Source organism: Cetorhinus maximus, chromosome 8, assembly GCF_964194155.1.
Source record: "Cetorhinus maximus chromosome 8, sCetMax3.hap1.1, whole genome shotgun sequence".
NCBI classification, from domain to species: domain Eukaryota; kingdom Metazoa; phylum Chordata; class Chondrichthyes; order Lamniformes; family Cetorhinidae; genus Cetorhinus; species Cetorhinus maximus.
Genome location: NC_135886.1, coordinates 3,831,214 through 3,975,392, shown reverse-complemented (window position 1 = coordinate 3,975,392; position 144,179 = coordinate 3,831,214). Strand labels below are relative to the sequence as shown.

General features: G+C 44.5%; 1 protein-coding gene across 4 annotated transcripts; it reads right to left on the bottom strand.

Annotated features, from left to right (window-relative positions):
* Positions 1–39,932: 39,932 nt before the first annotated feature.
* Positions 39,933–143,862, bottom strand: LOC144683375 (solute carrier family 26 member 9-like). Of its 4 annotated transcripts, none has more exons than XM_078546326.1 (21): positions 143,772–143,862; positions 108,376–108,510; positions 107,353–107,492; positions 100,399–100,509; positions 97,486–97,661; positions 94,775–94,939; positions 94,523–94,675; positions 93,285–93,367; positions 89,228–89,375; positions 87,001–87,114; positions 82,421–82,498; positions 77,244–77,339; positions 75,896–76,002; positions 70,438–70,507; positions 64,923–65,015; positions 62,622–62,732; positions 61,262–61,534; positions 58,851–58,905; positions 53,708–53,853; positions 47,234–47,311; positions 39,933–41,308 (listed from the first exon to the last, which is right to left on the bottom strand). In XM_078546326.1, the coding sequence occupies exons 2-21, from the start codon at positions 108,495–108,497 to the stop codon at positions 41,255–41,257; spliced, it is 2,373 nt and encodes a 790-aa protein (XP_078402452.1). In that variant the 5' UTR covers positions 108,498–108,510; positions 143,772–143,862; the 3' UTR covers positions 39,933–41,254. The 4 variants fall into 4 exon arrangements, with proteins under 4 accessions (XP_078402452.1, XP_078402453.1, XP_078402451.1 ...); XM_078546327.1 differs by lacking the exon at positions 143,772–143,862 and adding an exon at positions 142,626–142,717; XM_078546325.1 differs by lacking the exon at positions 143,772–143,862 and adding an exon at positions 129,592–129,735.
* Between the last annotated feature and the right edge of the window lie 317 nt (positions 143,863–144,179).

The following is a 144,179-nucleotide window of genomic DNA, read 5'->3' as shown; positions in this document are numbered from 1 at the left end:
TGTGATCTAAGGGAGAGGAGGATTTGTTGAGATGTGTTTTACTGGCGGTAATCAGATCTTGGAGACTCAGGCGGAGTGGGAAGATTGTTGAAGGACACTGGAAGTTTTGACCTGGTGTGGCAGGGAGTGGTGACCTCCTGCTGGAGAGCTGGGAATGAATTTGTGACTGTTCCTTTAACGCTACACATCTGCTAGAAGCATGGCATAGAGTAAAAATGGGCTTCTAAGACATATTTGGGTTGTGTTGATGAGATGATGCAAAACTTACTTTTTTTTACTTAGATGTATCAGTTGCCTGTTCATTACTGTTTGATCTATGTTAATGTTAGCTTGTTCATTACAGTAGAAGTCTCAAAAATTGAAACCTTGGCTGGAATTTTCCAGCACCCCACCATGGCAGGTTCCCCCTATGGTGGGGGCGGCGAGCCATTGAAATCTCCATTCACATCGGTGGGACAGGAAGATCCCGCTGGCGTGAGGGACTGGAAGATTCTGGCCCTTGCCCCTCAGCTTATTTTAGTTGGCACCGTGTGGAATTCGCTCCTTCTTAGAAGTTATCGGTCTCTATGGGGATCGTAACATCAGTCAGATTTAAGTATTGGGAAATAAACAGAGGAAGGACTGAGCAGGAGGGTGAATTAGAGTGGGGAAATTCAATTGCAAATCAGGTACAGAAAGAGAAATAAAGAAAGGAAAGGAAAGATTGGATTAAGAAAGAGAGAGAGAGAGATAGAGAGAAGAGACGGAAAAGTAATTAGTTACTGGGCTGAACATTCTGTGGTGCGTTCAAGTGGGCAGTTATTGTGAAAATGCAGCAAGATCATGATAATCACAGGGCATTAAGCATTAGATGCTGATTTCACAAAGCTAATGATGGATCAGTGTAAGTTAGCCTGCAATTTGTGGCGATTTGCAATTCAGGGGCTACACCTTCCTTGTCCTAAATTGCTGACTGATTTGCATATTAACACGAGATGCGTCATTCAAACACCATTATTTTTCCAGCAAAATCCAATACTGATTTGGGGTTGCAGCATGACTCTTTAGCATATCTGATCTTTTTAAATTTAACCTCCTAATTGGCATTCAGGTAGGGGCTGATGCAGTGCAGTGGAGGTAGCACAATGTTTGGTGATCTACAACCATGGTAACAGCTTAGAAAAACTCAGCACATTGTGGCAAAGTGGCCGCTTTAAAGAGATGGTTAAGCACAGGAAAAACAAATGAGCTGTGTTATTAAATTGGACATTAATTAAAGGACTTGTGTAAATATCATGCTTCACTCACAATTAACTCACCCAACCTTTGGTTACATTTTCTTGCCTAAATATTTTTGCAGATTTTATTTTTACTTAAAACCTATTTTTGTTATTTTGTAAAATCAGAGTTGTTTTTACAGCTGGAGACTTAGTTTCAAAATCCATACTGACTTCTCAAGGGTAGTGAGTGTAGGTGTTTTGTGCACTTCAGGCAATTTCAAGAGATGCCAAGTATGTTCCTCACGTAAAAATATCTTGATTCTCTTCAATGTTGGGGCCAACATTTTTCACCAATAACATAATGTAAAAATAACTAATGAAGGCTGGTAGCAGGACCCAATTATTGAGCTGTCAGCTTTGCTTTTTCAGCCCTTTGAGAGGCAAATACTCCAAAGATATCACAGCACGATAAGCCCATGGAAAATAATATCAAGATCTGGAGGAATGCGGGAGGGCACAGCAATAAACTCTAGTCTTCAAAATTATCAGGCACCCGAACCCAAAAAAAAAAAATCAAGAAATGGTTATATTTACTCAGGTTAATTCACAGGATGCTGCCAGTTATGTGCATTTGCTGGTAGAAAGGAAGCTGAAGGGCACAGTGCATTAAAAAAACTCTGGCCTGGATTTTCAGCGAGCCGGGATGTCTCAGGACCCCTTCAAAAAATGGCGGGTCCCGATTCTGAGATTCCTGACCCATTCCTGGACGGTCCAATTTTCAGGACTGCCTTTAAGGTCGTGGGCTGGTTCAGGTTACAAGCCTGCAACCCCCAACACCCCCCAACACCCCCCCCCGCGCCTCCCCCCACCCCCCAACCCCACCCCCTGTCCTGGCTGGCTCCATTGCGGAGACAGACATGTCCAAGTCTTCCGCAATTTTCATGGAGCCGGGCCAGGTTTTCAAAGAGCCGTGGCTCACTGCCCCTCAGAGGAGTCATGAACCATACTCTGCATGAGGGGACCTTTGAAAAGGTAAGTTTAAAAGTTCCTCCTTATGCCCCCAATGTGAAGGTAAGGTCCCCCAAACAACCCATTGGGCCTCCATGCCCCCCATGCCAAGGTAAAGCCACCCACCAACCCCTCATGGCTCCATGACAGGATAAGGCCCCTAAACCCACCCCCTATGGCTCCTCATGCTCCTCATGCAAAGGTATTGCTACAAGCCCAGACAATCATTCGGCTTCTAAAACACCAGGGCCCTGGGAAAAGTATTGGTTGATTGACAGATCTGACTTTCTAATCTTTGCTGTAAATTTCACAGTGTTTATTTACACATGGTTAAGAGGTTTCAAGTGCTTGCAGTTTCAGCCATTGAAACTTTAAAGGGTCTGGATGATTGACACATTTATTGCCCTGTAGTAAAAAATTAGCTTTTTTTTGAAAGTGGAAAATTATCATTGAATGACTGTGTTTTTTAAAAGATTTTTGCTACATGTCTTACTGTTACTATAGAGTTTGTTGCTTTTATGCAATGTACAGTGGTTGAATGGGCATGGCAGTGGCATAGCTTGGCATGGTGGGCATGAGGGGCCATAGGGGTGGATGGCAGGGGCGTAAGGTGGCATGGATAGAGCATGGGGAATGTGTCGGGAGTGAGGGATGAAGGGCCTTGTGTTTTTATTTTAACTGGTTTAAAGTCCCATAGCACCGAGACCGGCCTTTTAAACAGCCCACCTCGGCACCTGGCAGCCTCTGTGGCTGCCTCCGAACTTTTTCCCAGGCCAGACACCAGCCTGCATTCAACCCCCCGGCAATGAAGATCCCACCTTTGCCGGCACTTTCTCCTGAGGGTGGTGGGTGGGCCGAGCCGGGAATTTTCCTGACTCCTGCTACTTGCCTCGGTGATGAAAACCCAGGCCTCGGCCTCCGACCCTTGGTCTTATTATAGTTCAGTTAAGATCATTAGGTGAAAGCCTCACAGGGATAATGGGAAATATATTAACTTAGTGGCTAGGATTTTCCCTCTGGGCTAGTAAACCCTGCTGTCAGACTGACATGGGGGTTAGAAGGACGCATCATGTGATTTTCCCTGGAGTGGCCAATTATTGGGCTGAAGGAGGGCTCCTTGTAGTGTTTAATTGTTCTGTGTTTCATTATGTGAGTCTGTTTACTGTTGATACTCACTGTGCTTGATTGGTTTAGCCTGGGTGTAGACTCAGAGAAAACTTAACAAACTGTAGGAAGAGCGGGAAGCCAGAGCTAGTAGCACTGAGTAGACCCACTAAAGCACTGTGACTATAAACTGTTACACACATTGAATCTAGCATCATCTCTGCACAGCTCTGAGAGATATAAATACTCAACATCCTCTGGCAATCAGAAGCCTTTCAGCATCCAAGGAGCAGTAGGTTGCAATGGAAGGTGGGTGAGAGAGAGGTTGTTTCAAAATGGAGGTGCCCTCGCTCCAGCTTTTTAAAAACTAAACTTTATGAAATATTTTTTGCAGTCAGGCTACCACTGTGTGGGGAAAGGAGCCCATCTACAGAGTGGCCTGTGGCTACTGCTGCACCCAAGCAGGGAGGGCGGAGCTTGTCTGGAGCACTATACCCATGTCTGCCATCAGGCTATCACCTCTGAGCAGTTTAACTGACTCTCATGCCTGTGGGAATGTGAGGGCCGACTGGAAAATCCCATTTTGTGTTTATTCGTTGATGGGATGTGGGCATCGCTGGCTAGACCAGCATTTATTGCCCATCCCTAGTTGCCCTTGAGAAGGTGGTGGTGAGCTGCCTTCTTGAACCTCCGCAGTTCCTGTGTTGTAGGTACGCCCACAGTGCTGTTAGGGAGGGAGTTCCAGGATTTTGACCCAGCGACAGTGAAGGAACGGCGATATATTTCCAAGTCAGGATGGTGAGTGGCTTGGACCAGGTGGTGATGTTCCCATCTATGTGCTGCCCTTGTCCTTCTGAATGGTAGCGGTTGTGGGTTTGGAAGGTACTAGGGAACCTTGGTGAATTCCTGCAGTGCATCTTGTAGATGGTACACACTGCTGCCACTGTGCATCAGTGTTGGATGGAGTGAATGTTTGTGGAAGGGGTACCAATCAAGCGGGCTGCTTTGTCCTGGATGGTGTCAAGCTTCTTGAGTGTTGTTAGAGCTGCACTCATCCAGACAAGTGGTGATTATTCCATCACACTCCTGACTTGTGCCTTGTAGATGGTGGACAGGCTTTGGGGAGTCAGGAAATGAGTGACTCACCACAGGATTTTTAGCCTCTGACCAGCTCTTGTAGCCACAGTATTTATACAGCTAGTCCAGTTCAGTTTCTGGTCAATGGTAGCCTGCAGGATGTTGATAGTGGGGGATTCAGCTATGGTAAAGCCATTGAATGTCAAGGAACGATGGTTAGATTCTCTCTTGTTGGATCTGGTCATGGCCTGGCACTTGTGTGGTGTGAAAGTTACTTGCCACTCTTCAGCCTAAGCTTGGACATTGTCCAGGTCTTGCTGCAATTGGACATGGATTCAGAATCTGAAGATTAGCGGGTGGTGCTGAACATTGTGCAATCATCAGCGAACATCCCCACTTCTGACCTTAGGATGGGAGGAAGGTCATTGATGAAGCAGCTGAAGATGGTTGGGCCTAGGGCCAAGTTCCCTGAGGAACTCCTGCAGTGATGTCCTGGAACTGAGATGATTGACCTGCTTCCTATATTTGGCCTTAAGTTGCCGGTTAAGTGGCTGGGTCAGCCACCTGCCACAAAACTCGCCTAAGAGGGGGATGTTGCTTTAAACCAGCGTGCAGGAATGTGGCACAATTTTTAAATCCTGCCACCTCCAAACCTGGGCCCCACTCAGAGCTAAAACTCAAGCCCTGTATCTATTTTCTATTCGGTTTTATTCATCCTGTCTGTTTGTCTGTCGGAATTAAGACTGCTGCACTTTGAAGTCTCCACCTTTTGTTGTAAATACAGTACAGTTTTGAAAGAAAAAGAGGCAGCTATTTTTATTCCATTTTTTAAATCATGTAAATGAGTCTCTGATGGAAGGAAGGTCATTGATGAAGTATGAAGAATGATGATATTTGTATTCATGGCATTTGGGCCTTGTGGCTTTGAAGGAATATAGGTCTACTTGAGCACAGAATAATACTTTACAATTACATGATGTAATCCTCCAGTCCTTCCAAAACAATGCTTCCTCTGATTTGCCATTAACAACTATCTCCGAAAATTTTAATGCTATCATCAATAATGGAGAAAACAGACAGAAAAAGAATACAGGTTAAGGAATTGTAAAACTGAGGGGAATTGTTGAGTGAACATTTATGTTGTGATCTTATTAAACGGCGGACAGGCTCGAGGGGCCGAATGGTCTTTGCCTCCTATTTTGTATATTCTTGTGTTAGCAGTTCGATGCGGTTGTGCCTTGGTTGTCTACACAGCATTTCCAGGAGAATGATCTGTGGCAAAGTCCTTGGCAAACTGGTAATGGGAATATTACATGTTCTAGGATCAAAGCAGATGTTCACATGGAGTAGGAGTTTAGCTGATCGTGGTTTGAAACCAAGTAATAATCATTACGTATCTACATTTTCTAAGGCAGGCAAACTCTCTTGCCCCAGCACTTATCTGAAAATAGCAAGCAAAACGCTCATAGGTACTTAGAAAATTTAATCTGTATGGTTTACCTTGAAAATTGGGCATCTTTCTCCCTAAGTCATTCTTAGAAAGTCAGTTCAATTATTAATTACGCTGGGATGTGGGGAAAGAATTTAACATGGGGTCTAATTGGCGAGTTCTTTCAAAGACCCAGCACAATAAGCTTGAGTGAATTTAAATCTGGTTTGCAGATTATGCAACTAAGGTGTCAGCAGAGGTTCAGTTGGTCACACTCTTGCCTCTGGACCAGAAGGTGGTAGCTTCAAATCCCACCCCAGGAATTAAATAGAAAAGTCAAGGCTGACACTCTAGTACAGTACTGAATGCAGTGATGTCTTTCAGGTGTGATGTTAAACAAAGGGCCTGTCTGCTTTCTAAGGTAGATGTAAAAGATCCCATGGTGCTATTTCAAAGAAGTGCATTACAGCCTTGGTTCAAACATGGACAAAAGAGCTAAACTCCTGAGGTGAGGTGTCCGAGTGTGGCATCAAGGAGCCCAAGCAAAACTGGCGTCAATGGGATTCAAGGGGAAAGCTCTCCACTGGTTGGAGTCATACCTAGAACAAAGGAAGATGGTTGTGGTTGTTGGAGGTCAGTTATGTCAGTCCCGGGACATCGCTGCAGGAGTTCCTGAGGGTGGTGTCCTCAGCCCAACCATTTTCAGCTGCTTCATCAATGACCTTCCTTCCATCATTAGGTTAGAAGTGGGGATGTTCGCTGATGATTGCACAATGTTCAGCACCATTTGCGGCTCCTCAGATACTGAAGCAGTCCATGTTCAAATGCAGCAAGACCTGGACAATATCCAGGCTTGGGCTGACAAGCGGCAAGTAACACTCATGCCACACAAGTGTCTGGCCATGACCATCTCCGACAAGAGAGAATTTAACCATCGCCCTTTGGCATTCAATGGCATTACTGTTGCTGTATCCCCCACTATCAACATCCCAGGGGTTACATTGACCAGAAACTGAACTGGACTGGTCATATAAATACTGTGGCTAGAAGAGCAGGTCAGAGGCTAGGAATCCTGCGATGAGTAACTCACCTCCTGACTCCGCAAAGTCTGCCCACCATCTAGAAGGCACTTGTCAGGAGTGTGATGGAATACTCTCCACTTGCCTGGAGGAATGCAGCTCCCACAACACTCAAGAAGCTGGACACCATCCAGGACAAAGCAGCCCACTCGATTGGCACCATATCCACAAATGTTCACCACTGATGCACAGTAGGAGCAGTGTGTACCATCTACAAGATGCACTGCAGAAATTCACAAAGGCTTCTTAGACAGCATGTCCCAAACCCACTACCATCTAGAAGGACAAGGGCAGCAGATAGATGGGAACACCACCACCTGGAAGTTACCCTCCAAGTCACTCACCATCTGACTTGGAAGTATATCGCTGTTCCTTCACTGTCGCTGGAACTCCCTCCCTAGCAGCACTTTGGGTGTACCTACACCATATGGACTGGCAGTTCAAGAAGGCAGCTCACCACCACCTTCTCATGGACAACTATGGATGGACAATAAATGCTGGCCCAGCCAGCGAAGCCACATCCTGTGAATAAATATAAAAATAAGGGGAATTATCTCTGGTATCCTGGCCGGTGTGATAACAGGACACTTAGAAAATATTAAAGGGATTAGACAAACTCAACATGGATATATGAAAGGGAAATCATGTTTGACAGACCTACTGGAGTCTTTTGAGGATGTAACTGGCAGAATAGACAAGGGAGAACAATAGATGTGTTGTATTTGGATTTTCAGAAAGCTTTTATTAAAATCCCACATAAGAGGTTAGTGTGTAAAACTAAAGCACATGGGATTGGGGGTAATATATTGGCATGGATTGAGAATTGGTTAGCAGGCAGGAAACAGGGAGTTGGAATAAATGGGTCTTCTTCGGAGTGGCAGGCAGTGACTAGTGGGGTACCGCAGGGATCAGTGCTTGGGCCCCAGCTATTCACAATATATATCAATGATTTGGATGGGGGAACCATATATAATATTTCCAAGTTTGCTGAAGACATGAAACTTGATGGGAATGTAAGCGATGAGAAGGACGTTAAGAGGCTTCAAGGCTATTTAGATAGATTGAGTGAGTGGGTAAATACATGGTATATGCAGTATAATGTGGACAAATGTGAAGTTATCCACTTTGGTATGAATATTAGAATGGCAGGGCATTATTTAAATGGTGATAAATTGGAAAATGTTGATGTATAAAGGGACCTAAGTATCCTTGTACACCAATTACTGAAAGCAACTAGCAGGTTCAGCAACCAGTTAAGAAGGCAAATGGTATGCTGGCCATCATTGTGAGAGGACTTGGGTATAGGAGCAAGGATGTCTTACTGCAGCTGTATAGCGCCTTGGTGAGATCATGCCTGGAGCATTGTGTCCAGTTTTGGTCTCCTTACCTAAGAAAGGATATACTTTCCATAGAGGGAGTGCAGCGAAGGTTCACCAGACTGATTCCTGGGATGGCAGGATTGTCATATGAGAAGAGATTGGGCCGACTAGGCTTGTATTCACTGGAGTTTAGAAGAATGAGAGGAGATTTCATTGAAATGTATAAAATTCTGACAGGGATGGACAGACTGGATGCAGGGATGATGTTTCCTCTGGCTGGGGGTCTAGGATGAGGGGTCACAGTCTCAGGATATGGGGTAGGCCATTTAGGACTGAGATGAGGAGAAACTTCTTCACTTGGAGGCCAAGTCACTGAATATACTTTAGAAGAAAATAGATGGATTTCTGGACTCTAAAGTCATCAAGGGGTATGGGGAGAGCGCGGGAGTATGGCGTTGAGATAGAAGATCAGCCATGATCATATTGGGGGAGCAGGCTCGAAGGGCTGAATGACCTACTCATGCTCCTACTTTCTATATTTCTATGTTTCTATCCCTCAATCACTATGACAAAAAAAGAGATGATCTGGTGATTATGACATTGCTATTTGTGGGAGCATGGTGTGCACACATTGACTTTCACATTTTCCTACCTTACATCAGTGACTACACTTCATTGGCTGCAAAGCAATCTGGGATGAATGTGGTCGTGAAAGGAGCTATATAAATGCAAGTCTTTCTTAAACCGAATGGCTCCCTTCTATGCCGCATGATTCTAGTTTTAAGGTCAGCGACAGGTCTGTAAATGAATTTTGAGCTGCTTGATGGTGAAGTTTGCTCAGGCTTCTACCTGGCTGTTGCTTTATTATTATTTGTTTCATTTGTTGAATACACTGTGGGTAAACTGCAGCAGTTCAAGAAGGCATTCTTGCTCCACCTTCTCAAGGGCAGTTAGGGATGGGCAATAAATGCTGGCCCAGCCAACGATGCCCACATCCCATGAATGGATATAAGAAAAACAGACACTGAACAGAGTGAGACAATGAGTCCAATCAACTGACAAAGACACAAACTGGAGTGATAAATCATTGTCACAAGGTGAATAAAGTGACACACGCTACTTACTGTGTATTGTCTCTGCCCTAAGGCAACATGCTTCTTGGCAGCTTGCTTTGCTTTGACTCCAACTCCTGCATTTTTTGGGAGGAGATGTCATAATTCTCCACATTGCAGATTCTTCAGAAATACGTTTGTTGATGTAGTAAACTCAAGCCTCGACGTTTATCCTGTAACAGGGCCACATGGGGCCAATTTCAGTTTCCCATGCAATGAGGTAAATGTTTTGAGTCAATCTTTGCTTCCGGTCTGCTATAATTTGCAAAAAGGCCGTGTTAGTCTTTAACTTGAAACCCATTTTGTGAGACAGTCTTCACCCTTTAAACTGACGTAGCATAATTTGACTGATGCTTGGTTGTGTATACATTTGGAATGCCGCATTTAATTAGGCACATGCCATGATTTTTATTTTTGGAAATTGCCTTTCAAATTACATTTAATTATACAGGCTGTTGGAAATGACTCTCTGCATCATTAAATTATGTTGATTATTACTTTAACTCACCCTGTTCTGAGTGTAAATGCCTGTTGCACAAACATACCTTTCCCAGCACATAGTTCCAATTAAATTCAGGATTTGATGGGTTAAGTCCAATTTTTTGTCCATCATGTTGTTGATTAGTACATTTTAAAAATCATATTTTTCTACTAAGAAGTACTTACAAATTATATGTGCTTGTATTTGTACATTTGTGAAAATATACACCACAGCCAAGCATGTATTTTCATTTTGACAGTCCTATTCAATCTGGATTTTATTTGTCTTCACAAGGAGGAATAAGCCTGCGCAAAGATCTCTTTCCCAAAAATATGGGCATTGGGTGTGAATTTTATAGATAAATCTAATGATTTATGTTTCAGAATAGTGCAACTTTTTCCGCAGTTGTATTTGCATTCTTATAAATGTTACATTTGACTACCGAATGACCTGTACTCAAAAAGCTAGAGGCAGTGGAAAACTCTTTGAAAAGCTGTTGACCAATCTGATTGATTCATTTTGCATTCCTTCCTGGAATTCAGTTGCTAGATTTAGGAAATAATTGACTGGATGGTTTCTGGGATCGTTTGCTGCTTGATTTCCTGTACTTGAATGGAGTGGTTTTTGGAATGCTTAATGAGCATTAGGGTCTTAGTGAGACTGCATCTGGAGTACTCGGTACAGTTTTGGTCTCCTTAAAAAAAGCATAAACTTGTATTAGAAGCTGCTCAGAGAACGTTCACTTGACTGATTCCTGGGATGAGGTGGTTATCTTATAAGGAAAGGTCGAGTAGGTTTGGCCTATACTCATTGGAGTTTAGAAGAATGAGAGGTGATCTTATTGAAACATAGAAACATATAAGATATAGGATGTTAATGTCTTGTCAGATACATTATTAAGGTTTGTTAATGTTAACATTAAGAAAAATAGGCGATGGGCATTAATTGTCTTTGAGCACATATCAATAGGGAATAGTTGGGACACTGGGTTGTGTAGAAGAAGAACTGTGACTCTGAACAAGTCAATAAACTCTCGGGAAAGAAAAGCTCTTGGTTTTGGCTTCACCAACTGGCTTGGATCCTATTTACATAGGGGACTTGACTGGGTGGATGATATCCCTCTGTGGGGGAGTCTAGAATTAGGGGACACAGTTTAAAAATAAGGGATCTCTGATTTATGGAGATGAAGAGAATTTTTTTTCTCTCAGGGGATCATTAGTCGGAGGAATTTGCATCCCCAGAGAGGAGTGGAGGCTAGGTCACTGAATATCTTCAAGGCTGAGTTAGATAGCTTTTTGATCGACAAGGGAGTCAAGAATTATGGGGGCCAGGCAGGAAAGTGGAGTTGAGGCCACAGTCAGATAAGCAATGATCTTATTGAGTGGTAGAACAGGCTCAAGGGGCTAAAAGGCCTACTCCTGCTGCTAGTTCTTGTGTTCACATTAAACCTACAGGATAGCCCAGCCAATAAGTTTCATTAACTTAGCAATGACAAGTTGTGTATAAATAATGCTTTTAATGTACAAAGATGTTAATGTGCTTTACAGATGCATAATCAGATCAAAATTGACTCTACAAAGGAAAAGGTGATATTAAAGGTGGTGCTTAAAAGATTGGTCAAAATAGGTTTAAAGGAGGTCCTTAAAACAGAAGAGCGAGGTGGAGAGGCTGAAGGGTCAAATAAGAGCATTGCAGAGTATGGGGGACCTAGGAGAATTAATGTACGTTCACAAGGGATGGAGCAAAGGGAGGGACAGAGGAACAAAAGACCTGATTCAGAGGAATGGAGATTTCAGAAGGAGTTTGTGGGGCTTGAAGATGTTCTAGAGGCCTTGTTCATGAGTGAATCGACAATAGTTATTTCAACGGTAATACTTTTCTTAAACATATGGCGACCTGACAGTTGTAGTGCCACAATGCTGCCTAGAAGGCTTATGTGTAAAAGATTTAATGGTATTCATGTATTCAGCATTTATTAATATAAGGGAAGCTTAGAATATTCATTGCATGTGAGTTAAAGGACCATTTCCTCCAATTTTATAGATTGTGAAAAGTTATATTTTATTTGATATATCCAGGTCATTCGAAGGCCGCTTCTGATGTGAATGGGAGAAAGATTGTTAAATGCTTCCAAATCCATCTCACCTTGGAACCTGGGTGAATTCTGGAAATGATCTCATTGTATCAAAAAATTAGTCATGATTCCTGCACCTGACTGCCATCCATTTATAACTGAGTAAAGTGCACATGCGAATGTCAAATTAGAACAGTTTGGTTTGAGCATGTTGTATCCCAACATGCTCAAACAGCCTGCCAACACTTAAAGTTGAGGCCTGGACCTGAAGAGTGGCAACTTGGCTAAGGTCCTGAGGCATATCCACAAGGCACAAGTCAGGAGTGTGATGGAATATTCCCCACTTGACTGCTTGAGCGTAACTCCAACTACAAGAAGCTTGACGTCATCCAGGACAAAGTAGCCAGCCTGATTAGCACCCCATCCACAAACATCCACTTCCTCCACCACTGAGAAACACCGAGCTGTGTTTACCATCTGCAAGATGCACTGCAGAAACTCACCCAGGCTTCTTAGGCAGCACCTTCCAAACCTACGACTGCAGCCATCTAGAAGGCAACAGATACATTGGAACACCACCACCCGGAAGCTCCCCTCCAAGTCACTCACTGTCCTGACTTGGAAATATATCACCGTTCCTTCACTGTCGCTGGGTCAAAATCTTGGAATTCTCTCCCTAACACCACTGTGGGTGTACCTACACCACATGGACTGCAGTGATTCAAGAAGGCAGCTCACCACCACCTTCTCAAGGGCAATTAGGGATGGGCAATAAATGCTGGCCTAGCCACGATGCCTACGTCCCATGAATGAATTAAAATTTCATCAATTGTCCATGGAAGTATATCTCAGTATATGTCAGCATGTTCATTAAAACTGCAGCACAACTGGGAAAGCACACTTACGTTAGATATATAAAAGAAACTGGTAAAACAATTGAATGAATGAAGGTTTGAGGGGTGGTGCAAGCATGTGACAGCTGTCTAAATAGAACAGAAAGGCCCTAATTTACAGGTCCTTTTGTCTAATTTTCCTTCCAGAGTTCTCTGTTATAAAAGGCTGTCAGTAGGTTGTAAGCCATGGAAGCTGAAAAAAGAAAGTGGAATCTTTTTTGCAGAGACAATGAAATCCTTCAGGTTGGAGGCTTTCCAGATGGTGCTTTTCACCACCACAGGAGACTCTCAGGAGGGCAGTGGAAAAGCTTTAGGGATGTCCTCAAATCATCCCTGAGGAGGTCAAACATCCCCACCAATCCAGGAAGGCCCAAAGGGGAGACGGTTTATTCAGAATGCACCAAACACAACGAGAGACTTTGTTGGGAATATGTAGAGGTGAAGTCAAGGGTTCACAAACCTCCAAACAACTCATCTACCCGACCCCCTCAAGCACCGCCTGCTCCACATGTGGCAGATCATGCATTGAACTTGTCCATCATCTCAGAAGCCATCGAACCAAATAAGTCACCCTCGATCCCAAGGGACTGCCTAAAAAGGAGGAATTTTCACTCAACAAACAGAAGTCTGCAGCCAGCGATCTTTCAGGGTCTGATCTTCCTCCTCTACCTCTTGGCTCTAGGGCCAGGTAGAAGTTGGACATGCACCAGGTGATGATCTGGACCATGGTAATTAGCTGAACTTAGAAACTGTGGTAACCTGAAGCGCAATGTACCTTTAAGAGAATGTGAGCAGGTTGACCATGTGACTATATTACCCAATTGCTGTGTAGTTAATCAGTAGTTTAGAATAGGGTTTGGTCAGAGAAGCATACATGTGTTAGTGCTCTGTTACTTGTGTTAGTCATCTTACATTGGTCTTTGTGTCTGCAGTGTACTCTTTACCAACTCACTCGCCAGTAGATAGGCGTGCAACCGGTTCGCTGAGCAGAGCGACCCGGCAGAAGGAACATAACAGAAACCTAGGTGGCTTCTGGTCACATCATGCAGAATGTACTTTAGGTGAGCTCTACCTGACCTGCTCAAGCATGGTGGCATGTGGGATGAGGGATGGGGGGCGGGGGAGGGCAGGGTGGGCAGAGGTGGGTGGGCTGGTGAGGAAAGCCTAGCCAGCACTTTTCTGTGAGGACCAGACCAGATGTCTATGTCAACATGAAATCAGGTGGTTCATCTTAACCAAGCATTTATTCAAAGCAGCGTAAACATCTAATGGCAGTGATCTGGCCTTTTTTTTTTGCTAGTTTTAAGTTTCTTGCTTTGCTTCCATCTTCTTTTCATGGCTACTTGATGTCTTTCCATCATAAGCTTGGTGTTTATCCATTCACTGTCTTTAGGGCAGACTTTTAAAAAATTCATATATGGGATGTGGGCGTCGCTGGCTAGGCCAGTATTTATTGCCCATCCCTAATTGTCCTGAGAAGGTGGTGGTGGTGAGCTGCCTTCTTGAACCGCTGCAGTCCATGTGGCAAAGGTTTCAGGCAAGTAAGAGTCAATCACATTTAAGAGTCATGCACAGGACAGACCAGGTAAGGATGGCAGATTTCCTTTCCTAAAGGGCATTAGTGAACCAGATGGGCTTTTATGACAATTGATTCACGGTCATCATCAGACTTCTAATTCCAGATTTTATTTGGATTCAAATTTCACCATCTGCCGTGGTGGGATTTGAACCTGGGTCCCCAGAGCATTACCTTGGGTCTCTGGATTAGTAGTCTAGTGACAATACCACCACCAACACAACCCCCCCCTCCCCCCCATATTAGCTTTCAGTAGTGGTATAAAGTGAGTGGTATTGGATTAGCTGCCCATTACACTTTCTGAAACCTGGGTGGTGAGTGGAACTGGCAGTCAATCTGCTACTGCCCTTATTCCACCACTGACGGAAGCTAAACCTACCCTTCAAAATTCTTGTTTTTGTTTGGCTCAATCACCACATTCTTCACCTTTTTTATTTATAGTTCATTGCCATTTGTTTTACATCCTTGTACAAATGATGAAGATAAATGCAAAGGGCATGGCGCCAGTCTGGGCAGCAGTCTGTGTGTGTTCGGTGCCCCTGTTAACTGGATTAGTTTTAATCCAAACTATTTGCCAGGAAGCAGGAAGACATTGCACGGAATTGTAGCTCATCTAATTAAGATGATTTGGATCAAGGGGCTAGAAAAATGGATTGTCCAAAAGGAGATTGCTGAGATTCAGATAAAAAGTAGATCAAGGGCGGAATGTTCCACTCTCACCAGCAGGGGAAATCGTGGCGGCCGGGGGGGGCACTTAATTTGGCGGGAGGCAAAAAAAAATCAGTTTCCCGATTATGGGATAAGCTGTTGGAACTTTGTTCTCCTTACTTTCAAGGTGGGTTAAAGGTGGGTTGAGCTTCCCGATGAGCAATGTCTGGAACTCCATTTGCATGTATTAGCATCTCATGCATGTTCATTAAAAGGCTGCCTCACCGAATTAATCCCCCCTTCCAAGTTCCCAGCCAGCGGGAAGCTAGAACATTCAATTTTGCGAATGTATATACGTGGCGTGCAGCTGGTGAGCTTCACCTCTTCCATGACTGAGGTCTGTAGATGTTGCCTTCTTCTCCTTGGGGACCTCGCACACCTTCCCTCACACTGAGTGCCATTAGCAAATGCTGTGCCAAAGTGGGCAAGAGAGGCAAGGGAAGGGCGTGGGGGGGGGGGCGGGGTGCAGGGTGATAGGGTGGAATTGTGGAGCAAAGACTGAACAGGGAAGGTAGGCTTACATGGGAGAGGTGGGAAGGGTGGGTTGGTGGTGTTGACAGAGAGGTCCTTGTGGGACAACTCAGGGTACTGGTGATAGGAGGGAACAGTCACAGTCAGAGAGAGGAGTGGGATGTGGTAGGGTGGCAGGTCCAGGCTCAGAGTCCAGTTGATGAAGGTCCCATTGGGTGGGTCATGGAGAGGGACTAGATTGGTGGCTCAGATAACAGGAGGGGGGCAGGGTCAGGGTGGGCATGGGGACAGTAATGGGTGTCTGCTCTGAGGGGCGGAAAGGCATGTGGAGATGGATCGTGATAGGGTCCAGGGTGGTACAAGGTGACAGAGGGGAGAGGAATGGTGATATTGGGTGGTCTATCATGATGGGGGCGGGGGGATGTTGGTGGGTGACAGGGGGAGGGTGAAATGTGGTAGAGCGAGTTTGAAAGGTGATGCGCACCATTTTTCCAAACTGACCTTGACCACCCAGTCAGTCAGTTAGTGAGATTCCTTGAGGTGGGAGGAGGGTCTTTTTGGGTGGGTGGAGCTCAAGGTCAGCACAAGTGGCTGACTAAAAGGAAACCCTGATAATCATGAAGCAACCGGACATCAAATATGCTCATTTGTATTCTCTTCTCTATGGTGAAGGCTGCATTGCAGCAGGTTTCTTCCCAACTCATGGGTCTCATAACATTGAGAGCCCAGCAAGGTGCAGAGCTGCCATTCATTCTGTGCCATTTGCCATTGGCTGCAGTCAGGGATGAAGGGCGGGAGGGAGCTGGGTGCCTCCAAGGGGTACGGCTAGTGGAGGGCAGCAAACCTGCGACTCCAAACTCCTATCCTCCCGGGTGAATGGTCACAGCTGACAAGGGGTCATGTGGTTAGTCTTTCTATGCTGCCAAGGCAATGATCTCTCTATAGAGTTCCGAGGGTAGTGGAGACCAGGTGAAAAGTGTCCACATGATGCTCCTTGGCTCCATATGGCTCTCATCACCCTTGCCAAAGAGAAATGTCTCCATGCGCAGTCGTGTATGAACAGGAGGAACACCCACCTCTGGTCTTGCAGGATGTCCTTTAACTGGAAGGGGTGGGTGGGGATGCCCTATCTAGATGGTGTCCAGGTGAAGGGTTTAGCACGGGCCTGCTGGCTTTGAGGTGGAGGGAAACCTGTAAAGGACATGTTCACTAAATGTATCACTTCAATTCGTTCACACATCCACTGAGATGCGAGGATGCAGGCAACCCTGCCTTGGTAATGGCCTCATCCAGATGAGGAGAAGGAGGGTGTGTCACTGGTTGGCGCAGGCCAGGAGGACGAAGGGCCTAAGCAGCAAGAGGCAGTGGGGCCTCTATCAGGTCAAGGTGCTGGCCAACATAAACCACTGCAATGACGGGCATTGGCCCGATCATGGGTGTATCACTGACGGTGCCCTTGTCTAGTCCAGAGATGAGCAAAAGGCAATGCTGGAAGAGTCCTTTTTTGTCCTGGGATGTGGTTGCTCTCACCTGCCAGCTTCTCCAGTCCAGTCTGAGCTGCGGCCGCAGGGATTCTGGAGGAGTAGTGCGGAGCTCCTGGCCTGCATTGAGTGAATGTGTGTCCGGGTGCCCTTTAAATATGGTGCCAGGACCTTCAACCCCATGAGGTAATGGTGGGGCAGGCAGCTTCCTGGCTGCCCCGTCATGAGATTTGCCGAACTCCTCACTGATGCATAGTTAATGAGCTGAAAAGCGGAAGTTTGTATGTGTTCACCTGTCCCGTAGCCCAGAGGGAATCACGCCAATTCTTCCGTCCACCATCGGACTTAGTGTTTGGAATGGAAAATTCTGCCCTAAGTATGGGGTGAATGAAACTACAGCTTTAATATGAGGGTATATAGCCATCCCTACAGTTCATCCCTATCGTTCATCAGTGGGAAAAGGCTGTCCAGTTTTATAGTGACAGGATAAACCCCATATGTGGCATATGAACATGAGAGATAGGAGCAGGAGTAGGCCATTCGCCCCATCATGCCTACTTTGCCATTCAGTAAGATCATGGCTGATCTGGTCGTGACCTCAACTCCATTAACCTGCTTTCCCTGCCAGAATACGTAACTCCCTTACAAATCAAAAATCTGTCTAACTCAGCCTTGACTATATTCAGTGGCCCAGCCTCCACTGCTCTCTGGGGTGCACAATTCCAAGGATTACCAATCGTCAGACAGGAGAAATTCCTCCTCATCTCTGTCTTAAATTACCATCCTTACTAAAGGAGGGATATACTCGCATTGGAGGCAGTTCAGAGAAGGTTCACTAGGCTGATTTTTGCGATGAAGGGGTTGTCTTATGAGGAAAGGTTGTGCAGGTCGGGCCTATACTTATTGGAGTTTAGAAGAATGAGAGGTGACCTTATTGCAGCATATAAGATTAGATCATCAATGTTCTTATTGAATGGAGGAGCAGGCTCGGTGGGCTAAATAGTCTACTCCTGTTCCTATTTCTTATGACCTGTCTTATGATATTATGGGAGTGAAAGGGAGCATCAAACACCCTCTGATTCCGCAGAGACCAAACGAGACTCAAGCTTCTTAACACCGGTTTATTCAAGCATATGCAGGGGAGCTGCATCCATCCACAAAATAGCGTACAAGCTCTCCGAACAGTTACATTCCATTACTTTATAGCCTTGCAGATCATAGTTCATTTGAATATACCAATCATTAGTTGACATATTTCTTACTCTAACATCGTTATCCAATTGTATTCATTTACACGTGATTAGGTTATCCTATTACATTCAAGGCGTGTACACATGATTATACTACCCAATCATATTCAAAACACGTATCCGTGATTCTACCATCCAATCATGACAAAGCACGTACACATGAGCTTTGACCCTTGCCCGACTCTGTAACTCATGACTACCTGTAGTTTGTCAAATCTTCTTCCCCATCCATTGTTCTCATCTTTTAACCCCTCCTTCTCCCCCTTCAGGGAGACCCCTTATTTTGAAACTATGTCCCGTAGTTCTAGATTCCCCCAAGAGGGGAAACATTCTTTCAGCATCTACCCTGCTAATTCCCCTCAGAATCGTATAGGTTTCAATAAGTTCACCTGTCATTCTTCTAAACTCCAATGAGTTGCTCACTGTTTCCTCATAAGACAACACCTTTATCACAGGAATCAACACACTGAACTGCCATAAATTGCACTCATGCCACTGTATGTGCCTCTTTCCAAAATTCCATCAGTTTCATGAACAGAGAAGTTTTTCATTCAATCAATGCACAACTAGTTAGTGAATACTAATGCCTCATACTGCGTGCGTACAATGTTCACTATCCAGATACCTACTATATTGAGACAGTTCACCATGCAATCGCTCTTTGCTGTTGAAAGATAGAAACCAAGTGTTTGAGACAACCTTGTGCAGTGATGACTGCTGGGTTTGGTTTCCCTGGATCCCAGCTGAGACTCAGTGTTACCAGAATCACCCTGGAATGGGCAATTAGTATTCTGAGGGCATGCCTCTGGTGCCTCAATAGCTCTGAGGAACTCTTCAGTGCAGTCCAGCCAAGGTCTCATGTTTTGGTGATGACTTGCCTACTCCATAATGTTACTGTATTGAATAGTTGCAGTGACCTTCTTCAGTATCTGAGTTCCTCGACCCCTGTAGGTCTTCTTTTGAAGAACTGATCAACTGCCTGAATTGCATGCTATTTCTTTTTGAGCCAAAGCTTCTCCTAAAGCCCAAAGAAATCTTTCATACAAATGCGCTCATGAGTTACAAAGTCTGTTCATCTACAGAAGTCAAGTTCAATGGAGAACAGCAACTTGCTCTTTGTAGTTATTCTGTTCTTATGTTCAGTCCATTAACTCATAGCTTCATTTGCTTCAGTTCCATCTGTTGTTTGTCCTAAACCTCTGGAAAAAGCTGCTCAAGTTCCTTTTTTTCATAGTTACTGCTGGTGAACCTTTGCCATCTGGATCAACTCCTGTGAAAGACTTTTTTACTGACTTCTAGATTCAGTCTCTTTTTAGTTGCCAAATGAGAGGCTATTTTTAATGTTGTGTTCCCGTTTTTGTTACTGCTATTACCATTTCACACATGTGTACCCGGAATTATACTTGTCTTCCAAACAGTCTTGCGAGTTTCACGTTGTGATCTGCTAGCTCCTCATTCCAGAAACCCTTCTGGTTTTAATTCACGGACAATTTATAGTTTTCCATCTCCCTCTATGTGCCTCCAACCAGTTGGTTCTGCCTTGCCTTAGCTTGGATGTTGCTAATTGGACTTCCCTTGGGTAGGTGCTTAAATAAGCTATTAGTGGGTTTGCTCTTCCGCTGGAGTTGCCATTCACACTGCTCTCCCATCCCGATGGCCTCCTTTTTGGTGAAACAGTATGGCCTTTATATGCACCCACAGGAATAATCAAAAATAACATGCTCAAATCTGCACAACTGAAAATGAGCCAAATCATTCAATAAATATTTTGAGTATCAACTGTGAAGCAAACATGTTGGCCATCAACTGTAACATTTGTGGAAGTTGTAGATCCTTGTCCGGCAGAACAGAAACAATAAAGGTTGTGCCAAACCTGAAGGTATGTTTTTTTTTTAATGAGGACTCCAACACTAAATTTTCAACTTATTTTCCCTTTTTCCATTTGTGAGCACTTAACTTCTGCGTGACTTTTATGCCTCAATGAAATCAGGTTCTAACCATTGTGGGAGTTTTTGGCACAAAGCTCTGACCCACCACTTCGTAGAGCCACAAATTTCACATTATCTTCTTTCAAAGCAATAAAGCAAATATTGTTTTCCTAACCTTGGGATTATGGTTTTCCTGAAGGTTGAATGGAGTCTACTGAACATGGAGAACAGCAAAAACATTTGTTCCACACAATTGTGATACCTAAGGTATCATGTATACACTCTATCCCATCTGAAGCCATGTGATCATCAGGGAGAGATGAAAAACCCAGAAAAAAGTCCCTCTCCAATGCTCCCTTCTAGGCAATCGAAACAAGTCTAGATCACGATGTCCCTAATAATTCTCTTTTGTAAGAGGTAATGGGGTAGGCAGTGGTATTGTCACTGGCCCAGGATAATGCTCTGGAGACTGGGGTTCAAATCCCACCACGGCAGACGGTGAAATTTGAATTCAATAAAAATCTGGAATTAAAAGTCTGATGATGACCATGAAACCATTACTGATTGTTGTAAAAACCCATTTGGTTCAGTAATGCCCTTTAGGGAAGGAAATCTGCTGTCCTTACCTGGTCTGGCCTACATGTGACTCTTAAATGCCCTCTGAACAAGGGCAATTAGGGATAAGCAATAAATGCTGGCCTAGCCAGTGATGCCCACATCCCATGACTGAATAGGAAAAAAAAATCACCTTGCTTTTGACATTGTAATTAACAGGAAATTGGACATTAGGTATAAAACAAAGTATATGTATAAAAGTATCACTAAACCTTGTATTAATTTACCCAAACATGGAGGAAAACATATCCCAGCACTTTTATATCTCCTTGTCTTTTATGATGCAGTTAAAGCAAATCTATTGCTCCTCAATTGGAGGTAATGGAGACAAAGTCAGTCAGAAGTGGGTTTTCCCAGTAATCTGCGAAAATAAAAGCAAAAAATGCTGGAAAAGCTCAGCAGATCTGGCAGCATCTGTGGAGAGACAGACAAAGTTAATGTTTCAAGTCCGTATAACTCTTCTTGAGGGCTGCCAGACCTGCTGAGTTTTTCCAGCATTTTCTGTTTTTATTTCGGATTTCCAGCATCTGCAGCATTTTGCTGTAATCTGCGGACAGCCCCTATTTATAGAGCCTGCATGCTAGATGGAGATATTATCAGCCAGTGCTACTTCTTTGGCTTGTTATTAATAATTAGGAGTATTCTGGGGAATTCATTTCCTCCCTCAAGTGTTATCTTTCTCGTATAATCTACAGGCTTTTGAAACCCAAGTAGACAAGACGTATTTGATTTATCTCATTTTTTTCTCCTGCATTTTTCATCTTTGATAGTGCCCTGCACTGTTTCATGCTCTGCTCCTGCCACCCCAGTATACTAAATAATTGGAGTGTGTGCCTCATTAATTGCAAGTTTGGAGTATCTGCCCCCACATAGATTTGACAGATGGGCAGGCAGGCTTATTTCACCTGATCTTATCCTCCATGAACAGCATAATTTCTCATGTCATAGTGCAAAGTATCCTGGTAACTGCAAAACAGAACTACGTGTATTCACCTCACAGAAAACACAGTTTCTGCACTGTGCTGTACTGCTGGCTAAGATCACTAACCAGAGAACCACCAGGTTGTAGGCCATATCCTATCTATTTTTAGCTGCTAGTATAAGGAGGATGGCGATTCCTTGGTTACTGCCTTGAGTCTCTAATCCAAAACATTCATTTAAGGCCTGTGTCTCTTCCGGTCAGCATTTGACTATTCCTTCAGGACCTCCTATGGGCTGAATCATCTGTTCCCATTGGTGGCGTGTGTGCTTGGCGGCGTGAGTGGACAATATGACGGGAAAGCCAAAAATCATGCCATCGTGAAGCCGGTTTGCAATCGTCGGCTCTGCCTGTCAATGCTGGGGGGGGCCATATTTCCCATCGCCGCACATCGGGAACTTCATTTTAAAGACCTGCATATCATTATGAGCCCAGTTCGCTGGAGTCATCTCCACATGGTACATCATCCACGCACATCGGCGTGTGTTTCACAACATAACATAACTTGGCCAGCTGCACTTCACAGGGGACTTTGAGGCTTGTTTGCCTACCTTGCTTTGGGCAGCCCCTGCAGTCATCAGTGCCAGGCTTCACAGGCAGCACCACATCACTTTTAGCGGGGCTTATGGATGGTTCTCTACTTACGAGACCATGGGATGGCTTTTCAATGGCTGCAGGGCTAGGGCTTTCTTGAAGAAGGGGGTGAAGTGGCCTCAGGCAAGGGAAGAGGCTGCAGGGCGAGGGCTGTACTGGGGAAGGGGGGTATCCCAGGGTGTGTGTGGGGCACATGTTGATCTGTGAAAGTGGCCTCAAGAGGGTGAGGGCTGAGGAGGCAGTCTCCAGAGGAGATGAGGCCAGATGTTGATGTGAGGGTGTGTGTGAGAGAGTGAATGATGAAGTCCCTTGAGCTGCTAGTGAGTGAGATTGCAATGAATGTGTGATGGCCTTGTGAGTTTAGAGCGATGAGATGGTTGCCTTACCCTGGTGGAACGGATCATTCATCCATTTTCTGCACTGGATGGCCGACCATCTGTGTGCAGCATTGGCACTGACTACCTCTACCATTGCCTCCCAAGCTGGAGTGGTGAGACTGATGGGCCTCCTGCGGCCAGAGCGGGGGTAGAGGACATCGCGGTGGGCTGTAATGGTACCCGGAAGGCTTCTTGGGGATGCGTCAGTGAATCAGGGGCTGCACTCTTGGTTTTTGGGGCCATGTCTTCACTGGTGCCCTCCTGGGGCTGGAAGCACTGAGAGGTGTGCATGTGATGCCTGGCGTGAGGAAGCCGCGAGGTGATGGCATGGCGGGTGAATGAGAGCCTGCCCGCTAACGAAATGGCGTGTTTCCTGGGAATGCATGATGAATGATGGTTGGGATGATTATGGTGTGAAAAGCCGCTATTGCGGCCAACGGTAAAATGTTCATTTTCCCACCCGCTACTGCACTTAGTGCAAATCTGGCACGATTCTGTCCTATGTCCTTTTTTTTAATCTGTTACCATTGGAGGAGGGATGGCTCAAAATGGAAAATCTGCTCAACAGATTGAGCAGATGGACAAAAGCTTGGAGATTGGATAGCTCTTTAACAGCTGCCACATGAATGATGGGGTTAATGGCCTCCTTATCTGTGTAGTTTCATTCCATAATTCTAGCTACAGAAATTCCAGTAATTCACAGGAAAATTCAGCTGCATACAAGTGTGAGAGAATAGCTTATTAATGGAAAGGATACAGGACACAGCTCAGGAAAGGATCACTAAAATGGGATGAAAATTTCAGTACAGAATGCTCGCTGTGACATGGCAGTTGTGGACTTGACCAGGTACACCGGTCTCAAACACAGGCGCCTTTTTTGAAATGAAGTATTTAATGAAGTGTCCTAACAATTACTTTTTGATGTGTTTTAATTCCTTGTATATGTTTAAAGAAAGAGGGGCAGCACCAAAGAAATATAAGTGAAACACAGGAAGGAAAACGAGTTTGCAGGGAATGTCATAATTCCACTTCAGGAGTGCTGCTTGAAGTATGTTGGACACAAGGAATAAAACTCCGTGGGCTGGATTTAACATTGCAGTTCAGCATTCCAGCACCACTTAATCATAGTTTGAAGTCTGTCGTGTTAAAGACGTGTTCAAGTTTCAAGCCACATGTTATGTTAAAATTTGTCAGCACTAATTTTAACCCTCGAATTAAAAGGAAAAAGACACGTTAGAAGGCTTAATTGGGCTTCCCGGAGGCATTTCCAGAAACGTCATGAAATCCAAGACACCATGTGAGCCCATTCACAGAAGTTTTGACTTTTAATTCACGTTCTTTCTGGTCCAGGGTTTAAATATTTAAACTTGTGTACAGAGTCTGTCTGCATGGAACTGTTTCAGACTGCCAAATAAACCGATGTATAATTCTGATTGATTTAAAATCTATGTGCATTGATGAGTAACTAACACGGGGTGTTTGATTAAGACATTGGTTCAGTAATTGGAGAAATATTTACATATTGACATCGTCTGCAATGAAATATTGGCACCCACTAAATTATTAATGCTGAATGGGTTATAGAGATTAATGCCTCATCAATGCGGTTTTATACTACGGGTTTCAGAGGTAACAATAAATTTGGACCTTGTGCTAAACCAACAAAGGTAGTTTTAATGTAACCCATAAGACAGGAAATGAGTGGTTTTAGTTCAGTCACCAACTTTACAACCATTGCCTTTGATGGAGAATAAAATCAAGCAGGTTGGACAAATGGACATCAGGCCCGATCCCATCACTTGCCTGCTGGGCATTTTGGGTTAAAATCTGGGCTAATAACTCACTAGGTTACTACAGTAGCAAAAGACGTTCAAAGTGTTTCTTTTCTTATATATGATATCAGCAGAGTATAATTTAAATGTCGGCTTGGCTTGCTTTTGTCTCTGGGTTACCAGGCCATAGGTTCAGGCCCTACTCCTGCCCTCGGGCACACACTACAGGCCCAACTTTAGTGTGGAAGTAAAGGAATTCTATGTTGTTGGAAGAGCGGTCTTTCAGAAAAGGTGTTAAACAAGAGCTCTGACCGTCTTTTCAGGAGAACTTACAAATATCCTGCGATACTATTTGACGGCGAGCAGAGAAGTTCTCCCCTGTCCTGGCTAACATTTGTCCTTCAACCATCGTCACCAGAACAGGTTAACCAGGCAGTTTTCTTTTTTGGTTTGGTTTATTGACGATCATCAAAGCGGCAGATGCTGAATTGTGACGGGGATACAAAAAAAACATATAATCAAAATTCATAACATAGTTATAGGCAATCATTAAAATAAAAATAAAGCTTAAAATAATAACATATTGCACAAATATGAATATTTAAGTATACAAATAATTACAATATGTTGCAAAATACAGGTATGCTTAATTGATCTCAGCTGCTGGGACTTTTGCCAACAAAACATCAGTGATGGCCCTATGGGTGTCAGTAATTGTCTGTAAAACACTTGAGCCCCTTGAGAGTCCAGAAAGTGCTACCTGAATGCAAGTTCTTTCACTCTTGTCTCATGACCACATAAAATATGTTTCCTTAAAGTGGCCCGTGAGCTAAAATTTGTATGTGGCCCCCTTTTAGTTTATGAGTGGTTCAATTTAAAAATAATTCAGTGGACAAGCTTTAGTCTTAAACGTGATGAAGGTTAGTTTGTTACAAAACTACTGCTGAAAGTTATCAAAGTAAAAGTGATAAAGTTATTACCTAAAATACAATTACGAAGATTAAAAGCAGATAAAAATACTTAAAGCTGAGATTTCAAATGGACCTCTGGGAGATATAGTTGCAGGCCCATTACTTGAATTCCTTCTTTCCAAAGTAAAGGGGTTGAAACTTGGGGCAGGATTCCCCCCCGCCCTGTTGGGTGGGGTTGTACGGGAGTGGGTGCAAGCGGGCGGGTTCCCGGTCGGTGCCCCTGGTTGGGGGCGCGCCGCCATTTTACATGGGTGGGCCAATTAAGGCCCACCCAGCGTAACGTCCCCCAGAAGCGCTGTGCGCTCCCTGTGTGGGAGAGGGGGGTGGAATTCCCTGAGTCGGGAGTGTGCTCTTTCGCGCATGCACATGAAAGAGTGCACAGATCTCCCTGAGGCAAAGTGCTGCCTCAGGGAGACCAGCTCAAGATTCAAAAGTTCATCAAAGGCAGAAAAAAAATTCCTGACATGTCTCCTCATGTGACACTGTCACAAGAGCTGGGACATGTCAATTTCTTTTATTTTAAACTTTTTATACAAATTTAAAAGCCCTCATGAAACCTCATCCCGCCCGTGGATGAGGTTACATGTTTTTTCTGAAGGCCACCTGGGCTCTTCGCCTGCCTGCCAACCTTAAGGTTGGATGGGCAGCTCAGTTGATTGTTTTCATTGCTCGTTAACTGGCCTTAATAGGCCTTTGATAGTTCGGTGGGCGCGCAGCCGAATCGGCTGTGCACCTGCCGAACTGAAAACCTAAATGACGCTGGGTGATGTCGGGACACACGCCCAATGTCACCGTGCGTCATTTTACATGTCAGCGAGCGGGCCCCACCCCTGCTCGCAGACCGGAAACTGCAGCCCCTAACGTTCTGTTTAGCAGCTGTGATGGCTTCTGCAGTCGACTATTCAGAGGTTTGCCTTTGCAGTTGGACTCACAATGTCAGCAGGTTTTTTTGGGAGAGAAAGTGGCCTTCCTATTCCTCACTAATTCTGTGGATATGGCACTTGCAGTTTGCCTGGACTCTTTCAGCAGAACAGCAGTTGATTTCTTTCTTCCTCCTTGTCCTTTCTTAGCCAGGAACCCTCTCTGATATTGTTTCTCAGAGTTCTTTTTTGGGTTCTGTGCACAAAATGGCTGTTCTCAAACAGACTTTGTACAGTTCCAAAACTTAAAATGGTTTCTATCCCGAACTGCTGCATCATGCTTGCATAAGTATTGGGTTAGTCCTGATCTGGGGGGTTTGGTCCCATCCATTGTCCTTTTTGGACAAGGTACATAACATTTTAAATGTCTCAGCCATTAACTTGAACGGTTCCCATTCTCCCAGGTTTGAGGAAATAAGGAAGAGCTATTCACACCTCGAGGGAAGCCAAAATGAGTTTCTGTTTGCCTTTGTGGAAATGCAAGTTGAACTTCAAATGTCTTCACATGTCTAAATATGTCTACGTGGAGCCTTCTAGAGCTTGACCACATAGCAGTTGAAAAAGATCAGGTGACTTCTGGCAGCCATCTTTAAGGCTACTTGTGCCCATTTAAAAGATTTTTTTTTACAAAAATCTATAATATCTCAATTATATGTTTGTGACATTTGTAAAGATCTAAATTATAAATAGAAAAATGTAGGAAAATCAATGCACTTCTAAATTAGTAGCTTATGTGTATAGAATAAATTGAAAGGTGGCAGCTTTCATTTCAGATGTTGGAATGATACTATAGTCCCTCTCACTCTTTCTCGGTGATACATGCAGGAGTAAAGCGGGATTGGTTTTAATCCTGTCGAGGGCTTTGGAGACCTTTGGCAGATTGTTGACTCAATCAGGAATAGTTGTTCAGGGCCAAGGGCTAAAATAAATGGTGGAGACAGGCCAAATTTACTAAATCCAGACTTCTGATCCTAAAGGATGTACACCTGGAAGACATCTGGATCTCGGGGACATCATCGAAAGTTTGTTAGGGGACAAGATAAAATCACTTGGATTCCCAGTCTTGCTCTTCCTGCTGTTACACTCCGGTGAGGAGGGGTCGATTGGCTTCCCTCTTTTCCCCCACCTTGTTTGACTGGAACAGTTTTTAAAAATTAAAATGGACACACTTACCAATTCAGCGAGTTTTTAAAAATTAATTCATGGGATGTGGGCTTTGCTGGCTGGGCCAGCATTTATTGCCCATCCCTAGTTGCTCTTGAGAAGGTGGTGGTGAGCTGCCTTCTTGAACCGCTGTAGTCTATGTGGTGTAGGTACACCCACAGGGCTGTTAGGAGGGGAGTTCCAGGATTTTGACCCAGCCACAGTGAAGGAACGGTGATATATTTCCAAGTCAGAACGATGAGTGACTTAGAGGGGAACTTCTAGGTGGTGGTGTTCCCATCTATCTGCTGCCCTTGTCCTTCTAGATGGTAGTGGTCGTGGGTTTGGAAGGTGCTCTTGAAGGAGCCTAGGTGAATTCCTGCAGTGCATCTTGTAGATGGTACACACTGGTGCTACCATGCGTCAGTAGTAGAGGGAGTGAATATTTGTGGATGTGGTGCCAATCAAGTGGGCTGCTTTGTCCTGGATGGTGTCAAGCTTCTTGAGTGTTATTGGAGCTGCACTCATCCAGGCAAGTGGGAAGTGTTCCATCCCACTCTTGACTTATGCCTCGTGGACAGGCTTTGGGGAGTCAGGAGATGAGTTACTCATTGCAGTCTCTGACCTGCTCTTGTAACCACAGTATTTATATGGCTAATTCAGTTCAGTTTCTCATCAATGGTAACACCCAGGAAGTAGATAGTGGGGGATACAATGATAGTAATGCCATTGAATGTCTTGGGGCGATGATGAGATTCTCTCTTGCTGGAGATGGTCATTGCCTGGCACTTGTGTGGCACAAGTGTTACTTGCCACTTGTCAGCCCAAGCCTGGATATTGTCCAGGCCTTGCTGCATTTGGACATGGACTGCTTCATTATTTGATGAGTCACAAATGGTGCTGAACATTGTGCAATCATCAGTGAACACCCCCACTTCTGACCTTATGATGGAAGGAAGGTCATTGATGAAGCAACTGAAGATGGTTGGGCCGAGGACACTACCCCGAGGGACTCCTGCAGTGATGTCCTGGAGCTGAGATGATTGACCTCCAACAAACATCTTCCTTTGTGCTAGGTATGACTCCAACCAGTGGAAAGTTTACCCCTGATTCCCATTGACTCCAGTTTTACGAGGGCTCTTTGATGCCACACTCGGTCAAATGCGGCCTTGATGTCAAGGGCAGTCACTCTCACCTCACCTCAGGAGTTTAGCTCTTTTGTCCATAGCTTGTCATGGGTGGGACCCGCAGTGGGCGAGGCAATGCCCCAGCCAAATGTCCATTGACTTGCGGTGGGGCCGGAATATCGGCAGTGGGCGGACGCGGAAAATCCCGCCCAATGTTTGAACCAAGGCTATAATGAGGTCAGGAGCTGAGTGGCCCTGACAGAACCCAAACTGGGCGTCAGTGAGCAGGTTATTGCTAAGGAAGTGTTGCTTGATAGCACTGTTGATGAACCCTTCCATTACTTTACTGATAATGGAGAGTAGACTGATGGGGCGGTAATTGGCTGGGTTGGATTTGTCCTGCTTTTTGTGTACAGGACATACCTGGGCAATTTTCCACATAGCCGGGTAGATGCCAGTGTTGTAGCTATACTGGAACAGCTTGGCTAGGGGCACAGCAAGTTCTGGAGCACAAGTCTTCAGTACTATTGCTGGAATATTTTCAGGGCCAATAGCCTTTGCAGTATCCAGTGCCTTCAGCTGTTTCTTGATACCACATGGAGTGAATTGAATTGGCTGAAGACTGGGATCTGTGATACTGGGGACCTCCAGAGGAGGCCAAGATGGATCATCCACTGGCATTTCTGGCTGAAGATTGTAGCCTATGCTTCAGCCTTATCTTTTGCACTGATGTGCTGGGCTCCTCCATCATTGGGGGTGGGGATATTTATGGAGCCTCCTCCTCTGTTGAGTTGTTAAATTGTCCACCACCATTCATGACTCGATGTGGCAGGACTGCAGAGCTTAGATCTGATCCATTGGTTGTGGGATCACTTAGCTCTGTCTATCATTTGCTGCTTATGCTGTTTGGCACACAAGTAGTCCTGTGCTGTAGCTTCACCAGGTTGACATCTCATTTCAGGTATTGTTGGTGCTGGTCCTGGCATGCCCTCCTGCACTCTTCATTGAACCAAGGTTGATCCCCTGGTTTGATGGTAATGGTAGAGTGGGGGAAAAGCCGGGCCAGGAGGTTACAGATTGTATATGAGTACAATTCTGCTGCTGCTGATGGCCCACAATGCTTCATGGATGCCCAGCTTGAGTTTCTAGATTTTTTCGAAATCTATCCCATTTGGTAGTGCCACACAACATGATGGAGGGTGTCTTCATTATGAAGGTGGGACTTCATCCCTACAATGGCTGTGCGGTGGTCACTCCTACTGATACTGTCATGGACGGATGTATCTGCAGCAGGCAGGTTGGTGAGGATGAGGTCAAGTATGTTTTTCCCTCTTGTTGGTTCCCTCACCACCTGCCACAGACCCAGTCTAGCAGCTATGCCCTTTAGGACTCAGCCAGCTCGGTCAGTAGTGGTGCTACTGAGCCACTCTTGGTGATGGACATCGAAGTTCCCCACCCAGAGCACATCCTGTGCCCTTGCCACCCTCAGTGCTTCCTCCAAGTGGTGGAGCACTGATTCATCAGCTGTGGGAGGGCGGTATGTGGTAATCAGCGGGAGGTTTCCTTACCCATGTTTGACCTGATGCCAAGAGACATCATGGGGTCCGGAGTTGATGTTGAGGATTCCCAGGGCAACTCCCACCTGACTGTATACCTGTGCCGCCACCTCTGCTGGGTCTGTCCCTTTGGTGGGACAGGACATACTCAGGGATGGCGATCGTGCTGTCTGGGACATTATCTGTAAGGTATGATTCCGTGAGGATGACTATGTCAGGCTGTTGCTTGACTAGTCTGTGAGACAGTTCTCCCAATTTTGGCACAAGCCCCCAGATGTTAGTAAGGAAGGCTTTGCAGGGTCGATAGGGTGGAGTTTGCTGTTGTCGTTTCCGGTACATAGGTCGATGTTGGGTGGTCTGTGCAGTTTATTCCTTGTTAAATAGTGTTTAACTGTTTACATGCTGTGATCATGAAAGACACAAACAGACAGGTTTTCTTGAGTTTTAACAAAGAAGAGAGTTTTTATTGAGCTTAACCTGGCCCAAATAAAATGTTGGGTAGAATTTTTAGGTTGGCGTGTGGGTATGTGCCCGAGCCAATCAGATGCGAAGTCGCGTGAGATGACGTCAGGCGAGCATCCCGCGTTCGCGCGATGTTTTGGCCGGCGAGCGTGCGTGGGCGTTGGAACCCTGCCTGCTGACAATTAAAAAGACAATTAAAGTTGTTAAAGTTCCAATTGTCCCCAGTTTTTGTGGTCAGTCCAACCTTACGGTTGGCGGATGAGCGAATCCACCAGGTGGACTTTGCATTTTTGATGAAACCTCATCCAAGGGCGGGATGAGGTTTCCGTTATTAAATTACAAAAAGTAAAAATGTATGGACAGGATTTTCATCATGTCTATGTTCAGGTGACTGATTGTTCTGTGTTGACATTTTTTTCTGGATTTTAAAAGCGTTATCCATTGGTTTTAAAGTCTTCAGCTCCCTGAGGCAGCTCTCTGCCTTCAGGGAGCTTTCACTCAGCGCTCGCCCTCCTCCTGTCTCCACCCTGGCAGCGCTGAGCATTTCAGTGCACACTTCACGCTGGCTGAGTACTTGGCCAGTGTGAAATCGTGTTCGGGGTCCAAATACGGGCGGTGGTCCGTTCCCCTGCCACTCCAGGGCCACCGATTGCGACTGCACACCGATGTATGGGTGGTTTAAGAACATAAGAACGTAAGAACTAGGAGCAGGAGTAGGTAATTCAGCCCCTCGAGCCTGCCCCGCCATTCATTACGATCATGGCTGATCTCATTTCGGACTCAACTCCAATTTCCCACCTTCTCCCCATAACCTTTCAACCTGTTACTAATTAAAAATCTGTCTATCTCCTCCTTAAGTTTATTCAGCGTCCCGGCATCCACTGCACTCTGAGGTAGTGAATTCCACAGATTCACGACCCTTTGAGAAAAGTAATTCCTTCTCACCTCTGATTTAAATCTACCACCTCTTCGCCTAAAACTATGGCCTCTCATTCTAGAATGCCCCACAAGGGGGAACATCAGCTCTATCTTTACTTTGTCTATCCCCTTTAGCATCTTATGTACCTCAATTAGATCTCCTCTCATCCTTCTAAACTGTAGTGAGTATAGGTCTAAACTGCTCAATCTCTCCTCATAAGACAAGCCCCACATCTCTGGAATCAATCTAGTGAGCCTCCTCTGAACTGCCTCCAATGCAACTACCTCCTTCCTCAAGTAAGAGGATCAAAACTGAGCCCAGTTTGTCTGTGTTATTTAATTACATTTGGAGTCAAGTAGACTGCAAGCTTGAAATCAACAAAAGAAGCTAGGAATAGAAATATGCTTGAGATAATAATGAGTAAATGTGGATGCTGGCTTAGCATGTAAGGTGTGAAGGGAATTTGCATTTTTAAATAAATGAAGGGATTGTTTGGATTTAAAAGAGATCTTAGCCTGTTTACAACTAGCCAGATAAGCAAGGCTAAGCAGTGTGTTTATTTTTCCCATAGGTTGCAGACAATATTAGCAACATGAAAGTTTTAATATTATGGGGAAGATACAGTTTCAAAGACATATGGAGCAATAGAATTTACATATTAAAGAGAGAGAAACATATATAAATAAGAATGATAGACTTTGTGAAAGAAGGCCATGTAAGATCTAACAAGAGTGTGTGAAACAACCTTCAAGAAGCCTCCAGCTATTTGTGCATGAGTCTGCTATGTAAATTAACTGAAGTTGGGGAAAATACATTTGGAATTCCACTGTCAAGTGAGTCTTGTTGTTAACTTGTTAGGGTTGTTTTAAATCTAAAATCTATTTTGGACTGTTGCTTAAAGGGGGTGTGTAGCTGGGAGCTATTGGATGTTGGGAACCTCATTGTAATACATCAGCATATCATTACCAGGCCAGTCTGCTGGAATCGTCAGCCCCACTGCTTGATCATCCATCCACGTCGGTGGGAAAGCATGCCAATGTGTTTCACAACAGCACATAAAAGGTGTGCACTTGACGGGCTGCACTTTGAGGGGAACTCAGAGGTGAGTACACTGTAACATTGTGCAGCGCTTGCCAGGGTCACCTGTTGGACTTCAAGCTTGAGGGGCGTCGGGGGTTGGGGTTAAGGGCAGCCTTGCCATTGAGATGACACGTGGCGGGAGGTGGGGGTTAAAGGCAGCCCTGCTGGTGAGGCAACGGGTAGGGGGTGGGGGGTTAAGAGCAACACTGCCATTGAGGCAACACATGGTGGGTGAGGGGGTGGGGGGTGGTGTTCTGAGATTTTGGCCCAGAAGTGTTGAAGGAATGATGATATATTTCTACCGGAGGATGCTGTGTGACTTGGAGGGGAACTTCCAGGTGGTGGTGCTCCCATGTGTCTGCTGCCCTTCTCCTTCTAGATGGTAGAAATTATGGGTTTGGAAGGTGCTGCGTAAAGAGCCTTGCTGAGTTCCTGCAATGCATCGTGTAGATGGTACACACTGCTGCTGCTGCTGTGTGTTGGTGGTGGAGGGAGTGAATGTTTGTTTGAAGATTGCTTATACACCAAAGCAAGGAACTGTGGACAGGTTGGACAAAGAATCATAAAGGATGTGGAAAAATAACATTGTTAGAGGAGAAGGAATAAAACAAAAAGGTCTTTTATAAACCTGAAATGTTTCTCTATCCACAGACACTGCCTGACCCAGAGTATTTCCAGCATTTTTTGTTTCTATTTCAGGGGTAGAATTGTTTGTTGGACGTGCAGGGGGTGGGCCCCACGTGTCCGCACGGTGACATTGGGCAAGCGTCCCGAAGTCACCGTGCGCCATCGTGATGTTTCGCTGGGCGGGCATGCGATGAAGTCCGACGCACACCCGCCATTAATTAATGGGCCACTTAACGACCTTTAGTCTTCAATCGACACTGGTTTTTCGGCGCGACCGGCAAGCGGGTAGGAGACATTCCTATTAACCTCATCCCCGGGCGGGATAAGAGGGCTCAGTGGGGTTGTGAATCTGCTCTGTGAAGTATTTATTGCTGAAAGTTTTTGAAACTTACCTGTGTGATCTGCAGGACTTCAGAACACATCCCAGCTGCTTTTTCTGGACTCTTAACCTTCGGGTCAGCACTCTGCAGTGAGGAATCTTTTCCGGGCCTGCAGGTTTCAGGAAGCCTTCCCTTAGCCTGGGAATGGGATCTGATCTGTCCACTGGAGGCAGCTCCTCTGAGGAGGAAGGGAGGGCTAGAAGGGGGAGGTGGCCAGGAGTACACATTCAGCCTCCAGAGGAGCCACCTTTGGGAGGGGAGGCGCAGGCACAAGGGGCGCAGGGCCAAGAGGTAGTCCAAGGTGGAAGGGGCCGCAGAAGATGCCACTATCCTGCTGCCAGGGTTTACAGGCGGCGAAGCAGCTACCTCAATATGTCTGAGGTGCAGTGCCGAAGGAGGCTCTAACTCTCAAGGGAGACAGTCAACTATATCTGTCAGATGATAGGGCCTGAGATCTCCGCGAACTGTGTGGGTGGACACCCCATGCCAGTGGCTCTAAAGGCTACAGCTGCCCTCAACTTCTATGCCTCTGGCTCTTTCCAGGGGTCCGTGGGTGATCTTTGTGGTGTCTCCCAATCAGCTGTCCACACTTGTGTCAAGCAGGTTACAGACGCTCTGTTCAGACGGGCATTGACCTTCATCCACTTCCGTTGGGACCAGGCAAACCAGACACAGCGAGCCAGAGGGTTCGCGGCCATTGCTGGCTTCCCCCGTGTCCAGGGTGCTATAGACTGTACACATGTGGCCATCAAGGCGCCAGCAGGTGAGCCCGGTGCCTTCGTCAACAGGAAGGGCTTCCACTCCATGAACGTGCAGATAGTGTGTGATCACAGGATGCTGATTCTACAAGTCTGTGCAAGGTACCCAGGCAGCTCCCATGACACCCACATCCTCAGACACTCCCAGGTACCGGGGCTCTTCAGTGCTCCAGCCCGGCTGGATGGTTGGCTGCTGGGTGACAAGGGCTATCCCCTCAGAAGGTGGCTCATGACACCTCTCCGACATCCAAGAACAGAAGCTGAGCAACGGTACAATGGGAGCCACGGCACCACAAGGGCTGTGGTGGAGAGAGTCATTGGTCTTCTCAAGCTGTGCTCCCGGTGCCTGGACCATTCAGAGGGTGCACTCCAGTACCCCCCAGATCGTGTCTCGGTGATAGTGGTTGAATGCTGTGCTCTTGTGCTGGAAAGGGGGGATGCAGTGGATGATGAACACATCGATGCAGTGTCTGCAGCTGCACATGATGAGTCCAGCAGTGAGTCCGAGGATGAACATGCACAGGGAAATGCTGAGGGGGTAGACACTGACCCCGGACTACACCAAGGAGGCAGGGACACCTGGGAAGCTTTAATCCAGTGAACATTCAGCCAGCACAGTTGGATCACCAGGACAAGCCTAGGCTGCCGCCTCGATACTCGACACCTGAGTGCAAAATCTGCCAGGTCATCAGCAGTAACTAAGGGCCTGGTACATAAAGCTGAAGTCCAAAGAAACACTCGTGACACTTTTCTTAAACACACACATGCAGAAAAAACGAGGCACCCTCAGTCATGGTGACACATCTGGCATTTAAAGTGTGAATCAGAAGTTATCTCAAATATTAAACAATAGTGTAAACAATCGAAAAAAATCATAAGACCTAATCTCGGGCCAACACAAAAGCATCAATGAGAAACCCGTGGTGTGCCTAAGTGCCTTATGCTTTCGTTTCCTGGTGCTACGTCTTGGTGCTGCCCCATCGCTCGGAGTGGCATCTGAGCCAGCCTGCTGACTCTGCTGTCCTGTTGGCCTCGATGACCTTGGCGGCGGCCCTCTGGCCCTTGGAGCCTGTCCTGACCCTGCCTGGGAGGGAGCTGCCAGTTCCACAGTTGGCATCTCCGCAGTCGTCGCAGCCTCACCGGATGATACAGTCACTGGGAGAGGGGAGGAGGGGCTGCTGCCCTCACCCGGAGCGCCCTGAGAGGAGCCCACAGAGGTGACAGGCAGTTGCTGCACTGACATAAGAGTACGTCGCGCCGCTCTGCTCACCGTGGATGGATCGGCACCGAGCTGGGAAGCTTGATGCCCACACCATCTCCCACACTGGCACTGACCAGCTGAGGTCAATGCTGATGTAAGGGCTTGCTGGTCAGAGCGCATCCCCAGGAAGCCCTGGCGGGTCTCCTGGAGGAGCCTCTCCACGAGAGTCACCACTCTCTCCATGGAGGATACATAGTGCTCGGACCTGAGGCTCATTGCTGTGGCAATCGTCCACGTAGAATCCTCCACCACAGAAACCAAGCCAAGTATAGCCTCATGTATCTCCCCCAGATGCTCCCACACACCCGGCCGCATTTCCTGCACCTGCTGCGTCGTGGACGACTCCAGAGACTCATCATCAGGCACCGACCGAGCGTGTGACTGGTCCCCTGCTGCCTCCATGGGCACACTCTGTCTCTGCCAGCTCCTCCAGCGACTGTGACATGCCCTCACCGCTGTGCCCCGGGACAATAGCCGTTGCTCTAATCCCCATTGAGGTGCTAGTATCTGTGCTGGTGCCTGCCTGGCAGAGATGGTGTGACGCTGGTGAGACTTCAGGCCCCTCAGGTGAGAGGGGGGCATCTGCTGCTCCTCCTCCCGGCCCTGCTCTGATGATGCTGAAAGGAAGAACAAGGACAGTGGATCACTTAATGGGGAGACAATGACACACTTCATCCCTGTCCCCTGGATCATTATGTGCTCGACCTTCCATAACCAACGGTCCAGCAATGTTGCAACAATAACTAATTTAACATTCAGCAGCGCTATGGCTGTTGGGAGGACAATGCTGACCTCACTGTTGGGCATAAATACCTGGCCGTGGCACCCCAGCCTCACCGACACCAGTGGACCTGGGTGCATGGCGCCTCTCCAGAACCAGGGCCTCCTGCTCGAAGCAGCTTAGTATGGCAAGCTGGGCCTGGCCGCCTCCAGCCCTCACACACCCGGCCGCGTTATGAGCATTCTTCTCCTGAAAATGAGAGAAGAGCATTGATTTGTGCAAATTGCACACGGACTCTGTTCACGCTCGGCCCACCCCAACCAGAGTGGGACATCTCATGGCTCCAGTGCCTCCTCACCCCGCTGCTGCTGATCACTCAGACCAAGATGCTAGGCCTGCTTCCCATCCACCCAACACATGCTGCCTACATCACATTTGGTACTACACGGTATTTGCTCCCATAGCAAGGAGGCACAACCACGTGCAGCATAGAGGGCAGCAGATGGTTCATTGCCACGACACCTAGAATCTCCCCTCCCACCATCTCATCACCCTGACTAGGACATGTCCTGGAGCTCTGAGTCTGCGACTAGCTGCAGCTCCTCCAGGTTTCCCCCAAACCAGTCATGTGGGACTAAGACCAACACATGGTGCGGAGGAGAATTCATCTCCTCATGACCCTCTCAGGCTGACCTCAGCATGGGCAATATCTGCTTGGTCACCCAGCAAAGGAAAAATGTCCTAAATGATTCAATGCAGTCACGACACTGAGACTTGGGGCAGGGGGGCCTCAGGGGGTAAGCCGGCCTGCTGGGTAAGATGCCCAATGCCAATATTGTACTCACCCTGCCAGAACGCAACAAATCGTTGAAGCGCTTGCGACACTGGATCCAGTTGCGCTGCACCACATCGCGGGAGCTCACCACCTCCCCCACCTCCTCCCAGGCACGTTTCGTCATGTGGGGGAGACTCCTCCTCCCATCCTGGGGGACCAACACCTCCGGCCGTGCTGCCACCTCCTCGAGGAGGGCAGCAAGGCAGGCATCGGAAAAACGAGGAGTGCATTGGCCCCCACCTCTGCCCTACCCTGCAGCCTGCCCTGCTCACCCGATCCCCTCTGCGGCGGCCTGGAACTGGCTGTTGTGAGCAACCTACAGGAGGCTGCCAGGCCTTCCTTTAAACAGGCTGCGGGGTCACCATTGGACCTGGTGTTCTGTGCACTCCCGCTGCTGCCCACCCACTCCCGCTATCCTCGGGAGACGGTGCGTAAAATGGCAGAGTGGACCCGATCGCTGGTGGGTCCGCGCCTGCTCCTGCTGCCCCCTTCTCCCCCCCTCTCCCCCTCTCCCCCCCTCTCCCCCCCTCTCCCCCCCTCTCCCCCTCTCCCCACCCCCCTGCCAAATGGAAAATCCTGGCCCAGGTTTTGCTTAATTGGGCTTGTGTTTTTTTTCCCGGATACTTCTGAGGATTTGTTTTGGTTGTTGTCACAGACAGGGTCTATCTGGCATTTAACATCCTGTTCATTCAATCTCCAGCTGTTGTCAGTCTCAATACACGCACAACATTCGATGGCCGGGATTTTCGGGCCCCGTCGTGGGCGGGACCCCCGGTCAGGGGTCCAGTGACCCGCGTCCGGACCGGAAAATCCCAGCGGCGGGTGGGTGCGGAAAATCCCGCTCGATGTCTCTGTCCCCCCATTCTGGATGCTGTTGTATTCTCAACCTTGGAGCAGCTTTTTATTGTGAAGGAAATACTTGTGCTTTAAGTTCATGGTGTCCCCCAGATCATGACCAGGTTCTTCCTGAGATTCGGCTTTGCTGCTCTGAATTTTTTTTTCTGCGTGTGCTTAAGTGAGATCAAAACAAGTTAGGGCTGGAGACAATTAAGTTGCTTCCATACTTTTCCTATTATTTGCTTACTGATCTGGGCAGATAATTTTGCATCTAAGCTTGCATGCCCACAACTGTGGGAGGTCTTGTGATACAGCGGGTGGCGTCCCTACCTCTGAGTCAGAAGCTCTGGGTTCGAGTCCCAATGCACGACTAGATGGCCAAGGAGGTGCATTCATAACGTGGCCAAGGAGATTGATTATCAACCTGCAAATTCCTCCAACACACACCGATAGTACTTAGTAAGAGTGGGAGAGATTCCTGGTCAGCCCATGTGATGCAAAGAACACCTCTACTGTCACTACCCATAGCTCCAGACCACAACATGCCTGTAAAAGGTGCACGTTGTCACAGCAACTCAGACTCCCTGAGTGAATTGTAACATGCCACTACTAACATTTATAACACACTGCATCTCCCTCTTTGTTCAGCTATTCCTCTCTGCTTTTCTTATTCTCAGGTTGTACATTTAAAAAAAATAAAATTCATTCTCAGGATGTGGGAATTGCTAGCAAGGTCGGCACTTATTGCCCAGTCCTAACTGCCCACGAAATACAACTTCTTGCTAGGTCATTATAGAGGGCAGTTAAGTGTCAACCACACCGCTTACATATAAGCCTGATCCTTGCTCTGCAAGTAGTGCGGTAGAATCTTTTATGCCAGCTGAGAGGGCAGTATGGCCTAGGTTTAAATGGCACCTCTGAAAGCCCAGCACACCCTCAGTACTGCAATGGGGTGCTAACCTAGATTCTGGGCTAGGCCACTGGAGTTGGACATGAACCCACAGCCTTGTGACTTGGAGATGGGAGTGTGCTGCCAACTGTACCATGGCTGATATCTAAGGAGTTATACATTTGTACAAAGCAAGGATTAATCCACAGTTAGAGCGTTGTATGCAGTTTCAGGCAGTACATTATAGAAAGAGCATGATAATCATTCTGTATGGGTATGGTATTGGCCACCAAGATGATGCCAGTGATGGGAAGCTGTCGTTCAGAAGAAAGACTCGAGAAACTGTGGCTCTTTCCTGTTTTTTTAAATTATGAAGAATTTTGATAGACTGAATCAGGAAAGACTATTTCTTTTGGGTGGATAGTTAGTGTCGAAGGATTAGCGATTCAAAATTGTCACTAAAAGGAAAAGGGAGGAGTGATGAGAAATTTCTTTATGTCAGGAGTTGTTGCAGCATGGAATATACCTTGTTACAAGGAGTGGTTGAGGCAGAGACAGTTGCACCTTTAAAAGGAAAATTGGATAATTATTTGAAGCAGATGACGTTAATTGAAAGACAGAGAGAGGGAGGGGGAGAATGAGGCAGTGGCTTGGTTTTAGGTGCTTTACCCAAGAGCCAACACCGACATGTACTGTATATTCTCTCTGAGAATTTCAGTGTTTACTTTTGAAAGTACTGTCGGCAGATAAATCAGCTGTCAAAACCATGTTAGGTATGCAGGATTTGGTGATCCTCTATCCATTTCCATATTTTACCAAATATTTAGGATCTAAAGCCACAGAGGCCAAATTGGGAATAAAAAGACAGACTTCCAATTATTATTTCGCAGCACTTCTTAAAAAAAGAATGCCAAGTTGGATACTGGTAATATATTATATTTATTAATATATCATTAGCATACACTAGTATTTATCAGTTAAATAACAATTGCATGTATTTCACAGTGGAGTGCAATAAAACATTCATTTATTACTTTAAGAATTATATACTTCATAATTATGAAGATGAAAAACCCTACCCTATTCCTGTATTGTCAAGATAACTTACATTGAGATGTCACAGCCATGCATTAAATGCACTTGTGTCACTAAAGGTGGGGGGAATGGCACAGGAGTGGGTTTTGCTTTTCTGTACGAGAGGCAGCAGTTTGCTCTAGATAAACAGTGACTATGGGGCTTAATTAAGGACATTCAAATTAACAATCATGTAATGTTAAAGGAATGAAGAATGGACCTTAGTTAAGCCATATTCCATTCTTTAAAATGCCGTTTGCTACACTGAACCAAATAACTTAAATTTCCTCAAGGAACACAAATTGTCCCATGTTACTTCTGTGTGTCCAATTTAATGTTAAAAAAAACATTTAAGCTGCTACTCTGCAATCATCCTGAAATGCTCTTCCAAGTTGCTTAAAGGATGAACGCATTCTTTGGTTGTATTCATGTTGCTGACCCATACAAACCAGGAAGGCCCCAGGCTTAATTCCCAGTCTGTCCTGAGTTAGCTGATTTCAGATTGGGCACTGCATCTGCATTCAGTGCCTGGGCCTAAGAAGGGAAAAATGTCAGCCAGGGTTACTGGTCCTTATTGCTATCCACTGACTGCTACTGGAAAGTGCATTTGGGTGTCTTGTTGTTTTCACTTCTCTTACAATGGCACTACATCCCGTTTGATCACTGAGCAGCACAATGCTTTATCTGACACCCTTACATGATTTGGTTAAGACTTCATGTTGTAAGTGATCTTAGGTTGGAGTTTTTCCCATGTTCCTGAACACGTCCTAAAAAAAAACATTAGCATTAAAAGTGGGAGCCCCTACTCTCAGCATCTCTTCACAGAAAGGAGAAGTATTGGCTGTACAAGGGCTGGGACATGGTTAACTAAGTACAATAGTACGTATTTTCACATGTGCCAAATCAAGACATTCCACGCAAGTATGAGAAGACTTGTCCAATCATTGTGTTTTAAATAAGAAATAGCATACTACAACCAAGAAAAAGATGCACACTTTAACTAATAACTGGTGCCTGCACATTTATGCCCTTTTCCACATCAGTTAGTGTATCAGAAGCCAGTGCAAAGCACTTTACAATACACATTTGCCAAGTTATTTGTTCTGAAAGCTCTTGTGGCTTCGAGTGCAAATCACTTGCATTTGATCTTCAGCACTTCCGAATTTGTTCACAGGATAGTATGGTCCCCAACGCTATTATCAAACATCGTTCCAAACATGACCTATAGAAGAAGAAGAGGGTGAAGACTTTAAGTACAAAATGCATTTATAGTCTTTATTCAACTACTGCACAATTGTGTGCTCTCCTTTCTTTGGAAGGGAGACAGAAAAACGCAGCTTAACTTCCTGTCAAACCCACAATTTAATAATGCGTTAATGTTCCAGTATCCAATAGCAGTAGCTACTGGCAGTCTTTTTAAATGCCCCACCATCTGAAATAGCAGTATTTTCGACAGGCTGTGTAAATATTCCAATGATCTAATGCATATGGAATCACAAGTTTTATAAATAAGAGGATAGAGTTCAAAAGTGAAGAGTAATCCTAAATCTATACAAATGATTGGTTATGACAGAATTGGAATATTGTATCCATTTATACTTGCACTCTACTTTAGGAAACAGATCAAGGTTATGGAGAAGAAGATTCACTTGGATAATATCAGGGGTGGGGGAGCTTTAGTTATGACAAAAGACCAGAAAAAATGTTATTTTTCACTAGAACGGAGAGGGTTAAAAGGAAATCTGACAGAGGTACTCAAAATTATAAGTCGTTTTAGTAAGGTAAATAGGGTAAAATATATTTCCACCGGTCGGTGAATCAATAACCGATAACTGGAAATTTAAGATCACCACCAAAATAATGAAAGAAGTTAAGAGAATTTTCTTTTTATACAGAGGGTTATTGGGCATCAGAAACAGTGGTGGAAGCAGAATCCATATTGCATTTAAAACGATATGGCTAAATGTTTATAAAGGAGAATTCAGAAAGGTCTGGAGAAAAGGCAGCAGAATGGGATTGAGTAAAGGGGTCTCTTCGAGCATCAGTGCAGATGTGTTGGGCTTAAATGGTCTTCCACTCTGTGATAAAATGGTTATATCTAAATCTGACATGAACTTGATGGACAATGGCACCAACTTATGGAAGAGTAAAGCGCTCCATACCCCAGCAATAAAAGCCTTGAGCTCAGGACTAAAAGAAGAATGTTAATTTCCTGTTCTAACTTTTTCTCAGAACACCCAAGCTGTGGTACTTGGTCCATCTTCAATCCTCTCTTCCTCATACTGTCTGCAAGCTTTGAAAACTGAAGATCGGTGTGGCCTCGTGAGATCCTGATTCATGTTGTTTCCTCTTCTATTACCAACTTTGGTGTTCTTTAGTGTGGCCCTTGTTCTTTACCTGACTTTATGAACAACGATGAAATTTTTTTGCGCATGCTATCGGAAAATTTAATATAATGAGTTTACTGAAGATGCCCAATTAATAATAGTCTTCTGCAAATTGAAGCTGAAAAACAAGTAAGAGTCAGGTCTATGCACCGTAAATTGGTGGATTAATGCATTGGCCATGGGATGGCAGTGCATGGATATTCAGATGGTGAGATTAGAATTGCAGCAAGGCTCCCTTGAGACAGTTGAGAAGGGAAGATCTTGCATTTATATAGCACCTTTTCTGTTTTCATAATGTCCCAAAGTGCTTCACAGCCAATAAGTCACCTTTGAAACGTAATCACTGTAATGACATAGGCAAATCCTGCAGTCGATTAGCGAGGTCCCACAAACATTAAATGGGACAAGTAGTTGTTTAAACTATTTTTGGTGCTGTTTGTTAATTGAGGGAGAAATGTTGATCAGGACACCCTGGATCAACTCTGCCCTCCTCTTCAATTAGTACCATAGGATCTTTTAGGTCTATCAAAGCCAAAAGGTTAAAAGTTCAAGAGCCACTCCAGGGTGACACTTGAAAAGTCCTAAGGGATACTGCATTGTCAGAGGCACTATCTTCCAGAAAAACTATTGAACCAAGGCTCTGTGCCAGTGGATACTAAAGATCCCATGGCATTATTGCTGTGCGCAAATTGGCTGATGTGTTTTCATATGTCGCAAAATTTTTATGAATTTTTATGTATTTCATTCATTGGATGTAAAGCATTTTGCGGTGCGTAAAGCTTAAAATCATCTACCATAGAAAAATAACTCTGATGTTGAAGCAACTTTGTTGCTATCACCACTAGATGGTCCATCAGTTTCTGAATAACTATTAAAAAATACTGTTATCTAGAAGTAAAAGCTTTAGAGAGGCTAGTAGCAACACAAAGGGGTCTTTAGATAACTAACAAGTATTAATCTGATTAAAAGATCATACAATAAAAGTTATGTGCAACTGTCTTAATCATTGCATTATCAATAGTGCAGAGAAGTAATGGAACTACTAATATCTTGGCTTATTTTGAAACTGTTCTACATTAAACAGAAATGCCTGTTGGCAGAAGGCAAGCTCTGCCTCAACATTTTACTTTAATTTCCATTGTTGATCCTTGCAGAATCTTGCAAACAAATAAGAATTGATCTTCAAACAAGTGTGCTCTAAATTATGTTCTTGTCTCCTGTTTTCTCTCTAATGTCTATCCTCCTGATAATCAGGACTATTAGGTAGCCCAGATCCATCCCATCAGCCCCCAGTATATTGCCAGGTAACCATTCCTCCCATGAGACTAGAGAGTGTCAGCAACTTATTCAGCTTGTGTAGTGGTGATGATGTTTTGCTTGCAAAGTAATTACAAATGGAAATCTTGGTCAACTTTAACCTCCTTTTCTCCCCCCCTTTATTCTTTCATGGGATGTAGGCTTTGCTGGCCAGGCCAACACTTGTTGCCTATCCCTAATTGTCCTTGAGTGGCTCGCTAAGCCATTTCAGAGGGCAGTTAAGAGTCAACCACACTGGTGTGGATCTAGAGTCATATGTAGGCCAGACCACGATAAGGGCGGCGATTTCCTTCCTTAAAGGACATTAGTGAACCAGATGGGTTTTTAACAACAAAAAGTGATAGTTTCATGGTTACCACTACTAAGGCTATAATCCACGTTTACTAATTGAATTCAAATTCCACCATATTATTCTCCTTCAAGTCTTACTTTCCTCAAAAATGCACTGATTGACTCTATTTCCATAACCTCTTGTGGTAAACTTCTCTGATATCAAAGTTTTTGTAGGAGTAACGTAACAATATTGTGCAAGGGTTTTAAAAATCTATACCGAGTGTTGATAGGTCTAAAGAAATCCTAATCTAAAAGCTAGCAAAACAAATCACCAAATCTTTGCAGTTTTGGGAGATCGAGTTGACATATTGAAGACGTGGGGGTTAATTTTCCCTCCCATGGGGTGTGACTGGCAGGGAGAGACTAGATCATGAAGGCATGTTTGCCATACAAATCTCAGCTGTTAGGAAAGTCCCCTTCAAGGTTCTGTGGGAGGAGTGTATCCGTGAAGCATCACGCAGGCTTATGTCAATTCCAAGAGGGCCAGCAGCCCTGCCTTGGCTCAGATAGCGGCTCATTGGAAGAAGCAGTGTTATGTGAACAAATTTCTCCCGTTCTAAATTTAGCTCAGGTTCGATATTTGGACAGAAGAGAACAGGAAGACCCCTTTTCTTAATCAGGACCAGGCTTGGATTTGAAATTCCCCGTTTGATAGTCAGCCAATCTTGCTCAAGGCCGGAAAATTGTGCTTTGTTATCGAATTAAAATCTGAAAAGGCAGCTGAAGCCTAATGGTCCATGTCCACTTATGGCCACAGTCAATATTATCTGCTGAAGCTTTTGTAGTACCTCATATATGCTGGAAGATTAGCATTCAAAAGGAAGAGTTCAAACATCTTTGACAAAGATTTAGCATTAAATATTATGTTAAATATTATGGTTGGCTATTCAGGGGTAGAAATTCACCTTGGACAGTGGTCGCACCACTGAATATCAGATGTTGCGTAGAACGGGTGACCAATCGGATACTGCCTATTTCACGCCACTGCCCGGGATTAATTTCTACCCTGTTGTATATTTTATGTCTCAGGTCCATGCGGAGATGACACACCAGCTTCCATGTGTATTACAGATTTTATTCACAGTGCTTTAAAATGTCTACTGCATGCTTCAGCTCTAGCTTCCTGGGTATCCCACAGTTTTGTTTACTTTTGTCTGACTCCATATCCAGGCTTAACCAATCAAGAAAAATGAACGTCAATAGTAAACGGACTCACGTAATCAAACACAGAAGAATCGAACCATTGAACACTACATACCCCACAGTGTTTAGATATGATACAACATCTATTCTACCCTTCTGATTCTATGTGGGTTTATGATGGTTTGTCGGTCTTGTCACATGTGACAATGGCAGTAGGGTTGTGGTACTTCCACAGCAAACAACACATAATTGTATCAAATATAGCAGTTGGGTTCAAACTAGGGTCCTGTGAACCTCCAAGGGCTTCTAGGAGGTCAGTGAAATCATACGAAAGTGCTAACTGCCAGCCTTAAGGGTGAGTGGCCCCTCAGGGCACCTTGATCAAGAGAAAAGAAATGAGTGGCGGGTTTGGTATGAGCTGCTAGGTGGAAGCAGGGGGCAGCCACCAGACTTGCGATGCAAAGTGAGGTGTCTGTCTCACAGAGGGAGGAGCGAGGCTGGTGATGGAGGTGGGCGCCAGGTGGGTTTAGCCTTATTGAAGGGAGGGGGAGTTTTTAAATATTTAAGCACTATTTAAACTCAAAGAAAAGCTGCCAAGATACAAGTTCAAGTTTTGTCTGAAAATGGAGAATGACTTCTAAGTGTCATTGTCAAACATCACGCCCAGGATAGACAGATTCTGCAATGAGAAGGAGACACACTCCTTTCTCAGAAATCGATAAGTAAATAACTGTTTTCTTAAAAACATTATTAAAACACTCCTAACATGCAGCATTTTCATATTATGAGTATTATATGTTATTATGATTTAGACTTGCCAGGGTGGGGTGGGGGGTCCATGATGACCAATCCATTTGGAAAGGGATCTTTCAACCAAAAACATTTGAAAACCACTCGAATAGGCAACATTCAAGCCTGCAAGTATACCGAGGATCCTGGCTTTGGGAGTCATGAGAAAAGGGGCCAGAGACATCAGAAAAAAATATTGCTTTCTGCTGGGCCTGTATGAGAGCTCGGTGGTTCCAAGATATTGTAAGAAGGGGCCTGGGGGTGGGGAGAGTGGGGAGAGGAAGTAGCACTGGAAGGTTGTGAGTCTCCATTGTACTTCTGGAGACCAAACAACAGTGTTTTTTGAACATTGTAGTATTCAATCGTTCAATTGTTCGGTTTATGATTGTGTGTGCCTGTTGACTCTTCCCTGCTCTGTGTGCTATTAACCAAGCCTGGGTGTGGTTACAGAAAAATAGAAAGCAAACTAAAAGCAAGAAGCTGGAAGCATGAGCGAGGAGACATTTTAAAAGCATTGGAAATAAAGTTCCTACTTAGGCATAGAAATTGGTGTGTCATCTCTGCATATCTCCGATGCATAAAACACAACAGACATGGTTCTCAATTAATGAAGCGAAGAGGAAAAGGGAATTTGGTGACTAAGGGCCTGCAAGTTAAATATTAATGCATTGTGGAATTGCATGTGACTAATGGCCTATTTATCCTGAAGTGGCTCTCCTATTCTGGGTTCAGTCCTGCTGCTGGTGAAACTGTTCTTGCAAAGACAAGTTGACTTTTAAACATCCGTGCCAGCACAATCTTTTAAAAGTGGCCATATTCTTTAATGCTGTTACTTCTCCATGGCGGTAGTTTAACTGCTCTGGCCATATGTACAGTTTATCCGACTCTGTTCCCAGCCTCGGTGTTTGCACTGGAGGCTGAGGTAGTGGGGCAGTGGAATGACTCAATATGGCTTCTGGCTGGACCTGGAATGTCTCCAGTGGCATTAAGTAGTTGCTGCCCACACCACAGGAGAGTTGGTGGTGAGTCCCTAGTATGAGTGGATGGTCAGTGGGGCTCAAGAATGGGAGGCTCGCGAAGAAGGGAATGCAGGATCATTTGCCCTTTTCCACATTCTCGATGAATGTGAAGATTAATAGTGCTTGATGGCCAACTGCATTGGCTTCAACAATCCTCACCTGCTCCAAATCCTGATCATTATCATTTTCATCACTTGACATGTCCTCATTAATATAGACTGCTGCCGCACCAGACACCTAAAGAATAACAAAATTATTACAAACTATGACTAGCCATTCAATTAAAACAGTTTTTTTTGAAAGTAGATAAACTGGCAGACAGAAGGGGAGCTGAATTCTATTGCATAATGACTCCTGCTTGACATGGTACTACAACACCCTGTAATTGGCTGGTTCTATGGAATCGTCTCCAATGACCTCACTGTAGGGATGTCAGGGTCCTGCGTGCAATGGAGAAACTGCACCCCAGCTACAGTCCATTCAATATTTGTTGACTGAGCCACTTTCTGCAGTTTGGTCAGGGGAGGTCAGCACAAGCTAACAACACAGAATTCTTTATGCTACCTCAGGACACTCACTGCCTCAAATGGACAGCCAGCGCTCCCTCTCATGGATATTTATGTTTGCCAATGGTAGCACAGGAAAAAAAATCTTCAACCACAACATGAGTCTCCTCAAAACCAGAGGCACTAAACGTTGCCTAATTTACCTTATAGTGTTACCCACTGAATGCAGGCTCCCTGTAACCAGAGTGTTGTCAATGTAAGTGCTTAGTCCAATATTGATTTCCACTAAACTGTGGGTCTCTGCTGTTCTGGGAGGGCATAGAGATTATCCAGCACTTTAAAAGCAGAGCTCATATTTAAACCCCTCCATGCCCTCACCCCTCCCCATTTCTGTCTCTCCTCCAGCCCTGCGACCCTCAGACCTCTGCTTTTCTTTAATTCTGGCCTCTCATTCATCCTGAATTCCTTTGCCCCACTATTGACGGCCGTGCCTTCTGCTCTCTAGGCCTTGAGTGCTGGAATTCTCTCACTAGCCCTCTGCACATCTCCACCTTCCGTCCTTCCTTTAAGACACCCTTTGGAACCTGCCTCTCTGAACAACTTTGTGACCACAAAACCACGAAACATTCGGCAAAGGTTTTCATACAGTATTCTGACTTACATTTACCCTTCCCGTGGACAGTTATACATATATTTGTTAATGATTTAACCTTGGCACCACAGTATGGCAAACATCACTTCAGTTAGCTGATAAAAGGCTGGTACAATTCAGTGCCGTTGGGTATAAATTATCAGGAACGTACGAGTGTACACAGTATGACACTTCAAACATCAAACAGAAGGAGCAGCGTACCAGAAACACGTGTTATTTCATATGAGGAATCACTGTTAATCCTTTAATTTTCCTATGAAGTTAATGAGGGACATTTTGCATCTTCTGACCTAGTGGAAAAGCGGTAGCGGGATATGACCTGTCACACTACTGGTTCCCAGGAGTCGGAACTTGCATTTGTATGGCACGTTTCATGACCTCAGGATTTTCCCAAGAGCCTGACAGCCAAACAAGTATTTTTGACGTGTAGTCACTGTTGTAAGAGAATTGCGGAGGCCATGTTTTGCACAGCATGCTCCCAAAAGCAGTAATGTGATAATTATTTCAGTGATGTTAGTTAAGAGATGAATTTGGGCGAGGAGAACTCCCAGCCTTTCTTTGAAATAGTGCTGGCCTCCGCTGGAGAGGGCCTCAGTTTAACCTCTCATCTGAAAGATGACATATCCAGCAGTGCAGCACTCCCCCACCACTGCCGTGGAACGTCAGCCTAGATGATGTGGCCAAATTACTGGAATGGGGCTTGAACCCATGACCTTCTGAGTCAGAAGCGGGCGTGTTACCACTGAGCAAAGGCCTGTTTTGAAGTTTTTTTTTAGGACCGAGAGGATTAGTAGTCCCTCAGTGGGCTCCATTAAAAACAACCTGGGCCAGTGCTGTACGAAGTCCCCCACACCCTCACTGGGCACCCCATTGTTGTCCTTGAGACCATCCCGTCTTCAGATGCACCTCCTTGCAGGCCCGGAGGTTGGCCAGTATTGAGCCAGCTGGACTGCCCTACAGCAGATGCTTTCCACCCACAGCTCGCCAGTTGTATCTAAATGAAGCTTGCATTTCAAAATGGACCAGGTCTTTTGTTGGAACAGGGCAGTCAGTTGGCATTTTCCACCAGTTGTCCTAACATCATGGTGGCATAGTGTTAATATCACTAGACCCGTAATCCAGAGGCCCAAGTTATGCTCCAGTGACATAGGTTTGAAACTCATCAGGACAGCTGGTAGAATTTACATTAAATTAATAAATCTAGAATACAAAACTAATCTCAGCAATGGTGACCATGAAACTATCATTGATAGTTGTTAAAAACCCATCTGGTTCACACTATGCTCCTTTAGGGAAGGGAATCGGCCAGTCTTACCTGGTCTGGCCTCCATGTGACTCCAGCCCCTCAGCAATGAGGTTGACTCTTAACTGCCCTCTGAAATGGCCTCGCAGTTAAAGGGCAATTAGGGACGGGCAACAAATGCTGCTGCTCACAGCCCGTGAAAGAATAAAGAACTCAGGGGAGGAGATGAGGTGAATCTACCCCAGTGTTTCCCTCCCTGTTTGATGACCCCTGCCTCTCACGTGTGATTAAAACATAATCTGACTTATTAATTTATGCGTTCAAAAAGGGGAAAGTGCTGGAAAAATTCAGAACAAGGTCTTTTTTTTAAACCGATGTTGGTAGGTTTGCAGTTGCAGTTCCAGCATTTTCAGTTTTTGTTATTTGAAGTTTGTTTCAAAAATTTCTATTGATGTACTCCGCTCCATGCAAACACCCAGGCACCAGGTCACTGCAGAGAGAATTCCCAGTCAGGGTCTGCAGGTAGATTTTGAGCGGCCTCTCACTATTTTGAGTGTCATTGCCATGGAAACAGAAATTTTGCCTTTTTAAATTTTGGCTAAGGCTAAATAAATTGAAGAAAATGCCGACAGCAGTTAATCCCTTCCCAAGGTGGCGTAGACATTCCATGTGCTAATACTAATTAAGTGACTGCATTAATAAGTAACTCAGTGTCTGTGAAAGATACTATGGGCTGGATTTTCAAAGGGTCTTGGGATCGGGACCTGATGAGGGCGCAATTCTTTTCTTTATTCATTCACGGGCTTCGCTGGCTGGGCCAGAATTTATTGCCCATCCCTAGTTGCCCTTCAGAAGGTGGTGGTGAGCCGCCTTCTTGAACCGGTGCAGTCCCTGTGGTGTAGGTACACCCACAGTGCTGTTAGGGTGATCCAGGATTTGACCCAACGACAGTGAAGGAAAGGTGATTTATTTCCAACTCAGGATTGCGTGTGGGAACTTCCAGGTGGTGGTGTTCCCATGTGTCTGCTGCCCTTGTCCTTCTAGATGGTAGTAGTCATGGGTTTGGAAGGTGCTGCCTAAGGAGCTTTGGTGAATTCCTGCAGCGCTTCTTATAGATGGTACACACTGCTGCTACTGTGTGGTGGAGGGAGTGAATGTTTGTGGATGGGGTGCCAATCAAGCGGGGCTGCTTTGTCCTGGACAGTGTCCAGCTTCTTGAGTGTTGTGGGAGCTGCACTGACCCAGGCAAGTGGAGAGTATTCCATCACACTCCTGACTTATGCCTTATAGATGGTGGACAGGCTTTGGGGAGTCAGGAGGTGAGTTATCTGTTGTAGGATTCCTAGCCTCTGGCCTGTTCTTGTAGCCACAGTATTTATATGGCTAGTCCAGTTCAGTTTCTGGTCAATGGTAACCCCCAGGATGTTGATAGTGGAGGTTTCAGTGATGGTAATGCCATTGAATGTCAAGGGGCGATGGTTAGATTCTCACTTGTTGGAGATGGTCATTTCCTGGCACTTGTTATTTGCCACTTGTCAGCCCAAGCCTAAATATTCAAAATCACAGTCCCAGAGATCGACCAGGGATCCCAACACCTGTGGAACAGTTTGTAATTTTAAAATGGCCAGCGGAGCAGGGAATATGAAACCTGCTCACCACTACTTAATGGTCTCTTAAGCTCCTTAAGGAACTTGTTAAGGGGCCTGTCTGTTGCAGAATGGAATTGGTTCATGTCTGAGAACAGGTGCTAGGTTCACCGCGGGGCCAAATAAAATACGTTTGTCCTTGCCTTAAAACTGTTTTTTAATGGAACCACTTGTGCTGGTGCTATAGCGCTTTTCCTTCATTTTTTCTGCATGGCCTCTTTCATCCCTGTTGACGCTGCTGGCCCTCTGAGGACCTGCCTGTTCTCTTCGGCAAGACAGCAGCAGCCTCCAACATGGCTGCCGCCTGCCTTTGTCGCTGGCACCAGACAGGCAGCTCCTGCCTCCTGGGGGCACTTGGCACCACTAACTGGGTGCCAATTGCTCGCCTCCTGGCCTATTAGTCCATTTGAATTTAAGCAGCTGAGGCACGGGGTCAGAATCAGGAATTCATCTGGCTGCCGGGTTCTTAAATCCCCTTTGAAAACCCAGCCCTATATTTCTTTCTTTCAAAGCGGTGTAGTACTGGTTAGTGGAGATTTAATACAATTGCCCTTTCCTTTGCATGGGGTAAATAAACTGGAATTTGTTATTCTAACTTTCACCAATAGGTGGTGGTCAAGTTTAGAAACCTGTGTTGGGGCTGCTCTGTGACCTATGATTGGTTCACGAGATACACTCATATTAAAGAGGCTATCTGAGCTCTTACGAGCTACAATCCTAGTATAGCATCAACCAGTAAGTTCTTGAATGAAGACTTCCATCTCTCCTATTCTTGTAGTAGGTCCAATTATTCCTTTTTAATTATTCTTTGTATAAAGAAACTCTTCCTGACCACAGTCTTGAATTTGTTTGCCAGCAAGTTGGTGCTATGCTACCTTTTCCTACCAGTGCTTTTCACTATGCTTTTCTGTACATTTAATGTCACCGTTGCCTGCTTTCAAAGCGGGACGCCCTCAATTACTCTAACATACCAATGAGCTTCAGTCTCATGATTCATCCCTTGCAGGGATTGAATATTTCTCTTGTTTTTTGCTGAGCAAAACTGGATACAGTACACAGATTATGTAGGTTTTCTTACAAAGCTCAGCACCTCTTGCACAAATCTGGTGCTAAAATTGTTCTGCCCACTTACACATTTTACCTAACTCCATTTGTAGGTCCCCATGCCTCCCGTGTTTGATTTGAACTTACTTTGCCCCCGCCCCACCCTAGTATGGGGTCGTCTACAAACATTTTACCACTGGCATTGGGTGCCTGAGTTCAGGTCATTGATGTAATCTAAGGGCTAGATTTCCAACCACATACCACTTTATTTGTTCAGCACTGTCACACTGTGAAATACACAGCTGTGTACTATTTGTTCAGTGTCGTTAGGTGAGATCATTTCAATGACTTTGAGTAGTTGTGTGTGCATTGTGTCAGAATGGCAATTTCCATTTACACCTTAAAGTTTATTTATTCCTCTCAGACACTGGGGCTGCTTGAGTAATTTCAGACACTGCTCAGTGTATTCGTTTTTTAGGTTAGGGCATATTTCATATAGTTGCTCAATATAAATTTTATATTTTAATCAAAAAGTGAAAACATTTTCCATTCGTTTATTAACTTTTGTCTTTTAAAATTAGTTTTGAGGATATTTGTTCGAGTTAGTGTGCATTTTTGTTAACATTTTATCCATCAGATTTCTGTTACTCTCACTCTTTTCCTTCATCCCCCTTGCCCTCTTTTCATTTTCTATCCTCTCCAGCCCCATGTACAGCACACGCCAAACTCTCAGACAGGAATATGGATAGGTGATCTGGTCCCAGGGCTCTGCTAACGTCTCACTGAGTAGGAGCAAGAAACCTGTAATCCCCTCGAGCTTTTAGACCTGTTAATTGAGACAGGCCATTTTCATCCACCGCCCTTTATAAGCAACTTGCTCATTTCACCCAATTTACAATTTAGTGAAAGAAAAAATTTGCAATATTGTTCACTCGGTGTTACCTGGTGCTAAATCGGGTTCCAAAACAGCCCTAAAAATACTTCAAAAAAAGTAAAATTACTAAGGGGATTAATTGGATTTATTTGATACAATAAGTGATAATACTTCTTCAAATTTCTCAGACAAATATCACCACCTTCAACACCTCTTTGACCCTTTTGTCTGTGACATCTTTTGATTATCTGCTCATCTCCACAATCACCACACCCTCAACGTCTCTCCCACCACCCCCCCACCTTAAACCAGTTTATATTTCTCCCTTTTCCTAACTATGCTTCAGTTCTGCCGAAGGGCCATGGAGGCTCGAAACGTTAACTGATTTCTTCTCCGCCGATGCTGCCAGACCTGCTGAGTTTTTCCAGGTAATTCTATTTTTGTAAGTGATAATACTTGGCGAATGTAAGGCGGTGATCTAATGGGATGAGGCACATAAACCAAACCCACTAAATTTACAGCATTGTCTGACCCCCTGGATTTAAATCATTTTAATTTTGTTATGAGGAACCGTCATAATCTGTTTATTCGAGCGTAAGGACTAAAGCATTCTTTCAAATTTTAAGATGTAAACAAGAAGTCTTGGGGAAAAAAAAAATGCTCTTTACTTTTTCCTTGGCTGCGTCCTGTCTGTTTTCACTCGCCTTTGCCAATGTGTATAGGACAGCATCGTGCACTGAAATGAAGAGGCAACTGCGTTCTATCCCACCCTCATCGAACATTCCACCAGTCTCAATGTCTTCATACACTTGATCTGTTGCACAAAAGTAAAAGAAATGAAATTAGAAACGGACATTATGACTGTTTTCAAAAGCAGTAAAGTGAATCCCTCTTAAAAGGCCTCATGTCTTCAAAAAAAAAACCCTTTTTCTTCTTTACGCACTCTTGCAGTGTGTTTATGCAGAGTGATACCATTATCTTTTCAGTGGCGGGCACCATGCCTCACTCAATCGACAAGGTCACCGGGCCGAGTAATGCCAAATGGCTGAGGTGATGAGAAGCGTTTCTATCAGATCTGGGCTGTGGTAACTCAGGAAGATTGCCAACCTGGAATAGTAATTGAACCTAATTGAGGAAAACAATTTGCAGAGCTTTGGGGGAAAGCGCAGGGTAGTGGGAATAATTAGATAACTCTTTCAAAGAGTCAGGACAGGCATGCTGGGATGAATGGCCTCCTTGTGTGCTGCATCATTCGATGTTGCTCGTTCAGTTGTGGCAAAGCGGAATTGAACTAAAGCTCAGGTGAATTTTGAATCCATGTTTAGGTGTTGGTTTTTTTTCAATTTAGCTGCCCAGAATTTTGGGGATGGGCCAAACTTTCTACAGTGGAAATAGATTGTGTTTCGATGGAGTGACTTGAACGCTGATGAATGATCCCAGATCAGTATATTTTTTTTATCAGATAGTTAGACAGGCCTAAGTTCACAGAGTTATAAAATGATAGGGTATTATGGTTCTCATCTGCTCAGCTTCTATTGCTACTGAATTTTCCTTGTCTATATTAGGAGAAGCTGAAGCCATGGAACCCACATTATGCTAACATGAATAAAACAGAATGAATTACGATGTGAATTCTAATAAAGGGCATAATATTCACAATTCTATTCCTCATATGCCCCTTATTGCCATGTTTTTTTTTAGTGATTTTGCCCATTGTTTTTCAGAATTGTCTCTTCTCAATGACTGAACTCGGCAATAAATTTAACGGTTGCTTCTTTAATCACTAATTTCACTGGTTGGCTCATTATGTTGGGAAAAACTCACTTCAAAATGGCAAAGTTCATGATGACAGATTGGAAGATCTTCAATAGGCATTGAAAGATTAAATAGCCTGGGACTTCTCTCTCTTGGTAGGATAGATGTAGGTGATAAGTTTCCATTTGCAGAGGAGATGAGAGTTATTGGGGGCCATAAATATAAGATAGCCAGAAATAAATCCAATAGGGAGTTCAGGAGGGACTTCTTTACCTAGATAGTGGGAAGAATGCGGAACTTGCTACCGCAAAGATCAGCTGAGCCGAATGTCACAGATGTATTTAAGAGGAAGTTAGATAAACACGTGAGGGAGAATGAATTAGAAGCTTCATGTGGAGCATAAACATCATCATGGAACTGTTAGGCAAAATGGTCAGCTTCTGTATTGTAAATACTATGATGCTCCAGATAATCACTGATACAGATCAAAATACAGAGATAATTGGCCTCTTCTTACAAGTGTAGCTATGCTTTTAAAAAGCTATTGTTTGTTTTATTTTTGTGCTCATAAAGATATGGGATTTTAAGACCAGGAAATGGAAGATTACCCTAGTGTGAAGCACTCCAGGTATAACACAGGCTAGAGGTAGGGGCTTTCTGCTCTACAAAGCAATGTGCCTTGATTCTTGTTTCAATGAGTAACTCCAATATAACAGTGTGGCATTTCCACCAGCCAGATCGGGAGTTGATACCAGGAAAGGCAAGTACAACTCTGCTGTGAGCTTTTTCTCACTCGATTGTATTGGCTTGGTCACCTACAGCCAGCAATGGTTTAAGCCACTGAAATTCCAGAAACTTACCTTACTAAGGGCTCTAGAATAAGCATTTGATGCTTCCAAAACATTATTAAGTGATTGTTCATGAGCAAAGTTTTACAAATGGTGAGTAACTATGACTAAATCTTGTAGAGTCAGACCATAATAATGGAGTGCCAGGACATTTCCAGTCTAGCAAGGCACATGTATTTACTACATAATGTATAAATACATAATAATTGTTCCACTATCAATACTGATGAAGTAATATAGTGTGTAAACAAGTCAATAAAACACACCCACGCTAATGCTGTGGTCAAAGGTGTTTAATCAAAGTGCAGGAGCCATTTATTGCTGAAAAACCCTCTGATAAGGGTAGTCATTACTATTAGATTAGAACAAGTTTAAAACTGAAACCTGCTAACATGTCATAAATTCATTGGCATGAGAAGGTGAAATGCTAAGTTGCTGAACAGCTTAACATTCATATGACTCGGTTCTGACATTGTGATTGGCCCACGATTAAGCGGTACAGCATAATTCAGTGTATAGAATCAGCTTTTTTCTAAAAAAAAAGTGCTGAAATGATCACTATATCCTTTGTGTTTATTAGGTCAACTCTGTTTCAATTGATCTGATGTGCAACATTGCTTCAGAATGCCAGTGCTCAGTGACAAAGACAAATTACAGGTCTCCCTTGCAAGGTGCGGTGAATGTTCACATTAGAACATTTTGTTATTTTCATCCTCTGCCTTTCGATGCCTGTGGTTTCTTTTTATTTGTTCTCAGGATATGGGTGGTGTTGGCAAGACCAGGTTTACTGCCCATCCTTGTGTTAGTAGTGAGCCCCTTTCTTGAATTGCAATTGTTTTTGCGTGAAGTGTCGGGCGTATATTGTGGAACTGAAGTCACATATATGGGCCAGACTGGGAAAAGGTGACCAGTTCCCTTCACTGAAGGTGAAGGGAGGCAGTTAAGGACAATCTGCAGCATTTGTGACAATTTGTTTTTTGTTTATTGGTATCAGCCTAGCTCACAGATTACTTGGTTTATATAATTCAATTTCGCAAGTTCGCATTTAAATTCATGACACTGGAGCTTCATAACCAGGGAGCTTTCAAACCAAAACATGGCCCCCACTGCCCACATAGCCAAGTCCTGGATGCTGAGTGGAGGTTAAGCTGCTTCTCCACAGGGAAAGAAGAAAAACAGTAAGAACAGTAATAATGTGCCTTTTTCTACTGAGTATATGTGACAGATCCCTGCTTCCAAGCCTTTAGCAATGCTGCTCAAGACGACTGGAAAACAGAAGACAGTCTTATTCCTGTTTTCTTTCCTTCCTCATGAAGACATGGTTGACTTCTATACAAAAGGCCAAGGTCAGGAACTTGCTGTGAAGAGAACGGTGGCCCTGAACCCAAGTCCTATTACTTCACCGTGCAGGACATTGATGCTTCAAGGTACTGTACAACTTTGCTGTTGTTATTGCATTTATTATTAAGTCAAGAATGGTATGGCGAGCATACACCCATTGCACAAAACTCTCTCTAATTCAGAAAATGTTAGAAATATTCGACAGGTCTGGCAACATCTGTGGAGAGAGACCTTCATTGTCCTGCATTATCCTGGTAATCCAGAGACCCAGGCAATGCTCTGGGGACCGGGGTTCGAATCCCACCACGGCAGGTGGTGAAATTTGAATTCAATTAAAAAAATCTGGAATTAAAAGTCTAATGATGACCATTCTCGATTGTTGTAAAAACCCATCTGGTTCACTAATGTCCTTTAGGGAAGGATATCTGCCATCCTTACCTGGTCTGGCCTACATATGACTCCAGATCCACAGCAGCGTGGTTGAATCTTAAATGCCCTCTGAAATGGCCTAGTAAGCCACTCAGTTCTCAAGGACAATTAGGGATGGGCAATAAATGCTGACCTAGCTAGCAATGCCCATGTCATATGAATGAATTTTTAAAAATGTTAACGCAGTTTCCCGGTCCACAGATGCTGCCAAACCTGTTAGTATTTCCAGCATTTACTGTTTTTATTTCAGATGTCCGGCATTTGCAGCATTTTGCTTTTGTATATGTAATTTAGGGCTGATTGGTATCAAATTGACTCAGAGGCTACAGGCTATTGTGGGAAGTGAAAATTGTCACACTGATGCAGTTGAGAATGCTGTACTGAGCTTGGGTTTAGTCGGGTATCATGAAGAGGTATTAATGTCTATAATGTTATTGGAAATTATTTTCAAATTGGAATTGTGGTAGGGTCTGTGTCTATGTGTGTGCCTGTGTGTGTCTCAATTGGATTAAAGCCAGCTAGTCTGGGTGCTTTGGTGTATAGTAGTTTTGAGATGTTAATTAGGTAAGCGTAAGGAGGTGAAGGGAAAGTGTAAATTTGCATTTTGTTGAATAAAGCATTCAAAAGAATGAGTAAAATCTTGCACCTACCTGGGAGGCGCCAGGCAATGTATTTATATTACTAATAAAATTGATGGAATGAAGGATTCTTGTTTGGAGAGGTAAAATTGAAAACAACCTACTAATACAATGGAAAATTTACATTCAAAGGGGAAGCTAGGTATAAACAGAAAGGAGTTTGTGTGTGTAGGTCTGAGGCATTTAAGATCTAACTAGCCTGTAAGCCTACAACTGTGTCTGCAAAGAAACCAAATTACAAAGAACCTCATTTTGAATTTGTAAGGTCAAATGTGCTTTGCCTGGTGTCTATTTACAGTCTATGGGTTATTGTTGCCTTGGTGAAGATTTACCTGGGAGTGATTAATTTGGGGACTTGTTTAAAAGTTATTATGGTAGTAATTTGCAGACATGTGTATGTGTTTAATTTGTTGTTGAATTAATAAATGTCTAATTTAGTTTTATATAAAAGCCTCTTGAGGCTTGGTGGTTTTATTCCTGGATTCAGAGCTGCATCTCAAACAAACCAATTGAAAACAACAACAGTTGTTCAAGTTTCCCTTTGGGATTTAAACAACTCGGCCTTTACCAACTGCTGTGTCATAACATCGGGTTTAATTGGAGAAGAGGAGAAGAAATGTCTAATCATGCTATACTTTATCTGGGAGCAGTTGACAATAATGCTGGATGCTCAGAATGGAAATGTAATATCCCCCAACATGGACATCCTCACCTTGATGAGCACAAACCAAATCTGATAGGAATCAATGTTACATCATTTACAATTTAAGTGAAGACATTTTAGTTATAGATGGTCTCACCTCGTATACCAGCCAGATAAATTGTCACGCCAATTTTCTTGTAATTTGAACACATCTGCATAAACAAAAGGTTCCAAAAAAATCAGAAGATGAAATTCTGCAGTAAGTTAAACAATCCAACATAGGAAACACAAGATGAAGTGACTTTTTCTTTTGGCCACATAGCTTCATTTGCATTTTATATCATCATTTTATCCTTTCCCCTTATTCTCCCCTCTGCCAATTCCAATAAAAACATCAACTGGTCATTCATCACATTGCTCTTGTGGAGTCTTGCTGTGCACAAAATGGATCTGCACTTGCCTAAGTAACACCAATCTCTCGACATCAAAATAATTCATTGTGCGTGAAGTGATTTTTGATGCGATGAAGCAAAATATAAATGATCCTATATTTGCCTTTTTACATCACATTCAAAGTTCTATATTTTAAAGTTTGTTGTTCAAAAAAATTCAATTAGTAAATTGAAAAGCCTTACAGGATGTTTTTAAATGGCAAGGGATCAGCAGAACACAATGAATGTGATTAATTAAATGGGCAGAGAGAATAGTTTTCATTATTAAGCATGATCATTGCTCAATAATCTTTTAGTGAAATATGTTAGCAAGCAGCACAACAGAAGGTACTTTTCACTGAAACAACCACAGCGTCCATTTTTTAAATTTTGTTTTTCTCTATTCTTCTGCTGATTTCTCCTGTATATTTTCCTGTGATTATATCAGTCTGAACACAACCAGAAAAAAGTCTGGAGAGATTTCGGAGGTTATAAGAGTATGGGAAGGGAAATTTGGCAGATTGCTACCTGAAATTCTGGCTGGGAGGTAAGGGCAAGTTGTAGGAATTTGGGAAAAATGGGTCCCGCTCGTCGACGTGTAAAATAACCCGTGGTGACATGGGGCATGAGTCCCGACGTCACCATGCGTCATTCCGATCTTCAGTTCGGCAGGCGTACTCCGGAGTCGGCTGAGCGCCTGCCGAACTGTCAAAGGCCTGTTAAGGCCATTTAAATACCAGTTCAACTCATTAACAGGGCTGCCCACCCAATCTTAAGGTTGGCAGGCAGGCGAAGAGCCCAGGCGGCTTTAAAAGTTTAATAAAAATTTTTATTAAAATTCATTGACATGTCCCAGCTCATGTGACACTGTCACATTCTCCCCCAGGGGTCCCCTCCCCGCTTTCTTCCACACCTCCAACAACCCTGCCGAACCCCACCATCAGGGCATTTTTCTGCCTACCTTATATTAATGTAAGAAGTTGGAGCAGGAGAAGGCCATATGGTCATATGGCCTCAAGCCTGCTCTGCCTTTCAAAAAGATCATGCTAATTTTTTACTTCAACTCTACTTTACTGCACTATCACCATATCCCTTGATTCTCTTAATGTCCAAAAATCTACTGAGCGCAGTCTTGAATACGCTCAAAGACTGAGCGGGGAGAAAATTCCAAAGATTCACAACCCTCTTGAGTGAAGAAATTTCTCCTCATCTCAATCCTAAATGGCTGACTCCTTATCCTGAGACTATGAACCCTAGTTCTAGACTGCCCAGCCAGGACAAAACACCTCTCAATGTCGACCATGTCAAACCCTTTAAGAAGTTTATGAGATCATGAGATTAAATGAGTTCTTCCAGGAATTTCATCCACTGTTAGGGCACCAATGCAACTCGTTCCCTGATTGTGTCCCATCCCATTTTACTAGAATAAGGCAAATAATTGGGAGGGGATCACTTACCTTTGGCCTGAAGGCAACATGGCCGCACTCAGAGCTGAAGGAATGTTATTTAAGTTTTGTCTTCAGCTCAGATAGGGCCTTTGGGCACCTAAGACAAAGTGGCTGTGGACCACTCTTCCTTTCAAGTATTGATAAGGACAGTGCCTCTTGCAGGTACGAGACACCTGTTCTGGCTATGCAAGTGACTCCATCCTTGCAAGTAGAGTTGGAGTTGATGACTTTGGGCAAAGCCGGGCAGGGATTTTATTCTTGTGCCAGTGGAGCCAACACCTGCGAATTTCAGTGCCCAAGTTTCATCCCACTGCTGCATACAGTGCAAAACATTATACGATTAATTCTGTGCTACCAGAGTGGAAACAGGATCAGAGATAGATCTACAATATTATAGCCATGATTCTCTAAACAATTATAGAATTAGTCCTTATATTTATGTTTTCAGTTTTCTCTAAGAATGAATAGTTTTTTTTGCTGGCTATGATTTATTCTCTTAGAATTTGTTCCTGTACTTTTCCCTATCATTCTCTCTATTTCCCTGTTGGCTTCCCTGATTCCTTATCCTCCTTTCCTTATCCAAACACCAGATGATTTCCCTGTGAAACACAGAAGTTCCTGCAGACATGGGAGCACAGTGATGGGATAGGACGGTGCTTGCATTTCAGTTGGCTAAAGTCGATACTTACCTTTCCTAGTACTTTAATTCCCATAAGATCCACAAAACAGACTCCGCTCATGTCCAAGATAAGGGTGTGCGTGTCAATTATGGGGTGTGCAAGTTTAATGGGATCTTCAGTGTTCTCCACATCTATTGCAGGTTTCTGCGTTCCCTCATGTAATCCATTCGGGGTGTTGACTGTGATGTATGATATTCTGGGAGCTTCACCCACTGAGTTATTATTACAGTCCATGGATGCTTCAGCATCCACCTCTTTAACCAACTCCTGTAAGGACACTTGCTGTAAAACACACAAAAGAAAGAAGGGTTTAGTGAAACAAGAGAAAACAAAATGCTGGCAATACACAGCGGATCAGTCAGAAAGGACGGACAAACCCTTTAATGGATTTGGAACACAGGACAGGAAGAGGGGAAGGAAGAACTCAATACAGGAGGTATCGGTAGAACAGTTTCTAACTGTTCTCATTGCTGATCCCATTCTAGTTAATCTCTTTCGCACCTTGACATCCTGCTTAGAGCATGGTGCCCAGAGTTGGCTGCAATACTTCAGCTGAGGCCTGACTGGCGATTTGTAAAGGTTTGATCGAACTTCCATGCCTTGGCAATGTCCACCTTGCTGAAACCAAAGCAGGGATTGCAGGTGACCCAGCAAATAAGGTAGGGATCTGGAGAGAAACTCTGAATGAGACTTGTACATCTGCTTGAAAGGTTGGCCCTGATTTTATCTCAGATTGGCGGGGTGGGGGTGGGGGTGGGGGTGGGGGGTGGTGAGGGTATGGTTGAGCTGGGTGCTGGGAGCAGTGGTGGGGACTGAGCCAGCAGACAAACTGTGCTGACCAGGGCAGTGTGCTCTGTACCTCCATCAACCTCCTGCCTGGACCCAGCAGCTTGTTGGCAAGTGGGAGTGAAATGTTGGGTGGTAAGAGGCATCCACCAGTCACCAAAGCCTCAACACCCTGGTAATCGGTAAGTGGTTGGGAAGGGATCAGGTTTGGGGGCAGGTGGGAGAGGTGGGGTGGCAAAGTCTAGGGCAGGAACAGCCCTAAGCTTTCAATGAGCTGCATTCTCACTAAGGATCTACCTGTGAAACGTCAACAAGCCATCATCTCCATGCAAACAGAATACCAGGCATCCCTTCACACTCCTGCTCCTGAGAAAAAATTCAGTCCTGAAGAGGTTAAAACTTCAAATTACAACTTCCTCGGTTTAGTTACGAAGGGGCCTGCCGTGTATTTCCCCCATTTGTAACTCTTTTTCTTTTGAATGTGGCAAGAGTTGGTCACGCTACAGAGATCGGGATCTTCATGCAGTTAATTGCACAACTTTGCTTGGCAGTCGTCTATTGACGCAATTACACCCACTCTTACCTTGGTGCAGAGATTACTTTGTCTTCTGGTATCTATTTCCCGTTCCTCCCGTTTCACAGCTTTGAGGTACTTTCTCTTGGCTAATAAAACCTTCACTGGGTCAAATCCCGACTGTAAGAGAGAAAGAATCACTCAGCTGTGGTTTAACAAGAAGAGATATCCTGTGTTTCATTATGGAGCCTATCTTTTTTATATTTACTATTCCATACACCCAGACACACACACGCTCCAGACCATTCCTCCCAACCCCCAACACACATACACGCGCGCAGACACAGACACAGACACAGACACACACACAGGGACAGGCAGCCAGTATAAGCCAAAGGAATATGTTCAGCTTTGCTCTGTAAGTGCTGTGAATGCATGCAAGTCAAACAGGATAATTGAAATCTCCTGTCACGGTTGTTGAAGGCTCTAAACATAAAGCATTTTTAACTTGGAACAGATGTACAAATCCAATGGATGTTTTTGGAATTAATGAATGTTTTGAGATGTTAAAAAATAGGAGATTGCAGGAGATGACCCATCGGTGACGGGAGCGTATAAACTGAACATTACCACATGAGCAAACGGGGATAAGGTGGGGAATGGGACTAGATGGAATGCTCTTTCAGAGAGCCAGTGCAGATTGATGGGCCGAATGGCCTTCTTCTGCTCAGTAAAGATACTGTGATACTGTGATGAATAAAGAGGGAAATTGGAAGAGTTTGATCACGAGATGTTAGTAAAATGCATTACAATGAGTGGCTATTGATACTATAATGTCACTTAAAAAGGAATTGAGTGCGTATTTAAAAAGTGACAATATATGACAGTGTGGAGAAAGACACAGCAAATGGATTAGAGAAGAGAACTCCAGTTTGAAAAGCTAGGGCTAAAGAACAATGGGCTAAATGGTTTTGTTCTATGCTGTTGAATCTATGATCACTGAATCCATGAGTTCATAATGTCAGCTGTGGCTGAGTGGTTGGCAGTCTTGCCAGAAGGTTGCGGGTTCAAATCCTATTCCGGAGGCTTAAGTATACAGAATTTTAGCTGACACTCCAATGCGGTAGTGAGGGAGTGATTCACTGTTAGAGTTGCTGTCTTTTGGGTAAGGCATTAAACTGAGGTGCCCTCATGGAAATGATTCAATGGCACTATTTGTTAGAACAGCGGGAAGCGAGGGGGGATGGTGGAGTTCTCCCTGGTGTCCTGGCCAATATTTATCCCTTAACTAAGGCCACTAAAGCAGATTATGAGGTCTCGCTGTTTGCAAATTGGCTGCCATGTTTTCTATATTGCAGAAGTGGTTACACTTCAAAGTGCTTTATTGGCTATAAAGTGTTTTGGGACTATATAAATGCAAGGTGTTCTTTTCCATTCCTCTTTCTGTGTAATCCTCTAGGTGATGGTTTGTTCATGAATTACGCAGCTAGTTAACGTTCTGTGTTTGCTGCTTGCGATGATAAAGGGAGGGGGGGAAGTCCATTTTATGATCACCTTAACATTTTTAGCACCAGTGAATTGAGGAAATGATCATTTATGCTGGCAGAAAGCTTGGAGGATTTCCTGGTTTGTAATGTTCGGGTATTTATGTCACGCATAGGATAACATCAGGCCAATGACTTACAGTGAGTGCGGAAGTCAAATTGCATTTTTAGTATCTACTTTTCAAGGGCTTATCCAAGTGGTTTTGGGGATTGAATTTTACAACTTTGTCCGTTTATTGTGTGAAGCCCATAAACACTTGACACTTCCTGTTAGCTCAGGTGTGGAACTGTGGGTTCTGCAGGGGAAGGACACGTGTAAACATAAGCAACTGAAGCAGACAAACAAAAAAATATATAAACTCAAGTAGTCTTTCAGATGTCCCACACTGCGTGCTAGTAATTTGAAGAAATCCCAAAGGACAAATTCAAAATCTGGTGGGATTGAATAAATTCTGTAGGGCAGCCAATCATAATGCAGAGGCCAGACCTCAAGGCAGGACCTATCGGATCTTAAATTCGGTTCCAAATGTATTAATGCTGGAGTAGGATAAATGCCATGCTAAGGGAAGGGAGCACAGAAGATTAGTTAGGGATTTTGCAGTTTTGCTTGATTCACGACTGGAGGTGCCAACCCCCAATTTACAATTCTCTCGAGATCAGGCAGGTGGAAGAGGTTCCATGGGAGGTCTCGAGTTCAGGATCACAAGTTATATTGTATTTCTGATTCTTTCTGGGCATTTAGAATGCCAATGTTTCTACGTATTGAATTGTTGTCACTTGAATCTCTTTTACCGCTTCAAAATTAAAAAGAATGTAGATATTTCACCTTTTTAATCACTTTTTTCCTGAAAAATTCCACATTTGCAAAATACAGCGGGGAGCAGTAGGTTATAATTTTTATTCCACTGATTTCTTTTGCCTGGAAGAGGAATGCAATAATCACTCAGTTACTAATTAAGGATTTAAAAAAGATTGTACAACAAATAGGTCAATGATTCATTCATAAATTTATTAATAATTTATTAATAATACATTATAAATAAACAGTAAGCTGATTCGTGTAATATACTTGGGATAATAAATAACACCGCTGGACAAGTAGACTACGACTAAAAACAGCTGCGCAATACTCCAAGAACAATCCCTCTAATATCGCGCTGGATTTTACATGATCCCATGGGTGTGTTTTTGGCAGCAGGGAGGGGAGGCACATAAAATAGGCTAGGCCACCACCTTTCTGCCCACCCCTGAACTCACCCCCATAAGACGCTGGGTGCACGAGAGCCTAAATCAGTAGTCCACCCGCCATATATACATAAATGATTCAAGGTAATTTAGGCTTGTTAATGTGCCTGTTGACCTGAATAATCACAGAATCACAGAATCACAGTGCAGAAGAGGCCCTTCAGCCCATCGTGTCTGCACCGACACGTGACAAACACCTGACCTACCTACCTAATCCCATTTACCAGCACTTGGCCCATAACCTTGAAGGTTATGACGTGCCAAGTGCTCATCCAGGTACTTTTTAAAGGATGTGAGGCAACCCGCCTCCACCACCCTCCCAGGCAGAGCATTCCAGACCGTCACCACCCTCTGGGTAAAAAAGTTTTTCCTCACATCCCCCCTAAACCTCCTGCCCCTCACCTTGAACTTATGTCCCCTTGTGACTGACCCTTCAACTAAGGGGAACAGCTGCTCCCTATCCACCCTGTCCATGCCCCTCATAATCTTGTACACCTCGATCAGGTCAACCCTCAGTCTTCTCTGCTCCAACAAAAACAACCCAAGTCTATCCAACCTCTCTTCATAACTTAAATGTTTCATCCCAGGCAACATCCTGGTGAATCTCCTCTGCACCCCCTCCAGTGCAATCACATCCTTTCTCTAATGTGCCAAACAGAACTGCGCACAGTACTCCAGCTGTGGCCTCACCAAGGTTCTATACAACTCCATCATGACCTCCCTACTTTTGTAATCTATGCCTCAATTGATAAAGGCAAGTGTCCCATATGCCTTTTTCACCACCCCACTAACATGCCCCTCCAATTTCAGAGATCCATGGACACACACACCAAGGTCCCTTTGTTTCTCAGAACTTCCTAGTCTCATGCCGTTCATTGAATACTTCCTTGTCAAATTACTCCTTCCAAAGGGTATCACCTTACACTTTGCAGGGTTAAATTCCATCTGCCACTTATCTGCCTATTTGATCATCCCGTCTATATCTTTCTGTAGCCCAAGACACTCAACCTCACTGCTATCCACCCAGCCAATCTTTGTCTCATCCGCAAACTTACTAATCCTACCCCCCGCACAGTCATCTATGTCGTTTATATAAATGACAAATAATAGGGGACCCAGCACAGATCCCTGTGGTATGCCACTGGACATGGGCTTCCAGTCACTAAAGCATCCTTCTGTCATCACCCTCTGCCTCCTACAACTAAGCTAATTTGGAATCCACCTTATCAAATTACCCTGTATCCCATGTGCATTTGCCTTCTTTATAAGTCTCCCATGTGGGACCTTGTCAAGGCTTTGCTGAAATCCATATAAACTACATCAACTGCACTACCCTCATCTACCCACCTGGTCACCTCCTCAAAAAATTCAATCAAATTTGTGTGCAATCATTAGCGAACATGCCCACTTCTGACATCATGATGGGAGGAAGGTCATTGATGAAGCAGCTGAAGATGGTTGGGCCGAGGACACTACCCTGAGGAACTCCTGCAGTGATGTCCTGGAACTGAGATGATTGACCTTCAACAACTACAACCATCTTCTTTTTTGCTAGGTATGATTCCACACAGCAGAGAGTTTTCCCTCTGATTCGCACTGATTTCAGTTTTGTTGGGCTCCCTTATGTCACACTCGGTCAAAAGCTGCCTTGATTTCAAGGGCAGTCACTCTTACTTCAAATCTGGAGTTCAGCTCTTTTGTCCATGTTTGAACCAAGGCTGTAATGAGGTCAGAAGCTGAGTGATCCTGGCAGAACCCAAACTGAGCGTCAGTGAGCAGGCTATTGCTAGGCAAGTGCCACTGTTAATGACTCCTTCCATCACTTTACAGATGATAGAGAGTAGATTGATGGGCAGTAATTGGATGGGTTGGATTTGTCCAGCTTTTTGTGTACAGGACATACCTGGGCAATTTTACATATTGCTGGTAGATGCCAGTGTTGTAGCTGTACTAAAACAGCTAGACTAGGTGCACAGCTAGTTCTGGAGCATAAATCTTCAGTACTATTGTCGGAATATTGTCAGGGCCCATAGCCTTTGCAGTATCCAGTGCCTTCAGCATTTCTTGATATCATGTGAAGTGAATCGAATTGGCTGAGACTGGCATCTGTGATAGTGGGGATCTCTGGAGGAGGCCGAGATGGATCATCCACTCGGCACTTCTGGCTGAAGATTGTTGTGAATGCTTCAGCATTATCTTTTGCACTGATGTGCTGGGCTCCTCCACCATTGAGAATAGAGATATTTGTGGAGCCTCCTCCTCTAGTGAGTTGTTTAATTGTCCACCACCATTCATGATTGTGTGTGGCAGGGCTGCAGAGCTTAGATCTGATCTGTTGGTTATGGGATCACTTAGCTCTGTCTATCACTTGCTGCTTATGCTGTTCGGCACACAAGTAGTCCTGCATTACAGCTTCACCAGGTTGACACCTCATTTTTAGGTATGCCTGGTGCTGCTCCTGGCATGCCCTCCTGCACTCTTCATTGAACCAGGGTTGATCCCCTGGCTTGATGGTAATGATAGAGTGGGCCATGAGGTTACAGATTGCAGTTGAGTACAATTCTGCTGCTGCTGATGGCCCACAGCATGGATGCCTCATGGATGCCCAGTCTTGAGTTGCGAGATCTGTTTGAAATCTATCTCATTTAGCATGGTGGTAGTGCCACATCCAACGATGGAGGGTATCTTCAAGGTGAAGATGGGACTTCGTTTCCAGAAGGACTGTGCGGTGGTCACTTCTACCGATATTGCCATGGACTGATGCATCTGCGGCAGGCAGGTTGGTGAAGATGAGGTCAAGTGTGTCATCTACATGTTAGAAGCCAAGAAATTACTGCAGCCCAAAATAGCAGACAAACACTCAGGGTGGAATCGTCCCAGACTTGCATTAAGTGCGGTAGTGGGCGGGTAAATAGCTGTTTTAGCTGCCAGTCGCAATGCCGGGTTTTCATGCCATATTGTCCCATTCCCGGTGCGTCCTGACTCATTAATAATGCATTCGCGGGAAACACTCCAGATTGCTGGCGGGTGGGCTCAGAATTTCCAGCCCTGCCATGACCTTGGCACTTGCTCCCTCTGGGCACCAGAGCGCATGCCCACTTCATGTGGACCAGGACTGCTCCATTTGACAGATGGCACTGAAAGCAAAGAAGACGGCAGCCCTCCAATTTAGTGACACTTCTCTGGGGCACCTGCTGGCCTCAGTGGAGGGCCGCCGCAATGTCCTCTACCCCCACTCTGACCGCAGGAGGTACATCAGTCACCAATCTGGCCTGGGAGGTGGTGGAAGCAGCAGGCAGTACCAACGGGGCACAGAGGAGGTCAGCCATCCAGTGCAGGGAGAGGATGAATGGCCTCATCCACTCTGTCAGTGTAAGGCAATCGCCTCAACTCACACTCCCAAACCCATCACACATGGGAACTCACACCTCAAGGGACAACACCACTAACTCTCACACACACCCTCACATCCCCATCAGGCTCTTATCCTCTGGAACTCGTGTCCTCATCCCCTCCATGGCTCCGCTCACCACACAAACACTCCACACAGTGCCATGTGCCCTGCTCACACTCTCTCCATCTGTTTTCATGCAGGAGAAGCTGGCTCACATCAGCAGGGAGAGATTGGGGATGGAGTGGCTCACATTAGGCCCCCTCACTCACTTTGAGGAGTGTGCCATCGCGCTGACTGATGAGGACATGGACCGTGCCTGCGGTGACGGTGAGGTCAGCGGTGAACACCTTCGTGAGGAGCCTGCACCACATCATCCCTCTCTCAACACAACTGTGAGTGCTCTCTCTCCTGATTTTGACTCTGCTGCCATGCACTAATTATCTCTACTTTGGTTCACAGGGAGCTCTGCCAAGTGCCCAATGCCCCCAGCCAGCCAGTCCCTCAGCCCCATTCACATCCTCACCTCCAGCCAAGAGGACACCTCCTCCCCATTGAAAAGCTGGAAATAAGCAGCCTGGAAGACCAGTCACAGTGTTTACCCACACCCTGCACCAGCGCAGAGACACACACCTCAGTGGGGCCTAGATCTAGAGCAGGCTCGGGTTCACAATCTGGTGGTCACCGCACGGCACGTGTCCGCAGCAGGTTTGGCTGAGTTCCCCGGCTCTCAGAGGACTGCTGGGGAAGAGGCATCTGTGAGGTCCGAGTCAGATGATGAGCATCTAGATTTGGCCTCCCAACTCATCGTGGAGAGTCAGCAGAAGGCGGGGCAACATCATACAGAGCTGTTGGAAGCCCTCAGCAGAGTGGCATGCGAGTCAGAGGAGTGCGTCCGCGTGCTCTCCGATGAAGAGATGCCCATATGTGCGCGTATGGAGGTCTTCATGGGAAGGAAGGAGGACGCCATGGAGACCCTGGTCAAGCAGAGTGCAGGGAGGTGCGCAGACCTGCACGCCATTGTGGTAGCCATGGGTGAGTTCCTGCAGTAGCAATGCAAGAGGGAAATGGAGCACCTCCTGGCATGGAGGGGTGATTCTGCTTGGGCCTTACTTTGCATCCCATTAGCAGGATGCAAATTGGGTTCACACCAGCCTGCAGCAGGATTGGTGTCCCGCCATGCCGGACACCTTCGGATGATCCCGCTCTGCTCTCGCCAACGTGAAACCGATTTTTGGCCTTCTCGCCATATTGTCCCCCCACACCTGCCTTGACGCCCGACGCCAATGAGGCCAGAAAGTTCCAGCCTTGATGTACACATGCATACAATGTTGGTCAGTACAATGTTGTAGAGGCACCAACACATTCAAAATAAATAGGTGGTTGTCCATGTTGAAACAGTCATGTTGCTATTTAAGTTTTCATACACTAATTTCTTCAACTATAATTTCCAGGCAAAAGTACAATAACATGCCAGTTAAATATTATAAAGTGAAAAACTGATCAAAATAAATAACTGATACAAAAGCAAAATGCTGCTGATGCTGGGAATCTGAAATAAAAACAGATAAAGCTCCAAATACCTGAAACATTAACTCTGTTTCTCTCTCCGCAGATGCTGCCAGACCTGCTGAGCATTTCCAACATTTTTTGTTTTTATTCCAAATAAATAAAGCCTGTCCATTGCATTAATTAACATCCTTACCTTTTCGTAGATCTTGGGGTTTCTGTAAATGTCACCGGATCCTATCTGTCCCACCATATGGCCATTCCGACTGGGGAGAAAGGCAGAGAGAGAAACACGTCAGGAAAGGTGTGAGTGGCTCTCTGTGTCCCAACTCTCCTGTAACATCTACACCAACAGGAATGACACTCAAAGCCCAGACTTAAATATGGCATCGACATTTCTCCATAATGAGCTGCGTGCTTTTAAAAATAAAGAGCTTGCATTTACAGAACAACTTCAGCCCTTCAACCCTATGTGCTTTACAGGAAATAAAGTGCTTTTGAAATATAGTTATTGCTGTCCTGCCAGAAGTTTGGGAGATAACCTGCACACGCAGTAGTGTCAGCCAATTCTCAGTTGCACTCTTGCCTCTGAGTCACAAGAGCTCTGCTCAAGAACCAATGCTGACAGTCCAGCACAGTACTCAGGGAGTGCTGCACTGTTGGAGGTGCCGTTTTTCAGTTGACATGTTAAACCGTGGTCACATCTATCTGCTGAAGGTGGATGTAAATAATCCTGTGGCATTATATTGAAGAAGAGCAGGGGAGTTCTCCCTGGTGCCCTGGGCAATATTTGTCTCTCAATCAACATCACAAAAACAGATTTACCTGGTCATTGCTGTTTGTGGAAATTCGGTGAGTGCAAATTGGCTGCCAGCATTTTCTACATTACAACAGTGACTACACTTCAAAAAGTATTTCATTGGTTGTAAAACACTTAGGGCAGATTTTTCTGCCTGTCGGGCGGGCGGGCCTGACCCAATCTCCGGTGGGCGGGGAGCTGATTCCTGCTGGAGAAGTGGGCCCCGCCGCCATTTTTACATGGGTGGGCCAATTAAGGCCCACCCAGCGTGACGTCCGGCGGGAAGCGCTATGTGCTTCCTGTGTGGGCGAGGGGTGGGGGATTCCCTAAAAGCGAGAGCATGCACATGAAAGAGCTCATATCTCCCTGAGGCTAAGTGCAGCTTCAGGGAGATCGCTGACACTTTAAAAAATATTAAAAATAGAAAAAAAAAATCCCTAACATGTCCCCCTCACGTGACAATGACACATGAGATGGGACATGTTCATAAATTACAGTAAAACTTTATTAAACTGTTTAAAACCCTGCGTGTAACCTGATCCCGCCGGTGGATGAGGTTTCATGTTTTCTCTATTCCCCGCTGGGGCTCCTGGCCGACTCACCAACCTTCAGGTTGGACGGGCAGGTCCTTTAATTGTTTCAATGATCCTGTCAATGGCCTCAATTGGCCATTGACAGGTCGGCGGGCCCGCAGCTGATTTTGCTGCGCTCCCACCTTCCTGAAAATTTAAATGGGGCGGGATGGCATCGGGGGTTCCGCCTGACATCATCCTGCGTCATTTTACGGGTCGGTGAGTGGGCCCCGCCCCCTGCTTGCCAAGAGCAAAATTCTGCCCTTTGATTTGACCCTAAAGGGAGGATCCTCTTTTATCCGACAGATGGCAGGCTATTTATAAAAATTAGCTGCTGAAAATTCTGACTGAATTTCAATCCAGTTGATTTTAAATTCATTCTCCGGATGTGGATATGGGAGTGGTTTACTGGGCCACATCGCAGTTAAGAGTCAACCAGGTTAGTTTGAGACTGGAGTCACACGTAGGCCGGCTGGAGAAGGGTGACAGGTCTCATTTTCTAAAGCACTTCAATAAAATAGTTGGGTTTCTAAAATTTGATGGCCTCATGGTCACGCTTACAGACACCACTATTTCATTTTTAGCACTTTTGAAAAAATTATATTAAAATTGTCAAACTCTCATGGTAAGATCCTAACTCACATTTTCTGGATTGTGAGCTCAGATCTGGAATATTAGTCCAGTGATTTAACTACTCCTGTAAACAGAGAGATGGGGCAGTGTGGGCTTGGAGACATCTTGTTCAGGAATAAACACTTTCACAGCAAACACTTTCCTGACTCACCCTCAGTCTTTTTCCTCTATGTGGTGTGGCATTCCGCTGCAGTTTGCCCCATTACTGCTGCTCTACGTGACACAGGTCATCCAATATTCTTTCTGTATATACATAGTTTCCCCAGTCACAGCTTTCCCTGCACCTGACACAGTCCCACACCTCTATATATGCTACAGTTAACCCCAGTATTTTCCTACATATATGGTATAGTTAACCCCAATATTTTCCCATATATATGCTACAGTTAACCCCAGTATTTTCCTATATATATGCTTCCGTTAACCGCAGTATTTTCCTATATGTGTTACATTCCCCCAAGTACTCTTCCTGCATTGAAAACTTCAAGTTAAAATACACCAAGGCAAACAATGAAATTGCTCTGCTGGTGTTTTGTGAAATTGTTAAAAAAAACTCTCAACCAATAAATGAAGTCTCAGCTGCTTTTCTCTGCCCGTTGCATCATTGGAGGGCTGCATGCAGTCATTAGTTCTATCTGTGGAAATGCGGGGGAGGCTAGTTTGAAGTTTGACAGAAAAGAATTGACAGCCCGGATCCTGGCCATTCTGTATCTGCCGTTTCCTTTTCTTTGTTAATGTTAAACATAGTTTTCCTCCAGAATTCTAAAGACATAAGGAGATGGGTATTCCACCAATAGGCCATAAAAAGTAGTAGCCGGGCCCTCGTTTTAGAATCATACAGTGCAAATGGAGGCCATTTAGCCCCTTGCACCTGTGCCAGCTCTTTAAAAGAGACACCCAGTTAGTCTCATTGTCCTGCTCTTTCCCCATAGCCTTGCAATGTTTTCCATTTCAAGTCAAATAGTAACTTTTGAAAGCTACTGTTAAATCTTCTTCCACCACCCTTTCAGCAAGTGAATTCCAGATTGTAACACCTCTCTGGGCTCAAAAACAAAAAATGCCCTCATTTCACCTCTGGTTTCTTTTGACAATTATCGAGAGTTCTTTCTTATTGGGTGTCAATGGAGCTCAGGATGTTATGGAGCAGTCTAGCCCATTGTAAGTTGCTGTGAGGAGCAGCGTGTTTGCTGAGGTTTCTTCCCGAGGCCAAGAAAAATAAAATATAGGAGTTCTCGGATCAAGCTGATATTTTCACAGCTTGTTGCCTGGTTTGTCGTTATTTTGTATTCCATCTTAAGGATGCAAGTCATTGAAGAAAGGAGTTTGTGTCTTGATCCTACCTATTACCAAAAAGACTAAACAAACGAGAAGCTCGGTCAAGTCTGAACTGCAGAAGAGGCCAAGGGGGACCTAGATAGGCTATTTGGTTGTCCCTTTGAAATTATTTCCAAACTAAAAGTGCCTGTTTCATACTCTTTCATTTTGTTTTGATTTCTGGGGGATTCACTTTATGCAAAAACAAATGTAAAAGCAGCTGGCAAAACTAATCTGAAAAGGTGTATTTTTGTGGGGCACAAAAAAATAAATAAATCCCCAGATCAGGTTTTAAAGAAACGAAAGAAAGTTCTATGGAAATGATTCAGCTGTCGCTATAAACCCTATTTGAAGATTGCTTTTGCAGGACATTAGATCCAGATACTAATTTCATTTTCTTCAGCAGCAATTGCATCAGGCCCAGTTTACCCAGCTGGAGTATTTTGTTGAATACAGAAGAATACGATGAGGGGAAGGAGGAGGTGGGGGAAGAACATGGTGAGGGGAAGGGAGGATGGAACACTTAGGGTCAGAAGGGTTATTCAACACTTCAAGCCTGTTCCACCATTCAATCGGACCGTGGCTGATGTGTATCTTAATTTGCAATTACCCCCTTTGCGCTCCATGTCCCTCAACCTAACAAAAATCCGTCAATCTCAATTAACTCCCAGCCTCATCAGATTTTTGAGGGAGAGCGTTCCAAATTCTCACTACCCTTTGTGTGAGGAAGTGCTTCCTGACATCACCCCTGAATGGACTGGCTTTAATTTGAAGGTTGCGCCTTGGTGTCCCCGAGGTGAACTTTCAACTTCATATTGGCACCATTGTTAGGATCGCCATTACCTGCCTTCATACCATTGCCCAACTTTGCCCCAGTATCAGCTCATCTGCTGCTGAAACCCTCATTCATGTTTTCATTACTTCTGGATTTGACTATTCCAACGCACTCCTGGATTTTTAAAAAAAATTCATTTACGGGACGTGGGTGTTGCTGGCTGGGCCACCATTTATTGCCCATCCCTAATTGCCCTTGTCCTCCATATTCTTCCTCTGTAAACTTGAGGCAATTCAAAACTCTGCTACCCGTGTCTTAACACGAACCGAGTTCTGTTCACCTGTCACCCTAGTGCTTGTTGACCTACATTGGCTCTGGTCAAAATTCTGGTAAAATTCTCATCTTTTTTTTCTCAAATCCCTTCATGGCCTCACCCCTCTCCCTATCTGTGTAGTCTCCTCCAGCCCCACAACCCTCCGAGATGACTGCACTCATCTAACTCTGGCCTCTGAGCATCTCTGATTTTAATGTTTCACCATTGGGGTGCCTCAGCCCTAAGCTCTGGAATACCCTTCCTAACCCTCTCCGCCTCTCTACCCCACCTTCCTCCTTGAAAACACTCCTCAAAATCTACCTCTTTGACCAAACGTTTGATCCTCTGACCTAATATCCCATTACGTGGCTCAGTATCATATTTTGTTCTCCAATGAAGCACCTTGGGATGTTTTAACATTTTAATATGTTAAAGGTGCTATATAAATTTAATTGTTGTTGTCCTGGATCCACCCACCGGAGGAAATGGTTTCTCTTTGATTATCCTATCCTCATGAATCCTCATTCTCAGGATGGCAAACAGGAGCCCGATGAGGACTTAAATAAGACAAATGTAAGATGGGATCTTTCTCATTAGCATTGAAAGGGAATATTTGACCAGAGAAGAAGGTCATTCCAGCATCTAACTATCCGCCCTTCCTACAGTGGTTTTACCATCCACGTTAGACATTAGGTTTAGGGATGAACTGGTGGGGGTACGACTTAGTTGGCTAGATGGTGACAGAATGATGCAGAATGATGCCAATGGGGTCTGATCCCCATATCAGCCATGGTAGTTCATGGAGGCCTGTCTCCTTGCCTTACCCCATGCTTGATGCGGATTGATGCCCCTCGAGCTATAGAACCACTTCTCTCTCTCTTTCCCTCTCTCTCTTTCTCTCTAACAGAGAGACATGCCTATGGTCCCTCGTAGACTATGGCTAGTGACCAAGAAATAAAACTAGATGTTTCCAACAGCCATTTCTAAAGAAGAATGCCAAACATGGTGGGAATCACTTGACTACCCAAACAGTAAGGTTCTTGATTAATGTGACAAAAAGGAGTACAATGGCCAATTTATACAGCAATGCTCTATGTTCACTGGAACTGCACGTCTCTTATTTATCCTTGTTCTGTTGCACTCACTTCAAATGTCCGTGACCTTAATTATGAGATCCAGACCTTAGTGTTTTCTTCTGATTACATAATGTGAATGTTAAGAACCAATAAGGAATATCAGCATACTTACAATTGTGTTTGAAACACAACAACCAGTGCCGAGAATCCAACTCCAACAGCCACCCCATAGGGCAAACCGAGCAGAAATGCTGATAGGAAACTCACTATCCACACACACTGAGGAGTAAAGAAAGGACGTGTGACTTGTACATGAAAGAAGCAAACGTTCACCACAGAAACAAGACTAATGTTTCATATGTAAAGACTCGGAGTGGGGTTTGTCAAGAGCTATTGCTCAACAGCACTTTCAAAATAAAGAACTTGGAAACCAATGAGGTTGATCCAAGCAAACCATTTGTAATTTCTGCTGCAGATTCATATCTCTGGCACTTTCATGTGGGTTTCCTAGTTTTGCCAACTCTTTTCCCTACCGCAGTTCCTTTACCACAACTATTCACCTCCCCCTCAATGTTCTTCTGTACTACTGTCTAATTTTGACTTCCAGTTTTTTCTCTGGAAACTGCAGATTCATGCTTAGAATGCAGTTCCGTGGGCAGTAGCTGCTTTTGTGCATCTCTCCTATGTGCCCATTTTTCATTCATGAGCCTAGGCAGCCAGTGCTGGCAAGCTATTCAACTCTGGAAGGCACCACGGTTCAGGATGATTGTGCCCTTACCCAGCATCCAAAATCTGCCCACTTTCCAGCAAGAGACACTGTGTAGCGATCAAGAACATGGCTGATTTTTCGCTTCCAAGTATCTGTACCCTCTACCAGCCTGAGAACTTTGTGCTCCTCCAATTCTGGCTTCTTGTGCATCCCCAATTTTAATAGCTCCACCACTGATGGATGTGCCTTCAGCTGTATGTAAATTCTGGAATTCGCTCCCTAAATGTCTCTACCTCTCTAGCTCTCCATTCCTTTAAGGTGCTCCTTATAACATGCCTCTTTGACCAAGCTTTTGGCTATCTGTAAGTGAAAAATCAGCCATGCTCTTGGCTATCTGCCCTAATAGCTCCCTATTTGATTCAGTGTCCAATTTTGTATGGTGACATTCCTGTGAAACACCTTGGGACATTTTGCTACGTTAAATGCGCTATATAAATAGCGGTGTTGTCGTTATGATAATCATGTAATTTGGTGTAGACCAGGAATCAAACCTGGGTTGTGGACTGAATCATTCAGCTCCATAATGTCAGTGCAATGAGCAAGTGGACCCTCTAATTCTAACAGATTTCACGAGACCTTTGAGTAACTCAGTTTTTACGGTTTTAAAAATGCACGCTCCTAAAAACAGCATGTTAGGGCAGAGGTACTAGAAGATGCATGTTCAAGTGTACCCTTGTACACATGTCTTGGCACACCACAGTTAACCCATTATTTGCATATCTGGCACTTTATTGTAAGGAACCCCACTTACACAGTCCAGTTTGCTTTTCTTCCACAGGAAATAGGGGTCTGTGATCTGCAGCAAAGTGTTTTTCAGGTTCACTGCTATCAGTGCTCCCAGCACAGCCTAGATTCAAAACAAAGCACATTCATGTATTTAAATGATATCAAACGCTGCTTTAAAGAAAAAGGTAAGGATTATGTTGCATCAAAAGGTTGCCAGAGTAAACTCTTATCTTTTGTATGCTATCACCGTCTATTTAAAATATTTTAACTCTTTTAGTTCCCAGTTCCCTGGTATTACACTTTGACTCACTTTAAATCCCATAACTAGGCAAGAGAGAGCCTATTTGGTCCATCTAGTTCATCCAGCTGTGGATGCCTGACAGTCAGATTCCTCAAAAATGTGCCCAAATTATGGAGATTCACATCGATGGACCACACCATGTCTGTCCTGAGGGAAAAATTGTAACTCACGATCAAAGATGAATCTCTTCACAAAGGTGTGAAGGCCATCGAAGAATACAACTTCATCAGTTCGACATGTGGAGGAATCTATTCCCAAGAGTGAAATACGGCGTGTATCGCATCACAGGCCACAAAGCATCAGATCATTCCACGGAATGCTCAATCGAGATTGCGAGCATCTCAATGGCACTCCTCATCGCTGTTGGTCCAAAAGGCATTGTGCGACAAACTCTACCATCGTCGTTTCTCGCAACTTTCTCTGACTTCTGCGACAAACACTCTTCAGGCTTACGGTGACTTGATTATTCCAGTTTTTTGGAACAATCACCAGTTCCAGTGCACTACAAAAATGTCATTTTAGGCAAGTTCATGTTCCACGTAGCAAAAGGCAGGAACTTTTTGGGGAATAAATCTGTTCGATAAGTTTGGCTTCAAAGTTGAAGATCCCACTGGAGCACACACTAAAGTGATTGATGATACTGACTAACGCACAGCAGTATCTTTCCTTAATGACCAGATTTGGGGAGATTATAAGGTTATAAGGTCATGCTCCTCGTGTCAACATATCAATTCCGCCAGTTTTGCAAAATTTGAGCCAGTTGCTGTTTGCGATTTGTGCTGAATTGTTACAGGAGCTGAAATGACTTGAAGCAAATGGTATCATTGAGCAAATCAACTCATCCCCATGGATATCGAACCTAGTCATTGCACAACGCAAAAATGGCGAACTTAGGCTATGCATCGACCAGAAGGCAGTCAACAAAGCAATCAATTCAGACAAGTATCCACTTCCTATGATGCAAGAACTATTGAACATCATTTCACGACTCCACAGATTTCATGAAGCTCGAAATGTGACAGAGCTCTCTGCAGATCCCACTATCGGAGCAAAGCCAATATCCTACAGCTTTTGTTACTGATGAAGGTGTGTTTCAGCACCACAGAATGCCCAATGGACCAAGTTCAGCACCTAGTGTATTCCAGAAGATCGTTTCTTTGGCCTTGTCAGATGTTGAAGGGACACTGAATCTACTCGATGAGATTTCATCTACTCGATGAAAGTGACAAAACAAAACATGATCAGCGGTTATCAGCGGTGCTCACTCAACAGAACTTGATGCTCAACAAGGACAAAAGCACGTTGACTTTCAAGTAAATCTACCTGCTGTCATTCTGTGCCCTAGAAAGTCAATCGGAGGCCATCAATGTGCATTTGTCCTTGGTGAGCATCAAATTCTGTTGTGCGAGTCGAGTGAGCACTGCTAGTAACAGCTGATCATGTTTTGTTTTGTTGCATGGCAAATCCTGCACATGACAACATCAAAGCCATGTCTTTCTGATCCTGTCCAATGTGAAAGATTTGCCATCGTTCCTCGATACTATCAACTTTCATCACAAATTCGTTCCTAAGTACGCAGGAATCGCTGAGCCTCTTCGACCTCTACCGCACTAAGATGCACAATGGACTAGGACAACCACTTAGTAAACAGCATTTGACACGTTAAAGGTGAAGATAGCATCTCCAGCAGTCCTTGTGCATTTCAACCCGCATATGGAAAAGTATTTCCCAACAGGAGAGTTAGGATATGCGATTGGAGCTGTACTCTCACAGTACATTGAAGGAACCGAACAACCAATCGAGTACATGCCATGTCCATTGTCAAGAACTGAATGCAAAGACTCTATTAGAGAGTGGGAAGCAATAGCCTGCATCAACACTTGTAAACATTGGCACATGTATCTCTATGGTAGAAAGTTCACTCTTCGGACCAACCACCAAATGCTGACTACATTGTTAGGTACATCAGGATCAGGCCATTGACCTCTACACACCTACAGATGGTCAGATCATCTTCATTAGTCCAACTTTGAGGTCGAGTACCTCCCAGGTTCACGCAACCTAGTAGCCTACTAATGCTTATCCACTCTTCTCGAGTCGGTGTCCTGAAAGCATTACAGTAATTTATAGTGCGTCTTGCCCATGAAGGATATCCGGGTGATATTAAAGTGAAACAACGATCCCTGTGTAACAATAGATCGCTGTATAAAAGAGATCATTAGAAATTGTGTAGCTTGTACACTGAGTGGAAAATCTGTTAACTGTGTCCCACACCTTTACCCCATGGTCAATAAAACCATGGCAACAACTCCAATTAGATATTTTTGGAGAAGTGCCAGCAGCCCCCAGTAATCAACGTATTGCTGGTTCATGATCTACGTAGCAAATTAATGGAAATCACTACAACAAATCCCATAACCACCACTTTGGTCATTGATGTTTCAATGTGTTTACAAAATGGGGTTTCCCTGAAACTACTGCAGTAGGCAATGTTTGTTTTCCAGTCAATTCGCGGAGTTCCTAGCAAGCTATGGAATTCATCACCATCTGGCATCGCGACACCACCCACAATAGAATGGTGGCATCAAATGACTCAACAGGGTGATGTAGGACAGTTTGAGAGCTGGTATGTCAGAGGGGAAAGTGTTTGAACAAACCCTTCATATCCTACTTTGCGCATATTGATCCAAACCACACTCTCTGAAAGGAGAGACACCAGCCGAACTTTTGATAGGCCATAACTTTCACATGCCGCTGACCATTCTTAAGCCACCATCACTGACCGATGAGAACGTCAGAGTGAAAGCAGAAGAAATCGCAAAGCAGCAAGGTAAAGCTAAACGTACTTCAAACAAATGAACACGCGCCAAGGAAACCATGATTGAAGTTGGAAATCGGGTTCACATCAAATGGTCAAATCGAGGCCACAGGCTCACATCATCTCTGCCAAAGCAGAAAAGGTAGTTACTCCAAACCAATACTTACCTGTTGGACGGTAACACAAAGTGGAATGCAAGGCGCGAGCAGGCCGGGATATTTTGAGGAAAGCAATTATAAGGATATATTTCCTTTACCCGATGTGCGACTGCAATGTTGATCACCTGCCTCATCGAGGTGATCACACAGAATCACAGCCTCAAATTCCTAGATCACAGAGCCATCACCAGCGACCTGCATATCCTAAAGATTATTTCTGCGCTTAGAGAAAATGGACACTTTGAACTTGTGGATATGACTCAATGCACATACGTTTGTTGTTTAGGGTGGTTTAATTTTAAATAGGTCTTTTAGTTTGACAAGGAGGAGAAGATGTTGTGTTCAATGATTCAGTGTTTGAGTACGTGTGTCTATTGTTCTCTGTGCTGTTAGTCAAGCCTCTGGGTTACAGAGAAAGAGAAACTGAAAGCAAACTGGAAGCTGGTGACTGCATACATTTTAAAAAAGCTTTTTGTGATAACATCCTGTTCACACCTAGAGCACAATCATGTGCTTTCGCTGGTGGCGAACTTGGAGGTGGGAAGGGCATCTACTTAGGTAGATGCCAGAATCCCACCACCATCCCCCCTCCGCCAGAACTTAATCCTGGGCGGGGAGGTCCATGGTTAACCTTCCCACCCCGCCATCTATTGAGGCCATTAACTGGCCAATTAATGACCACGTAAGGGCCTCACCCTGCCTCCGCTGGTATTACCCCAGTGGCAGGGGTCATATCTGTGGAGTGCACAACAGGAAACAGGTCCTGTTCAGTGGAATTGAGAGCAAGGAGCAGAGGTAAAGGCTCTGAATTAGAGACAGAGCTGCAGGGAGCAGACTTAGAATGTGGTGGGCCTGCGAGAAGCCAGAAGATCTGAGGAGACAGCCGAAGGTTGGTGGCTCCTTACTAGGCGCCTTTGGAGCAGTGTGGTTCTGCTTGGCAAGGCCAAATATCTGGGAGTGTGTGTGGAAGTTGCAGCTTGAATGCACATCGAGATCCAGGCTAAAGGAACCTTGGGAAGAGAGGTTGAAACCCTGGAGGTGGATCCTTGTTGGAGACGTCCGAGTGAAAGCATCGTTTGGAAGAGAATTCCAGGGTAAGCTCTTGGAACGTAGAGATTGGAAACTCTAGTGAGAAAGACAGGGTTTCAGTGAGACTGGGTTGCTCACGGTGTGACAAGCGTCTGGGGTGGTTGATGAAAAATCCATTGAAATTTGGTTTCGGAGTGTAGTGTGTCCGACCACGTTCACCTATTAATTTACATGGACTGCATACTTACTGTGAATGTATAAGACAGATTTTGTAACCTGTGATAGCTTTACAAATTTGTATATATATCTATAAAGGTATGGTTGGGGTGAAGGAGCGGTGTAATATATTTTTTCTTGTTTAATAAATGTTTTATTCTTTTTATTAAAAGTTCATCAGCAAATTCCTGTGATTCTGTCCAATAGCCACCCTCCATGCTTCTAAACAAAAAAATAGCTAGGGTCTATCAAACCAGGTTCCACTCTGGGATCTCATCTGTCCAGTAGTAACATCAGCTGGGATCATAACAATTGGCAGGAGTGCCATCCCTTGAATGAGGCGCTAAATTGATGCCGCTACCTTGGGTGGCCGTAAAGGGTCCCATGGCTCTACTTGAAGAGGAGTAGCAGACCTCTCCCAGTGTGCTGGTCATAAATTATCCCCCAACAAGGGCAGTAAAAACAGATGACCTGTTATTTGTCACATCGCTGTTTGTGGCACCTCGGCTGTGTACAAATTGACTGCCACATTTTCCCACATTACAACCGTGACCTACACTTCAAAAACAATTTATCTGCAGTGAAGCACTTTGGGATGTCCTATGCTCATGAAAGACATTATAGAAATGCAAGTGCTTTCTTTCTACTGTATGTGTCATTATGTGAAAAGGCTCTCTTACCTTCGGAAGTGGCTCCAGGTATGTTCCCAGAGCCATAAGCACCACAAACACCACAATGACTACGAACAGACTTGCAAACTGGAAAGAAAAGATGACATCATATCACGAGGTGTATTTTGAAGGCCTGCAGCCAAAGATAAATATTTGTTTTGCAATCGCAGTGAAAGTGACAACTACAATAAATTTCTACATCAATGGGTTGTTCTAGATAGTAGCAGACATCAAAAAGACCAGCCAGTGAGCAAATGACCTTAGATATAGCAGAAGGTCTCTTTTGACAGGCATCTGCATTCATCAAGTTCAACACTGGCATAATTGGCTGCTCAGCTAATTCTGATATACCCGAGCTCCAGGAATACACCAAGAGGGAAATGATGTGTTCCTGCCAGTGCACTAAATACGAGAATAATATTTAACTTAATTTAGATCATAGTCAATGCATCGAATAAATGGGCCACTATGCGACCAGTAAGCATTCTGCTATTCATGAGAAATAGTGAGAGAGAGAAGTGAGGGTGGAGATTTCAGTCTAAATGCAAAAACAGCCAAAAGATTAGAGGCCCTGAAATTCATCAAGGAGTGGAAGGGTTTGGGGAGGGGGGCAGTGCTGCTGTAAGTCCCAAGAGGTACTCAAAGATCTCTGAACGCACCATCCTGCAGAGTGGGGGATATGGGAGTAAGCAAGCTTTTGGCGGGTTGGCTGCATATCTGCAGAGTCCCCTGGGTAAGTGCTGCATATGAATATGCCAGGTGAATCTTTCCAATCTGGTGGGAGGAAGGGGAATGGTTCCCCTCAATAAGGTAACAATGTTTCTTCCATCCCACTCCCCACACTGTGACTCCCTTTATCAAAGAGTAAGTCGTCATTTGAATTGTACTACCATGATCCTCCTGGGCCCAGGCCCTGATCTCCAGCTGAACCGCATTTGGTGAGCACGGCTTCCGTTCACACTAAACCAGTCCTGGCTGTGGGCCAGAGCATGGAAACCCATAACTTTGGGAGTCCTCACTTCCAGCACTGAGCTCCTTGTGCTCATGCTACTGCAGGAGTGCATGGAAGCTCTAACCCCACCAGGTCCTACAGGCATCTCAGACATCAGGTCAGGACCCAAAGGGTCTGGAGCCATTCCCGAAGGTTCCTGCCCAAAGTACACTGGGAAACCGCCGGAAAAGTTTGACTTCAGTCACGGAACTTTGCATGACGGCCACCTGGTTTGGAGAATTGGGCACATTGGTCGTCAATACCTATTCCAGGGGACCTTGATTTTCCAGAGGTTTGTTGGGAGTTCCAGGGAACATTGGGAGCGCTGAGAATCAGGTGTAGTAAACCCCTGCTTGCCCCCACGTGAGTGTTTGCTGGATAGATAACAGCCAACTTGAATTTGTAAAGAAACGGAATTTGCGTTCCAAGCCTTGAAAATATGATTGAAGAGGATTTTAGACAATTCTCTCCGGCCACTAAACCAATCTCAATAGTACCTGGCTTCACACTAAAAAAACATCACAAGTACTGATTAAACTGACAAACTTTTTTTTTAGTCAAAGGGATGGAAACCTTGTTTAAGAATCAAGATAATGAGAAATTCAGGCTGGTAAAGCTTTTATTATTATTCGTTCATGCAATGTGGTCATTGCTGGCAAGGCTAGCGTTTTATTGCCCATCCCTAACTGCCCTTGGGAAGGTGGTGGTGAGTTGCCTTCTTGAGCAGCTGCAGTCCGTATAGTGTCGGTACATCCAGAGTGCTGTTAGGGAGGGAGATCTTATTCTGTTAAAACCGAGTGGCTTGCTCACCCACTTCAAAAGGCAATTAGAAATCAACACCACTGTGGGTCTGGAGTCATATGTAGGCCAGACCAGGCAAAGGCTGCAGATTTACTTCTCTAAAGGACATTAATGAACCAGGTGGGTTTTTAAAAACAATCTGGTAACTTCATGATCACTATTATTGATCTTAGCCTTTATTTAATTAATTGAATATAAATTCCCCAGCTGCTATGGTGGGTTTTATATTTATTTCTCTGCAAGGTTTGTCTAGACAACTAATGTCGTGATATGAATACTAAGCTACTGTTCCCATTTCTATTGCAGGTTATCTGACACGCAGTGTGCACTCACTCCATTCAGGGACACACCCCAGAAGTCGGAACAGCTTAGATGTAAATTGGCAAAACTTGGGATTAAAAGTTTCTAAGCATGAATAGGGACACTGCTACCATTTAACTAACAACAATCGCACAGTTTACCAGGTATTGATAAGTACCTGCTGCTTACTCACTCACATTTATCCTACCCATTAGGGCAGCGCTTTACATAGTTACATGGAGCTTGAGTGGGAAGAATTTCATCTCAATGACAGGCCTAATCTTCCAGGCCCCATTAATGAGCCCAGTTGCTTACCAATCATTCTCAGTGCATGGAAATGCAGTGGAATTGCTTAGCTCAAGTACCGGACTGTCAAGTCTGTTACTGGATGGATTCTGGGTCAATTGAAATTTTCAAGGCTGTAGTCAATAGGCTTTTGGTCAGTAAAGAATCAATCAAAGGTTGTGGATCAAAGGCAGGAAATGCAGTTGAGCTGCAGATCACCCATGGTCCAATGGAATGGTGCATCAGGCTGAATGACCTACTCCTGTTCCTATGTCACATTCTTGGCTCTGAATTTTTGTCACTAAATGTTTTGTCCTGGAACCAGTTCAGTCCAGCTTAACTGCAGCAGTCACTACTCCCCGACCACCACCCCAAACCCACCCCTGCCCTCTCAAGAGGGTCATGGTCGACTGTCCCTGGATTCGAGGATCAGGACTCAGGTTCAGGGGTTTCTGCCATGGGTCTTCATGTGACTGAACAGGCCGAGTCTCAACCCACAGATCTTTGGGCACATGGGGCAGGATGTCCCATGAGTTGGCAGGATCCAGAGTGCACAATTTGCTTCCTTTACTTTCCTTCTCCGCCACTGGTCTGCCTCATCATTAAGATGCTGTGACTCAGAGTATGAAGCAGCTTGATGGACAAGTTGTTGCCATTGTGAACAATCGGCACCAAGCTCCACCCAGTCATCAATTTCACCACTGCCGTGCCTCAAGGAGAGCTCCAGAGTGTCTTTGAAGCATTTCCTTTGTCCTCTCTTGGAATACTGGACATTTGAGAGGTGAGAAAGGACCTGGTGATGGAAACGGTTTCTGGTCATCTGTTCACAATGTCCAGTCTGTTGAAGTTAATTTTGCAGGAGTTTTGACTGAATGTTTGTGGAGCTGGCTTCAAGAAGGGCACAAGAGTTTGTTCGATGGTATTCCCATTGATTCTTGAGGATGAGGCGGAGGAAATTTTTCTAGTGCCCTCATGTGTTGCTGATACACAGTCCAGGTGTCACTGCAGTACAGGAGTGTGGTGATGAAAACTGCTCTGAACGCTAGAGCTTCTGAGAACTTATTGAGGTCTTTGTTGTCAAACACTCGCTGCTGGAGTTTGTAGAAGGCTGAGCTGGCGTTGCTGATCCGGTGTTGGATCTCCTCGGCAATGGGGGCCTTTTGAGAGAGGTGGCTGCCAAGGTATGGCCAATGTTCAACATATTCCAGAGTTTCTCCTTCAACATATATGGGAAGTAGAATATTTGGCTGACCAGGTGTGGGTTGATATATGAGTTTTGTTTTGGCAACATTCAAGGACAGGCCGAGTTTCTTGTATGGTATGCAAAATTGAAAAGATCGAGAGTGGCTTGCAAATCTGGTGCAGAGTGGGTAACAAAACTGCAGTCACCTGCAAACAGTAGATCATGTTTATCTTTGGTGGGTAGTTTAGTTTTGGCAATGACGTGACTGAGGATAAGGGATTTTTCATCTAGATGGTATTTAATACTCACATGAGAGGACAGTTGATCTTTAATATGGTGAATAGCCACCGTCAGGTGGATTGTAAATACTCTGGGGGCTATCACACAGCTTTGCTTGAACATAGTCCGGAGTTCAAAGGTGTCTGTTTCAGATGTCCCACTTATGACAGTTGTAGTCATAGAATCATGAAGCAATTATTAGATTGTGCTGAAGTTTCTTGGACATCCAAATCGCTGGGGGACTATCATAGAGCCTCACTATTTACTGAGTCAAATGCTTTGGTCAGGTTGATGAGTGCAATGAAGAGCTCCTGGTGTTGTTCTTGACATTTTTCTTGAATTTGTCCGGCAATAAAAACCATGTTGGATGTTCCTTTGGAAGGTCTAGAGCTACACTGTGTCTCTGGGAGGATTTTCTCAGGAAGGCAGTCACTAGTTAGCTATTAGACAACTGAGAAGCATACATTTGAGTCCACAGTAGATGGGAAACAGATACCATAAGGCCCTTGTGCATGACATAATGAGCAATATAAATGACTATGGTATTCCACCTGACCACATCATGCCCCATCAGGCAGTAGGATAAATGGATAAGCAACAGGGACTTAGCAATGCTGCTAAGCTGCGTGATTTTCATTAGTTAAACTGAAGTGGTGCCCTTACACCTGCTTAGAGGCCCTTAAGCCTTTGCCTTGCCCATTAGGATCCATAGCTTCAGTCGCAAAGTGGCAGGGAAATTTGTTGATTTACCTGTGAGCTTCCACCAGCTCCTTCCACAGCCAAAGTCACTGACAACGCACAGCAGATAACATGGATGTTGAAAAATGATCCAAAGAAGTTACCGCAGCCCAGTGCCAACATTTCCTGGAATATAGAAGAAGCAGAAATTATTATGCAACAAGGAAGAATTGGGAGGATAGGAATCCTGAAAGGTTGTGTAACTGATGGGAATATATAGGTTGTGGTACAGTTACTGCTGTGCTCAGGGAGTGTCTCAAAACTGTTGACAGCTGCTGAAACATCAGATTTCATTTTCAGGAGGAGGTTGTTCAAATCCCTTTGTATGTGGGTCTGACTATGAAACTAGAATTGAATATCTGTTTCTCATTCAAGTTATAGCTGATGACCAACTTCCTTGTTTCTGCCAATGGCAGACAGAGCATTCACTGAGATTCCCTACTAAATGGAGCTAAACTTGACATATCTGGATTCAAGCTTGAATTCCAATGCCCTCTGTCCCAATTAGTCACTTGATGGTACAGACTTGAATATTGCTGAAAAAAGAGACATGCTGTCAAAGCTTTACACCTTACACTCATCAGGACAGATGCAAGAATACCACATGTCAAAGGGAGCAACTATTTATACTGCATGGTGGTTGGCAAGTTGACTCTGTAATTTGGTACTCATGCGTCTGTCCTGAATAGTGCAAGATGAAAAACTTTGATAACATGTCTCTTTTTTTTGGCAATACTCTGTCAAAATTGTGCAAAAATTCTATCCACTGCCTTCCTCCCAGTGGGAAGAGTTTCTCTCATTACTTTTTACGGAAGAGATGCTGTTAGCACCACACGTGTTATTGGGATCCAGAGCATGGAGGATTCAACAGAATTGGTGAGATTACAAAACGGGGCTGAATTTTTGCAGGACACGGGAGCTGCATCTGATTCCGGGCCCCAAACCTGCCACAGGGTAGTGGGAAGCAATCATTCGGATTTTGGCCAAGGTGCCCCTTAATGGCATGGAGACAGGATCCCTGCCCTCCCTGGCAGGAGTAGCTCTCAAAGCTGGAGGGCCAATCAGAGGCTTTCCAGCTTGGGAGGAGCTGCAGGCTGCAGTAAAGGGTAAATAGCTGTAAGGGTACCTCAACATGGAGGTGCTCCGTCAGCAATCTTTTCAAACATTACATTAAAAAGCAGAAAAAAAAAGGCTAGGCCATCACTGTGGGGGTGGTGGGGCGTGCTCTACAGATGACCTTTTCACCCAGGCATGCAAGGATGGCCTGTAGGCCTGCCTACACCTTTGACCCCTCCGACTTGCTCTGGCCTTTTGCTCTGTGCCCATCTCCTGCCCCCTCCCCTGTCGTGTTGGGAAACTGGAAGCCAGCTGGAAAATCCCAGTTGGCCTCTTTTGCCTACCAGTAACAAGGCTCTTCATAAGACTAACTGGCTGCCTTCTCCGTGGGAATGGGCAGCCTTGCTGGGCCCCTCTCCACTTCCCCCAGAATGGCCAGCGCCGGGAACAGTTTTGGGAAAATGGCACGCCGGCCAACCCAGTTTTTGGGTCCTGTCTGTCTCTACTCCTGACCTTCGTGGGAGCTGAAAATTCTGCGCATAGTTTCAGCTATAATCGTTAATCAGGATAAAGCAATAGATGAAGATTCCTTCCCAACTTCATCTAGGTTACAGTTGGAGAAGAGAGTCAAGGTAAAAGGATGAACCTTCCTTTTATAACAATACTGTCAAGATGGAGGCATAAAGGACAAGAGGATTGATGAAAAGTCTGAGAGACAGGTTTGGCCAAGGGATTATAAGGGGAAAATGGCATTGTGATGGGAAAACTCCCGCAGTTAATGTTTTTTTTCAGCAGAGTGCATTTTTCTAACTCCAGTAGTCAATTTACAGACTTCATGTGGAGAGATAAGTTTGGCTCAGATAGCTGAATTATTGAGATAATTAGGGCTGTGAGTTGGTTGCTCTACAAGTTATTTAAGGCCGCCCAGGATATAAAGCGCTTGGCATTAATGCCATACTGTACCCTCTGACCCTATCATTACAAAGCCCACAGCAACAAAGTGGTTCATTTTATAAAAGATAGGTGTCCATTTTAATGGATTGATGCAGGGGCAATAGCTTTAGTAACAGGAGTCTGAAATAAAAGAGTTCACAGTAACAATGTTGTGATTTTGAATAATGTAGCCAATTTTTAAAAGGACAGTAATAGCTAATTCATCATATACTTATGTAAGACTTTGTACCTGGTTTGCATTTACGTCATAACCATGCCTGGCAGAGATTGTCCTCCCCACAGCTAAATTAATGACGTATCCAACAATAGCAAGTGAGATAGCAGGTCCAATCATTTCACCCCACAGATTGACCCGAGGAGCATCTGGAGGAGGCAGCCTTGGAGACAAAAGAAAAGTGCCAACATTTACTTACTGCTTGCAGTGGATGGAAGACACTCCATCAGCTGGACAAATCCCAAGTTAACTAAGGCCACCGAAACCCGAGCTTGTCTGACACAGGAAAAGTGAAACGGCTTTCTCCCGCTGGGTGGCAACATGGAAACCTAAACATTGTCTCAAAACTTCTTTCCTCTAACATTTCTTTTAGCCTTTCATGGGATGTGAGCATTGCTGGGAAGGCCAGCTTTTGTTGCGCATCCCTTGCCCTTGAGAAGGTGATGGTGAGCCACCTTCTCCAATCGGTGCAATCCATGTTGTGTAGATAAACTCACAGTACAAACTGTTTGATACAGCTGAATGGTTTGCTAGGCCATTTCACAGGGTAGTTAAAAGTTGCCGTGTGTCCGGAGACACATGTAGGCCAGACCACATCAGGACAGCAGATTTCCTTCCTGAAGCAGATGAGCTTTTACAACAATAAAGTAACTTCATGGTCACAATTATTGAAACTAGCTTTTTGAAAAAAATTTGAGATTAATTAATTGAGCTTAAAGACCATCAGGTGGCCTACTGGGATTTGAACTGGTGTCTCCAGAGCATTAGTCCAGGACTCGTCCAGTGACATTACCGCTGAGCCACTGCTCCTGTAACTTGATTGTCTTATATCCCACTTTTTACTCCTGAACTAAAGAATAACTGGGACTGTGCTCCCCTCTACCAACTTGGAGAGGAGACAGTCTGCACAGCAGGACTTGCCAGGGCTGCCATTACTGCCATACGGGTAGTGCCAGGCACAAGGCAACCTGGGCATGTGCGCCGCTCATCGTACTCTCTTAATTAGACAGGGTGTGCTCCCCTCTGCCTCAAACTTGCATCATGTGTGTGGCAGGTTCCTTTTGAGATGGAATGCATCGTTGCTATTCCAGCCAGCAGAACTGGTGAAACTTCTTCATTATCAGTTAGAGTTCAGATTCAGGTCAGCTCCCCAAGAAGAGAGACCAGAGACTTAGACACCAGGACTAATGGACTGGCTTATTCCAAATTATGACTAAAACATAATGTGGAACAATTTACCCTACCTGGAGTTGAGCTTGGCTTTTTGACCGAATTGGCTTAGATGCATCAACTGAAACTATCTGTTATAAACGTTTCCTTCAGCATTGTTTAGACTGGGAGATCTTTATAAGATGTTTCACCCACTCAGACTATTTTGGTAATGATGGATGCACAGGTTCCACCTATCATGATCCTGGTATCAACACTTTGAGTGCACATCGTGGTTTTGGGAATGTTCTTGCACTGATTTCCAGTCTATGGATTGAAAATCACAGGGAGTTCTTACCTGAATTCCCAAAACATACGCCCACTAGGTAAAGCTTTGTGTTGGAAGGATATGACTGTAAAATTAGCCCTTGTAGTATTGCAAGCTCTCACTTTACACTTCCCTTTTCAATGGAATAATTCTTGATAAAATCCAGCTTCCTTAAAAATGTTATATTTTCAGGTGGGTTTTGGATACATCAAAGTGAGGGATGTCAGAGGGTGTGAACAAAACTGATCTCACTTCGAACATGCTTTGGGCCCGATTTTAACTCACGCAAAACTAGTTGCTTACACAGGGTAAAAATCAGGGCCTATTATACTGTCCCACACAGGACAAGCTAGACACAGAGTTAATAGATTTATCACCCAGTGAATTAATTATTTTTTATTCATTCATGGTATGTAAGCATCACTGGCTAGGCCAGCATTTATTGCCCATCCCAAAACTGCCCTTGTTCAGAAGCCATTATAAGAGTGAACCACATTGCTGTGGGCCTGGAATGACACATGGACCACACCAGGTAAGGATGACAGGTTTTTTCCCCCTCAAGGACATTAGTGAACCAGATACATTTTTACAACAATTGGCAACAGTTTCACAGTCATCATCAGACTTTTAACTCTATATTTTCATTGAATTCAAATTTCATCATCTGCTGTGGTGGGATTTGAGCCCAGGTCCCAGGGGTGTTAACCTGAGGTCTCTGGAACACTAGCCCAGTGACAATACCACTATGCCACCACCTCCCCAAATCACAGAAGAATTGCTGCACTGACAAGGATTTATTACATTTCCTATTTAGATCATCCAGCACTCTCACTGAAAATGATTATAAATCATTACCAGTTAATACAGAATTGGAGGGGACTTTACTTCTGCTGATCACTAAGAGCTGGACTGAGACTCCTGAAACTCATTTTTGTGCTTGTGGGACCTATACAGCAGCAGAGTGCAGAGATTTCCATCACCTCCCTCGATTTGTATCCAGAAGCTGATCAGGTTTGTATCTTGATGCAAAGATTTCCAAGCGGGGAAGGACAGATTTATTTTTTAACAGCTTTCTGGGTTCTCCCAGAAAATTCACTAGCGTGATGACCGTGCTTGATGAGTGGTTTTGGATTTATTTCCAACTGCTGGTATTGATTCAAATCTGATTCCAGAGCCAAAGAGCATATTTTAATTCTTGTGGGCGGAAATTCTTAATATAAACATGCAAGTCGTACCACACATTGGCACAAAAGCAAAATACTGCAGATTCTGGAAATCTGAAGCAAGCACAAAAAGTGTTGGAGAAACTCAGCAAGTCTGGCGGCATCTGTGAGAGAAACAGGTCAATGACCTCTCATCAGAACCCTGTTGGACATCAAGGAAGCCATTTCATTATTTATCAATATGACTATTCCCATTGTATTCTAGTTAGAAATTTGGATTTACTGAATTAGCTGCAGCAAGCATAGCAGGAATTTGGACATAGGGGTTCCCTGTGCCCCTCCTAGTGTTTCATTAATTACACAGGTTAATTTCCTGGCCTCTGCAGCCAATGTCCAATTTCCCCCCGAATTCACTGGACAAAGCCAAGAACACTGGCTCTTTAAATCTACTCCATACTGCATGCTAAATAATCAGCATGACATCTTTTCCAAACCAATTGACATTCTACCCTCCATATACTTGAGGTCATCCAAAATTCTGCTGCCCTTGACCTCATTTGTAGCAATCCCTGTTTCCCGATCATACTGTCTGCCTGCTGACCTACACTGGCTCCCAGTCGAGCAATGTCTCAATTTTAAAAATCTCATCCTTATTTTCAAATCCCTCCATGGTGTCGCGCCTCCAATTTCTGTAATCTCCTCTAGGCCATAACCCTCTGAGATATCTGTGCTTATCTAATTCTGTAATAAAAACAGAAAATGCTGGAAAACCTCTGCAGGTCTGACAGCATCTGCGGAGAGGGAAACAGAGTTAACGTTTCGAGACCGTATGACCCGTCTTCAGAGCTAATTCTGGCCTCTTGCGGGTCCCTGGTTTAAATCGCTCCACTATTGACTTCAGCTGCCTGGGCCCTAAGCTCTGGAATTCTCTCCCTAAACCTCTCCGTCTCTCTGCTACTCTTTCTTCCTCTAAGACACTCCTTCAAACCTATCTCTTTGGCCAAGCTTTTAGCCATCTTCCCAAATATGTGGCTCAGTGTCATATTTTGCTTTATAACGCTCCTGTGAAGAGTCTTGGGGGCATTTTATTATGTTAAAGGGGCTATATAAATACAGGTTGTTGTTGATTCATTTTCCACCTTTTTGTATTGGGGAATCAGGTGCAAACTTAATGTGGCTGCCAGACCATTTAAATTCATAGATGAGAAACTGTGCGCAGAAGGTGTCCGAATTTTCGTTATATTCTGCTGGTGTTTGAAGCTCCCCTCCCCTTCCGGCCCAATAACTCAGACTTTGACCCTGCTAATCTCCAGAATGAGATAGCAATCATAGATCACATCTGCGTTGACTTTATATTTGACCCAGCTGTGCTGCATATCTCTCAGAGTTCACCGCCAGCAGAAGACTGCTTATATTCTTCATTCTCACTCACCCCAGAGGAATCACTCCAACAACATCAATGTCATATTTCTGTGGCAAGTGTGCTCCCCCTGAAATTGCTGTGGTAACAATGACCTAAAAGTAAAATTGGAACATTAGTCACTTTTTAAAAAAAATATGTGCAATTATTTGACTTCTCCCCCCACCACCTTCCTTTTTTCCCCCTCTTTGCCAGAGGTGGTGTTTTTTGCAAAGATACAACAGACACCAGCAGCTCTTCGACACATTATCCATTGAAGTTTGGTTTAGTTATCTACCTACTTCTCTCTTCACAAAGCATACATACACCTTTTTCAATCAGGTTAGTGGGATAATGGTCAGAAGCTGGCCAGTATTTTTCTCTTTCCTTACTTGGGGATACTCAGCACCATTCCATTGATTTTCTTTTTGTTGAAAAGAGAGACGTTGAGGGAGTTTTTCTTCTTGCACTCATCAGAACAAACACAAGAATGCCAAATTTCAAATCATCACAACAATTTATACTACAGGAGAAAAGAATGCTGATTGGTTGCCGAGTGTACTCTGATTGACTGAGGCATTGCCACGGGGCAAAAGGAACAGGTTCAAGCCTTGCGCCTTTTTGAATAACCTGAGAGCTCAGGGAGCCTATAGTTCCCCATTGTTTTCTCCATGGCAATGCCTCGGCCAATCAGAGTCAATTTAATAACCAATCAGCACCCTTTCCTCTTATAGTATAAATTGTTGTGATCCTCTGAAATTTGGCATTCTTGTGTTTGTCCTGATGAGTGCAAGACTAAAGGGTTCGGCAGCAAGTTCCTCTTTTTCAACAATTTTCAAGTTCTGTACTGCCAAGTGGCTGTTGCCATGAGCTTTGATGGGAAAGATATATAACAAGCTCATGGGACACTATCACTCAAAGTCAAAACTGTGACTACCAAGTTCAATTTTGCTTCTCCTGCATTACCACCCCCATTGTGATCAAGAAGCATAGCATGGGCCAAAGAGCAAGGTTGGGACCGTTCTGGTCTGAAAACTCAATATCAAACTCGGTGATAAATTTACACACTGAACCATTAGGAAACATGCCTCCCTCCCTCCCTCCCCCCTCCCCCACACCCACCCCACCATCTCCCTGATGGATAGCAGGAACAATTTAAATTTCCAACGAAAATCACTTATAGCTTCAGAAGCTCTCAAGTGCAATTACTGGTCACAACATGAATCTACGCATGATCCAAGAAAGACTGGGAGCTCTGAGGTTTCACTTACCAGAACAATTTCCATTGGGATGGGGAATGGAAGCTTGTGTTTAAATCGGACGTTAATCTCCTTTACAGTATACAGGACCACACCGGTGATCAAAGCAAAAATCAGCGATGCTACATTGGTCTTGGGAAGGTTTTTACAGACGTCAATGAATGTCTGGTTAGAGGAAAAGTAACAAGATCAGAAAAATTAAGCCGCAGCTCCAGACGGAGCGATGAGTCAAATCGTGTTAATAGTTGCCTGTCAGTTACTTACATATATTATTGCCAGTGGACCAGTATATGCACGGATGGTCAGTCCAAAGATGTATTTCAACAACGAGATTAAGATTTGTAATCCAGCTGCTGTCATGAATCCTCTAACAAAGGATTCGGAGAGATAAATGGAGATGAAGCCAAACTGAACGAAGCCTAAGCAAATCTGTGAATGAATGAGAAGGAAGCTTGTTATTCAGTACATTCTGTTTATTGTTGTATATCATGTGGAATGAACTAAATCACAGCACAGAGTAAGGCCATCAGTACCAGCTTTTTCAACTGGAGCAATCGACTGCCATATCCTGTCAATTTTCCCATGTAAAAACACTGGGGAGCCGGTGGTGTTGTGCCTGGTGCTGTCACTGGACAAGTAATCCAGAGGCCCAGGCTACTTCTCAGGGGGCACAGGTTCAAGTCTCACCACGGCAGCTGGTGGAATTTAAATTCAGTTAATAAATCTGGAATTGAAAGCTAGTCTCAGTGATGGTAACCATGACAACCATTATCAATTGTCGTAAAAACGCCATCTGGTTCACCAATGTCTTTCAAAAAACAAAATGTCCCTTAGGGAAGGAAATCTGCTGTACTGGCCTGGTCTGGCCTACACATGACTCCAGACCCACAGCAAAGCGGTTGACCCTTAACTGCCCTCTGCAGTGGCTGAACAAGCCACTCAGTCCAAGGGCAATTAGGGATGGGTAACAATACTGGCCTTTCCAGCGACACCCACATCCCATGAAAACAGAATGCAGCTTTAATTCAAATCCTTGTGTATTCTTCTTTTGCTTGACATGGGTCGTTGTGAATCAGGTAAAGGGCAGTTTGGGTGGCCAAGTCTGGTTGGATGTATTTTTGGAGATTTCCTTACATGACCGCTGACTGTTTCACTATTATTCCAAACGCCTTTTGTCCTTCTTCACTATTCTCATAATTAATAATAGACACAAGTGTTCAAAAGAAAATGAAAAGAAAACACATTTTTGTTCTAATGGTCCAATAATGTTTCTCCTGACTTGCTTGTATCAGTGTCCAGGGAATTGGTTTTGTGTTTTTGTTTTGTTTTTGGGTGGCACCTGTTGGTAATAATTCTGTTTTCCCGATTACACCTTCTCTCAGCCCATCTTTTGTTTCTTCACTTGTCTCATTCCCACCTCTTTTTGTCTTGCACTATCATTCCTTTTTCATTTAACCTTTCCCTCCTTTCGCCCTATCACAAAACGTCCGGTCTGTTCTTTCCTCCCACTTTCCCTCCCTCTGCACTTGCTTAAAACCTGTTACGTTTCTAACTTGTTCCAGTCCTAATGTAAGGTCATCAACCTGGCCCTGTGGAGATGGGATGGGAGGTTGGAGCGCCAGGAAAATAGGGAGGTGGGGGATGTGGGTGGTGGGGCGGTGGTTGAGGGGGGGGGCGTGGTGTGTGGTGGGGGGGGTTGGAATGGCACTTTGATGCATTCCAGCCTTGGGTGAAGTTTCCTAGGGTGGGTGGGGAAGAGAGAAGGCAGCCCACTCCATAGGCAGCTCACCACCACCTTCTCAAGGGCAATTAGGGATGGGCAACAAGTGCTGGCCTAGTCAGCAATGCCCACATCCCATGAATGAATTTAAAAAAAAAGAGGTGGGAGCCGGTTACACAAATTAAGGGTACAATTATGGGCTATTTTCCAATGGAGAAGGGGTCTTCCAGTCATTGGAGTGGCCCCCTGCTGTGTGTGGAGCCCACCGCCTCTCTAGAGTGGGTCTCCTGTCACCAGGGCTAGGCACCATTGGGACCTCCTTTAAATCTACCCCCCTCTCTGAGCTGCAGGAATCAGTAGGGCACAGCCGCAGCCTCACGCTGTCCAGTGAAGGGGCTCCCCTCCCCCCTCCACTCCATAATGATGACCTGGCCGCTGTGGCCATACTTACTTTTAACCATCTTAGAAGTCTTCAGAGGGTGCCCCTATCTCCCTCTCAGTCCCCCAGCCACATTGGCAGTGCCCAGCCCTCCCAGTTGGGCTGTTGGCAGTGCACTGCCTCGGGCACTCTGCACAGAGCTAATTAACGAGGTTTCCCAGAGGTAGCTACCTCTGGGAAGATCGGGCAGAGGGGGGGCAAGGTTTGGGCAGAATTGGGGTCAGGACCTGTGTATGGTTCCACGTTGGGATCCTGACGTCCAGTGGAAAATTTGTCCCATGAACCCTGCTTTTCTCTTCACAGATGCTGCCAGACCTGCTGATTATTGCCAGCTTTCTGTTTTTATTCCATGAATTCACTGCTGTCTTCTACCATACCCTCTCAGATTGAGAAGTGATTTTGTTATATTTTACCACTCTTCTAAAAAAAGACAAGCTGAAAGTAAAAGAGAAATTAAATCTATGACTCTCTTTGGAGTTGAAGTATGTTTCCAATCTAGTTTGTTAGTGATATTTCTGGATAGCTTACCTGTATTACAGCTTACCTGTATTATAGCTTACCTGTATTACAGGTTACCTGTATTACAGCTTACCTGTATTACAGCTTACCTGTATTATAGCTTACCTGTATTACAGCTTACCTGTATTATAGCTTACCTGTATTACAGCTTACCTGCATTACAGCTTACCTGTATTATAGCTTACCTGTATTACAGCTTACCTGTATTATAGCTTACCTGTATTACAGCTTACCTGCATTACAGCTTACCTGTATTACAGCTTACCTGTATTATAGTTTACCTGTATTATAGCTTACCTGTATTACAGCCGTTAAGCAGGTGAGAGTTCCTGCAATTCTCATACGATCCTCGTTCATAGTCTCAAAATCGGTGACGGTTTTATTCAGACTTTCGTTGAAGTGTTGAAATTTTTCAATTGGAGCCTGTGCTTGAACCACACTCCCAACTATAATACTCAACACAGCAAACGTACCTGTTAGAAACATAAAGGGTGATATTTATAACTAGCGTGAGAAACATGGAACACAAAATTCTGCTCCTTAGCATCATCACTCACGACGCTCTGGGTCTCCCCTGTGTGTGTTGGAAGACCATGAATCGATGCTATCCTGGGGTGGAATCCTGTACCCTCCCCCATGGTGAGTTTGTTGGCTGGGGCATATTTAATCAAGTGGGAAAGCAGTGGGTGGAACCCCACCATCTTCCCACCACCACCGTGATTCAGTCCATGGCAGGAAGGCTCATGGACGGCCTTCCTGCCCTGCTACCAACTGAGGCCCTTAAATGGCTAATGAATGCCCACTTAAAAGCATTCACCCAGCAATGGCCGTGTGGCACAAGGAGCAAGCCCGTGTGGGATTGCTTCTAGGTTCCCTGGGGTCCCTCATTTAAAGGCTTGACCGAGGGACCCGGCATCGGGAAGTGGGGGTCCACTGAGAGCCACCCCCTGGCTGCCGGCCCCCTGCAATGCCCACCCTGCAATTCCCCCATCCCACCATCACTCACATCTGGCTTGGTATCCAGTGATAATTCTTGGCCTCTTGTGTGCGTGGTACCAGCAGCTGCCACCACCTTCCCAATGGCGCTGCCATTAGCTGCCGCCCTCTGATTGACCAGCAGCTCTCCACGGGCGGGACATCTCGCCCTGGGATCGTAGATCCCAGCGGAATGTTTGCCTCTGGCTTATTTAGTGCTGGAGGGGAACAAGATGTGACGGGCCTTGCTGAAAAGAGGCAATGTGGATCTCTCGCCAACTCTCCAGCCAGTGGGTGAGATCCCTGTTGCTTCCACAAGATTCTACCATTGATGTCATACAGCACAATCATATCACCAGGATACCAAATTTGGGCCACTCAGGTCCAGACAGCATCTTAGATCGCTCATCAACAGGCGTTCTGATGTAAGGTGGACCCTACAGTAGCATTATTTAAAGGGCCAAGCACTCTGGTTACAGGAAATGTAATTTTCAAGAACTTTCTTCTAGTGCAAAGTCTCCAGAAGTGCTGTGGAGTGTTTTTGGAGGTGCTGTAGATTGGCCAGGAGCATGGAGTGTTGTTGCAGTCTCCCAGGGATGACCTGTCCACACACAGGCTACAGCAGGTATTGGGGAAGCAATGTCAGTACTTCTGCAGCTTCAGGACGATAGCAAGAAGAAACAGCTGTTGAGAGGACAAGCTCTAGGTCACACTCACTGCCAACATGAAGCAGGAATTCTCTATGCTCCTTGACAGTGACAGGAGGCTGGCTGACTGGCAGGTCAGCCAATGGATCCAGCATTTCAGTAGGCATGCCAATTTGCATTCCCCTGTATGCAACCCCATTGAGATCCTCATCTAAGCCCCACAAACAAGCCATCCCTTAACCCTGGCCTGGCTGCAGCCCATTCATGTCCAATGGCTCACCACGTGCTGATTCCAATCTATACTAATCTCCAAACCGCTAGCAGTGCCAGAATCTGAGCTGGTGGCTGTGAGTGTCAGGTTAGGTGACAGGAACCTTCATCAGTGTTATGCTGTTGCTCTCTCTCTTCCCCTTGGGCTGTTGTTGCTGGAAAGTTGGCAGTCATTGGGTGTGTTAAAGCAGGAACTTAGAAGATGTAAGTTGGTGTGAGGTCCATGGTCACACCATCCGCAGTTTACTTATCCTGCCAAATGGCAGCATTGGGAGGTGTGTGTGGGTGAGGTGAAGTATCTGGATGTTAGGGTTCTGAGTGTCATGGGCAGGTGCTGGATGAATGGTGGGTTGTGGTGTAGTAAGCAGACCACAGCCAGATCATCCACAATCATACTGAAAGGAGAAGTAGGCTCGGAGAGCTGATGGCCTACTCCTTCTTCTAAGTCCTATGTTCCTATGTGAAGATACATTCATGGGACGTGAATGTCGTGGGCAAGGCCAGCATTTATTGCCCATCCCTACTTGCCCCTGAGAAGGTGGTGCTGAGCTGCCTTCTTGAGCTGCTGCAGTCCACGTGGTGTAGGTACACCCACAGTGCTGTTAGGGAGGGGCTTCCAGGGTTTTGACCCAGCGACAGTGAAGGAACAGGGATATAGTTTGAAATCAAAGTGGTGCGGGACTTAGGGGGAAATATATTCTGATTATATCAGAATCGCTGGAACTGCACAGCAGCTAGGCCAGTGCCTGAAGAGGACATGTTTTAGGTGTCACACTTCAGCAGAATTCTTTTTCTTCAAAAAGTTTCACCTGAAACATTAGCTTAACTTTCTCCTTTGGCACTGACTAGCTCATTGTATTTCCAACATCTTCTGTTTACATACCTCCCTTGGTGATTCAAGAACAGCATGAACAGAGGGTCACTTTGTTTGCCTATTTGACTGGTTTGTTGAGGGGAGTGTAAAATGAGGTGAGAATGAAACCCATTGTCAAAATGACGGCAACAGAAATAAGATCACAATTTAAAAAAAAAACAGATTCAGTTCAGTTCAGGAGCAGATCCCCAAAAGTATTCTGAGCTGAAACATGGAACATTAACTCTGTTTCTCCCTCTACCAATGCTGCCAAAACTGCTGAGCAACTCCAGCGTTTTCTGTTTCTATTTCAGATTTTCAGCAACTGCGGTGGTTTACTTTTGGCCCATAATTTGCAATAAAAGATTGGTATTCACTTTGGGTTACGTCATCTTACAATTAAATGTTTAAAAAAAAAAGCTGTCTCACGCTGAGAATAAAAAAATAGTATCAAGATAGACCAACCTGGGACCATGTGGTGTATGCTTCCAAGGAAGAAGTAGACAAGGAGAGGGTAGAATGAGGAATACAGACCATTGACTGGGGGGAGACTGGCTAGCAGAGCAAACGCCATTCCTGTTAAATAAAGCATGTCTTAATAGAAAGCAGCACAATACCGTCTGAGGCATTTAGTAAACCCTGCATAGTCATAACTGCAGTGATAAATGACAGAAATGCTCATCATCCTCTCCCCATTTCAAAAGCTTAAATTAAAGCTGGTGACGTAGTGGTAATGTCACATGATTAGTAGACTCAAGGCTCAGGCTAATGCTCTGGGGCCATGGGTTCAAATCCCACCACAGCAACTGATGGAATTTAACTTGAATTAATAAATCTGAAATTAAAAGCCAATCTCAGATCCTTCAAGTCATTAAAAAAAAACATTTTTATTTATTCATTCGTGGGATGTGGACCTTATTACCCATGCCTAACTGCCCTTGAGAAGGTGGTGCTGAGCTGCCTTCTCGAACCGCTGCAATCCCTGTGGTGTAGGTACACCCACTGTGCTGTTAGGGAGGGAGTTCCAGGATATTGACCCAGCCACAGTGAAGAAACGACGATATATTTCCAAGTCAGGATGTTGAGTGGCTTGGAGGGGAACTTCCAGGTGGTGGTGTTCCCCATGTGTCTGCTGCCCTTGTCCTTCTAGATGGTAGAGGTCTTAGGTTTGGAAGGTGTTGTTAAGCTGCCTTGGTGAATTCCTGCAGTGCGTCTTGTAGATGGTTCACACTGCTGCCATGGTCCATCGGTGGTGGAGGGAGTGAATGTTTGTGGATGGGGTACCAATCAAGTGGGCTGTTTTGTCCTGGATGGTGTGGAGCTTCTTGAGTGTTATTGGAGCTGCACTCATCCAGGCAAGTGGAGAGTATTTCACTCTGACTTGTGCTTTGTAGATGGTGGACAGGCTTTGGGGACTCAGGAGGTGAGTTACTTGCCACATGATTCCTAGCCTCTGACCTGCTGTTGCAGCCACATTATTTATATGGCTAGTCCAGTTCAGTTTCTGGTCAATGTTGACCCCCAGGATGCTGATGATGGGGCATTCAGTGATGGTAATGCCATTGAATGTCAAGGGGTGATGGTTAGATTCTCTCTTGTTAGAGATGGTCATTGCCTGGCACTTGTGTGGCATGAATGTTACTTGCCACTTGTCAGCCCAAGCCTGGATATTGTCCAGGTCTTGCTGCAATTGGACATGGACTGCTTCAGTATCTGAGGAGTCGCAAATGGTGCAGAATGACTGATTCACTAATGTTCTTTAGGGAAGGAAATCTGTCGTGCTTACCTGGTCTGGCCTACATGTGACTCCAGACCCACAGCAATGTGGTTGACTCTTAATGTCCTCTGAAATGGTCTAGCAAGCCACTCAGCTCAAGGGGAGATGGGGATGGGTAATAAATGCTGGACTTCCCAGTGACACCCACATCCCATTGAAGAATAGAGAAAAAAACATTAGAGCACACTGGTAAAATAACACACCCTCTATAATTCTAGAACTTAAAACATACAAAGGAATTGAGCTTTTACAGCAGATTTTATGGTAATTCCATGAAGCTATAATCTCCCCTTCCTGTTTATTTAATGCAAGACTTGTGCTGTCAGGTAATTTGCAAAATTACAAATTGCATCAGAACATTTACACACCCAGGTTAATATTCTGGCTACCAAAGACCAACGCCTTTCCTGAGTTTAAACTATTTCCTTACACAAACTGCTTTACTTGGGTCTCTGGGATCACTTAAGAATGTTGCAAAGTTTGAAATAATCACAATGAGATTCTATGATAATCATATAGACTAAAACATTAAGATAGTTTATAATAATGCTTGCATTTAAATAACACCTTATCATACCACAACACCACACAATGTATGATTTTTTTTAAGCACTTAAGTGTGGAGTGCTTTGGAAATGGTTCAACTAAGTAGCATATAAACTAGTTTTACAATGAATTCTGTCTACCAGGCAGACCACAAGAAGACATTTTGGAAAGTAAGATTTTTATCAGTATATTCAAGCAAACATTAATACAGGATCAACCAGTTTATGTATGCAGTGAGCAGGTAAACAGAAGAGGAAATTAGGGGAATATTTATTATGTCATGGAATGATAACCAGAAAGAATGTTGGAACCTGAACCTGGGCAGGGGTTTGGGATTAAGTGGATAGCTCTTTCAGCTATGGGTTTGGGTGAAATGACTTCTGTTTGCACTACAAAGTCTATTATTGCACCTCAGAATCACAGAATCACAGAATCTTAACAGCACAGAAGGAGGCCATTCGGCTCACCATGCCTGCAATGGCTCTCCAAATGAGCATTATGACCTAGTGCCATTGCCTTGCCTTTTCCCCGTACTCCTGCACATTGTTTCTATTCAAATAATCATCTAATGCCCTCTTGAATGCCCCAATTGAACCTGCCTCCACCACACTTCCAGGCAGCGCATTCCAGACCCGAACCACTCGCTGCGTGAAAAAGTTTTTTCTCACGTCACATTTGCTTCTTTTGCAAATCACTTGAAACCTGTGCCCTCTTGCTCTTGATCCTTTTACGAGTGGGAACAGCTTCTCCCTATCTACTCTGTCCAGCCCCCTCATGATTTTGAACATCTCTATCAAATCTCTTCTCAGCCTTCTTCTCTCCGAGGAGAACAGTCCCAACCTCCCCAATCTATCCTCATAGATGAAGTTTCTCATCCCCGGACTCATTCTTGTAAACCTCTTCTGCACTCTCTCCGATGTGTTCACATCCTTCCTATAATATGGCACCCAGAACTGTACACAATACTCCAGCTGAGGACACCAAAGTCAGTGGAATTAAAAAAGAGAGTCGGGTCCTGAGTATTTGCCCAGGGGAAATTTCGAAGTGCAGTTAATAGAACAAAATAACATTCAAAAAGATAACAGCACCAAATCCGGACGGTTTCCACCCCAGGGTTTTAAAGGATGTAGTGAGGGAATTGAAGAATGTTTTAGGCATAATCTTCCAAAGTTTCCTCCATTCAGGAATTCTTCCTTCAGTTTGGAAAACTGAAAACGTAACTCCTGAATTTTTCCTGCGTCGGATAGGCTCGGCGGGTCCGCGATCGATTCTGCACCGCCATTTTACGTGGGCGGGGCCAATTAAGGCCCGCCCAGCGTAATAGGCGAGCGGTAGCGCTGAGCACTACCTGTGTGGGCGGGGAGGAGGAGGGAGAATCGGGTCTAGTGCTCTTTCGCGCGTGCGATGGGACATGTTTTTATTTTTCACGAGAAGTTTTTATACAGTTTGTAAAAGCTTTAGGAAACCTCGTGGATTCCACTTGTGGATGAGGCTTCCTAAAAAACGTAAAGGTCGCTTGGCCTTTTCGCCTGCCCGTCAACCGTTGGGTTGGACGGGCAGCGTGAATTTGAAATGAATTAGTTCCTTAATGGCCTGAATAGGGCTTTTAATTATCGGCGGGCGTGCAGCCAACTCATGGCGTGCCCCCTTCAAATGAAACATCGCAAGACAGCGCGATAGTGTTGGGGCACACGCCCAATGTCATCACGCGTCACTTTACATGCTGGTGAGTCAGACCCGCCCCCACCCACGCCGACCGTAAAATCCTGGCCCATGGTTTAAAACAGGTAAGTGAGAGAAACCGGAAATGATAGGCCTGTCAGCCTAACATCTATGTGGGGAAGTGACTGGAATTCATAACTAAGGATGGTGTGACCGAGTGTTCAAGGAAACTTGAGCTGATCAGAGAGAGTCAATATGGTTTTGTAAAAAGTAGGCCATGTCAAACGAATCTGATTGAATGTTTTTTCAGTAGTAGACAGGGTAATGTCTACAGATGTCATTTATATGGGCTTCCAGATGGCATTAAATAAGGTTCCACACATAAAAAAACTAATTAGCTAAAATTAAAGCTCACCTGAATTGAAGGCAAATTATTGACCTGGTTAGGTAATGGGCTTCAAGATGGAGATTAGGAGGAATGGGCATCTACTCAAATTGGAAGGAAGTAACTAGTGGTGGCCCACAAGGATATGTGGCCTCAAGTATTCACTGTATGTATTAATGACTTCGCATAATAGAGTCATGTATCCAAGTTTTCTGATTACACAAACAGTGGTAACATGAGGTGGAATTTAATGAGGGGGCCCAATGTCCACCACTGAAACTGGAGGTACCCCTGCCGACCGGATCTCCAGGAACCCCAAGTGAATCACAGAATCGCAGAATTTTAACAGCACAGAAGGAGGCCATTCGGCCCATTGTGTCTGCAGCAACTCTGCAAATGAGCATTCTGACCTAGTGCCATTGCCTGGCCTTTTCCCTGTAACCTTGCACATTGTTTCTATTCAAATAAACATCCAATGCCCTCTTGAATGCCTCCACTGAAGCTGCCTCCACCACACTTCCAGGCAGTGCATTCCACACCCGAACCACTCGCTGTGTGAAAAAGTTTTTTCTCACATCACACTTGCTTCTTTTGCAAATCACTTCAAATCTGTGCCCTCTCGTTCTTGGTCCTTTTACGAGCGGGAACAGTTTCTCCCGATCTACTCTATCCAGTCCCTAATTGGCAGCGGGAACCCTGCTGCCAGGTCTCTTGGTTCCACGAGAGGCATTCAATTCCAGGACTTCGCCCAATAGGGTAGAAATCCGAGTCCCGAGAGCCGCTGGCCAGTCAGAACTGGGCAGCTCTCCATTCCTGGCAGTGCCACCAGCAGAAGTGGCTGCTGCCGATGATATACTTGGGCCTTCACCAGGGATCATTGTTGAATCCCAGGATGGAGGTTGGTGGGGAGGGGGGTCTGCGGGGTGGGGCAGGAGGGGGATCTTGGAAGGGGCGGGGGAATGACTCTCAGCCTGTTCCCCCCTTCCCAATGCCAGGAATGGTCAGGCACTTTGTGCCTTTGAACATGGGACCCTGCTACTATGCTGCAAGCAAACCCAGCAGAGTCTGCTTGTTGGTCTCCTCACATAGTGAATTCCTCGGTTGAATACCAGAGATGACAGGAGAGGGCCTTAAGTGGGTCTTAATTGGCATTCGGTCAGGAAGGCCACCCATGAGCCTTCCTACCCTAACCCGAGCTCATTTCCAAGATGGGTGGGGGGGGTGGGGGGTGGTATTGGTTTCCACCCGTGGTAAGTATTTTAGACAGGAACATAAAACAACAGAGAGACATTGAGTGGAGAGAGCTGTGGCAGATAGATTTCAATGCCGGTGATTGTGAATCATTCAATTTGAACAAAAATGGGATAAATCCAAGTATTTTCTAAGCGGTGAAAAGCTCGGACAATGTAGATCCAAAGAGACATAGATGCCTGTGTACACAGATCACTAAAATGTAGTGGTCAGGCACAAAAAAATGATCATCGAGGCAAATGAAATGTTAATCTTTATAACTGCAAATCTAGAATATAAATGGAAGGATGTTTCGCTACAGAGCCCTGGTTAGCTCACCACTGGAGTACTGTGTACAGTTCTGGGCACTATACCTCAGACGGAGTTTAACAGTTTTGGAAGGTGAGCAGTGCCGATTCACCAGAATGTTACCAGGGCTCCAAGTGTTTGATTATGGGGAGAAATGACATAAACTAGACTTGTATTCCCTGGAATACAAATGAGGCTTTTAAGGTTTTGAAAGTAATTGATAGGATAGATGCAGAGAAACATTTTCCATTGGTGGGGCGTCTAGGGCAAGGGCACATAACCCTTAACAGCAGAACCAGGTGGGCTATCCAGCAGAAACGTTGAAAGACCTCTTTACAGAAAGGGTGGTAGACGTGTGGAACTGTCTCCCACAAAGAACAATAGGTACTAACTCACCGGGGAGAATTTTTAGCTCAGTGGATGGGCGGGCGCCCGAAACGACCGAGCGTAAAATGACACGTGATGATGTCGGGCGTGCGTCCCGATGTCATTGCGCACTCGGGCGATATTTCGGTTGAAAGGCATGAACCAGAGTCAGCAGCGCGCCCGCCGACAACTCAAAGGCCTGTTAAGGCCATTAAAAAGTTAATTGAGAGAAATTTCTCGCTGCCTGTCAAACCTCACGGTGGGCGGGGCAGGCGAAAAGACCAAGCGGCCTTCGCATTTTTTAGGAAACCTCATCCACAGGCGGGACGAGGTTTCCAACAGCAAATAAAAATAAAATCAGAATATTAAAATTTAATTAATAACACGCCCCCTGCTCATGTGACGGGGGGTGGGGTCACATGAGGGGACATGTTTTATAATCTTTATTTTTTATTTTGAAAATTATTCCGCTCTGTGCCTCAGGGAGATTTTCAAGTGCGCACCAGTCAGCTTGTGCTCACTCACCCCCCCCTCCCCCTCTGCCCAACACAGGCAGCGCTGAGCACCACTGCTCACGTTTCATGCTGAGCGGGCCTTAATTGGCGCCCCCCCAGGCGTGTAATCATGGTCCGGACCCAATGGTGGCCGGCGGTTGGCTTTCTGACCACCCCCACCAAGCCCTCCTGACTAGGGCAAAATTCTGCCAAAATTAATAATTTAAATCTGACACCAGTAGATTTTAGCTGGCAAAGGATATTAAGGGATATGGAGCCTAGACATGCAGTGGAGCTAGGAACAGAACAGATATTGAATGGCGGAACTCGCTCAAGGGCACTGAATGACCTGCTCCTGTTCCTGTGTTGTTGTGTGGATCTGAAGAGTTCAAATATTGAATTCAATGGGACCTCATCATAATAAAGACAGTGATTACAAGCTTCCTGTGGGGAAATCATCTTACAATAAACAGGGAAGATGTAGAGGCTTGATGAAGGGAACCAGATATAGGAAACAGTACTGTACTGGGAGCCGAGAGTTTGTTGTTACAGGATTGAAGAACAGATTTTTTTTCTTTTGCATTTTGTTGTGTTGTCTCATTGGTATAAGAATGCTTCTGGACTTCAGTCTAAAGAAGAATGTTTCTTACCTTGAGGGACTTGGATAGTCCCAGCACTGATACCAGATATGATATCAAACATGAGACTCTTCTTAATGTTGTATTTCGGGAGCCATGCAATTATCGGGAAGAGTTGAATGAAAATGGCTTTGAGCCTGGCCGTTGAGCAGCTAGGAAATAGCAAAGAAAAATTCAGATCCTTTTGCCAAGTTTGACAGCATGAAAATACAATGAATGTGCTTCTGAGAGCAAAGATTATGAACTCCTTCAAGGTGGCACTATACATTTTTATGATCATATCCAGGATATTTTGTGATGAATAGCTCTGGAGCTGTGAAATGTTTCCTTCTGGAATAAATAAATCCAATTTTTCACCCCACCTCAGGTTGTTTGCTCACAGCAAGATGTGGCCCCCAGGTTCCTCGGTTTTCCATCCATTGTTCATCTTTGTACACAAAATGACGTAGAGCATACAGCACAGAAATACAGCCCGACTAGTCTGTACCAGTATTTATGCTCCAAAAGAGCCTCCTCCCACTCACCCCACAGCCTCCTATTCTTTCCTCCCTTGCTGTTGTTCTAGCTTTCTCTTGAATGCATCCATTTGATCTCTCTGGGTAAAGAAATTTCTCCTGAATTCTCTACTTAATATCGTCTTTGATGATGCCAGCAAACTATTCCACCATGTAGGGGAGTGTTGTAGGGGAGTGTGGCTGAGCTTTATCTTGACCTCATCTTACATACTGGCCCTGCTGGGATCACTAGAGGGGTGATCAGCCGTTTAAACCCTGGCCGATCGCTTGCCTCCCTCCCAGACACCACCCGATAGATCAGGGATCAAACCTGTGACCTTCCTTATTTTTATTGGTGCTGAGAGTAACTGAAGAGAGGACATGCCAGTAGAACCAAGATGCAAGCATTCAAAATGGTCAAAAAACTCAAGTAACTGGAGGAATAACTGGCAATATCGCCAGGTGCAGAAACAATTCAAGCATTCAGATTAGTTGGCAAAGCTCGGAATGAAAGTGGCCATTTTAAATAGTTCCTTTTTACCTGAATAATTTCTTTGCTTTTTGCGAATGGGGGTAACTCCTGACTTTCTTCTGGTACTCTTCATCAAATTCAGGAATTGAATAAACCGACCGGTCAACAATATAACGTGGACGGAAATGCATCTTGCCCTAAACTCTGGAGGAAAAGCAGAATGCAGATAATGAGAAACAGATCAACAAGGTTTCAACTCTTCAAGTGGCTACTGAAGCTATGCATTGATTCGAAGTGTAGGGGGTGACATTTAAATTGGGTGCGAATGGATTGCTTGCTCACTTTATGCTGTGCCTGACTCCTTTTCCATATCGCTCAGGACCAATTTCGTCCCTCTCAGTCTTACTGAAAGAGTTACAGAACATTTACAGCACAGAAACAGGCCATCCAAACCCCCAGGTGTCAACCTTGGTTCAGTTGTTAACACTCTCACCTCCGAGTCTTCACATTCCACTTCAAAATAGTACTTCATTGGCTGTAAAGGCTTTTGAGATGTTCTGCAGTCATGAAAGGCACTACAGAAATGCTTTAATTTGACCCAACTGGTCTATGTTGGTGTTTATCATCCACATGAGCCTCCTCCCACCCTTCCTCATCTAACCCTGTAACCTTCTATTCCTATCTCCCTCGTGTACTTATCTGACTTTCCCTTAAGTGCCACAATACACTATTCCACTCCACTACTGTTTGCTGTAGTCCCAGAGAAGAGCCATATTGGACTCAAAACGTTAACTCTGTTCCTCTCTCCACAGATCTCGCCAGACCTTTTGAGTTTTTTCAGCACTTTCTGTTTTTATTTCAGATATCTAACTTCTGCAGTGTTTTGCTTTTATTTTACTGTTTGTTGTAGCAAGTTCCACATTTAAACACTCTCTGGGTAAGGAAGTTTCTAATTTAATTTTATTTGTAGGTGAAGGGGATGAGAGTGAATTCTGTGCCCGTCACAGTGAGGGGTGTGAATGCTGGCCATTGGTAACATCAAACATTCTCAGATCTGACCTAGCGTGGGATAGATGCCTCTAGGCAGCTTCAAAGTGTTCTTCAGCCTCAGAAGAGGCTGCCACTTCTACTATCTAATGGCCTCTTAGAGTGAAGTTGGCAATATAATGCAGGTATATTCTATCCAGTTGACCAGTTTGTACTGCTGATATGTACCCATTAGGATGGGATTGCTACTGATCTACATGATTTCACGTAATATCCTTACACCTAGCAATTCCAGTACAATTCTTTAGCTGATGTGTGCCTCGATGATTTAATGTGATCCTTCAGCTTTGCATACTGTGTGCCAATTAAGTAGCGATCACTTGTCTAATTTTATTTTATTCCGTTTATTACACTGCATTGTGTTGTAAAGGGTACCCGACTTAAAATGTCCAACCCTAGTACTAAGAAGTGTTTGGCAAATCTTCTTGTAGTTCACCATTACAAATCTGATGGGCATGTCTTGCTACTGATAATAATTCCCCTCCCAAAAAGCTTTGCCAAAAAATTTAAGCATCCACGTCAAATGTTTAGCATTAATGTTCCCCTTACAATTCAGGGTTTGAAACAATGCTTCTTGCTCAAAAAGCTACACATCTGAATGGGCAGAAAATCACAGGCTGTGGTCCCCTGGGGGTATAGTTTGTGGAACCATTCCTACCGGACAGCATTTACGTTCAGACAAATAAAACTGATGTTAAAAAAAATTGCAACCGTTGAGGAAATGTTGGTTTTGTATGATACTGTAAAATGGGTGATAGCGTCAAGCATAGGAACAGGAATAGGCCTTTGAGCCCCCTGAGTTTGTTATGCCATTTAATGAGATCCTAGCTGATCTGTGGTCTAACTCCATACACCTTCCTTTGCCCCACATCCCCCAATATCTTTGACTAGCAAAAAATCTGTCAATCTCAGCTTTGGAATTAACGATTTATCTAGCAACAATTGCCATTGGCGGAAGAGAATTCCAAACTTCTGCTGCACTTTGTGTGAAGAAAGGTTTCATAATTTCACTCCTGAAAGGTACGGCTTTAATAGATTGACCCCTCAGCCTAGTGGGAATAGTTTCTCCAAATCTAAACTAAACTTTAAACAAAATGGCCCCCGAATCTTGTGTAATCATGCTTTTGTATTTTAGCCCTTGGAGTCCAGGGCCTGAATTTTTCAGCCAGCTTGCGGGGGTGGGCGGGCCCGACACGCCGACGTGCAAAATGACGCGTGATGAGGTTGGGCGTGCATCCCGACATCATTGCGCTGTCTCGCGATGTTTCGTTCGGCAGGCGCGCGTTGAAGTCAGCTGCGCGCCCGCTGATGACTGATAGGCCTATGAAGGCCATTAACAAATTCATTTATGTAGTTGTTTACACTGCCTGTCCGACCTTAAGGTTGGCGAGCAGGTGAAAATGCCAAGCAGCCATTGCGAATTTTAGGAAACCTCATCCACGAGCGGGATGAGGATTCCTAAAGCTTTTACCACTTAAAGAAAAATTTTTCTGAACTATAAAAACATGTCCCATCCCATGTAACATAGGTGGGACAAGTTTAATTCAATTTTCAAACCATTTATTCGTTTATTTCAAAAGCGCTTCAATCCCCCTGAGACAGCTCCGTGGCACAGGGAGGTTGAAGCGCTCTTTCGTGCGAATGTGTGAAAGAGCACTGGCCCCAACTCTCCCTCTTCCCCCCTCCTGCATAGGTAGCGGGAGTGCTGCGACTTGCCTTAATTGGCCCGCCCATGTAAAATGGCGGCGCGGAGCCGATCGCGGGCGGCGGTCAGCTCCGTTCCGGCCCACTCCCGCCGAGCCCGCCCGCCAGCTGAAAAATTCAGGCCCAGGTCTCATTCTGGGAAATATATGCTACATTCCCTCCAAGGCAAATATATTCTTCCTAATGTGTGCGGCAAAATGGCTGTAAAATGCTTAGGTATTAATTGTATAGTAATTAATTTAATTGTACGCAGTTCATGGGCATTAATTGGGGTTTCACTGGAGCAGATATAAAATGACGCTTGTTGAAACTGTGGTGTGGTTGGGTTAGGAGATGTATGCTTGCAATGATTCACTCTGTAAATAAATATAAGGCTGACTAAATATTAGCTCCAGTACTGCCATTCACTAACTGGCTATCCAGAGAAGAACATTACAGTTGCACAGGGCATTGGTGAGACCACATCTGGACTCCTGTACCATTTTAGTCTCCTTATTTAAGAAAGAATATAAATGAGTTAGAAGCAGTTCAGAGAAGGTTCGCTCATCTGAGACATGAGATGGGGGAAGGTATCTTACAGGGAAAGGGTGGACAGGCTTGTCCTGTATCGATTAGAGTTTAGAAGAATGAGAGATGATATTACGGAGACATATAAGGTTCTGAGGATACTTGACAGGGTAGATGCTGAGAGGATGTTTCCCCTTGTGGGAGAGACTAGAACTAGGGGACACAGTTTAAAAATAAGGGATCTCCCATTTAAGATGGAGATTAGAAGAATTTTTTTTCTCACAGAGGACCATGAGTCCTTGGAACTCTCTTCCCTGAATTGCGGTTGAGGCAGATTCATTGAATATTTTTAAGGCAGAAGTAGATAGATTCTTGACTAACAAGGGAGTCAAAGGTTATTTGGCATAGGCAGGAAGTGGAGTTGAGGTTACAATCAGATCAGTCATGATCTTATTGAATGGTGGAGCAGGCTCAAGGGACCAAATGGCCTACTCCTGCTCCTAATTTGAATGTTTGTATTAGGCACATCTGAGGTAGTGAAAGGTACTAAATAAATGCAAATCGTACATTTGTTTCTCCCAATCTTTATTCCCATTTAAGTGAATGGAAATATAAAGCAGGAGAGATGTAAAAATAGGCAACACAAAAACAAAAATAAAAATACCTGGAAAAACTCAGCAGGTCTGGCAGCAACTGCGGAGAGGAACACAGTTAACGTTTCGAGTCCGTATGACTCTTCAACAGCACAGAACAGAAAAATAAGCTGCTGATTCGCTATCTCTGGTTTAAAAGCTGTTGCACAAAGTAAAAATTGTACCTTCCTCTTGTTACAAACGTTGGACTTCATTAGACAATTATGTTATAAACAGTCTCCGTTAATTCAAGGTAAAATGGAATAGTTAGGAGAGGGGATGTGACCTCCTACAGAATCTGCTAGGAGAAAAACCCATGTGACCTCATACAAAATCTGCTTGGAGACAAGCCCATGTGACCTGAGTGCCATGGAGACAGGGGCCCAGGTCCAAACTTATTGAAAGTAAAGTGTACGTTTTAACACCTGGAGACACAAGAGGAGGCAGCTGGCCGTGCTGTACTGAGACTCACAGATTCTCAGGGCGGGATTTTTACCTTGTCAGGTGGGCCCGGGAGTGGTCGCTAAGCAGAACGCTGCCTGCGAACGGGCCCCGACTGCGATTTCACACTGGCTGGCCAATTAACGGCCAGCCAGCGTGAATCGCATCCTGCAACGCTGAGCGCTGCCGGGTGGATGCGGGAGGAAGGCAAGCGCAGGAGTTTGTGCATGCGTGTGGATGAGCGCAATGAAAGCTCCCTGAGCTGCCCCACGGAGCTGAAGAGTTTTAAAATCAAAAATAAAGAATTAACAAATGTTGAAAATATTTGTGACAGAGTCATCTTATAAATGATATTTCCAAATTTTTATTTTATTTTTAATTCCTATTGGAAACTTCATCCCCCCGTGGATGAGGTTTCATAAAAAATCTGAAGGTCATGTGGCCTTTTTGCCTGCCCGCCAACCATAAGGTTGGACAGCAGGCAAAAAATTGCATTCAATTAATACTTTAATGGCCTTAACGGGCCTGTTAATTGTCGGCAGGCGTGCTGCTGACTCTCGCATCCGCCCACCGACTGAAATATTGCGCGAATGCGCTATGGCGTTGGGATGCTTGCACGATGCCATCGCGCACCATTTCACACTCCAGCGGGTTGGGCGCGCGCCTGCCCCCTCAACGAAAATTTCAGCCATCCGAGTTATCCTGACAAGAGATATGGGAAGGAAGACCTACCACAGGTGCTGCTGTGCCAAGCAGGAAGAAAAGATTGTTTTTGGGTTAACCACCGAGCAGAATGCTGATGAAGATGGATCGCTGTTTGAAGAAATAGAGCTGGTGGAGTGTAAAACACCGAGGAGTCGCCAGGGGGTGCTTTGCTACGGAAAGTCCATTTGATTATGTTCTGAAGAGTGATGTAGGGAACTTTGTTTAAAAGGACGCTAGAAGATTTACTCTAGTCAGGCAGGGAGAAGACGTTCTGTTAAAGTTGGGAGGAGCTTGGCGCTTTAAACTCAAGGCAACATTTCTGCTCAAGGGGCTATATAGTTTATCCCTGCTCCTATTTCTTATGTCCTTAACAAGCAATTGATCCGCAACACTCAGTCTGTCCCGACTCTGAGTCTTTTCCATGACCACAACACTAAAATTCCTTGTCTCTTTCCGAATTCCCTTCCTCTACAATCCAAAAATGTAAAATTCAAACGTCGCCACTGGAACCCTCTGCCTTTGAATTCCAAGGACCGGGAGGGCATTCGTACAGACCAGCACAAGGTGGGAGTACAGGATTTAGGGGTCAGGTGTGCTCCTCTAAGCTTCACAAAAATAATGTGAGCACCCATCAGTCTCAGGATAACACTACAAACATCATCCCAATCCCTGACCACATTTAACCCTCACCCTGGACTTACCTTTCTATGAGGTGGGTCTATTCACTATTGTTACAAAGCATTTACAGTGCAGAAACTGGCTATTTGATCCATGCCATTGTTTATGTTCCACATGAGCCTCCTCCCAGCCCATCAACAAATCTTCCCTTTTCTCCCTCATATGCGTATTTAGATTTCCCGTAAATACATCTCAATCCTCAATACTTTCTGGGTAAAGAAAGCCCTCCTGAAATCTCTGCAGGATTTAGTAACATCGATCTTATATTCACGTCCCCTATTTCTGGTCTTGCCCACAAGTGGAAACATCATGGATGAATTTTCACTGAGTCACCCTGACTCAGAAACCCTTTAACAATGACGGCAGGTCCCGATTCTGGGATTCCCCAACCCATTAGACAGCCTGTCTAATTTTAGGGGCTGCCTTTAAAGGGTGCCGGCTGGTTCTAGTCCAAAGTCTGTATCTGGCCAGCTGCATTGCAAGATGGGTGTGTCCTACTCCTCCACAAATTTCATGGACTTGGGACAATTTTTAAGGACTCCTGATTCACAGCCCCTCAGAGCAGTCATGAACCCTAGTGGGCATGAGGGGACCTTTTAAAAAGTAAGTTCAGGGTCCCCCTGATGCCCACTATGCTAAGTTACACACCCCCACCCAACCCTTCAGGTCCCTCATGCCCCCTATGACAAGCTCTGCCCTTCCACCCGCCTTCTATGTCCCCTCATGGCCCCAGCAATGAAGATCCTGCCTTTGCGGGCACTTGCTTGCCGAGGGGGGAGGGCTGAGCTGGGAATTTTCCCGACTCCCCCTACTCGCCTCCAGGATGAAAATCCAGGCCATGGTCTTATAAACCTCCATTGGGCCACCCCCTTTTTTTCTAGAGAAAAGAGCCCCAATCTTCCCTGATAGGTATTACCTCTCAGTTCTGTCATCATTGGTGTAAATCTTGTTAGCATTCTAGTATTGTGCCCAACTGCAGTCAGTGAGCTACATCAGGGATGCCCATTTTGGGCATGGAGTTTGCTATATGTGTGATAATAAAGTCCTGATCCTTGAAATGGATCTGCCCCCCATCCTTGCCACCACACTAGAGGGGTCAGGCAGCCAACCAGCAGAAGGTAGTTACAATCTCTCCTCTAATATTAATGTTTGTGCGATTCAAGTTTCCCGGTTACACAGGAGTAGAGTTACCAACTGTGGTGGGATGCATTCTTGGAGGTTTGATCATGTGACCACATGCTACAGGCTGCCCCAGCCTTATTATTTCCATCTGTTCAATGGGCAGGAATTTTCGCTTGGCAGGCAGGTGCGTGCCCGACCTGATCGAGTGTGAAACGATGTGCGTTGATGTCGGACGAGCGTGCCGACGTCAACGCGCAGTCGCGCGATATTTCCGTTGGCGGGTGTGTGCTGAAGTTGGCAGTGCGCCAGCCAACAATTCAGAGGCCTGTTAAGGCCATTAGATAATCAATTAACCTAATTTTTCACTGCCCGTCCAACCTTACAGTTGGCAGGGGGCAGGCGAAAAGGGCAAGAGGCCTTTGCGTTTTTTTTTTTGGAAACCTCATCCACGGGCGGGATGAGGTTTCCAAAAGCAAATAAAAATACAAGAGAAGTTTTACAATTGAATTAATAACATGAGTCACATGAGGGGACATGTTTCATTACATTTTTTAAAATTTATTTTCTTTTTTTTAACAACGCTTTATCCCCCTGAGGCAGCGCCGTGCCTCAGGGAGATTTTGAAGTGCTCACTCGCGTGCATGTGCAGAGTTCGCGCTCGGCTCGCTCGGTCTCCTCCACCCGCCCGCACAGGCAGCCCTGAGCGCTGCCCCTCGCGTTTCACACTGGGCAGGCCTTAATTGGCCCACCAGCGTGAAATTGTGGTCGCGAGTGGTGGTCGACTTCCCAACAGCTCCCACCGATCCCGCCTGCCAAGGGCAAAATTCTGCCCAGCATTTTTATAACCAATTTCTAACCATAAAGGAAAGTGTTCAAAGAACATTTTTTTTAATGCCCCTCGTGCTTTATTTTCATCCAGGTTGCTTGCAGTGTCTGGGAGATTGATCTTCAATTCCTGGAGATTCCAGAGCAGTCCTGGAGGATTGGTAACCCTACACTGGAGGTAGGCCATACGCTGTCTGAATAATCAGAACTGGTCTGAAATGAAGTGTAGGCCCCTTTTCAATATTGACTAGTTTGCAATGAGTCAAAGTTTGAGTTACCGCAAGCTCCGCCTAGTTTTTGAAGAACTACAGCAACGTCATCAACTGTCCTTAAAGGCCCTGGTGGAATCCTGCAGGCAAATTGTGTTTAACTTGCTTTAATGTGGAGCCAGGGTATGCAGGAATGCCTCTATATTAAGACTGCAGCCATTCTTGTCTCATAGAAACATAGAAAATAGGAGCAGGAGGAGGTTATTTGTCCCATCGAGCCTGCTCCGCCATTCAATATGATCATGGCTGATCTTCTATCTCAATGCCGAACTCCTGCGCTCTCTCCCCATACCCCTTGACACCTTTAGAGTCCAGAAATCTATCTATTCCTTTCTTAAATATATTCAGTGACTTGGCCTCTGTGGTAGAGAATTCCATAGGTCCACCGCCCTCTGAGTGAAGAAGTTTCTCCTTATCTCAGTCCTAAATGGTCTACCCCATATCCTGAGACTGTGACCTCCACGTTCTAGACCCCCTCCAGCCAGAGGAGTCACCTCACCTGAACTCACCTCACTTCCCAATTGCATCCCCCCCCCCCCCCACCACCCCACCCCATACAAGGGTTCAGGGCCTGTTTGGCCAGCTGGGTGGACCCAACTGGCACTGAGAGTTTGTTGAAATTTTGATGATGAGGCCTGCGGGATGAATTTTGGACAGGCCTCCCCACCCTGACAGCCTCAGTTGTGCCCAGTTTTGGGGGATAATGAATTTAGGCCCCTATAGCATAATCTGAAATACTCCTAAAGAAACCTGGGCTTTCAAATTGTCAAATAAAAAAACTGACTTTGATGATCTTTAACTTTAACCAACCCAGTCATAACCCGAGGGAAAATTCTGTAAAATTACTCTCAGCCCTTCCCAAAAGGTAAATAAAGTAAAACCTTCGAATCTGTGACTAACTTTACATTCTACATCACACACCCAAAACCAGTGTCACGATTGTGGCCCAAACTGTTTACAGCAGTTTTATTCTTTCCTGGTACCACTGCACTTATTGGTAATGCAGAATTTCAGGGAGTTTCCTACATATCCCAGACAAACCACTGGACTTGTTCTTACTGAATCGATCTCAAAAGCCTGTGACTATAATTCAATTGCCCAAAAAATATCCCAAACAAGAGCACAAGGTAGGACACATATACCTTCAATTGGACGACTTTGCCATGTTACCCGTGGCTGGTACTCTCCTTGAGTCTGGCATTTACCAGAAGCACTGTGGAAACTTTTGTTGGTGTTAGTTACATTGACAGGGACGTTGTTCCACATTATGTCGCCGTTTTATTTATGCCTAGTGTGGGGTTACTTGCTCAGAGATTTTTTTTTTAAAAGACCTGCTATAGCAATAAAACAGCCTGTTGTGATCAGTTAAGCGCGGAAAAACATACATTATTTGTGCATGTACATAATTAATAATGTGTTGTTGCTAAACTTCAGCGCACACAGTCACTCTACAAAAGTCATTAAGGTCATATGTTCCTTTGAATGTTGAATATTCCCTCAAACTATGCAATAAAATGAGATTGGTAAATTCATAATGGAAATACATGGCAGGACAAGAGCAGGAGTGCTGTGGGAACATCATCCTCTCCAAGTTGCATACCATTCTAACTTGGGCATCTGTTGTTCCTTCATTGCCACTGTGTCAAAGCTCTGAAATTCCCTATCCAACACCATTGTGGTAGCAGCATCACCACAAGGATTTATAGCACTTCCAGAAGAAGCCGCACTGTTAACTTCTCAGGACAACTAGGAGCCAGCGTGGCTCTCACCCCTTGACCAAATAATTTTTTAAATAGTCTGAAAAATAGATCTTAATGTTAAAATTGCCTCATGGCCCTATATGGATCCTGGTGAGGTGGTTAGGCTGATAAAAGAACATGGAACAACTTTGCATGACTAACCAAGGCAAAAATTGGCAGAACAGGATGGCAGTATGTGATAAGGTTATAGATATGCCAATAGATGATGGAAAGAGACAGCTCTGTTCAGTTCTGTTGAAGGGTCATGTGGACACGAAACGTCGACTCTTTTCTTCTCCACCGATGCTGCCAGACCTGCTGAGTTTTTCCAGGTAATTCTGTTTTTGTTGTGAAAGAGACAGCTAATGATTTTGTCAACCGTTTTTGTCAAAAGGTAGAAGAAGAAAGAAGTTTCACTTCTAGATAGAATTTCACACAACTTGGCTTTGGAAATGCATTAAAACGATGAAAGATGAGTGAAGCTACTGCGATGTATATGGAAGCAAGGTGGAGTATAAATGAGAAAAACTGGAGAAGGTAGGCAAGGTTTGACGTTGGAGTTGGACTGTGCTGGGTGATATTAGTAATGGATATATTAACGCATCAGTATGAAACCTCTCCAATATTAGATATTAACATGCTTAAAAAGTTAGTTACCAGTATTGTTGAAATGAAAGGCAATAGGGAATTGGGATGAAGATGTGTTAATGCTTCCATTCCTATGATCAGACAGTATAATTTCAAAACAAAAACAGAATTACCTGGAAAAACTCAGCAGGTCTGGCAGCATCGGCGGAGAAGAAAAGAGTTGACGTTTCGAGTCCTCACGACCCTTCAACAGAACTGATAATAGTATAATCTCAACCTCCGTGCCTCTTCACAGTTTATCTATTCACAATCTTTTCTCATCTATCTTTGCTTGGCCTACTTTTTGGATCTTCCTTTCATAGCCTGCTTTCCTCGGCCTATCTTTACTCTTTTCTGACTGTATTTATTTCACATTTACATTGTTTGAAAGGGCATCGAATAAACAAAAGAAATACATGTCTTTTCTCCAATGAGGCTGACACTGACTCCATTTCAACCATACCTAGCAATGCTATCGGTTTTATTATTACGTTTGTTTATGCACATTTAAGCCCTTTCCTGAATGGAACTGCTTTATTGCTGTGGGTTAAAAAATGATTGCTGAGCATGTAACCTGTATCTGCCTCTCATATTTCATCCACCCATTTAATTACACCCAGAAACACACAATTGGCTTTGTTCTGAATTCATTGTATTCTCACCCTGCATGTGTAAACTGTGGCTACAAACTAGTATGAAATGGTAACAGTGCGGACCTGATCTTTATAGGCAGGCCAGATTGTTAGATTAGCCTTTCCAGCTGTGCATACAGGAGTATAGGAACAGGAGTTGGCCATTCAGACCCTCAAGCCTGTCCTGGCATTCAATTAGACCATGGCTGATGGATCTGTATCTTGACTCAATCTACCTACCTTGGTTCCGCAATCTTTAATACTCTTACTTAACAAAAATCTATCAATCCGGTTGTTGAAATTTTCCATTTTCAACATTTTGGGGAGAGAGAGAGTTTCAGATTTTTGCTACTCTTTGTGTGAAGATGTTGTCCCTGACATCACCCCTGAACAACTCAGCTCTAATTTAAGGCTATGCCCCTTTGTTCGTGACTCCCAACCAGAGGTAATAGTTTATCTCCCCATCAAAACCTTTAATCAGCTTAAACATCTCAATTTGATCACCCCTTAAACTTCTACACTCAAAGGAGCCTTACCTTAAGTCTGAAGCCTTAATTATTATTTCATGTTACATAGAGAGATGTTCAGGAGAGATATAGGTGCTGTAACTGCTATGTTTTTCCATTCTAAGATTGTCACAGGCATTCCTTTTGTTCCTGAAGGTGACACTTGTCCTTTATCAAACCTTGTGGAACATGCCACGCTATCTACATTTGGTTTTGGTCCCAGGAATTTGCAGTAAACAACTCCGCAATGATATTTCCTTAGTCTTGCAGGAAGAGCTCTTGTTTTACTGACCAGTGCAACTAATTGTCAGTTGTGAAAATTGATGTCAGGTACTGTCTAACAGCAGTAACCTTTTCACACACTGTGAGGTAATGTCGACCTTGTGTGATAGTGGGTGGCAGTAAATCAGCAGCCCGTTTTACATCTCTCCTGCACTTTAATTCAGTTTAGATTTAATGAACCAGAAGTTGGACTTGTTGAACAGCTGTGAATTAAAATGGTCCCTGCTCCCAGTTATACTTCTGGTTTCGGAGGACAAATCTCTTAACCATAATGGCAGAGAAATGGCCAATTGCAATGGGCCAGATAATCTTACCCCAGATGGGAGTTGGGAGTTGTGACAAAAGGAAATAGGGCTGTATTTTCTTATTCTGAAAGGACCTGAGGTGGGTAATTGATAGAGGCCTTATCAAATACTTGGGCAATGTAAACATAGACAACTTCCATTGACAGACAAGAGGGCATGACCTCAAGGTAAGCACTTGATACACAAAATATGAAGATTAGAAGAAAGAAACTTTTTAGCACTAAAGTTATTGGAAGTTGGATTGCTCTGCATTGGGTGATTGTCGCTAAATCGATTCCAGCATTGATGAAAGAATGATAGAATCGTGGAATGTCTACAGCAGAGAAGGAGGCTATTTGACCCATCATGCCTTTGTTGGCCCTCTGAAGGAGCAATTCACCTTGTGCCATTCCCCTGCCTTTGTCCGTAGCCTGGCAAATTTCCCTTTTTGGATAATGACCGAATTCCATTTTGAAAGCCTCGATTGAACCTGCCTCTCAGGCTGCGCATTCCGGATCCTAACCACTTGCTGTTTGAAAATGTTTTTTTCCAACAACTTTAGTGGTAAAAAGTTTCTTTCTTCTAATCTCCATATTTTGTGTATCAAGTGCTTACCTTGAGATCATTCCCTCTTGTCTGTCAATGGAAGTTGACAATGTTTACATTCCCGTGATTTTGTTGCTTTAAGGCCTCTGTCAAATACCCACCTCAATTCTTTCAGAATAAGAAAATACAGCCCTATTGCTTCATCCTTTTGTCACAACTTCCATCTGGGGTAAGATTAACTAGCCCATTGTGATTGACCATTTTTCTCATTCTTGATCCTTCCACCAATAGGAACAGTTTCTCCCTATCTATAAAAACAAAAAGCTAAAAGCTACTGCGGATGCTGGAAATCCAAAACAAAATAAAAACAGAATTACCTGGAAAAACTCAGCAAGTCTGGCAGCATCGGCGGAGAAGAAATCAGTCAACGTTTCGAGCCCTCATGGCCCTTCAGCAGAACTGAAGCATAGTTTCAACAAGGGAGAAATATGATTCTTGTCTCCCTATCTACTCTGTCAAGACCCCTTATGATTTTGAATACCTCTATCAAATCTCCTCTCAACCTTCTCTTCTCCAAGAAGAACAGTCTCAACTTGTCCAATCTATTTACGTAATTGAAGTTCCCCATCCCTGGAACCAATCTTGTTAATTTTTTCTGCATCCTCGCTGATGCCTTCATATCCTTCCCAAAGTGTTTGCCCAACGGGACACAATACTCCAGATGAGGTCGAACCAGTGTTTTATATAAGTCGGTTAACCATTCATTTGGGTCTGTAATTCATCAACTGTAATTTCTATCCTAATAAATGCTTGTGTCATCACTACATTGCAAATATTATGGTTTACTCTGCATGTACTATGACTCAGTTGGTAACAAATTTTCCTCCCAGTCAGAAAGCTATGGGTTTATATTGCATTCCAGAGACCTGCACATGTAATCCAAGCTGAAATTCCACTGCAAGACTGAGGGAGCACCACACTGTCAGGGGTGATGCCTTTCAGTTGAGATTTTTAAACAAGGCCTGCCTGTCCCCTATGGTGGATGTAAGAGATCCCATGGCACTAATTTGAGGAAGAACAGAGGAGTTTTATATGGAATCCTGGCCAATAATTATGCCTAAAGCAGGTTATCTGGTCACTAGCACATTGCTGTTTGTGGGACTATGCTGTGCACAAGTTGGTTGCTGTATTTCCTGCATTACAACAGGCCAGGTAGGTGCTATATAAATACAAGTCTTTCTTCCCATCGGAACATGCCTCTCTAAAACAACTTCTCTCAAAAAAAAAATCAATGACATTAAAAAAAACGTAATAGATATGTAAAGCTAAAAGCTTTGGGATTCCATTAAATGTTGCGTTTACCCAAGAGTAGGCCTAATGTCACGAGGGCATTAATCAGCCATGTACCTTGGATGGACAAACTTCATATTCAACAGCTCCAGCTATGCCTCCTCTATTTATCAGGGATTGCTGTCATTCGCAAATGCTGAAATATTAAAGCTTCTAGATAGGGAATGAAGAATGTGTTGTGGCACATTTTTTATATGGCACACCTTCAAGAAGGATATCGCAGCTTTAACTGTTTGTAAGGAGGATCATCATTATTTAAACTGGAAAGCGTAGGGGCAGTTCTGTGATGACGTGCTGTTAGTGTTTTCCATGAGAGTGCCTCACTGAGGTAAGCATAATCGCCAGATTTGTGAAGGCATGAATTCGGTGCTCCGACAATTTTTACTGCTTCTGAAGCTTGTACCTGAACAGTGCATGGACCTTCTTAAAGCTCTTCACCATAGTCAAACCACCTCAAATAAATCCTGTGAACATTTCCAGATTTTGTTTTATTGCCTTTTGCTCTCCTTTGGTAATGCCTGCCAGTTTAAAACCAGCGCTCCTTTGCTTCTCTACTCTGGCTTGAGAGCTTAGCTTTGTCAAGATAAGAGTGACAGGTTGTGAATTTTCATCTTTTTTCTGACTTTTCATCCAGCAGTTTCTGCATTTTTAAATTTCTTAAATTCGTTTATGGGACGTGGGCGTTGCTGGCTGGGCCAGCATTTATTGCCCATCCCCAGTTGCCCAGCTCACCACCACCTTCTCAAGGGCAATTAAGGATGGGCAATAAATGCTAGCCCAGCCAGCGATGCCCACATCCCATGAATGAAAAAACAAAAACAATCTTTGAAGTGTAGTTTTTGCTATGATTTTACACTGCGTTATTACATGATAAAGCTCCCTTTACAGCGACATTTTAATCCCAATACTGTCTCTTCCTTAGAGGTCACTGCATAGGCATTCCATTAGACCTTCTAATGGGAGCTGCTGCGTTTTGAAGGAGGGAGAGGAGTTTGGGAAAAGGGATGTAAAGCCAATTGCACTTCAGGTACCTGATGCTAGAACCCCTGGGACAGCTCCTTTCATACATAGACTTAGCCTGTGCCTGAAATCTTCACGAGCGATACTCTCACCCATCACTCCTGTGCTCCCAGTGTGCCAACATTTCCCTTTTAAAATTCTCAACCTTGCTTTCAAATCCCGTTGCAAACAGAAATGTTTCCGACAAGCCACAGCCCCTTAAAAGCTGCTCTTCTCCTCATTCACCACTCATATTCAGCCATAGCATTACTTACATTGATGTAAAACATGCAGGGTGGTCCAAACGTTTACCTGACTTAGATGATCCAGGTGAGATGAGATCCCCAACCCCCTTCCACAATCATTTCTACACGTGCAGCTATGGGACTGTTTGTCTTCTATGTTTTATTTTCACTTAATAGGAACCTTATCAACAACTTTTCTTTACCTTACCAAAACATTCTTTAATAAAATTATGCACGTCCTGATAAAGTTGCTTTGACTAATACCTTAATGTGTCAATGGAGATAACTAGCAGGGCAATTTTTACAAGAATAGCCTAGAATTCCTTCTTACTTGCTTGATAGATATCACCAACAAGTTTCGGAAAGTTGAAAATAACTGACAGGTCCAGTAATCAAATGCTTTGATCCAGATGTATTTTCTTTTTCCACAAAGGCCCCTCTGTTTGGTTCAATTGTTTTCCACTCTTGTATATAACACATTTGGCATGGGGAAAGCATTTTATTGCGGGAATGAGTGCCCTGTGGATGGAGAACCATCCCATAATGGAATTGCTGTATTCCATAAACAGCAATGGCCTATTGAATGGTAAAAAGAATGCCAATTGAGGGGGTAAAGAAACAGACCAAGGAGACGTAGACTGGGAGAGAGGAGGTCTTGTGTTGTGGTGGGTAGTGTCCCTACCTCTGGGCCAGAAGCTCTAGGTTAAAATTCCACTTCTGGGCTTGATGGCCATAGAAGGTGCGTTCAAAATGTGGTCAAATGGATTGATTATCAGCCTGTAACTCCTTCCAACACACCTGATGGCAGGTGGTAAGAGCGGGAGAGTTTCCTGGTCAGCCATGTTGCAGAAGGCAATGGCAAACCACTGCAGTACTTTGCCAAGCGTAATCATGGACCAATCCAATGGAAATCCATGGTCACCAATGCTCTCTTAGGGTCTGGTACCTGAAGAAGAGACTGGAGTACAAGGAGGGAGATACACAGAGAGAGGGTGGAATAACCAGGCTGACAAACAGGGGCAAAAGGAGGTAGCACAACTTAGGGTTGGATATGAGAAGGAAATGTAAAGATTTTGAAATGGAGAAAGAACTCAGAGACAGAGAGTAAGGAAACAGAGGCATAAAGAAAGAAATGAGTAGGGGAGAGAGGCAAAGAGAGGGTAAAGGGACACAGAGAGATTGTCAGAAGTTTCAGCCTGTGTTAGCCCTAATAGTATGGATAAATGTTGATTAGTTGGTGCAACCAACCGAAGCGCCAACAACATGGCATCACAATAATGAGGCAAGCAGGTGCTGTCTTTCGTGCCAAATGTGGGTCACATAATTGTCAGAGATCTTGGAGTGACTCCCCCAAGTGGCTTGGTTTCAGATGTTGCCAGAAGACTAGAGAGGATGCATCACCTCATTAATCCATCTTCATTTTAAAATTACCATCCTTTATTTCAAATCCCTCCATAGACCTCGCACCCCCTCCCCATCTCTGTAATCTCCTCCAGCTACACAACCCTCTGAGATATCTACATTACTCTGCTGCCTCTTGAGCATGCCCAATTTTAATCACTCCTCCCTTGACAGATGTGGCTTCAGTTATCCAAGCCATAAGCTCTGGAATTCCTTCCTTAAACCTCTCCACTTCTCTGTCTACTTTCCGTTTAAGACATTCATTAAGTCTTTGGCCAAACTTTTGATCATCTGGCCTATTATCTCCTTTATAAAACATTGTTTTGGCCTCAACTGCTGTATTGTGCCCAATTCTGGGCGCAGCACATTAGGAAAGATTAAGGAGGGTGTGGAAAAGTTTTGCAAGAATGGTACAAGGAAGAAGGACATTAGTTATGTGGATAGACTGGAGAAGTTGGGGTTGTTCTCTTTAGAGAAGTAAAGGTTGAGAGAAGATTTCATAGAGGTGTTCAAAATCATGAGGGATCTAGACAGAGTAGATAGAGAAACTGTTCCCATTGGGAGAGCAGTCAAGAACCAGAGGACACTGATGTAAGGTGATTGGCAAAAGAACCAAAGGCAACTTGAGACGACTTTTTTTATGCAATGAGTGGTTGGGATCTTTCTGCGCTGCCTGAGAGGGTTAGGGAGGTAGATTCAATTGTGGCTTTCACAAGGGAATTGGTTAAGCACCTGGAGACAAAACATCTGCAAGGCTACGGGGAGAGAGCGGGGAGTGGGATTAGCTAAATTTCTCCTGCAGAGAGCCAGCCTGGACTTGATGGGCCAAATGGCCTCCTTCTGTGCTGTAATCATTCAATGATTCCTTATCAGACTCAGTGTCAATTTATTCTTTGTAACCCCCCTGTGAATATATACAGGTTGTTGTTGTTATAAAGGGTAAGGACATGAGGGCACTTTACGGCTTTCCAGATTCAGCACTGGGTTCAACGATTTTAGATCACAACCTCCATCTTATTTTGTCTTTTTTTTTGCTGGTTCATTTTTTTTCTCTTGTTTCTGCTTATCCCTTGACTTTGTGCTCAGGCGACTGCTGGTCTGCTGGTCTGCCATTCACACCTCCTTTAGGCACACCTTCTGTTTCTTTACTTGTTCCATTACCGCTCCCTTGGTTTTGTGCCAGGCAACCTTGTGTCATTCTGGGCGGGATTTCCAGGTCATTGGGCGGGCGTGGCGGGCCGGCCTGGAAAAAGGCCCGGCGCCCGTGATCGGCCCCCCAATCCCGATGTCACGTTGGCCAATTAATGGCCAGTCAGCGTGAAAGGCGCGCGGAGAAGTTCAGCGCTGCCGGGGTGGAGGCGGGAGTTAGGGCAAGCGCTGAAGGCGCACTGAAAGCTCCCTGTAGGCAGAGAGCTGCCTCTGGGACCTGAAGCATTTTAAACCAATGAATAAAGTTTTTAAAATCCCCGACAAAACGTCCACACAGCGGACTCACTCCACCTGGCCACGAACGTCTGAAAAAAATCTGCTGAAAAGTTTTTATTTTAAAAAAAAAATTTAATGATGGAAAACCGTGGACGAGGCTTCTCCGCAAAATCCAAAGACCACCTGGCCGATTCGCGGGTCCGCCAACCGTAACAGTTGGACGGGCAGCGGAAAATCCAGGTTAATTCATTGATTAATAGCCTTGATAGGTCTCTTAGTTGTTGGCGGGCACTGCCGACTCTTGCACGTGCCCGCCAACCGAAATACCGCGTGAGTGCGCGATGATGTCAGGACCCTCGCCCCGACATCATCGTGTGCTGTTTCTGGCGTGTCGGGCGTGCGCCCGCATGCTGAGCAGAAAATTCTGCCTTTATTTCTCCTGCCCTCCACTCTATCACTCACCTCCCCTTTTGACTTCTTGTCACCTTCCCCCCCCACCACCCCTTTTAAAACCTATGACCTTCCTAACTTTTCTCAGTTCTGGTGAAAGGTCTCGCACCTGAAACTTTAACCCTGTTTCTCTCTCTGCTGACGCTGCCACACCTGCTGAGTGTTTCCAGCATTTTCTGTTTTTAATTCAGATTTCCAGCCACTGCAGTATTTTGCTTTTGTTTTCGTGAAGGTGTGAGTGATCGCTTGGAGAAAGTGTTTTAACAATGGGCCATATTTTGCGACATGGTCAACATAAGTACATTTTCGTATCAGATATCCAACTCTGTCTTTAACCCTTACATGGGGTGACACGGTGATATGATGGTGCCGTGCATTAGTCTGTGCACTCATCAGCCATACTGTCAGGAGTGTGATATACTGTATCATAGGTAATTATTGGGAGCATCGCAGCCATGATCACATACTTGAGAGAACGGGTAAGAACTCAGAGGCAGCCTTAATGTCCCCTCAATCATTTAAGAATGGCAATATGGCCTGGGATGACCTAGAATCGTGGAGGGGGGGGAGATGCTGAGGTGCCTTTAACCTGGCTGAAATGGGGGAGTAGCACGCCAGGATCTGGTGGGGAAGGCCTTAACTGCCCTCTTGCCATAGCTGGGGCTGTTGTTGTTTCCCTGTGTGTCCTCGGTGGAGCAGAGCTGACAAGCAGTCCTGTGGCACTGGCTTTATGGCCACTGCTCACCAGCCCAATGCTAATAAGTTCTCACTACCCAGAAACTGCTCGGTGCTCCTATGCTGGAGAGTCAACACTATTAGTGACTGCCACCATTGGCGGCCGCATCTTCAGTTGCCACGACCTAAGTTCTGAAATTCCCTCCCTACCGCTCTCTATCTCTCTACCTCACTTTCCTTCTTTAAGAGACCCCTTGAAGCCCACCTCTTTGACCAAGCATTTGGTCACCTTACTTAATATCTCCTTAAGTGACTCGGTGTCATATTCGTTTTATAACGCTACTGTGAAGCGCCTTGAGTTGTTTTATTTCTTTAAGGATGATACATAAATATAAGTTGTTGTTGTGCCTGGCAACCCAATGCTAATGAGGCTGTACTATCCAGTAACTGCCCATTTGCTGACTAAGTGGCAGCCTCCAGTGACTATCCAGCTCTGCCAGCCAAGTGCCCAAAATCGCATGGAGAGGAAATCTTTTGCCGCACAGAGGGAGGCCATTTGGCCCATCGGTCCTGTGCTGGCTTTCTGAAAGAGCTGGCCAGAAGGGGAAAAAAAACAGTAAAAACTGGGAAATAAGAGTACTGGCCCGAGCTGGTCTTGTATACCTTAAAATGGAACATCAGTAAAAACTGGGAAATAAGAGTACTGGCCCGAGCTGTTTTTTGCCTTCTGGGTGTACACTGAGTGCCAGTTCCCCAGCTCCTTCCTTCCCAACAACTTTTTAAACAATCGACTTTTTTCCATTTGTTTCCTTCTCAAAGCTATCCTGGATTCTGCTTCCACTGTTGTTTCATATCCCAACAAATACCTGTGCACCAAGACAAACCACCTAACCTCTCTCTTTGTTCTTTTGGTGATGATCTTATGTCCTTTCATTACTGACTCAATGACCAGTGGGTGAATGCTTCCACAAAGTGGGCAGGGTATGAAAAAACTAACATTTTAAACAAAAACTGATCAATAAAGTGTCGACCTCGAACAAGGAACAAAGCAGAACAGCAGCAAATACCTTGAACAACACAACAACCTTGAACTCCTATAGCATAGGGGCATTCAGATTAAAATGTGCACTAACCTTGGCCAACAAGTGCTCCGGAAATCTAATTCAAATAGCAGTATTTGCCTCCAGAAAGCCATATGAATAATGAACGCGCTGCCTGAGGGTGCTGTAAGCTGATTCAATAGTAACTTTCAAAAGCTCAAAAGGAAAATTATTCAGGGCTATTGAGAAAGAACAGGGAAGTGGGATTAATTGAATAACTCTCTCAAAGAGCTAGCACGGGCAGGCTGGCCAAGTGGCCTTCTTCTGATCTTAAGGTTCTATATCCAGTTAGAACAGGAAAATAACTGTGTAAACATTCAGTCAATAAAAAAAAACACAAAGCAAAATTAGAGTAGCGAAATGTGGCTTTGATATGTTCTACAGCCATAAAGAGTAAAATATTAATAAGTAACTCACTTTGCTGAACAAAACTTTGCCAAGTTTATCCTGATATTTAATCGACATTGTGGTAACCAGTAGTAAGATGGAACATTTTATCATCCTTCTCAAAAGAACTAGTTAGTGGGTGTAGTTTAATTAGAGGAACCTTCTGTTAATCAACACAGCAACAGGTGAACACTTTCTCCCAGTTTTCTAACAAATAGGTCTGACTGCGTATAGAATTTAAAGTAGGGGGGGGAGGGGGGAGTCACAAGGGTCTGTGCCCTCAGTCTGGTGTGTTTTAATGATTCGTACCGTGAGTTTTTTGCTACTCCCAAACACAGGAGCCATGAACTGCCTCCCCCTCCACCATCTCCTCCCCCGATCTCACAGTCTCCCCTGGACAAGGTGAGAATGTAACCTTTGTTGAGTCAGAGAACAAAACAACCAAGACCGTTAAACCATGCTCCAACACAATCACCACTCGATTTAATGAATACAATGTTCGCACCCTATTTTCTAAAGTCAAATGCAGCCCACAAACTCTGCAACAGACAGAGGTTCAACCTGAGCCCTTAGTGAGCAGAGCCAAAGTTGGGATCAATATTCTTAGCAACTGTGAAGATGCAAAAAGAGCAGAATGAAGAATGAGAAAAAAGAGGAGTAGACAATTGAGGCAAAGGAAAGAGTAGCGATTAGCAGGAGGGACCTACCTGGTCTATGGTTTATGATGGGGAGGTAATATTCCTATGAACTTCCAGGTTCCACCAATCCCTCCTTCAATGGGCTGCTGTCTGAGCTGTAAGCAGTTCCACCTCTACTGGAGCTAGATATCTGCCTGCACTCTATTTTATAAACACATGCATTAAGGTAGCAGCAAACCAGAGGTGACGTAACACCAGAATACCTAATTACCTGAAGCACCGTTGCAGAGGTAAATATTAGTCTGAGAGCTTTGAACCTGTTGAGATTATCTGCAGCAGAAACATTAGAGATCTGTCGAAGAGGTGGAACTTTTAATAACAGGAGACTATTATCAGTCTAACACTATCTTTATAAATTGCACAATCTTTGCACACATTGAATTACTACCAACTTTTAAAAAACTAAGCTATGATTTGAAAACATGTGGGCTCTCAAAGCCGTATTCTCCCCCAGTTATCATTTGCACCCAAGACAGACAGAAAACAGGTTTGGGGGCATTCTTGTTTTTATCTTTCCACATCCCTCCCCTAAGAAGCAAGTTGCCTGGGCAATGCCACAGCTAGAATTGTAGCCAGGGAACTCTCTGCCTGCGCATTTATCCTGTTTTAATCAGTCTGGTTGAAGAAGTTGCGCTGTGCAATATTAGCACGTGCTTGTGTGAACACTGTCTGCTATTTCAACAAAGATATAAAACCAAAGCGAAAATCCTTCATTGAAGCCAGTGGACTAATGAATTTCTTATGAACACAGTAATGCATTACCAATATCACAGTGCTCAATGAGGTTTGGCTAAAAGGTGAACTGAAATTATGAGCAAATGAACTCTCCATAAGCAACTCCCACCTTTAGTAAATCTGTTTTAAAATCAGTAAACTGCATGACTGTTGGGACAGGACCCCAGGAAATATACTAGCTATAGTAATAAGATACTATCAGTTATTCCAGTAGGAGGAATGATAATTTTCATCTGAGCACAAAAAGGCCAAACAGTTTTGACAAGATGCCAGTTTCTTATTGGAGTGCAATTAACATCATTATTTTTGGGGACTCCCAGTGACTTGTGAGAAATGTCATTCTGAAACAGGGCACAATTCCATCCTCCCCTAACTTTATGGACCCGCTCATGACAGGATTTCTTAAACTCTCCGGGCCTGGGTTTTCAGCATGGACACAATGGGCTGAATGGCCTCCTGTGTTGTGACCATTCTATGGGGAGGATTTTCCCCTTGTCGGACGGGCATGGCGGGAGGGCCTGGGAGCAGCTGTGCAGCGGTCAGCCGCCCGCGATTGGGCCCTGACCGCAATTTCACTCTGGCCGGCCAATTAACGGCCAGCCAGTGTGAATCGCCCGCTGAAATGCTCAGCGCTGCTGGGGCGGTGGGTGCGGGGGGGGAGGGTGAGCACGGAAGTCAGTGCATACGGACGGGTGGGTGCGCTCAGTGAAAGGCCCTGAAGGCTCAGAGCTGCCTCAGGGAGCTGAAGATTTCTAACATTAAAAATAAAGATTTTAAAATGAAGGTAAACATGTCCCCTCATGTGACTCTGTCACGTGACCAGGGACACGTTAAAAATTAGTTTTAAAATTTTTATTTGTTGTTTATTTACTGTCCGAAAGCTCATCCCGCCCGTGGATGAAGTTCCATTAAAAATGCAAAGGCCGCCTGGCCTAGTCGCCCGCCCGCCAACAAACGGTTGGATGGGCAGCGAAAAGTTTGATTTAATTAATTGATTAAGGGCCTTAACAGGCCGCTGAATTATTGGCGGGCGGGCTGCCGCCTCTCGCGCGTGCCCGCCGAGCGAAATATCGCGGGATTGCGCGATGACATTCCGACGTCATCACGCACAATTTTACTCCCGTCCGAAAAATTCTGCCCTATGATTCTGTAATGGGGGTTCTCCCATGGCAGCACCATTAACTTGGACGGCAAACGCCGCGTTTACCTGCTGTCCAAGCAAGGCCGCCAAGTTTACAGTAGTGTTTGGGGGGGGTGGTGGCTATAACAATGAGGAAACTCACCCTCAAATGCCTTTTCTGGCTATCTGACTATCCCCTGAAACAGGTTTGAATGAGGATAATTTGAACAATTCTGCTGCCTGCTCAACTCTCCCAATTTTCATTTCCTTTGAAGTCAGTGGAAAGTAACACCTTGAGCAAGCAAAACCTCTAAGTATTTATCACAATAGACCGACTTTAAAAAGCCTGTGATTGACCTCAGATTGTTACACTTGGCTCTCTTTGCATAGGTACTTTTTTAATAGTGTCCAGTGACAACTTCTATTAAGAGTGTTTTGAAAGTATATACAGAAAAACATCACTTGGAAAACATTATTTCCCTTCCAGCCTTGTTTTCACAGCTCCACTCTAATGACATAAGTTTACTCTCAGTGTTGAAGAAAACAACCAATATTTAAAAGATTACAGGTTGCCCGATCTCTGTTTGTTGCCATCTCACTTCAAAGCGAAATGTTCTGCTGATGGGTTTCGTTGGGAGACAGAGTTGTGGAACTTTTAGTTGGTTGTAAATACAGCAACAAGGAGACTTAACTCCACCTCCCCCACTAATAGGAGAAATAAATCAGTCAAATTTACGAATTGAGCTAACTCATAACAAATCAAAAATGAGTGGCATCAAACATCCCCATAACCCCAACAGCTTAAACATCATAGTGTTCCAGACAATATGTGTACTTTTTCAGTTGTGCTTCACTCTGTTCTTAATCAAGTATCTAGAAAGCCCCTTACTGAAGGTTCTAATCAATGTTGGTCCAGAGTTTGCAGTTGTCATGACCACAAACTGTTAGCTTTCGCTGTTACTACAATGTGAAACTGACAGTAGCTCCTGGTGTCTGCACACGGGAAGTTAAATGGGGAAATGTGGAAGTTGCTGTCCGTGATTTTCCTATTCCTCCACAGGGTGTGCTATTGAAATCCTCAAAGATGAAAATCAATTAGAGATCACTGAATTGATGTGAACTTCCAATTTTTATGCTGTAAGATCATTGTTGAAAACCTCTGATAAAGTTATGCCTTGCTGAATGAGGTGTATCTGGGTTTTCAATGGCACACTAAGTCATAGGGCTGAATTAGCCCCCATCGGGGGGTTGTGCGGGGTCGGGCGTGGGCAGGTGCAAACCAAATCGGCGCCCCTGATCGGGGTCGTGCCGCCATTTTACGTGGGCAGGGCCAATTAAGGCCCTCCCAGCGTGATGCTTGCCCGGCAGCGCTGAGCGCTCCCTGTGCGGGCGGGGAGGGGGAATTCCCTGAGTCGTTTCCTGTGCTTTTTTCACGCATGCACGTGAAAGAGCGCAGAGACCTCCGTGCCTCAGGGAGATCGGTTTGACATGTGTAAATTTAAATAAAGGAAAATAAAAACTTTGAAAACATGTCCCGTCATGCGACACTGTCACAGGAGCTGGGACACGTGAAAGAATTAGTTTTAAAGTTTTTATTGACTTTTAAAACAGTTCATGAAACTTCATACCCCCCCCACACCCCGTGGATGAGGTTTCATAAAAATTGTGAAGGCCGCCTGGGCTCTTCTCCTGCCATCAACCTTAAGGTTGGACGGGCAGCTCAGATAATTGAATTAGTCACTATTTAAATGGCCTTAGTAGGCCTTTGACAGTTCGGCGGGCAAGCAGCCAAGTCCACTGCCCGGCCGCCGAACTGAAAATGTAAGGTGACATCGGGATGCCTGCCCGACATCACCACATGTCACTTTACGTGTTGGTGAGCAGGCCCCGTCCCCACTCACCAACTGGAGAATTCTGCCCATAATTACTGCTGAACAACCTCTCTGGCCCTGAAAATTAGTTTTATGTTTGTGGAATTCAAATTTCTCCATTCCATGAGAAAAAATTCATAAAAATACTTCTTTCAAAAAAGTTATTTATGGTATTTCAGCTTCAACCTTCATCCCTTGCGTTTGTCACAATCTTTATTTTTCTTTCAGTAAAGTTATAAAAAGCAAATGGTGAAACCTGCTTGTAGCTTGCGGTTTTGCTGCCTGTGAGAAATTTTCAATGTGCTCAGCCTACATCACCGAGACATCACTTTTCCTGGGCGCCAGAGATCCCCCATGGTTGGCGCTGGTATGGATATAACATTGGAAAAGGTGAAAGGTGAAAGGTGTAATCCACACCAAAGAACTCACTAGATCTTTCCAGCAGCTTTCCTCGAGGTTCACAGCGCGTGCAGTCATGTCATTGCTGACTGAAAAATCCAAGCCACATAGAGTTAATTACCCTTATTTCCCTTACTCCTTTGGCTGTGCATGGCACTTGGTACTTGTACATGGCCTACTGGTTGAGGTGAAATTTGTGTTGATCCAGAAATTGATCCAACTTTGTATGCATTCTACCTGGGAGTTCTTTGTTACAGCTGACTGGGGGAAGACTGACAGACCTAGTTGGACTTTTAATAAACTGCGAGTGTCTTTCCAGATTAATAACATGACCAGACCATAGGCTGCTTCTGCGTTCTTCCTGCTCTCTCAATCAGAGAGTATTAATGGTAGCTCAGTTGGTGAATTGGCCGCAAGGATTCTGTTTCCAAACGCAGCCTTGTGTTTCATGTTGAAAATGATGTGTTTCATATCACATTTGCCTTAAGATGGGCCAGACAGTGGTGGCGTTTAAGGTTTTGGAACCCAAGGCCTCCTGTAAGCTTAGGGAACTATAGGCACCTGAGATATTATTGTGGCCCCTGGCCAGATTACAGGAGCCCAGCTACACAACTGCCTAGATCATGGAACTGTTGGGGTGGAGTTCTGACAGACAGCATCTGAAGCAGATAAAGGAGTATGAGATGAACATTCAGCTTCATTGTTCATTCTCACCAGGGGAGTCATGTGGGTAGGCTAGGTCAGGGGAATGCTTAGCAAGAAAAAAGAAAGACTTGCATTTCTATAGCACTTTTCACAACCACTGGACGTCTCAAAGCGCTTTACAGCTAACCATGTATTTTTGAATTGTAGCCGCTGTTTTAATGTAGGAAACTTGGCAGCCAATTTGCACTCAGCAAACTCCCACAAACAGCAATGTGCTAACAACCAGATAATCTGTTTTTTTTTGTGTGTGATGTTGATTGAGGGATAAATATTGGCTAGGACACCAAGAATAACTCCCCAGCTCTTCTTCAAGGTAACGCCATGGGATCTTTTATATCTGCCTTGTTTTAATCTCTCGGAGAAAAGATGGCACCTCCAGCAGTGCAAAGCTCCCTCAATCCTGCAATGCAGGGTCAGCCTTGGTTTTTGTGCTCAGGCCCGAGATGGGGATTTGAACCCAGAGCCTTGTAACGCAGAGGTAGGTATACTGCCAACTGGGTCATGACTGACACACTAGAGTGGGATACAATTATTTTCAAACAAGGCTGAAAGTGTAGGGACAACAGTTGCACTCAGCTACGTGATCTTCATATCTAAGCAAGCGAGGTGGTAAAATTCACACTTGCGTGGGGACATACTGGATTGGAATTTCCTGGGTGGCACTGTATGTTATTAATTACACTGTTTGTTGCCTTGAGTTCCTGTTGCAAGCTTACTCCAAAATTCCCCAGAATATTAATTTGAATATTTCAATCAGCATAATGGGTGCAACAGGTACCTCAGAATGAGGCAGCAAATTGCTTACCCCTATCAATGTACTAATTAATTGAGTCAATATTAGCATGTCCCAGGTCATAGAAATCAGAATTTCAAATCATTTCACTCGCATGCTTACTCACTTGTAAAAGAATTCCCTAAGTTTGGACACGCCCAGCTGTTTTATTCAGTTTTCAAGAACATTTTAACTTACCTCCCTCCCTTCAGCTACCATACCCTAAGACTCTGCCTTGGCCAGTATTTGCGGCCGTGGACTTTCATTAGATCGCTCCATGATTATGCCTGGCAAAGTACTGCAGCGGTTTGCTGTTGCTTTCTGTAGTTTGGCTGATCAGGAGACAGTCCTGCTCTTACCGCCTGCTATCAGGTATATTGGAAGGATTTATAGGCTGACAGATCAATTCGTTTGGCCATGTTATGAACCCACCTTCCATGGCCCAGAGCTTCTGACCCAGAGGCAGGGACACTACCCATGTGTCACAAGGCCTCCTTTTTTTAACTCGCAGATTTTAAAAAATATTATTTATCCTGAAAATGACGTTAGTCATTTAATTGGTCACGAAAGTGTCTCTGGGCAGAATTTTACAGTCCGGGACTAAGTCCCATGGCAACAGCAGGAGGTCTGATGGACTCTTGGGCGCAGAGTGTAGCAGGTAAACTCACTAAATGTTCAAGCAACTGCAAGGTTTACATTGAATCTTGTGGAACATCAAGCAAAAAGTTGGGCTCCCCGATGTCAGGTCCGGGCACTTTACTTATCCGGACCCCTTGCACAGTTGCCCTTCCCTGGAAACCCCCTTGAAGAGCTGCCCTTTGCTGTGTGACGCCCCCCCTCCACCCTCCACCACTTGGACCTCAAATCTCGACCCCGCCCCTTCCTTCATGTGCGTGCCATCTGCCGTGCCAGTGCCTGGGAGACACGGGGGTGTGAATGGCAAAGGCAATGTCTAGTGGGAGGTAAGTGAAGGAGATCTCCCACAGCGGGGGCACACCACCTTTACAGATTGGGAAACGGAACAGTCTGATTCGCCGCTGGCGAGGTGGAGGATTTCACCGGGGGTGCGAGATTCCAGACTGCAGCCCCGTTAACCAGCATTCGTGACAATGCAAATGGTGACACCGACGTTCACCAGCAGGGGAAGGTGACTCCTCATGAACCCGCCATGAAAGTGCCGAGGGGAAGATTGCAACTTATTTTCCCGCTGGCAGATTTTCGACTTTTTGGCCTCGCTCCGAATTCTCCGGCCCCGCCCCACCATGATCCCCAGCGCTGGCGGGGACCGGAAAATTCCGCCCTCTGATTGAAAACGTTGGGGGCAAAACTGGAGCTCGCTTCACCCTTTCCTCGGGCGCAAGGAGGGGCAAAAATGTTTACTTTTGCGGAGCTACGTCTGATGCTTGCATTGGCTCTGGCAACATTCAGGAATCTGGGCTGCACTCAGCAGATGTTAAACCTCTCGCCCATGCTAACCAGGAGCTTAATGCCTGTATAAAGGACCCTCTTTGAAATTGGTCAGAAATTGAACAAAACACTCCATTTCCTCCTGCAGCCTAACCAGTAAAGAGGCCGCTGGAGGCCACCAGCGGAGAGGAAGTTCATTTGAAATTACTTTACGGTGGAATCAGGATGAGCAGGAGATGGACATTGGGCCTCGGGTGCCCTATGTTAGTGCTCTTTCCATTCTGGACCCAAAAATGTGTCCACGTGAATTTCTCCTGCACCCTCACTTTCACCAGTGTACGTGCAGGGACTTCAGTGGCCCACACCATACAGGCCATGTACACTAAAGCCAACCAATAACAATGAAGAGGTGCTTTGTTCAGTTTCAGCTAAGAAATAAAATTATTAAGAGCTAAGATTTTATTTTATTTTAATCAATGACTTTAAAGTCATGAATTTCAATACATTCAGCTGCTGCGTTTTTTTTTACTCTAAGTAGTTGCATCTATCAAAACTGGTGTAAACCCAAGAAATCCCATGAATGCCGTTGACTTGACTGGGGCCAGGGTTTGTCCGTTGTCGGGCGGGCGGAAGCAGCTGGGAAGCCGACTGCTGCCCGCGTTCAGGGCCGGAGCGTGATTTCACTGGATGGAGCCAATGAAGGCCTGTCCAGTGTGGAACACGTGCTTCAGCGCTCAACGCTGCCTGTGTGGGGTGGGGGATGAGGAGGTCGGGCATGCGGGCAAGTTCACTCATGTGCCTGGGCGCGCGCTGGAAAAGTTCCCTGAGGCACAGAGACCGCCTCAGGGAAATGAAGAGCTTTGCGAATTAAAATTAAAGATTTTTGAAATGTTAAGAAAACATGTCCCCTCATGTGGCTCTGTCATATGAGCAGGGACATGTTAGAAATTAGGATGACTTTTTTTTCAATTTTTTTAAATGACGGATCAAAACCTCATCCCACCCGTGGATGAGGTTTCGCAAGGAATGCAAAGGCCGTTTTGTCCTTTTCGCCTGTCCGCCACCCCCCCGTAATGTTGGATGGGCAGCAACAACGTTCAATCAATGACATTGGTAATGGTCTTAATAGGCTTTTTAATTAACGGCGGGCACGCTGCCGATTCGTGCGCGCGCTCGCCAACTGAAATATCGCGCGAGTGCGCGCTGACGTCGGGACGCCCGCCCGATGTCATCGCGCGTCATTTTACACTCGAGTGGGTCGGGCGTGTGCCTGCCCACTCAGCGAAAAACCCTGCCCTGGGAGTTGGAGCACAGTTTCGTTGAGGGTACGTATAGGCCGATTGGCGCACTAGTCACAGGAAATCATGGCACGACCTGAACACTGCCTTAACTCACTTGCTCCATAATTTCCTGGAACTCCAGCACTCCAACTCAAACCCAATACCGCATGGCACCGTTCTCCAGGAAATTCTGCGCCATTATGTGGGGGACAAGTCCTCTGCTTCGGTTGACTTCAGATAATAATCAGTGAACTGACCAAGGTTCTTGGTGACTTTAGAAATTATGATAAAAATGTACGTGAACCACAGAATAATCGTAATTGCATTAAAAGATTTCTAAAAGTATATTGTTATTCTTTAAAGAGTTGGTTGTTAAAATGTTTGATTGCTCTCATGGACATACATAACTGGCAGACAGGGAAAGACTTAACAGACCTATCAAGCCTGTCCCACACTCATGATGCCTGGATTATCTTGAGCAGGCATTTCCTAAATCCTAACCACCTCACCCCACCCCCTCTCCCCAGGTCTCCTTGGAGTGGCAATAAAAACCAGAGAAACCTGAGGTCAATAAGGGAAAATTCCCCTCTGACCCTCTCAAACGATTGCAACTAGTCCATATTTACTTTGCATACATTTTGGCCTAGATAGACATGAATCATCATCATTTGAATAAACAACTCGGGAAATCTTGAACTTGACAGTTCCTGCGACTTATCGGTGAAGATAAGCAGTTCAGAGAAGGTTCGCTTGACTGATTCCTGTGATGAGGGGTTAGTCTAATGAGGAAATGTTGGACAGACTGGGCCTGTATCTCTTGGAGTTCAGAAGGATGTGAGGTGATCTTATTGAAACACATAAGACCCTGAAGGGACTTGACAGGGTGGATGCTGAAAGAATGTTTCCCCTTGTGGGGGAGACTAGGACTAGGAGACACAGTTTAAAAATTAGGGGTCTTCCATTTAAGATGGAGGTGAGGAGAATTTTTTTCTAGAGGGTCGCGAACCAGTGTAACTCTCTTCCCCAGAGACCAGTGAAGCAGGGTCATTGAATATTTTTAAGGCTGGCTTTTAGATTCCTGACTGACAAGGGAGTCAAAGGGTTTAGGGGCTAGGAAGGAAAGTGGAGTTGAAGCCACAATCAGATCAGCCATGACCTTGTTGAATGGCGGAGCAGGCTCGAGGGGCTGAATGGTCTACTCCTGCTCCTAATTCATATGGTTCCTATGCTCCAAATGACTATAATCCAAGTGACTCTACAGCATCACTGGATTCACCAAATTGCTCAGAAGTAGACTAAGGCTAATTTAAAAATGGAAAAGCCAGAAATTACTTTCACTGATAATAGTAAACTAATGTGTTCAAATGTCTTTCCCCTGTCTGCTATTTTAATGGCGACATTAACCCCATTTAAAATAATTGATTTTAAGCCTCCATTAAAATTGTGGACAGAAAAATATCATACTCTCGGCCATTAATATCACCAACACTAGCTTCTGACTTTATACATATTTGCATGGGAATTCTGACTTGAGTCATGGTAAAACACATGTATAAATGTCTGAACTATTTTATATAGGTTTTCGGTCCAGGCTATAATACACTTGACACCTTAGCACACTTGGACTGTTCCAATGGATCTTCTTGTGCTGAAATTGTAACACAATGGACTCAGTGTTCAACCTCTATACTTACAGTGTATCAGTTGCCTGCTCATAGAAGTTAGTAAAACATTGAGAAATTACTTGATTTGACTTTAAGGTACTCCAATGACAGTGATAAATGGGATAAATTTTCCCAGTCCCGCGGAGGCAGGTTAGGAGGTGAGGCTGGGAGAAAAGGCAGAAAAAAAATGCGTTGGGTCCACGACCCAACACACTCCTTCCTATGAGCAGCCTTGTCAGAGGTGGAGTGAGCTAGGCAGAGGCTAACTGCCCAGCAGTGGTGGGCAGCCAATTAGGCCCAATTATTGGGCCAATTTGGCGAAAGATGCTGCCAATGTCAGGATCTCCCTGACTGTAGCTGTGTCCTCTGCTGAAGTTGGAGCATGTCACTTAACTGGAAGTGGCCTCCTGGCAATGAGCCAAGGGACTATCAATGTCTCCATCACACCACCGTGGGCCCTCTGGGTTGTGACAACCACAGGCAATCCTGCAGAGAGGTGTCCCCTCGGGTTTTTGCCCATCTCAGCTGAACCGCCTCTCCCTGTAGGTCTGCGGGTTGGGTTTCACTGTGAATCCTCCCACTGGGCCTGGTGCTTCACTGGTCTGCCTACCAGATCCTTATTTGGATGGGGTTCCCCAAGGCTGCTCCTTAATTGACCGCTCTGGGGAAGATTGTGAATGATGTCCCACCATAGCCATTTATGGGTTCCTGACCCAGAACTGAGGCCGACGTTGAGATCACAGGTCCATCCAGGAAAATCCAGCCCATTGATACAGCTTTTCACAGGTGTGAAAGCATCATGATACACAGAAAGGCAGCCATATTTTCACACTGAGGTCAAGATGAAATTTTATTATTTTGCCACCCTGCATTAAAATTTTTGTACTTTTCAGTGTGAACTAAAAGATTGAACAAGTTAGAAATGGATATTATAGAATAATTTCCCCTATTCAAAAAAATCACTGTTCATATTAATTGCCATTTCCCAATTCTTCACAGCTTGGTTGGTTTCTCCAACAGGGAAGCTGTAAAAGCTTTATCAGAAAACCGCTATAGTTCAATCTTGATTGAAATTACATCTGCATGCACTTCCTGTCTGTACAACTTAATTTCCTGTTGTCACATTATTGTCAACTTTTATAACTTTCTATGTCCATGATTATAACAGATTTTTAAAATTTAACCTTGTCATCCTGATTACAATCTGGCAACTGGGTTCCAAGAAATCATTTAGTGTGCCTTCTAAATTTTTTCATCTCCCATTTCTCTTTCACAGTAACTGAAATTTCTAATTTCCGAAAAGTCAGGATGGCAGTTTCTTTCCTCATTCAGATTTAATTTCGTAAACATGAAGGAGTCTGATTTTGTTCCCAGCAGCGAATGGATGGTACAAACATTCGTTACACACATACTTGCTCATAGACTTTCAACAGGCTTTTGCACCGGAAGTTTCTCTTTGCTAACCACCCAAGAAGCATGACACTTTCTAGAGGGCGTCTGGGATGCGTGTGAACAGGGAAAGCGACTGTGTGTCCCTTTAACCAAACAGATCGAAGAATCGGTGTTGAGCAGTGCAAAACCTGAACCCAGTTAGAATATTTCATTCAATAACAGGTGCATAAAGCAAAAGAAAGGAGAGGGGAAGAAAGGTTAAGAAAGAAAGAGATAAACGTGACAGAAATTCATGAATTATTTAATGTTTTATATTCTTTAGCTCTCCAGCAATAATTAAAATTTAAAGGATTGAGAATCCAAACATGTTAAAGTTAATTTTCAGAGACAGAGAAGTTGTTCAGTAATAATTAAGTCTTATCGTGCTGATAAAGGGTGCTTACACTGGAATAGATACTCCCTAACCTTTTCTAGTGAGTACTTGTTACATCCAGCTCAATAAGTTTTTAAAACAAAGTTTATTGGTGGAAAAAGATACAAAGGAAGGTGAGGGGAAAATGGAAGCTGGTTGAGAGTGAGGGAGCTCCTGGATTCTCTGGCAACTACTCAAGTGTCAATTAGAGGGATAGCATTGAGAGGTAAAGGTAAGATGAGTGGCAGCAGAGCAATGGGAGAGGAACATACCAAGTTTGAGCAGGTACTTCAAAGGGAAAGTGATAGAGACAATTGGGGTATTAAGAAGGAGGAGGAGTAGTGTGAAGGTGAAGTGATTCGGGATTCAATAGTGGCAGGGTAAGTTATTAGGGAAGGAGTTGCATCAGACCTGCAGATTTCTAATGGGGAGCCAAGCTGCAACACTTGGGCAGCAAGCTGAAGATCTATCTCAATAGCCCTGGACTAGAATAGGGAAACATCGGACATTCTCCTGTGCTAATTATTATTCAGTGATCCCCGCAGAAGGGCGCATGGATATCGGCCAGGCTCCATTCTTATACTCCCATGGGACAAATAACCAACAAACACTGACTTACTATTTAGTCTCATATATGAAGAATGGCTTCTAGCATGAGGCATGAGTAACCACAGGATTAACAATAGAACTATACCAACAAATGTTATTACCTCCAAGGGAGGAGGGCTAAAGGAAGAAATTGTGGGTGTTGGGGAGAATATTCATGGTAACGTGGTTAAGTGAAGGGGTAGGGTTTAAGAGCATTGTTGCTCTGATGTTGCAAATAAGGAGTTTCCAGGATTTTGGATTCATTTTCAAAAACCTTGAGTCAATGAAGAACATAGAATTTCCACATAAGTGTTGCCAGGTATTTCTACAAAGGGACTTTAAAAACAATTCCACCTGGAGGGTGACGAGTGGGTATTGGTGATTCATGGGGGTGTTGTGGGGGGTGGGGGGCACACTGATCTTTGCAAGTTTCTTATTTCTGTTGCCTAGAAGAACCCCATGAGCAATACATTTGGACAGTATTACATTTGTACCTATTGGATATGGTCCCACAGGACTAAAGCTACCTGTAAACTTGTACATGAGTTGGTAATCTTAATCAGGGAGACCATAAGACATTAAAAAGAGAAAAATAAAATCTGACTTTTGCAGTAGGGGGCACTCTTTTCAACTTAGGTTTAATGCACATTATTGGAACAGAGTAGAGAGAGGTTTGTGGTGTATTTGGCCACACTAACTTTACATGGGAGCGCTCGATGCTGATATTGGATGACAAAAGTAGAATAAATGCTCCACTTCTTGACAACTGTAACCCCTCACCTCCATGAGAACGAAATCCGTCAAAAATATTTAAGAAGGTAAGAAATTTAAAAGCCGAAAAGGTATCTTTCTTTCCATTGGAACGGTTCACAGGGGCAGCATCTTCTCAAACAGGTATTTCTTGATGTATAAATGAGGACCGGATACAACGTCATACATCACGTTGAAGTATACATTTGCATATTTTGTGCGTAAGATCAATTTGATGAAGCTGGGTTCTAATTGCTTCCTGTTCAAACCCAGTAATAAGCCTTTTCAAAGGCTCTCTCATTAAGGAGGCTCCCATTCAGGTCCTTTTTGAACTTAAAAATCTATTTTCTCTGCCACTCAAGGTCTCCTGGTTGCTTGCGATATTTCAAGAACAAAAATCAGGATGGGTGACCTTGTCCCAGCATTATTTCAGTGTTGTCCTTGCACTGGATGTCAGGGGTTGCTTGAGAACAACTGTGCCAACACAATTGTTGATTGTAACCTTCTCTGCCCGGGTGAAAATATCTTATTATTTTAACCTCCCCATTGAATGGCTCAGCCATTATCATGGACAATAGCATATATGGTGGAAATCATAGGCACAGATCTGTGCTTTAATATTCTATGGAACCTCACATAGCTAACTGATGCCACCTGTCTAAACTTGTTAAATTGTTTAAATTGTTCACTTCGAATTGTTAAAAAGGAAAATACCATTTCAACATTTAAAATACAATATCTGTAAATATTTTAATGTCAACGTGAATAAAATATACAATAAAGAGAAGTCATGGGTTATCTAATTATTATTGAATAATTATCTGACACACAAATACAATATATATGCTTCAAAAGTTAATCAAGCTTTATCATCAAAACATAAAGTTGATGCAAAATATAGTTCATAAACTTAATCTTATTTGACTTTGGCTGTTTACTTAAAGATTACTTAAACATTGAGAAAATTGGGGCTATCAATATAAAATATAATAAGCAATAAAAATATTTGGCAAATGAATAACTATTTAATTAATAATTTGGCTAATTAAGTCCCAATATTTCATTTGAGAAAAAAACACTAGCAAATTGCTTACCTCAGAACACTGACAAGTACTGCTGGATTGTGTCTGTTCTCTCAGGTGTTACAAACTTGTGTGCATTACCTCTCAGTATAATGTTCTGAACAGACTGGTGGTTGTTGCTTAAATAGAGAAATGAGTCATCAGGTATAGTGAGAGTGTGTTGCTTATAATGTCATTTGAAAATGATTTGCCGATTTTATTTAAATGACAGTCTGTACAGGACTCTATCAGAAAAGCAAAACAACTACATGGTCAGTAGGTAGAAGGGAAAAGAGAAAAAAAGCATTTATAATCTTAGTGACTTTCTTTGAAACCTTCATTAAAACCTTTGATAGTTGCACCTAAGAAACTATGGTAAGACTGTGAAGAATGTTACCTATTCTGTGCTCATTATCTACTCCGGACAATTTAGCTTTCCTG

Coding starts and splice junctions, on each gene's coding strand:
- LOC144683375 (XM_078546326.1), bottom strand. CDS start 108,497: ATGCATTTCCGTCCACGTTATATTGTTGACCGGTCGGTTTATTCAATT. Junction 107,493..108,375: donor AAAGCAAAGAAATTATTCAG/GTAAAAAGGAAC, acceptor GCTATTTCCTAG/CTGCTCAACGGCCAGGCTCA. Junction 94,676..94,774: donor GTCCACTGGCAATAATATAT/GTAAGTAACTGA, acceptor TCCTCTAACCAG/ACATTCATTGACGTCTGTAA.